The sequence below is a fragment of the Anastrepha obliqua genome, chromosome 4, assembly GCF_027943255.1.
Source record: "Anastrepha obliqua isolate idAnaObli1 chromosome 4, idAnaObli1_1.0, whole genome shotgun sequence".
Classification (NCBI taxonomy): domain Eukaryota; kingdom Metazoa; phylum Arthropoda; class Insecta; order Diptera; family Tephritidae; genus Anastrepha; species Anastrepha obliqua.
The window spans coordinates 72041095-72185273 of NC_072895.1; the positions used below are offsets into that span (position 1 = coordinate 72041095).

A 144179-nucleotide genomic window follows, 5' to 3' on the forward strand; every position below is an offset into this window, starting at 1 on the left:
GTATGTACTAAAGCAATTTAGCAATATGGTAACGTTAATTTCTAAAATACTCATGTTAAATTTGAAGCGACTTGCCCTGCTGATAACAGCTCAGCAGCCGGTTCTGTTAACCACGTTGTTATTTTCTGCTTGGCTATGCCAAAAAGAAGCTCAACTGCCCTTTTCAATGCCACTCTCCCTTATTCACTATTATATTTATTTATGAGAGAATGGTTAGCAAATCTCTGCTAGCATTCCATTAAATCCCTGTTATACGTTCACGTGTTGAGGTAATGTAAACACGCTGTTAACCAAACGAAATGTAGTCTGTTATTTAAAATATTTTACCACAAACAAATTTAAGTAGAGAACTAAAATAACTCTTCTCTCGGGCATACATATTTGTGTGTTCCAGACATGCTATACTGCTTTTGGACTCCCTGTTGCTGTGTTGGTCAATATTGTCATTCAAAGTGATTATTATTATTATCTTTATTTTACTAGTTTCAAAAGACAATGAAATTTAGACATCAAATAAAAAACCAAACTTTTTTATAAACAACCAAATTGTACTATTCGCATTATTCAAAAAATGTTTAACATTTTTGCCTTAATTTAGTTTTCATGTTAAATTCACTGCTGCATTCTCGGCAGACGTCGCTTTAGAGCGCCAGCAACAGCGGGAATAGCAGAATAAATTTTAGTGCGCCAGAGCAATGTCAGCAATAGAAACGTGTGTTTTGGTGTCTACAGAAACGTGTTCGTTCGATTAAAAATTTTGTGCATAAATAAATTCATAATTAATTTGACCAAATTTAAAATTAATAAAAAATAGTAATTTAATAGATTGGAAACTTCGCGGTTTAAGAAACAAAGTGAGTTTATTTTATAAAAAAAATCGGTTTTCGGCACACTTGTTAAAGCAGCAAAGTGCCTATAAATGCGTGTCTGTGTGGCTTTTATGCGGCCAAGCAACCACCCGAGCAATGTTAGCACGTGAGCGTGGGGTTAGAATTCGCGAAACATAGCATACGGAAATGGAATAAAACAGAATAAAACCAAATAAAAATGAATTAACAAAAACGAAAATAGAATTTTAGAGTGGCTATCTCTCGATTGCATAGAAAATTACATTGCTTTCGCTGTAGCAGTTGCTGGGCGGCAAGAGCCTTCTGTGAGATGTACACACTCCATTGAAGGTCACTAATGGTTTAATACAATGGTGGTCGGTTTTCTTGTTGGTTCATTGTTTGCTGACTCAGGAACTGAATAATGCTCAGAAAATCAATTTTTCCACATACGACAAAAAAATGCCGGATTAACAGAAATATAAAACGATTTCAATAAACTATGCTCCACGAGGCAAATATTTCGTCAAGTTATAACACACATGAGTATTGGTATTTCACATAAAAGATCTTCTTAGCATGTGCTTATGTACAGTGTTGTGTACAACTTAAGCGTATATGTATGTATTAGGCCGGGTCGATTTGTGGAGAGGCAAAAAAATCGCCCATTGCTCTGTGAAAATCATATTCTAGGGATCAAAATAAGAAACTTTGCCGAAGGAACCATACCTTTAAAACGAATTCTGATGTCCCCCAATTTGGGTCGAACTTTTTAGTTTCTTTTCTCATGTAAAGGCCAAAAATGGTGATATTTTGAAATGATTGTATGGAGAACCCCCAAGGGAGTTCCAGGGGTGTGCCACTGGTATGGGCCGATACAGTCCAAAGTCAGTGGGGGTCGGTCATAAATTTGGACTCGATTGGAGCACTCAAAGTGGGATTTTTCGTTCGACCCAAATTGGGGGACATCAGAATTCGTTTTAGAGGTATGGTTCCTTCGGCAAAGTTTCTTATTTTGATCCCTAGAATATGATTTTCACAGAGCAATGGGCGATTTTTAAATCGACCCGCCCTAGTATGTATATATGTATATGCATGTCTGTATATATAATTGGTGCAGAATTGCAGAAATATCTTCGGAGGTTTTCTATTGCCAGCCGAGGGGCGACTGCTATCAGAAAAAAAGTGTTTCTATTATTTGATGTTCATACCCGGAGATTCGAACCAGTGCGAATGGTAATCACGCACCAATCTATTCTGATACGGTGGTCGTAACATGCCTAATATTTTCGCCTATACCCATACATATATAAGCATAGAACATTTTAAAAAGAACAAATTTTTGAAAACCATATAATTTTTTTTTTGTTTTCCTCTTTGAAAACAACAAGAACAATCAATTGACCATACGGAAAGCCTGATAATTCGGCAACGTTTGTTTGTTTATTTTATTGGGAGTAATATCAATAAACTACAGAAGTTCTTACTAACGAAAATCAAGATCTATATTAAAATACTTTGAGGGAAATACTAAAATAATATTGAGCTTAATAATAAAAAAAAACAAATTTTTGGCAAAGAAAAAGTTAGGCGTAATAGAATTCGAAATCTCGTTTAGTACCGAAGTGGGCGCGCTACTGCTTCAAAAAGGAACTGAAGAAGGAACTGGACGAAAAAATGAGGGGCAATCATAATCAGCATTTCTCACACCAAACACAAAAGGTAAATAGAGGATAGTGCTTCTGTTTTCAAAGAACTTTAGGTTAATTAGAAGAAGACGGGACTTATAGGTAGGGATGGGATTAGAAAATTTAAGGGAACTCAAGGCTTATTTAGGGAATAATACGCTCGATTCTATCAATAGGGAATTTGTAATGAGGGCTCCAAATCCAGACGCAGAAATTTTGAAGTGCGGTACGATGAGGTTGCAAGTCAAATATTATATATTACATAGGCCTTTATAGAACACTTCGATGGTGGTACCAACCGTGGTCCAACTTCACTCTTTCTTTTGTTATGGCAAACTTTGTATACAATTTTATTAACAGAATATTGAAGTTATTGCCAATATTTTTCGAAATATTTTTTAATAAACAGCTCAAATGTTGTGGCATAAATGTGAAAACAGTGTAGTTTGACTAAGTGTGCATATATATTTTCGTTTAATTAGTGATAGAAAAAAGCAACATTTTGAAAGTGTTTACGACCTGCGCAAGACAACAAAAAATGTATTATTGTTGCTGTTGTTAGAAAAGGTATTTGAGGCTTCGCTGCCGGGTGAGCTCTACATAGGCCAATTAGTTTTACTGAATATTTCCTGTTCCGCTTTTTTTAATCATCTCTGAAGTTTTAGATTTTAAATTCGAATTTTTAAATCAAGAATGAATGGTTCTTTCTGCAAGGCTATTTGCAAAGATATGATGCAATAGACTCATACAAATTTAACCTAAATATAACAACACTAAAGCAAAACTTGCTTAAATTTTTCTCAGAGCTGTACATAAAACCACACATATATTTATATAATCGCTACCCAACACAACATTTTTTATATCAACTGGAGACACATTTGGTTGGAAAAAGCTTTCTCAAATCTCTAACGTTAATTCTCAACAAGAGGATCATAATAAAGGGCACTTTTTTAAATTCACTTTTTGGTATCGAATGAAACAAATATTTTGTTTTATTTTATACATTTAATAAATTTCTTATTTTATTCAATACTTACAAAACTTAATTATACAAAACATTAATTATATAAACTTTTTTAAATAAAGATTAATTCTATAAAATAAAATTAGTTCCATTTTCGACATTTAATTGGTATGAAAGCTTGCAGATTAATCGATCATTACATTTTTTTAGCTTCTTATTATTGACTATATAAAATTTTGTCAATAAAAGTTTTGTGTACAAAATAAAATTGTAAAAAATATAAGTACTACCGGAAAATTGTTAACGATTTTGCAAATATTCCTCAACCTCAATAAGGTTGGAGAAAATTATAGGGAATGCTAAAACTAAATTTGAGAACTAAGAGTTTATCAATCGTTGGAGAATATTTTTTCTTGTGTTTACTGCGTATGCCAAGTTGACTATTAAACAAGTTTATTCGCCATACGCTAGTATTCAGTTTTGTTTAAGAGTGTTCCTAACATTTGCTACAACAATGGTACTAAAAATAGATAATAAAATGCTCCTAATATCTATGTATGTATGTATGTCTCTATGGTGGGAAAATATACGAAAGTCCCTTTATGCTTGCTTTGCGCTTTATGAGCTTTCCTCGATACTGCATATGTTTTTATTTATGCTTTACATAAAATGTTACATATACGGGCGAGTGCAAATGTAATTTGGCCAGAACATTTTGGGCCAACATTTTAGGCATGGCTTGGCTTTAACCTCGTAACCTCCAAGCAAAACTTGCGCACTGCCCTTTGTGTTTGTTGGTATAACACGTTGCCCAATGTTTACTTCAACTTCAACAATGAGCTCGAGGTGGAAATTTGAGTTTTGAAAAGAGAAAAGGGCAGTCCGAGTGTGATGATATTTGTTGAGTTCTTGGTCAGAAATTCCGTCTTGCTGAAAAATCCACAAATCAGGCCTCTTTTGACAAATCAGGCCTCCCTCAAATATCCCCTGATAATATCCTTTATTTACCGCCAAATTGTGTTAATTATAATACCTAAATTGAAAAAAAAGTGTTTCAAACATGTACACATAATACGAAGTTTCAATTATTTGTAACGATTCGCAAAATCCCGTGACTTTGATTTTTTGTTATAGGCGTAAGCCACTTGGGCTGCTTGCAAAAATGTGCAGTTTAAAATAAAATTAAACCTGTATAAAATAAATGATAAAAATACTTCGTAACATACGAATACAGATTGACAACTGTGACCTATCTTTTCTCTGCCTGCTGGATTTCTCTAAGGCATATGAGGCATTTGATTCGGTAAATGTTGTTGCTGTTGTTGTTGTATCAGTAACTTTGCCCTGTCAGTAAAGTGTAATCACCGGTCGTCTTCGTCTAGCTCATCTAACGGTAGGCCCAGGAAACTGGCTGTTTCGACGGGTTGGGTCCAGAGGGAGAGAGGTGTTAGATGAGTGGGTTTGATGGGACATGTGAAAAGGTGGTTACTGTTGTGCGGGGTGCCTTCACATGCCGGACATATGTTTAGTATGTCGGAGTCGATTCTGAAGTTTAACCTGCTACAATATCCAGAAGGTAGTTGTGCCAAGGTTACGCGGGACTCTGGGGGAAGTTGGAGCTCTTCGTCTGCGTTTGGTGGTGGTTGGACTCCGATAACGGTATTCGGGGGTCGGGAGCTTAAGAAGGTGGTGGTTTCCCGATGAACGTCGTTTATGGCCTGTCTGTACATTGTCCGATCCAGTAGCTGTCTGTCTGTTTTGTCTGGGAGGTGACTCAGGCTCGAGCTGGTGTCTGCACGGTAACACCCTAGCAGAAACTGCTTACTGAGCAGTTTATTGTATTGAGCATTTATTGTAGAAGAAATCGGGACAATTTCTCTATGCGACATTACAATGAGTTTTGAGTTTAAGTGTGCCCGTAGGGGACAACTGCCGCATCCTAACTTACAGCCATACGATGAAAGTATTTACAGCTTGGTTTCGCGTTGCCTGGTACAACTTAAGCCATTTCTCGAAGTCGTAAGCATCTAATTTGGTAATTACGTATATATGTATGTATGTATTGTTCTATTAAAAGTGTGTGCAATTATCTAATATGTCATCGGAAGTTAACTATACCCTAGAATTTAATTTATTTATAATACTTAGCCCATCTAGTGCAGCTTTTCAATACCTTAATATAGGTATGCATGTTCCAATCAACCATAAGGTGATTTGTTCGCGTAACTAACTTGTTGTATGAGATTTTGTATGTGAAACTATTATTCGAGCTGTTTATAAAGTAAGTAGTTTCGCAAAATGTTCGGCATTAAATTGATAGGAAAAGAGCAAAAATTCATTTGTTGGCTTTGTTTTATAAACTTCTTGTTTACATAAACCTCACAAGAAAAAGTCAGGTGCAGTAAGGTCAGGCGACCTGGAGGGCCAACGAAATTCGGAGTTTCTTGAAATCAGTTTATTGGGAAATTTTCGTCGCAACTCTGTCATAACAGTCTGGGCTATGTGAGACGTTGCCCCATCTTGTTGAAACCACACAGAGTTGAAAGGAATTCTCTTTCGGCGTAGTTCTGGATAGAAAAATTCTTTCAGCACTTTCAAATAACGGTCTCCAGTAACCATAACGGTGTGACCATTTTCTTCAAAAAAATAAGGCCCGACAATACAGCGTGAAGAAACCGCACACCACACTGTCACGCGAAGATGATGCAATTCCGTCTCGGGGAGTATCTGTGGGTTAGAAGTACTCCATATTCGACAATTTTGTTTGTTCACATTGCCGTTTAAATCGAAATGGGCCTCATCAGACATGAAAAGGCGGTTTAACATGTTTTGGTCTTCTTCCACCATTTGCAGGATCTTCTGGCAAAATTCCAAGCGAATCGGCAAGTCTGCTGCATTCAGTTTGTTAACGATTTGAATTTTGTAGGGAAATAAGTCTAAATCTTTGTGCATTATTGTTTGCAAAGACTGTCGGCTGACACCAAGTTGAGCAGATAAGCTTCTTGTTGAAACCCTTGGATTGCTTTGTATAGCTGCAGCTACAGCAGGGATCGTTTCCTCCGTCCGAACTGGTGGGTTTCGATGATAAGGCCTTCTTGCGACTGTTCCTTGCTCAGCAAAATTATTCACCAGTCTCATTATGGTCCATCTGCTCGGGGGATCGCTGCCAAACATCCGCCTGTACTCTCTCTGTACCAAAACTACGGACTCCAGTGCGTGATAGCGGCGGACTATCCAAATTCTTGTTTGCGTGTCCCAGTTATCCATTTTAATAAATTTTAAAGATCAATCTGCAAATTAAAACAAAAATGGAACAGATAACTTAAAAAGAAAAAAAGTTATTCAATTTTTTTTTTGGTAGCGGCTTTCATCAGCCACCCTGTATTTGAAAACTGCATTAACACGTTTTATTAATTTCTCTTATTTATAATTTCCAACATAAGCATACATGCATGTACATACATATTATACAAATTGAATTTTGTGTATATTTATATTTTTACAGTCTGCTAATTTATTTGTGTTGCTTCATATTTCCCTTAAAAAAAATCAAAGTCTTTTACGCCCTATTATGTTCCCTGCAATATTTCTCAATAGCTGTATATGTGTGTGTATGTACATACATATATATGTATCATTCACATGTTCACTTTCAAGTTACTTAATACTAAATTCGTTTGTAAACAAGTCATAGCTCACTTCCCGCCTTTAATATTAAGTCTAGTTGCCGTCAACCGGCACCCACTCAACCCCCACAGTCTTTCAGCTGCTGACAAAATTACATAAATTTCAAATGATTCTTAACTGGAGGTTTTTGTTGAAATGTGCGTAAACATATGGTGCACTCTTGCATTTCAATAGAAGCGCTATCCCTGTAGAAAATATCTTAACTGGTGCTGCAAAATATTTAAACACTCATTTGGTTTAAATCCAGTTTCAAGTTGGCATAACATTAAACATCACCATTGTTGAGGATCATCCTATTTAGTATTCGACCGAATTCGATCCTCTCCATCGGGTTATAGATTTGATTGGCCTAAGTTGATTTTTTTGTAATAATTTTTCGTGTTACTTTCATAATATTCATTATTTATTTTCAGGATAATTTTTGGTGCTGTATGAGATACAATTGAACTAAAGAAAGAAATAATTGGTTTGAACAAATTGTGAAATTTTAATTAAATTTCAATGTGTGGTTGTTGTCGCTCTCACATCATAAAAATTGCCCAAAAATGATTGGCGAATGCTATTGGAGTAAAAGTTATTAGCCGGATATAAATCTGTGTTGTTGCGATAGCATAGAATCGACTGTCGTGGGTCAATGGGTCTAAGCTTTATAGCTAGGCTGCACGATGATACGGTTGAGGGCTGGGTATGTATTATATACTATACGGAATACTTAGTCATATTATTGTATTTTCGCCTGCCTCACTGCTGTATCAGACCGAGCTGATATCTACTACAAAAGCCGCATCACGGGCACAGTGTGATCCTACTCTATGACAGGAAATGTACAAACTACTTGTGAAATCCCGTTGATCTGTTAACCATGACTGGAACTTTTTGTACATTTAGCATTGTCTGGGTTCCAGGATATTATGACATTTCCACCTACACAAGGCTGATGAGCTAGTTTGTCCTAGCACTACCATACCTGATACCGACATCAGGTATTTCCCCACAAACCTGCAAACTGACCAGCGACAATTTTTTTTTGTGATTGTGGGGAAAATAAGACTCCACAACTAGAGATGACAATAATTGCTCCACGTACGAAATCTCCATTCACTCGCATTAAACGGTACATTTTTGTTAAAAAAATTGCGGTTCTTACTAGACCAGATTGAACGCTTTTTGCAACACTTTTGTAGAAATTGGCATACACATCTTGCCAAAGAGGATGAGACTGCACACTTTACACTGTACACTGTAGTGTTGTAACCGTTTATCTACCAATGTTCGGCACTATCTAAGCGAAAAACTCAACCGATCGGTAGATACTTTTTACAGGAACTTCAAGGTCTCAGTTCTATGAAAATTAGGAACCTGACTAGATTGATTTTCAGAACGAATTGGTTTCAATCGACGGTGGTAATTGACGGCGTCACAAAATGCCTACACTTAGTCCCTTACTGCCATCTGAAAATGTGTCGAAAAGAGCGTCTACTAAGTGGCGAAACCAAAGCCATAATAAAATTCAACATTCTTCGGTGCGCAACGCCCGTGTGGACAGGGCTATAGATCTTACGTAGAAAAGTTCTCTCGAATGCTCCGAGTGGCTTTTCATATTTCTTCGGCATCGTCCAGGGAGGTCATGTTGAGAGAGGAACTTTTATGAGGATAGAGAGGGATTTACTTTATAATAGCTGACCTAATCCCAAATATAATCCGCTGGCCAAAGTTATGGTACATTTCGTCTGATTTCTAGGTTGAGATATTAGCTGGTGTTTATGTCAATATGCTTTAAAACTTATAAGTTACAACTAACATATGTATGTCAGTGCTATCGCCTTAAACGCTTTGCAGGAATACTAAATACCTGGTACATGGCATTAAAGTATTCATATATTTTTTAAATTAAACGGTAAATTAAAAACCAATAGATTTCCCTAGAGGGATGTTGCTCTCTACTTATTATGACACAAGTATTGTGTAGTTACTGTCACCTCTGTATGCCCATTACCTTGCATTACACCTTTTGCATTTGCTATTTATTGCTTGAAAAAATAAACACACTAAGAGCTAAGAGTCGGAAAAGTGGGCTCGGCGTGCACTTTCACATTTTGCACATGTGCACATATGTATGTAAATATATATACAAGTCTGTAAACACCGCTACGTTGCTGGGAAATTCAAACGAAAACATTTCGGTTGTGCTTTTTCTTTATGAGTGCAATTTCAACGGACCAACAAAGTTACATATATGTATGTTCATATGTAAAGTACGTGCACATGTATTTGGTTTGTTTTTAGTTTTTTATATATATTTTTACTGTTTGTTATGCTTTTGTAACTGTTGCAATTTTTTTTGTTGCTTTAATTGTGTTGTTGTCGCTTGTGTGCATAATGTGGAAAATTAAACATTCAGTGAAGTGAAAAAAGAAAAGTCTGCAATGAGTTGAAAAGTGCACAATCGCTTTGTATTTGTATGTATGTATATATATATGTGAGAGTGCAGGAGGAGGGTAGCCTATATATGTATATATGTAGTCGTGGAATTTGCTATCTTCGTACCTTAATGCCACTTAATACAAGTGGGCTTAAGGCCTTTAATGCAATAATACTTAGACAAATAGGTGTTGATTCTATAAAGAAAGCGATACTTACGAATATTTATCACAACTCAAGAGTACGTTCCAGCTCAGTTGTAGAAGCTTAAAACTCCTCGGGAAAAGAGTCGCGATTCGAGCTGTGAGAGACGCCTGAGTTCGATTACGTTGCCCCTGCTGTGCATTCCGCTGTTGCTGTTTTGGCCTAATGATGGTAATCGGTCGTGCCACGCTGGGCGGTTGCGGAAGCAGAGCTGTTGTTCGGGTGTGCTCCGTAGAATTGTGGGGGACTGATTGATTACGCCAAGACATTGCGAAAGGTAGAAGCAGTGGGGGCTGAGGCTAGATGGCGGGAACAACATGTGGACCACTCCCTGTATTTCTTAAGGCCGGCGCAAGTCTTAAAATTGCACCACCTGTTGCACGGGTTGCATCTAACAGAGGTTGAGTTTGGGTGGAGCAGTCTATGGCAAAGGCAAAAGCAATACACTTCGGGTCCGGGCTTAGGCTCAATTCCAGCCCTGAGGAAAAGTATTTGGAGCAGTCTTGCTGCATGGAGCTGCTCCAGTGACGATTAGCGAGACAGAGCTAGTTTACTATGGCGGCAGTCTCTGATCGGAAAAAAACCCGAGTCTTTCCAGTAAGGCGTACAAGAAGGAGTCTCACTGGTCTTCTATGCTAACGATTGTTCGATAATGGCGTCGGGCAATGATATCTAGCAGCACTTGGGGCAAAGACAAAGAAATGTTACTGGCTTAATTACATATGCCGTAGCCGTCTGGTCGCCTAGCACTAGTGATACGTAGTGTTCCAAAGCTCCAAAGTACTGTAATTAGGATAGCCACAGGATGTCTCCTGATGTCTCCCCGGGAACACCTTCGCAACGAAGACTCCATGCTCTAGGTTAAGCAGCACAGCAAAAAGCTCAGTGCTACTGTAAAAATCACAACTGCAGACATTTGCTAGAGCCTGAGCCCCCTCACTGGCGTGTCAGGAGGCATCTCTTCAACTACACTGACGAGATCGAGGAAAAAACACAACGGCAACTACTGGACCGAACAATATATAGACAAACGGTAAACGACATGATGAAGGAGTCTACCACCTTCCTAAACTCCCGACCCACGAATGCCGTTAACGGAGGCTTTATCTCGGCACAATTACGTTTAAGATATTTTAGTAGGTTAAAGTCCTACTTATCCAGAATATACCCCGACATACTCAATACTAACCTCCTATTCAAAGATACAATTTGGAGTATTAATGTGGTACTCAATGATTGCTTCAGAGGTGGGACTTATCTCAACTACGATGTACAGCCGATATCGAATAAAATTATTTAATGAATGAAGTCATATACTAAAAATTATGTGAGTGCTTGTTCTTTCTAATGAGTCCATATAATATCAAAATAAATGGAGTGTTGTTAATTTTATTTCATATATATATCGATCATGGGTTTTACTAGTTTTTTTATTAAAAGCCAATATATGAACATTTATTTATAAATTCAAAGTTTCCAAACTGCTAACACCAAAATTATTTCCCTTTATTTTATTTTCAGACGTTTTCACGATTTCACCTGCCAGTGCTCTCACTAACAGCACTCCCTCTCTCTCACTCCTAGGTAATGACAAGTAGTACGAGTCCCCGGATTGTCATCATAGGCGCAGGCGTCTCTGGCATATCTTGCGCTGTTCGACTACTCGACTATGGTTTTCAAAATGTGCTTCTTCTAGAGGCCGAACCACGTATTGGTGGACGTGTTCATACCATAAAGTTTGGTGAAAACGTCATCGATTTGGGAGCACAATGGTGTCACGGTGAAAAGGACAATATTGTCTACGAGCTGGCCAATAAACATAGTTTACTCGAATCAACCGGAGATGTTTATGAAAATTACAAGTGCATACGGTCTAATCGGGAGGTTGTGCCTGAAAATATTAGCCAGCGACTGAAAGATATCGTCAGCGATAGTTTAGTGACACGTCAAATGGAATTACGAAACTGTAATGGGTCACTCGGTAGCTATTTAACTAACAAATTCTATGAGGCTTTGCGTAGACCGGAAAACTCTGATATTGACATGGCGATAGCCAAAGAGTTTTTCGAAAATTATCAAAAATTCGAGAATTCAGTGGAAGCCTCGGATACATTAGATGAGGTATCGGGTCGTGGCTATTTGGAATATTGGGAGTGCGACGGCGATATATTGCTCAATTGGAAGGATAAAGGTTTCATCGAATTTCTACGTTTGATGACAAAGGCAAATAAAATGGACAATGAGTTGGGTGTGTTGGAAGAGCGGGTGTTACTGGACAGTAGTGTAACGCAGATATGTTGGAATCGTAACGATTGCTGTGTAGATATTAAGTGCAATGGTGGTGAGATGATTATTGCAGATCATGTTATACTCACCGTATCGTTGGGTGTACTCAAGGAGCAGCATATAACACTATTTGAACCCAAATTGCCTGTGGAGAAGCAACGTGCTATTGACGGTCTGGCCTTTGGCACAGTAAATAAGATTTTTATTGAATTTCCTGAGAAATTTTGGCCTGATGACTGGACGGGTTTTACACTGCTGTGGCGCGAGGAAGATATCAATGAAATACGTGGCACTTCCCGCGCTTGGTTAGAGGATGTGTTTGGCTTTTACTGCGTTAGCTATCAACCGAAAATTCTGAGCGGCTGGATTATCGGCGCCAATGGACGTCACATGGAAGCGCTGCCCGAAGATGAGGTGCTTGAGGGATGTATTTATTTATTTCGTAAGTTTCTGAAATGGGACATACCCAATCCCAGTAACTTCAGAACATCGGCCTGGCATACGAATGCCAACTTTCGAGGCTCTTACTCCTTTCGCTCGATGTACACCGAAGAAGTGGGCACAAGCGCACGTGAATTGGCGCAACCGCTTACCGTTGTTACGAGTACGCCATTAAGTAATGGCGGCGAATCAAATGCGAATCCACTCTACCCGCAAACACGCTGTGATAAACCAATTGTACAATTTGCCGGCGAAGCGACTAGTGATCATTATTATTCCACAGTACATGGCGCAGTAGAGGCGGGCTGGCGTGAGGCGAAACGTTTGGCAGATTTCTATGGCATGCCACAAAATGGCACAAAAGAACCGAAAGCACAATTATAACAGTTTTAGGGCTTTGAATGCTAGCATAGAGTGATTTGAGAAAAAGGGCGAGAGCGCGGGTGCGAAATACTATATGATTACACTCAATGGGCTCTTAGTACTCTATGCAGTTTTGTGGGCATTCGAAGTCCTGAATATGCAAATTGAAAAATATAAATCTATACAGTTTTCCATTGATATATAAATAATTGCTATTTATTATTAACACGCTCATATTAGCGAAGCAGTTAATTTCTGATGGCCAATCAAAAAATAAAAACAAAAATAGTTAAAAATAAAACTCTTCAAACTCAAAATTCACTGAGCTTCTTGAAAAACTTTGATATCACAAATTGAGTATTTGTTTAAAATTGTAGAAATGCAAAGAACTGCGGCACTTTTTCGGAGAATTATGCGCCAAAATCTATAAAAGTAAATGTTACAATCGAAAATATAGCTTCGAAAGCGCTGAAGATTCTTCCGGCATACTTTTAGGTGGATTTATTATTTTTCATTTCGTATTCGGTCTAAAACAAAACAAATAACCCGCGGTGCTTAGCCGCTCAAATTATTATTGCCATGCAATTTATAAATGCAAGTAAAGACGTTATAGCCATTTATACAAATTATGCTAATACACACCGTACTGAAAATATATCAAGCACAATAAACAGTAGAGCAGCTGATTTTAGTTTTTTCTATTTAATTTGTCTCTAAATGTTAAGTTAAACACTTAAAGTTTTGTTTAAATACACAAACTGTTAATCTTTGAATATAGATTTTGAGATTATTTCGCCCAAGAGCAAAAACAAATTGGATTCCTCTTGTTTTTTATTATTTTTTGCTTTACTGCTTCTACCTGGTCAATGTAGTGACATAAGTACTTACACTTGTGCTCACATAAATATTGAATAACAAAAACCTGATGAATTATAGTTTGAAACTTTGCACAAAACTCACATAAATTTAACAAAAAATCGAAAAACAGTTTTATAGCCAATACAATTTTAATATAGCAAGTGTTGCTGTTGTGAGATTATTTTTTTTGGATACGATGTTGAGCCGATGTCCATACAAAGCGCATGCTCGAAAGTTTTTAAATGGAAGAAAATGCTCAAACAGGTTTTTGTTATTTAATAAACTATACTTTTGTAAAAGAAAAAAATTTATAATGGAAAATATTGTGAATGCTGTAGAAAAAGAAAGTTGCTTAAATAAGTGAGAACAAATGTACGCTTAATAACAATTGAAACTCAAATAATGGTTGAAATGCTAATAATTACAATAATAATAGAGATGTCAAGTTTTAATAAAATAACCTCTGAGCCTGATTGTTACACAATCCTTATCCCTTTAAATATTGTACCACTTATCGTACTATTTGCAGCCTGTAATTTTTTAAAGCATAATAACTAAATATTTTATGACCTCTAAAAGAGCAAACTGTTTAATCTTACTAGAAATATATCTTAAAAGCATTATTTGTCTCGTATTCGTAAAATTAAATTCGAGATCAGAAATTCTTCTGCTCTGACAGGGTCTATAGATTTTAGCCTACATTTTATGAAATAAATAAAATCAAATGGCAAAACTACGCGGTTATCAATTTACGACTCACTTGAACGAATGATTTTGAATTAAACAGTGTAAAGTTCAAATGCAGTTCGACCATTCAGGAGTGGCGTAAATTGTCCCCTGTTTAAATTCTTATTTTTAGAGATTTTTCTAAAGATGGGCTGCAAAATATTGTCTGCAGCGCTGGATTTACACTAGGGCTCGTACAAAGGGAAAAACATTTTGGGGTGCTGTAAAATGTGAAGTATGTGAAGTCAGCATTTCTCAGCCAAAGATCAACACAAAAAATTTTAAGGTCTTTCTATCAGGTCGAGCCTAATCATCATATGCTTTCAAACTGCAGAAAACCGTCATCTGAAACATTATTTTTTGTTGGTGTGTAATCGGTGCTAAAGTTGATTTTTCGATTTCAAGATAATTACATAACACCACGAGTAACGAAAAAGGAGGTTTTCGGTGAACCTACATCATAATTCGCAATAGAATTAACTGAAATAAAAAAGCCAAATACATTTGTTAAAGGATATGCTTCTCGAAGTATCTCTGGGAGAAACTTGGTTTTCATTTTTAATTTTTTTTCCTTTTTGAAGTGAAAACTTCTTTAGAATCGTTGGGAGTGATTTGAGACTCGATGAAACGAAAAAGCGATACCAAAAAGAAGAAGAAAAAAAAGATATACGTATATATATGTATGTATAGAAAATGCTTCATTACCAGGCACACAGAAGGATGGCATAAGCAAATTTAAATTTGTGAATTTATATATGTATGTATATATGCGGATATATGTATATATGTTGTATGTATGTACATATGTGCCTCGCAACAGCAAAACATACGGTAAAATTTCTCAAGAAATCCAGCGCGCATTGACCCGATTTACACGAGGAGACATCTGGAAGGGAGACACTGGAAATTCTCTTTTGAAGTTTCATTCGCGTTCACACGGGCAAAAATGTTTCCGCGACATTTTGACATTTAACACTTTAGCATCGTCTGGTTCGGATGTATTCTAGCACGCGCTTACATGTAAAGCAGAGAGCGTTCGACAACAGTTTCTTAAATATATGAATGAAAAATGCAAACTGGTTAAATAATAAATAATTTGTTGTTTTTTTATTGAAATATATTTATAAATTCTTATACTTGAATAAAAAAAATTAAATTAAAAATACTTCATATGTAAATAATTAACTTAAAATTAACTTGAGTAACTAGAAATGCGAGGAAAATTAGAATTCAACATAAACATGCCCCATAATATATTTTAAATTATACCTACTTTACTAGCAAAAATAATCGTGCATTTCCCAAGCAGTGTTCGGATGTTTGTCATCTTTGTTATCTTTCGTTTACTTGAAAACCAACACACAGAGCAACACATAACTCAGAACCTTCTCCCACAAAAGAAGAAAACGAATGAAGCAACTATCAAAAATTGGAAAGATTGGAAATACGAATAAGAAGAGCAAAGCGTGTCGCCGAGTACGGGAGACAAAATCCCTTCTCTCTTCCCCGACCGTCCTTCGCCACCGAACAAAATGTTTCCCTTCCAGATGTCTCCTCGTGTAAATCGGGTCATTCATAGGCACAGCATTGCATGTACAGCAGGGCGGGTCGATTTAAAAATCGCTCATTGCTCTATGAAAATCGTATTCTAGGGATCAAAATAAGAAACTTTGCCGAAGGAACCATACCTCTAAAACGAATTCTGATGTCCCCCAATTTCAAAATATCACAATTTTTGGCCTTTACATGAAAAAATCAGCTAAATGGCTATGTTTTTTCTTTATTTTTATTTATTTAGTGTATAATATTATCTATTTTTTCTCTTAAGAAATTTATTTAGTCAGAACATATGTAGTAAATGAATGAATGTGAGTTATAGAAAAGAAACTAAAAAGTTCGTTCCATATTGGGGGACATCAGAAATCGTTCTAGAGGTATGGTTCCTTCGGCAAAATTTCTTATTCTGATCCCTAGAATATGATTTTCACAGAGCAATGGGCGATTTTTTTGCCTTCCCACAAATCGACCCGGCCTAATGTACAGTAACTTTGTACAGGCAGCTGCGGTTGTCGAGCATTTAGAAACATATATTTACATACATATGTGGGTGCAAACATATTTACGGAGCCGCGGGCACTCGACTTGACAAAAATTGAATATTGGCAAATAATTCTACGCGAAATATTCCAATATTGACTATTTTCGAATTGTCGAGAAAATTAGCATATGGGCGGCTCGTTTTATGAATGAAAGCACTTGCTCTTAGAACTATGAGCTCGAATTTATAAATCAGTTTTTTGATGATGAGTTTTTGTTGCACAGTACAATAGTTGAAATTTCATTCCGCAAACAAAATTTGATGGCACTTCTCTGCTCAATCAAATCAGACATTGTAAAAATCGAAAAATGCACTCTTGGTCGTTTGGTAAACACAAGCGTAAATATATTACTGATAATGACATTCACATGCAAGTTGGCCCAGATGTTATTAACAGTGCTGCCAACTCATGAAAAAAATACTTGAGCGAAATTTTAATCCCGCGAAGTTTGACAAATAAATTCACCTTACTTTTTTCCCATACGCAATAAATTCAGAAATAAAATTTCATCCTCTGACTGGCTAAGTGAAGTGTCTCCAATACAATTGTCAGCCTCTTAAATCAAACATTGACAATATTGAGTTTTACATCAATAATAATAATATTGACGTTGTTTGTCTTTGCTTTAGTGAAATTTTTGATTATCACGAAGAAAAATGTTAAAAATTTATAAACTGCAATCTTGTCAAAAACAAAAACAAAAAACAACAGAACGGATGCCTATGGGGGTGTAGCCATAGCTTTGAGAAAGTCCATTAAATTTAAATGCGTTAATTGCTCAACACACTTGGATATTGTCATTGTTAAAACTGTAAATTTAGAGCCAAAATTTATAATGATTTCTCATCTGAGGTTAAAAAATTGCTTCAATTTCGTGATGTTTTCAGCAACGCTGTAATTTGTGGCGCCTTCAATGCCAAATCTTCCTGAAGTCCAAAAAAAAAAAAACGCTCTGCAGTGGGGTGTGACCGTATTACATACGAAACGATGTGACTGCATTAAATGATTCCTTTATTCTTAATGAAATAAGAAATTCGTGGAGACAAATCAAAATTGTCCTCATCCCCAAGCGAAATAAAGACCTCACAGATTACTGAAACTTTAGGCCAGTTTCACTCTATTCGGTACCTATTAAAATGATTAATTTAATGTAAAAGCAAATACGTTGATGCTTTGGATTAGAGTCTTGCGAACTGCTTTGCGTACAGAAAAAGTAAATCTGCTGGGATCTTCTGCAAGAAATCGCTGTTTGGAAGAGAAATGATTACAAAGTTATATTGCTACGCTACGTAGAAAATGCATATAATTGCGTCGATGTCCGCATATTAGTTGACACGCTAAAGTTATGTATTATTGAAGAGCATTATATAGCGTGATAGCTAACTTTCTATCAAACAGGGTTCTTAAATTGCGTGCTGACTCGATTAATGTTAATGACGGCCTGCCGCAAGAAGCCGCCTTTAGCGGATCCTGTTCAATATCTATACAGCAAATTTACATGCGAGTCAGGACGAGTACACTGCAGTCCATCAATTTGCGAATGATTAGCGAATAGTTTCGCGTCACAAAGATCTGGCAAATGCCGAAACAAATCTTCATTACAAGCTACATGAATTTAAGGAGACTGCTTAGTCGCGCAACCTTTCTTTTAATCAGCAAAATTGCAGATTAATGTATGTTGTGCAAGGCAACCAAAGTTGTGAACAACACTTTTAACAACCGCAGGTCAAAAAGATAAAGTTCTTAGGGACCCTTGGCAGCATTATGAGATCAAAGAAGACTTAGCTCATAATTCCAATTTTTTTTTTATTCTCACGTCGCTAGGGCTAAGCTGCACCCACATGTCGCTCTTAAGTTTTACAGAAGTTTCATGAGGTCAAAGATTGAGTACTGCAGAACCACCACGGCGTATGTCAAAAAACCCTCATCAAGAGGATCACAACCTTTCAGAATAGCTTCGTTAGCAGATGTCTTGGAGTTCCACTTTCCACACCAGTACCCTTACTATATGCTTTGGCTCATGAGTTACCACCTGCTGAGTGAGCTCTTTGGCTTTCTGCTGAAGAAATTCTCAAAAGTAAGCAATCCAATCCTGAGGTTTATGATATGATTGCTAACTCAGCCTATTTCCAGTCAAGCTATAGTTTTGTGTTTAAAAAATTTGACACTGAAGGGGACACCACTGATGGGAGAAGTAAGAACACGACTACTATCACCGATACGCAATCAGCGTCTGTTGAGGAGCTAAAATTTATTTATCCGGAAAAATTCAATGATTATCTTCATGAGGGTTTTAAAAATCGTGCTACAGATGCCTCAGCGATTGCAAATGCGGTTGGCTGTGGCATTGTCAATACGGTCAATAACACAGGCCGACAAAATTTAACCAACATTCAGACCCAGAAACCAGACTATATATTTCCGAAGGTTTATGATGCGCTGAATCCAACTCTGGCCTCAGAATTGCTCTATCAGCTCTGGTTTTCGAGATATCCTAACCTAAAAGTGCAAAAAAACACCGTTTTTGCCCACATTTGAGGTTATGTAGCCTTGCAGATGTTTTCTTTCACCAAAATTAAAGGATGACATCTTTAAATACAAGCCTTCTTTTTTCAAATGGCGTTGAGTTTGCTCAAATATCATTTTTTTTTTGCTGAGATATCGCATTTTGAAATTTTCATGTTTCTAAATTCTAATTTTCTTGAATTGAGTCTTATTTTTCTTAAAATTTTGTCTCACACCATAAGTGTGCTGACTCACCACACCCCTACACATACTTGCGGTATGGTAGGAGTGGTTTCTAGGGGTTAGGGCTGTGTGTGACTCGGTACCCATGGGTTATATAGTGGAGGAACTCGGCCAAACACCCCAAAAGGGTGTACGCGCCTTGTATATATAGATGATCGGCGAAGGCGTTTGTACCATTGGTCACTCCTTAGTTTTATAGAAGCGATTTGAGGGAAGATTTCAAGAATAACAAATTTAAGATTTACTTTAAAATTTTCTGAAATCAGAGTATTCCTACTACTCACATACATTTGATTCATGATTCAATTTATTATAGAATTATGGATTTGATTTATTTTATTTTCTGTAATTTCTTATTTCTTATTACTTGAATTTTTTCGCCAAGGCACATTTGCCTGTAATAACTTAAAATAAAACAGAAGGCTTTTTAAGGTTTCATTCATCTGTGTGATATGTGTCTGACGAAGATTACTCGCAGAGATTCTAGTGCCAGTGGAAGCCTTTCTAGCGTGGATAGTAATTTAAGTGTTCATAAAAATAAATATAACAGGGGTTCAACCAATAAATTTACAACGCAACCGAAATTTCTGATCGTCGGCGCTGGTGCTGCTGGTCTTGCCTGCGCTGTTTCATTGCTGAAGACAGGTTTCAAGTATGTGACAGTTGTTGAAGCAGAAAATCGCATCGGTGGACGAATTTTTACGAAATCATTTGGCGATAATGTTGTAGATTTGGGCGCACAATGGTGTCATGGTGAAAAGAAAAATATTGTTTACGAAAGCGTCTTTGATAAAATAATATTGGGGTCGTCAAGCTACATCTACACGAAGTTCGATTGCATTCGTTCGGATGGTGAAATATTACCGAATAATGTAGTAGACAAGCTAAAAGGTTTGCTTGCACAAATCTTTGCTAGACGTCATACGGACCTGCCTACATTTGCAGGCACATTCGGTGAATACCTCTCTAAGAATTTCTATGAAATTCTAATGAGTAAGGAATACAATGAAATTGATTTCACCATTGCACGAGAGTTCTTTGAGAATTTCTTAAAAATCGAGAGATCTGAGACAGCTGCTGGGCTTGAAGAGATATCTGCGCAAGGTTTTGAAAGTTACAAAGATTGCGATGGTGATTATTTATTGCATTTTGAAAATGGTTTTGGGCAGTACTTGCAAGTACTGCTAGAAGCGGATGAAATAGGTAACGATTTGGGTTTGCTAGAGGATAAAATTCTTTTCGGCTTAAATGTGAAAGAGATCAAATGGGACCGTGCTGATTTCAGAGTGGAGGTGACTTGTGAGAATTCGCCCGTTATATTCCTAGTGGATCACGTCATAGTGACAGTCCCGTTGGGAGTGCTAAAACGAGATGCAAAAAAAATGTTCGAACCGCAATTGCCAGTGTCTAAGCAAAATGCCATCGAAGGACTCGGTTTTGGTTGTATGATGAAACTATTTTTTGAATTCTCCCCGCCTTTTTGGAACAACAAATGGACGGGTGTAGCAATGCTTTGGCGTGAGGAGGACATATCGGCCATACGTAAAAGCACACGTGCATGGGTAGAAGATATCTATGGCTTCTATAGAGTCCCAAATCAACCAAACGTATTAGTAGGTTTTATGGTTGGTTCAAAAATTCCGTTTGTTGAAGTAATGTCAGACGCCGAGGTTATAGAAGGATGTATGTACTTGTTGAGACGGTTCTTGCCACATTGGCATATACCAACTCCAATAGAATTCATAAAATCCATTTGGGTTACTAATCCAAATTTTTGTGGTACGTCATCATTTCGTTCACTAAAGACGGAAGAATTGGAGACGGGCGCAGAAATTTTGGCACAACCAATTACATTGCTAGCGCAGGCATCCACCATTGAAATAAGTCTAACCGTAAAGCCAGTGGTATTATTTGCCGGCGAAGCTACACATGAGCACTATTTCGGCACAGTGCATGGTGCGGTGGAGAGCGGTATACGGGAGGCCAAACGTCTGGAGAGTTACTACACATTAGATATTTAGGAAACGTTATTTAAATTGAAATTTATACTCAAAAAAATATGTATACATACATACATGGATATATTTAATTGGAAATATAATTTTTGTCTGAATGAATAAAAAAATTGTAAATAAAATTAATAAATTCAAATTTCTTCATAAGAAACACCAAATGATTTACTTAAACTTTAAGTACGTGCTCTACTCTTTAATGACTTGTGGTTCAAAGTCCAATTGGGAGGCACGCTTGAAAGACTCCGCATATAATGGTAAACGCTGCGTCATAGGAAAATTCCAAAAGTCTTTCACTTGTCGACATAAATTCAAATCTAATTCGGTGATAAGCAGACCATCTCGATTGCGTGATAAACCTGGTGTACGTGCACCATTTGGCGCAGCCACATATGATGAGCCGTAAAAGGGACCGAATATTTTATGCGCCTTCTGTCCATCACCCGATGTATACTCGTTAGGGAACTCCTCGCTACCTACACGGTTTATTGCGACTGTGAAGTAACTATTTGCAATCGCCGCATTACGCGCTTCAATACCCCAAAGTGGTTCACTGAGTGCGCCCACTGTGGCCGATGGATTGAATACGATTTCGGCGCCATTCAAGCCGAACATCATCCAGTTTTGCGGATGATGACGTCCATAACAGATATTTATAGCTATTTTGCCAAAATCTGTTTCGAATACTGGGTGACCTGTATTACCCTCCATGTAATAGGTGGACTCGTTGAAGTCGCCAACGCGTGGAATGTGATTCTTACGATGTTTGCCCATATAACGGCCACGATTTGATATCACCACAGATGTATTCCAAATGGTGTCGCCATGTGTCGTGTCGCGTTCCAGTATTGACGAAATAATAACCATATTGTAGGCTTTAGCTAACTCTTGCAACATTTGGGTTGTCGGACCTTTTTCTGCCTCTTCGGCGAATTCACACCAGGGAAACTTTTCACGCGTGCAAAATGCAAAGGGCATTGCTGGAGGAAAAAAAGGGATTGATATAAATTGAATAATCTCGTATGTATGCTAATTTCGGTACCTACTCCATGCTTCTTGCATACAAATAATATTAACTTCTGCCGCTGCAGCTGCTTTGATTATGGTGCGTATCTTATTCCAAATAGCTTCGCGTTGTTTGTCCACTGGGGCAGTGGTGGGTAGTACAATGGAGTTTTGTATTGCACCCACACGCACTACACGTGGTTTGCGTATATGCTCTTTCTGTGCGGAGATGCGATAACCTTTAATTTCAAAGTCATTATCCGTGGCCAGAGAGATGGTGGCCGCAGGCAGATCCAGGACATCGCTATAAAAATGTTAAAAACAGTGTTAAAAATTCATTTTATTGTGCCTTAATGTGAGTGCCTCTTTTAAGAGATTAGTCATAGCTAAATGAATTTCGTGATAAAACGTATGCTCAAATAATCTAAACAACTTTTGCATACAAAAGTTTAGCGATAGTAAATCAAAAATAATTATCTGTTTTCTCTACATCGCGGTAGTGAAAAATCGTCTTCAATTTTTTGGTACAGGAAAAGAAAATTAACTAATAATTTATTTGAAATTATAACTGAATTCTCCAACGGGTGTAGACGAATATTCGCCGATCAGTAAAGAATTTGACAAAGTATGGTCTCATAGGGTATATTTCTAGCCTACTTCTTCTGGCTGATTCGATTGTTTAGGTCCCCTTTGTTGAAGGCCGGACAGCGGCAGAGAATATGTTCTGTACTATTGTCAACCTCCAAACAAGGTGTACACAGTGGGTCATCGACGACGCCTATAGTGACAATACGCCATTTCTATGGGTTTTGCCATTAATTAGTCCTATTAGGGCTCGTACTTCACTGCTTCCCTGTCTGAAGGAATTTTGTTACCCCCTGGTAGGTCTTTTCAGGAGCCACTTGGTTGTTTTATAAGTGTGAGTACTGCACTAACAGCTCTCATGAGCTTCATCAAGGAAAAACTTCCACGTAGCCGACAGTCTCCGCTATGCTTGACAGGCACCCACACAAGATCCAGTTCGTTCAAGCTTACAACGGAATTCAGCATAAACTTTCCTTCCTGGACTATTTTTGTAGAGGTTCAAGCGTTTTCTAAAGCTTTTCGCGCAGCTTGGCTGCCACTGCAGGTCGTCATGTAACTTTTTGTTTAGGATTTTTTTATTTAGCTTAACAGTTTTAGACGTCGATGCTTAACATTTTGTATGCATTTATAAGCTTAACTTACCTTTTTTAATTAAATTTATAGCTCTCTTTTTTGATTATTAGCTTTTTCTTGAATATTTATTAGTTTTTTATAAAAGTATAACTAATAATTTTATAGCTTTTGACGTTCCTTACATATATACATATGTTATTATAATAAAATTTAATAGGCTATAAAATAGCAAATCGTGTTCGGCGAAATCCTAATTAAAAACCGTGGAATTGGAATAAAATGTTTGAGGATTTTGTCTCATTTTTGTATTTTTGTTAGAAAAAGAGCTACATATACTTTGTGACTATGTTGTTCACTACTATTTCGTATACTTGTATATTTACTTTGTATGCGCGTGACACATACAGTCATGGTCAAAATAATAAAGACACCATATTTTGACCAGTTTTGACTAGTGCCTTGTTTTTTCTTTTAGTTTTCATTAATTTCTTTAAATAATAGAGTTAATTCTACAACAAAGATCATACATATAAATAAAAACTTAGAACTTTGTACAAGATTTATAACAATTCTGCAAATTTTCACCAAAATTTTCTACTTCTTAATAAAAATTAAAGAAACAATTTGGGTGCGCAGTAATAAAGTGCAAGTTTTAATTGGCTGAAAATTTTCTGTGATATTTGATAATTTCTAAAGGTATTGCACATTTTCTCCATATAACGATTTGAATAGAATTTTTCTCGAAATTGGTGGACTGTGGAATTAACTGAATTCGAAAACCCAGATCTTCCTCCTATGCGATTCGAATTATACTGTATCAGCCTGCTGTCATTGGATGCTAAATATCGATTTTGTGTCATTACTTTTCAGCTTTTACAGACACCTTTCCTTTCCATTTTTACTAGTACGGCGACAGTAAGGTAAGGTAGCGTACTGAACTAGCTCTTTAAAATACTGTCTCAATATTTTCTACTACTGGGTTCTTATTTAATATAATATAAATGCATACGATTCGCTTAATAAACTTCTTATGTACCTAAACACAAAGTGAGACGATTCCGTAGATAAACTTTGAATATACTCGTATTATAATACCTACAAACACTGAAATACAAACATTACTGATAACGTGAGGACAGTGAAATTCGTTAAAAGACTTGTTATATAACAGAAGTTTGCAACAACTCAGCTGTTTTGATTCATTGCCATCAGACAGCAAAACATATTTCAATATCCATATTTAAAAGTTAATATAAGTTTAATCAGCAACTATTTACTATACTTACTCTTCAGAGACGCCATACAAAATGCGCTTCACCTCTTTCAACTCATTCTCTGGTATGTGTTTCTCCAGACACTCTTCTATACTTTTCAAATTGAAATCAGACATTTTAATTAACACTTTTTTATTGATGATGCCGTTTGATGTCGTTGAAACACGATATTTTCTCACAATAATTTATTAAACTTTTAGATTAATTTCAGAAATTTTCTCAACTGTGCCAACGTTGGCGAATCCAAATCGGTCACTGCTCGGCTGCGAATGACAAGCTCTAGAGTGCGCCTTCACTTGGGTGGCGGTGGTATTCAATGCTAATGGCAGAGAGAAATGTACATTTTGTTTAACGTTTATGTGACGAAAGCTACAGCGACACGCTCATGCATTTGCTGTCCAGCAGCTTATATGTATGTATGTATGTATGCGAGTCGGGTGCATGACGCTTGCCCGCGAAAAAATCTAAAATTTTTCATTTTTATCATGCAAAAGCCGACAACAAGCATGTGTGACACGAAACAAGTACGTGTGTCACCCGACACTGGACAGCAAATGCATGAGCGTGTAGCCCTAGCTGTACGATGTTGTGCTCTATATTTATATATGTATGTATGTATATTATTTACTCGAAATGATAAGTGAGCGTTTATTGCTGCAACATTCTCACTCTCTAGCAGTCTTTAATCTCAGTGTATAAATATGTATTCTCGTATATTACATTGTTTGATCGGCTAGTACAGATAGTTGAGAGCCGAGTTGTTTCTCGCGCTTCGCTTTTCATACTTACACACTATAAGTATAAACATTTTAGAAGTATTGCAGTCTCAAAGAAAAATGTTCAGAAAAGTGAAACGAGGAAAAATAATACAAATATTAATATAATTTTGTTGCTTCTAAATGTTTTCAACTACATAGGTGTTTAGAAATCGTAAAATCTCACCGCCTTCGGAATTGATGTTAGAAATGCCTATATGTTTATAAGTATTTATACATGCGTACATACTAGGACCAAAATGTTTGAAATTCTGAAGGAAATTTGTTGAATCTTTTAAATTTCGCGCAAAGTTTGAAAACTTGAGATATATAATTGTTGCAGTTGTATATAAAAATAAAAAATAAAAAAGCTGCCAATATGTCGCGCGATATTTTTGTGAACACAGCTCTCTCTAAATAGTAAATTGTTGTCTTTGGGTTTTTTGTTTTTCTTCAAAAATAATAATTAAAAAAAAAATAATAATAATAATAGATTGCAAGGAATGTAAAAGAAAAGAACAGTTAAATTTATAGGATTGTTTTCGGTGTAGTGCGCTGCTCTGAAGGCCTGTAAGACTTCATGTGTTTATTGATGTTGTTGCTGTTGTTGTTGTATCAGTAACTTTGCCTTGTCAGTATAGTGTAATCACCGGTCGTCTTCGTCTAACTCATCTAACGGTATTCCAAGGAAACTAGCTGTTTCGACGGGTTGAGTCCAGACGGAGAGGGGTGTTAGATGAGTGGGTTTGATGGGACATGTGAAAAGGTGGTTACTGTTGTGCGGAGTGCCTTCACATGCCGGACATATGTTAGAATGTCGGAGTCGATTCTGTATAGGTAGGAGTTTAACCTGCTACAATATCCAGAACGTAGTTGTGCCAAGGCTACGCGGGACTCTCGGGGAAGTTGGAGCTCTTCGTCTGCGTTTGGTGGTGATTGGACCCCGATAACGGCATTCGGAGGTCGGGAGCTTAAGAAGGTGGTAAGGGTCTCCCGATGAATGTTTTGCCCTGGATCTCGTCCGCGTAATTAAGGAAGTGCCTCCTGACATGCCAAGAAGGTGGCTCAAGCTCAAGCAGGTGTCTGCATGGGTGAGACCTGCGGTAATACCCTAGCAGGAACTGCTTGCTGAAAGGACACCACCTTCCGGAACTCTTTACTTTACCTATTTCCCTCTGTTTTGAGATTTGGTCTCGAAATAGCACCGACGAATGACGACCACTCAGGTAGTTCGCGGTCCACCGCTGTTGTATTTCAATTTATGCAGCCGTCTGGCAGGAAGACGCTTGGATCTGTCTGCCGGAGGATGCGGAATGAATTGCCGGCTAAAATACTTCGCGCATCTCTTCGGATCCGACGGAGTACAACCGTTGAATTTGATATTCATCTTGTCGATGTGCTTCGTCGGGCTCGACAGGAACCTTACGGTGGACCAGAGCTTGCTCACACCAGAGGCGCTCGTGTTGGGTTAGCAGTTGCCGGATATCCAAATTGAGATCCTTTGTGCGGCAATCCCCGGGATCGGCCTGGTGTAGGTGATCATGCTCGTTTGAGAACTTAACAGCTGCTTCAGCTACGATTATTTGGTAGACTTGAGTGCCAAAGATCGTGATGCGCATTAAAGTCACCTACTACCAGTCGGTTCTCACCTCTGATGAGCGCATTTATATCAGGGTGATATCCTGCCGGGCAGCAGGTGACTGGGGGTATGTGTATATTAAAAACTTCGAGCTCGGCATCGCCTGACCGGACAGCTATACCTTGACATTCTAAGGTGCTGTCCCTGCGGTCGATGCCTTCATCCATGAGACGATACTGCACTGTATGGAGGACTATGAGTGCTAGGTCTCGCTCGCGATCCTTTCTGTGCACGTTGTAGCCATCCCTGGTGATCGAAGAGGAGCTAGCGTGCAGTTTTGTCTCTTGGACCGCAGCTGTCTTGATTCCATGACGGCTCATGAAGTCGACTATCTCGTCTATCTTGCTCATGAGTCCGTTGCAGTTCAGTTATAGGAGCTTGAAACTCCTCGGGAGTCCTGCTGTGCATTCCGAAATAGTTGTTGCGGCCTGATGTTGACGGGCGGCCGCGCCACAGGGGCAGATGCTGGTGCAGAGCTCTGCAGAAGGGGGCAACGTAGTCGCCATTGAAAGAATTGCACTTGACTGTTATCAGGTTCCGAGGAATCGCTGGTCTGACACACGGAACAGACTGTGCGGGGAACCAAGAGCTGCTGGTTTGTCCCCGCACTGAGATAGGAGAAGGCTGTGGATCGATGGGGGAGTTGTGTTGCACCTGTGGATGCTTTACAGTTAAGGTTTGGTTTGTGGCGACAGTTTGATGTTGAGGCAGGGGCCGCCTGGTGGCGGGAGCAACACGTGGCCACATACCTTGTTAACCACTCCTTAAATATTTTTTGCTTCTAACCGAGGTGGAGTTCAGGTAGAGCCATTTGTGGCATATGCAGCAGAAGAATACTTCTGGTCCAGGGTTGGTTTCAATGCCAGCTCTGAAGAGAAGTATTTGGAGCAAACATGCTGCGAGGGATTGCTCCTGTGACGATAGATTGGGGGTGTGATACGGTACACTAGACAGGGCTAGTTTACTGTAGCGGCAGCCCTTGGTCGGGAAAAGCCCCGAGCCATTCCGGTAACGCAGAACCGGCTGTCATGGGAATGTGTTCATTGCTGTAGTTTTCTCTGTATGTAATTCATAATAATATTATTATTACCTTTTCGGTTATTTCTTTTCATATTCGTTTCTCGTATATATGTATGTATGTAAGTAATTTATGACTACCAGTGATTTCATTTATTTAAGTAAGCCTTCAGTTATTTTTGTTTGTGCTTTAATTTTGAGAGCCGGTACAACATAGGTTTACATAACACCAGGTTGGATTTAGAGGTAACAGACACCACACAAAAACCTGCTGAAAGCCTTTAACGGTTCGATGAGTAAAGTGCAGAATTGCTATTTTGCGGTCGCGCTTCGGCAGGCAATGGCAAACCTCCGAGTGTATTTCTGCCATAAAAAAGCTCCTTACAAAAAATCATTTCTTGTTCGGAGTCGGCTTGATAGGTCCTTCCATTTGTGGAGCAACATCGAGACGCTCACCAGAAGAAGAACTCGGCCAAACATCAAGTATAAAGGGTGTAAATATATATAATTGATCGATTAAAAAAATTTAATCCAGCGAGAATAACATTTCTATGTATTTCAGACAATTTTAATTTGTTTATTGTTTATTCTTCAAGTACATACATATGTATTAGCTTAATAATTTGGACTTTGAGTTATCATTGGCGTATTCACACTAACTCCAGTTGTTCTGTATACCTCAGAAGTCAAATTCGGGCACCCACTTATTATAAGTACCTGTTCTGACAGGGTTAGGTTTACATGAAGTCCGAGGCCGATCTTTGCCTAACGAGGTGTAGCCTATAAATGGGATCAAAACTAGCCGGAGGTTGGGCTAAAAGCATTGCTGTATTTTATTCTTAAGTTATCAAAGATGTGGAAAAATTAACAAACGTAACAATTCATAGTGTTTTTCCATCTATTCTATAGAGACTGGGAAATAAAGATTCAACGCCTTCGCTGGCTGGGTCATGTCGTCGAATAGGTAAAAAATGCGACTGCTCTGAAAGTATTCGATGTGGCGCCATCTGGTGCTAGCGGAGGAAAGGAACTCCGCCTCTGCGTTCGAAAGATCAGGGTGAGAAGGACTGTACTTCACTTGGTTTGTCTAACTGGTGCCGGTCAGCACGTGAAAGAACAACAACACCAAAACCGATTAAATGATTATCGATCGAATCAAGAAGGAGTGGGAGAAATTAAAAGTTAGAAGGAAAGGATTTAATACACATAACGAGAATGAATGTGAAATCTAATAAAATTAAGGTAGACAGTAAGAATTGAAGCATATTTGTTTTCGTTGATATGTACGCCGGTATAAAGAACCTAAATTTTCAAGTAAAACAAGTTTGATTATGAATATTTCTCAATGGCATAACTTTTTTATTAACAAAAAAATCGTATGAACTTTGGTATGTATGTATGTATGTATGCTTAATTCTGTTTTTACACGGTTTTGATATAACACGGTTTGAAAATAAAATATTTTTAATTTTTTTACACGATTATATTCCATTTAGCACGATTTAAAATTTTTTGTGCTTAATATAATATTTTGTTTTGTCAAATTTAATTTTTGCGAAATATGTTCATATTACAAATTTAGGGGAATTCCCTTTTTGTGCATACAAGCAAATTTACTGGTCAGAGCAATTGAAATGTGAAAATATTTTGTGAATTAGAACATACAGGGTTTGAGAAGTGTTTGAAAAGTAATGAGCCTTCCCACGAGCAGCGTTTGCCAAGCGATCAACCGAATAGGCTGGTAGGGGAAAATGATCGTTGGACCTTCCCCTTCCACTAGAAACCGGTCCCAGTTCGCTGGCAACACCGGTGCAGTCAACATCGCTCCGCGCGTGAAAGCTGTTTTAAAAGTGTGTTAGGATTTTGCAGTGGCGAAAATGCAGCGATCATTGGAGCACACCGCCTTCCTCTGCACTTCAGCATTGGCTAAGATGGGGGTTCCGGTGCTTTCCCACCCTCCCTACAGCGCAGACCTGTCTCCTACGGACTTCTTCTTGTTCCCGCGCCTGAAAAGAAAGTTGAAGGGGAGGCGTTTGGACTCCATCGAGGCGATCCAAAAAACTGTGACAGCCGAATTGAACGCGATTTCGGCGGATGAGTTTAAAACATGTTGCCTGCAGTGGAAGGACCGCTACCAGCGGAGTATTGACGCTCAAGGGTCCTATTTTAAAGAATATTAGTTGTATAAGCCAAAGGTTTAAACGTTGGGGTGAATCGTGGTCCCTCATACCTCAAGGAGACTAATACAAAGTTAGTTATATGACAATTTTCCGTAATATGGTATATCAAGGAGCCGTAAAAAGTGGAAATAACGTATGTTGTTGTCCGTTTCACTACCGCAACTTCTACTGCAACGAAAACATTACGAAAGATGTTTACCGCAATTTTTTCGTATGCTCTCGCCTCCGAAATGCAAAAGAAAACCTCTACAGAGACTTTAGATAACGTCTTTCACCGGGAACATTCGTGCAACATACGGTATGCTGCGCTCGAAGGAAAAGTGGAATGCGGCATCCGATTTGGTCGTAAAGACTATGAAAGAGGTTAGGCGTCTGGATAGACTGAGACCAGCAGCATGTAAATTTCATTTCTGAACTACTGTTAACACCTTGACTGGATTCGACTTGATTTGAGATATACTTAGATAGATTTTAATAGTTTTGTGAATGTATGTGTGTGTATGTATGTATATATATGTATGTGAGCATTACACTAAGTGTGAATCATTAACTGCTTAGGATTTTCTTAAATGTATTAATTTTTTTGTTTTGGTTTTCTTGTAATTTATTAAATTTATTTATTTCAACATTTTCATATTGATAACATTTAATTACAATATAATTTAAGAATATGCATTTTGAATTGTAATTACAATACGTAATTATAATAATTATTAATAGTTTTATACTCATATCTTGTAAATATATATTTTTCAATTATTTTGGACATTTGATTTTTTTAATATAAATTAAATAATAGCATTCTATATTTTTTAATTGCATTTATTTGTTTTTTGTTTTTGTTTTCATAATACATACATAGATTTTTGAAATATCTTGTTTTGCTGCAAATGTTTCCATTATTGTTTTCTGTTCATTGTTATCGCTTTTATGCAAAAAGGTACTTTCTATTATCGAATTAACAACAAAATTGTTGCTTTTTTACAAAAAGAAGTTTGGTTTTAAAATTAGAGATTCAAATATTTATTTCACAAAGAAAAAAGTAACTATAACAAAAAATATTTTTAACCCTTAAATACGTATGTATGTACATATGTATATTAGGGTGAATCATGTGCCATACAAAAATAATCGATACAATTTTTCCATCCAAATTACAAACTTAAATATATATTAAAACTTTCGCCATAATATTTGAAGAAAATATGCATTAAAATTTGCGTGAACAGAATTAAATTGAAATCCAAAAATCTCATTATTTTGAGCCGTTGATAAAATTTTTCACTTTCTGGAAAAAATATTTTTAAAAACTAATTTATATATTTTTTTTTTTCGAGTAGGCACCCTAATGTAGATATGAGGTCATAAGAGTAAAATCTATTTAAACTGAATTAGCGGTTTTCGCTTCTTGAGCTCGAAATAGCTTGATTTTAACGCAATATTCGAACTTTTAATTTGAAAATAAAAGCTAACTTAAAATTTAAAATTTTTCTATGAAAGTTCCAAATTAATTAATCTAAGTGAAAAAGCTACTAAAGTCAATTAAGTTGCTATGCAAAACGTCTACAGACTGTAAATTTATACTAGCGCTTTCATAATCATAAAAATTTACATGGACTTTCCAATTTTCCCATAACATGAGTTCACCATGAGTTTATAATTAATTTGTTTCGTTTTTATTCAGAAATACGATCTTAAATTCGCCAAGAAAAATAATATCGTCGTTTAACTAATAGGACATTTTCAATAAAAGCTCTTTCAAAATATCAAACAAAAACAATTTTGTGTTATTTATATAAAGTATTATACAAACTCATTATAAATTGAAAAAATAAATCGCGTTCACTTTAGAAAAAGGATTTAGTTAAAACCTCGAAGATTATTTATGACATTGCCTTACTTTATTTACAGAAGTGAAGAAAGTTTAATTCGAAATTTTAGTTAATTAAGTACTTTGGACAATATTTATCAATTATGTTTGCGTTTTAGATTTTAAATGCAAAAATCTCTCCTTTTGTTTACACAAAAAAAAAAAAAAAAATAATAATAATAAAAAAATTATAAACTATAAAAAAGAATTGTATTTCAATTCTACTTTAAACACATATTTCTGAACATTTTTGTTTTAATATTCAAAATTAATTATTAAATAAAAAAATAAAAATTGAGAAAACCTTCCAAAATAAACAACAATATTTTAAATCAAACTATGCAATTATAAAGGGTGGCGCAAAATGAATCGGGTGGCGCAAAATTAACCATTCAACTTTTTACAAAAAAAAAATTATTTTGAATGACGGAAATCTTTATTTTGACCCTTACGTGCTCCATTGCTTGTCTGTTTGTATGTTGCAGCTGTCTAGCTCACAAGTGTCAAATATGATTGCCGTAGGACGATATTTGCAAATATTATAAATCTTTCCATAATTGATTATTTTTGCGCCACCTGTTATATATATATATAATTGCCGCGTACACCCTTTTTGGGTGTTTAGCCGAGCTCCTCCTCCTACTTGTGGTGTGCGTCTTGATGTTGTTCCACAAATGGAGGGACCTACAGTTTCAAGCCGACTCCGAACGGAAATGTTTTAATGAGGAGCTTTTTCATGTCAGAAATACACTCGGAGGTTTGCCATTGCCTGCCGAGGGGCGACCGCTATTTGAAAAATGTTTTTCTTAATTTTGGTGTTTCACCGACATTCGAATCTATGTTCTCTCTGTGAATTCCGAATGGTAGTCACGCACCAACCCATTCGGTTATGGCGGCCGCAATTAGTTCTATAAAATAATTAATATAGAATATTTAATAAATATTTTCTTTCTAAGACATGCAATTATTGCAGTCAATGTTAAACATAACAAATAAAAGATTTATTTTGAAGTAATAAAAATGTAATGAAAATAAGCGAAATACATATTCGGAAAAATACAAAGGAAAACCCTAAATTTTAAATAGAATCAAAACAATTTTTATTCCATATTTCTTCTCTAAAAATATGAAATAATTGTAACATCCGAAAATTATTTTCAGTTAATATTTTGGCGAGATAACTAAATTGAGAAGAAAAAATTCAAAGTAAAAAAATAAAACAATTTTAAATGAAAATGGAAACTTAATAGGTTTTATTTCTTTTTTAAGAAAATAAGCAATTTTTGCAGTCTCTGTAAAAAATAACAAATACAAAATTTTATTAATTTAATATTTACGTAATTTAATAATTACGAATTAATTAAGTAAACAAAATTTTTTTGTAAGGTAAGCAGAAGAAAATTGAAGAAATTAAAAAACGCACAAATTCTAAACACATTCTATTTAAAAAAAAAAATAATATTATTTTGAAAAAATCTGCACCTAAAATATCTTTGCCCTTTTCATCTATTCTGTTCACAAGAAAACGGGTAAATAAAGAATATTTGTAATATTATTAAAAAAATATTTTCTCAGATTGTAAAACATATAAAACAGAGGAAATAATTATCTTTATTCCATTTATATATTAATAATAGTGTATAATTTTTCAGGCAGTTAAAAGTTATTGCTAAACTTTTCAGCAGTTATTGAAAATATTTAAGCTAATATATAATAGTAAAATTTAAATTAAGCAACACTTGAAATTAACACTGCTCTTGAAGAAGGAAATTTATTTTTAAATTTAATTAATAATTTATACATTTTCGTTAAAAATCGTAATTTTTTTTAATTTTATACACTAATTAAGTTTTTCTTGCCACAAATCTTATATTTTTGTTGGTTTTTTTTTTAAATTCCAGTTTGTATTTAGAATTTCTTTAACTACATCGACAAAAATTCAGCGAAAAATTTAAAAATCGGTAGTATTTTTTAGGATGTTTGTCCGATATATTCTCTTTTTCGATTTTGTATTTTGTATTTTGTTTTGCTAGAAATAGCAATTGTTTAATGCTGTTGCCAACAGTGTTTAAGGAATTTTTTATTCCATATTTCGTTTTCTTTATTGTTAAAAAAGTAATTCGGGTTATTTCCCTACTGTTATTGGGAACACTTTGCTACAAAATATTGTGCATCAGCAATTTAAGTTCGGAATATATGTATGTATGAATGTATGTATGTACATTTTTGTATGTAGTTCATTTCCAACTCCCTTTACATTTTAACAACAAAGTTTGTCGAGTTTTTCCACTACTGTTTGTTTTTTTTTTATAAATTTTCAGCTTTGAGTCTCATTAATATGCAGAAATCGACTTTTTTGCAAATATTCACATTATTTCACCTATTCCTATATTAAAAAAATTCAAAAAGAAAATTGTAATATTTCAAATTTTTTGGTGTTCACATTGTCAAATTCATCAATCATCTCCATTTTCATTAAGATTTAAATTCAAGTTGTGTATGTATGTGTGTGTGTACGTATTATATGTGTTTTGCTTTTATTTCTTAGTTTTTGGCATTGGTTTTTATTGATTAGCAGTGTTTGTCTTTTTCTGGTTGTTTGACGCTTTGTTGCCCAGCCAGCCAGCTAGCTATTCAGCCATTTTATTGTACCCACGCAGCTGGCGCCCACAGTGGCTCATTCTCTATGCGTTGCACCGTGTTCATCAGCTGTTCGAAAGCCGTTAGTAGCTCGCCATTCACTATGACCTCATCGAAGAAATGGCCATGAAGGAAATCGATTCGTTCAGCTGATTTAAGCATGTCGTTGTATTCTTCGTCCTTAATTGAAAAAAGAATAATATAAGTATTAAATTTTGCCTTTTCTATAGTGTGCACTGTAGAGTGACAAAGTTACGTTAGCAGCAAAGGTTTTAAACTTGGCTAAACTTTGCCGTAAGCTTTTGCTGTTCACAAACGAAAGAGAGTTGCCAGTTGATTTGACTTAATTTTCAATATTGTCATAACGAATTCGTGAAATTAAATTATTTTACATATATTCATATACATATATATATATAATATCGCTGAATATTTATATTTTTGTAAACAAATGGGAGCAAATACTGCAGAGACTGCTCTCCAAAAAATGGTTAGATTGGGAAACGATCCGACAGAATATTAGAATGAATGAAACAATTTGCTATTTTTAAGACGCCGTAGTATGTATAGTAGTGAGTTCTTGAGTTCTTCTATTCTAAAGCTATAGGCGCAGCATTAAATAAACTTAAAAATGGTTAAGCAAATTTCTTGTGGCAGTACTCCAATTGAAACGTTCTGGGCTCTGCGGTCAAATAATAAAAACATACCATTCTCTTATTAGTTCCTAGACTACTTTTCTTTTTACAGAGTAAATTCAGCTGTCACACTTCTTTCACGCTACTTTTTCATACAAAGGTGTACTATAATAGCAATTTTTCCAGGAGTATTCTTCATCACTGTTTTTAGCGATCTAAGGGGTATCTTAATGATATAATAGGTAGTTTGGTGTCAGATTTCGATTGTACATCCAAACAAACTTTCGATATCTTCGGCAAAACCATTTTACCTAGCTTTTAATTCGTGTAATTTAAGCACACATTTATAATGTAATAAAGTGCAATTAGTTTTTTCTATACTCACTTTATGCTCCTTGTTGTTCAAGCATATCGCAAAAACGTGGTTGCCGAAGAACTAGCTGGAGAAGGCATCTAGATGGCTTCAAGCGTTAACTGGATTCATTAACAGATCAACTTGGCTTCACCATCATCGGCCAAAGATAAAATAATTTTAAGAGGATATTCTAAATGTTACTGAAACCCAGGCGAGGTGATCGCAGCTTTTTCTATTGAACATGGGCCTATTGACCTCATGCTAGAAAACTGGGTATAGCTTGCAATGGTTACTGCCAAATTTGCTGCGATCTGAATGAACAGGAGGGGAAAGTTATTGAGGAAACGGGGGCCTCTTACTGGGAGCGTTTGTTATAGGTACTACGACATCAAAATGACATTGAGTTGCTATCAAGACGTTGAGTTACTGTGCTGCCATCTTAAGCTTAATATGTCTATTCTAATGCCGGTAAATATTATAAGTACATCTTAAAAAATACAGTACGCGTAATACGAGAGGCGCTCGGAAATGCGAACTGTGCAACAGGTTACTTTGTCCCCCGTTGAAACATAACACAGGTTAAAAATACAGGGTGGCTGATGAAAGCCGCTACCAAAAAAAAATTGAATAACTTTTTTTCTTTTTAAGTTATCTGTTCCATTTTTGTTTTAATCTGCAGATTGAACTTTAAAATTTATTAAAATGGATAACTGGGACACGCAAACAAGAATTTGGATAGTCCGCCGCTATCACGCACTGGAGTCCGTAGTTTTGGTACAGAGAGAGTACAGGCGGATGTTTGGCGGCGATCCCCCGAGCAGATGGACCATAATGAGACTGGTGAATAATTTTGCTGAGCAAGGAACAGTCGCAAGAAGGCCTTATCATCGAAACCCACCAGTTCGGACGGAGGAAACGATCGCTGCTGTAGCTGCAGCTATACAAAGCAATCCAAGGGTTTCAACAAGAAGCTTATCTGCTCAACTTGGTGTCAGCCGACAGTCTTTGCAAACAATAATGCACAAAGATTTAGACTTATTTCCCTACAAAATTCAAATGGTTAACAAACTGAATGCAGCAGACTTGCCGATTCGCTTGGAATTTTGCCAGAAGATCCTGCAAATGGTGGAAGAAGACCAAAACATGTTAAACTGCCTTTTCATGTCTGATGAGGCCCATTTCGATTTAAACGGCAATGTGAACAAACAAAATTGTCGAATATGGAGTACTTCTAACCCACAGATACTCCACGAGACGGAATTGCATCCTCTTCGCGTGACAGTGTGGTGTGCGGTTTCTTCACGCTGTATTGTCGGGCCTTATTTTTTTGAAGAAAATGGTCACACCGTTACGGTTACTGGAGACCGTTATTTGAAAATGCTGAAAGAATTTTTCTATCCAGAACTACGCTGAAGAAGAATTCCTTTCAACTCTGTGTGGTTTCAACAAGATGGGGCAACGTCTCACATAGCCCAGACTGTTATGACAGAGTTGCGACGAAAATTTCCCAATAAACTGATTTCAAGAAACTCCGAATTTCGTTGGCCCCCCAGGTCGCCTGACCTTACTGCACCTGACTTTTTCTTGTGGGGTTTATGTAAACAAGAAGTTTATAAAACAAAGCCAACAAATTTGGATGAACTAAAACAATCCATTCGGGCAACAATTGCGGCTATTCCTGTCGCAACTCTCAAAGCAGCAATGAACAACTTTTTACTAAGATGCCGCACTTGTGTCAACGAGCATGGGGGGCATTTAAATTCAATTATTTTTAAAACTAGTTAAGCTACATTTAATAAAATTTAATGACCTTCAACTTGAAAAAAAATAAATGAATTCCATACACTAAAAAAAAAGTTATTTGAGTTTCTTAATGTAGCAAAATTCATCAGCCACCCTGTATTATTAATTTTAAGTAGAGGCTTGCATTCCTTTCTCCTCTTCATTGTGCTTACCGTAAAACCGCGGGCATTGCTCTCATCGAACGTCGACTTGGCTCTCGCCTCGGTGCGCGTCTTCTTCAGCACATCAAATTCCGGTGGTTTTATATGGATTATGAAAGGCTTTGTCTGCACGGTTCGTAAAGCCTTGATAGCTTGATAGTGTGGACTCAACACGCAAACACAGCCGGCATTCACAATCGATTTGACGCTCTCACCAGAGGTACCATACAGTTGACCCTTATACTCGCCATGTTCGATAAATTTGCCAGCAGCAATATCGACCTTCATCTTTTCGCGTGCCACAAATATATATTCGCGACCGGCAACCTCACCGGTACGTATCGGACGAGTGGTATCTGAAATGTGCAACGGAATATAGGTCATTTGAATTACTGTGAGATATACCAGCACAAACCGCGTAAAATTTACTCACATGGCACTGGACTTCGGAACTTTTCGGGATCGCGTGCCACCAAGCGGCGCCTTAGCTCGTTGCGACCCACGCCTGGTGCGCCGATCAACACTACTGGACGGTATACGCCCGGGCGTGGATATAATTTGGCCACCTCTTCATAGGTCGCGATCATTTCACGATCGAAGTCATCGTTTTCTGTTAAATCGTACATAATCTTTTTAGTTTTAGGCTGGCGACATGAGGAGGTGCTACTGCTAGAATGCATTATGGGTGTACCGGGCGGGGTGGTGCATATGGAAGCGCAAGAGCCCTCTGATGCATACGATTGATACGAAAGATTTTGTTTTTGATTTTAGATTTTTCGGCGGGAATTTAGGGGTCGAATTAGTTATTAGTGAGTGATGATGTAGACGTTGATGAGGAAAATGGCGGTTGGTGAATTACACACATATACAAGTAAACAGCCATGCAAAAGTAAACACAATTAGAACATTTTTTTTTTATTTTATGAAATGTTTAGAGTTAGTGAAATTTTGTTTTTATAAAGTATATACATAGTTTAGTATGAAGTTGAAAAAAAAAAAACTCACTCTTCGAGTCGGCATCGTTTGGCTCCAATTGTGATCGTTCGTGTATAATACGCCGCTCTTGCAGCGCGCGGCTGGGTATTAGACCAGCGCGGGCAGTGCGTTCCGACTCTTTACGAGCCTGCCACCAATAGGCATCATCCTGCAATGAAAAACATATATTTATATGCACATTAAACACGTATGAGAGAATACAGAAGATTACGAAATTTGTGCTAAAGCTGCCCGGCTCTCAGTGAATTTGACTGATAAAAGATGTTGAGTTGACTTAATTGTAGAGCTTTTGGTTTCCACGCGGAGTTACTTGTCTCAGCAGGTGGTGGATCGTGGAATGCTTGGTAGACATGCAGGGTAGGTGGGAAATAAAATACCACTCATGGACCAAAATAAGCAAAAAACCTACTTGACTGATAATTGACTTACTAACGAATTGTAGAGAAAATTACTTCGGATACGACGCCCAATGCTTCAAATTTGAGTTAAGGGGTTAGGGGTAGTCAGAATTTTCAAAAAATCGATTTTTTTTGCATTTTCTTAAAGTATAATGTTTTAAAAATATTGTGTAAAAATTTGAAGTGAATCCGACAAATACTTTTCAAGTTATTCAACAATTAACAAAGGGCGCTCGGCCGCTCCGGAGCCGATAGCAAAACTTTAAATGCGTTTTTCTCAAAACTATGTTTTTCAAATTGGTGAACACTGCAACTTAAAAACCGCTACGTAGATTTCAATAAAATTTATACAGCTTTTGAAAAACATAAAAAACTTGTGCCTGATCGAAGGATTTTTTTTTTTCAAAAATTTCGATTTTTTTTTAACAATTAACTGTTGGTTTTTTTTTTCTAATATAAAATCTGGAAAAAATTTTCTGAGGCCGCCATTTTGTTCATTTTGAAAAAAAAAGCTTCGATCAGGCACAAGATTATCTATTAATAAAACTAATTTTTCTTGTCCGATTGGTTTTAGATGAATCTGCAAGGACTTGTGATGTTCACCGCAAGGGACTTCTGGAGAAACGGGCTTCACACAAACAGCGATAACTTTTGCAATTATTAATTTTTTTTTTTGAAATTTTGGTGAAGTCAAGTTAAAACATGATGCTTTTATGCTATGTTTTTATTTTTGTTAAATAAATTAATTAAGTAGCAAAAAAAAATTCGTGAAAATCATCATTTTTTCGGGCCTCTGACTACCCCTAACCCCTTAAAGAGACTATAAATATATATCACATTTTTCTTCGTATTCTTTTTATACCCGCGCACTCTGCTCAAGGGTATTATAATTTTGTTCACATAACGGTTGTATGTAAATAGCCCGAACAAATCAAATATGTGATATATGTATGTATATACCAAAATGCTCCAAATAATGAGAGGAGTCGATTTAGCCATGTTTTTCCATCCGTGTATTTCAGTGAAACTGATTAAAAATATTACTGTTTTTCCAAGATAGTTTAACAAAGAAAATTACGATATCGGTTAATAACCACACCCCTGTCAAGTATAATAGTTGTGCTCGATAACAAAATTAACCATCCCTAGTCATCAATCCAAATCAAGAGCGTAGGGAAGTGAAAATTAACAACGGAAAACTTGCCATTACTTGCAAAAACGCTAGAAGAAGACCCGTATGAGTTTGTTTAAAAATGTTTGTGTTACCATAAATATAATTTATATACTCGCGTTTTTTATTTGTTTTGATTTTCCATTTTATTGTTTCTGACTAAAAGCTGGAAATTTTAAACATTCGCAAGGGCATTGGTTCACAAAACTGCAAATTCCAACAAAAATAAATTTGTTTATTTACAAAAAGCTCAATCATATGCTTTCAGATCATATTTTTTCATGATGTGTAGTTTTTGTTGGCCAGAATTTCTCCTACTGTCGCTTTGTGTGACAATTTTCGAGTAATGTACAATATAATTTTTTGGCGTTACCGAACGCCTACTTGCACAAATATTTTTGCAATCACATTTTTCTGTTATCGACTAACGATACTTCTCAAAAAAGAAAAAAAAAAACATGACATCTTTGTTATACATGAGCAAAATTACTCAATTTAAGTACCATAATGATGAACCTTAAAAGAAATTCGGCACTAATAAAATTTGAGAAAATGGGCTGTGGCATGCTCACTTTAGGGGTTAATAGCCTTTCTTACTTATATTTATTTTGTCACTCTCTTCTTTTTTCTCTCACACATATCATCTACAATTACGCTACAATAAAGTTACGCTCATTTTTTAACTTCAACCTGGGCATTCTTCCATGCTACTATACTTGCATATTCTACTATACTATAAAAGTTATCAGTAATGATCGTTTGTCCTTACCTGCGACACGATATGTAAAATATCGCCTCGTTGAAATGCCAGTCCTGCCTCTTTGCATGGTATATAGGGATCTGTTTCAGGATTGTAGTCGAAATGCGCACGTACACGCACCTTAGACTCGCGCTGGCCGCCTTTTCCATCAGATGGCACTAAATTAAAAGTGATCGTGCCTTCGGAGTTTTGCTTTTTTTATAAATTAAATATTTAGTATTTCGTATTCTATGGAGAAGGTTTTTAACGCACCAGAATACTTAGCACATCACCTGGTGTTTTTCCCTCCACATTTATGCCATTCACCTCGATAACCTCATCGCCCACATGTATCAGTCCAGAACGATCAGCAGCGCCACCATGCATAATACGTGCGATAATTATTTTCCCAGTTTCTTCGTCCGTTTTGATGGTTGCACCCTAAAATTTAATTGGGCGAAAGGCATAATACAATGATGACTGCAGGCATTAGTATCTAGTGATTTGATAAGCAGTTGTAAAACGGAATCTAGCAATGCACTGTGGTACAAAAAGAGCAATTTTGTGTAAATTTGCAAAATAACATTCACAAATTACGACATCGAGAGGTGTTATATTGGTTTTTCTGTAATTTTGGTGTTTGTTTAAAGTGAGTTTCGCGTGCTATTGAACATATGACCATTTATAATAAATTTTAAAAATCTGAAAAAGTTTGAAAATTTCTATATATTATATTTAAGTCAAACATAAATAGTTTATTCTGATTTACAATATAAAAGTTGATGAAATGGTACATATCCGACTTTATGTCGGATCAGAATTTAAAGATAACATTATGCTTCCAAAAAAAGGTATTTGACAGATACATATGTGTGTGTTAAAGCCAATTTTAAGTTACAGCGTTCTACAAGGAAGGTGAAAAATAGAAAATAGGATACATTCATCGATCCCGCTACAGTCAACATAGCGAGACGGAGTCGACAATACAATAGCTATGCGCTGGTTTCAAAGATTCGGTTCGGGATATGGATGCCAAAGATAAATCCCGCTCTGGCGCGTCAATTGTCAAAAATGTAAAAAAAAAAAAAATCAAGGAAATAGTAGAGTCATGTGAGCACTTATTCCACCCGTTTTTGAGGCGGTAATGGCGATAAAAAGTGTGCCATATATGTATTTGAGCAACAGTACAAAAAGCTCGTGGTGGAGTTCTAGAGAGCCGGGTCAAATACTAACGGCTCAGAAAGGTTTGCTCTATGTTTGGTGGGATTGGAAGGGAATTATTTACTTTGAGCTGCTCTCATTGGGCTAAACACTCAAGTTGGATCCCTATTGTGAGCAACTAACTAGATTGAAACATAAATGGTAGTGAAGAGAAAGGGTGTTGCGTTTCAACAAGATAACACTAAACCGCAAACTTCTTTAACGCGAAGCTCCTAGAGTTTAGACGGGAGGTTATATCGCAAATGTCGCGTAGTTCAGACCTGGATTCAAGCTTTATTACCTTTACAAAACTGACCTCAAGAGAGAATGAGAACTGTGTGAATGAAACTGGTTAATCCTTTTTCTAGTAGGGCAAATATTTCTTCAATAACGAAGATGGACAAAAGTTATTCAACGTAACGGTGCATATTTGATATAACTCTGTTATTCTTAACTATGTTAATTACATCTCTGAAATATAGCAAAGCAAATTGTCATAATCTTTTATTTGACCAAAACTACCTGTGAAAAACTACACATCAACAGAAGACGAGACATAGGTATATAGGGTGGGCCATGTAAAATTTGCTTTTTGAATCGGCTATAAAAAAAACGAATCAATATTTTTTCAAACTTTTTTTTTTATTTTGAAGATTGAACATTGTCATTTATGAATGAAAAATAATATTGTTCAAATGACTGCCACGACTGGCTTTACAGTAGGCCATTCGATCAACCCAATTTTTAAGCACATTTTCGATTGTTTGGGCACATTTTCATGAATGGCAGCTTCGATTTCGTGTTTTAAAGCATAAATCGTCTCTGGATGGTTCGCATAGCATTTTTCCTTAACGGCTCCCCACAAAAAATAGTCCAACGGGCTTAAATCACAGCTCCGAGGCGGCCAATTGATATCGGAATTCAAAAACGGTAGCCAAAAGTTCGAGTGTAACTTTGGCAGTGTGACAAGTAGCACCGTACTGTTGAAACCAAATGTCGTCCATGTCATCCTCTTCAATTTTTGGAAACAACTCCTTGAGTATGTCACGGTAGCGCTCGCCATTTACTGTAACCGCGGCTCCTCGCTCATTTTCGAAAAAAAAAATGGCCCGATGATGCCGCCAGACCAAAAACCGCACCAAACAGTGACTCGTTGTGGATGCATTTGCTTCTCTACAGTAACGTGTAGATTTTCTGAGCCTCAAATCCGACAATTTTTCTTATTGACGTAGCCGCCGATGTGAAAATGAGCTTCATCAGAAAAGAAGAGGAAGACTCACCACTTTGGAAATAGGTTTTCAATATTTCCCAATTTTGTTCAAGCGTATAGCGTCCCATTTCATAATGTCAAACCTTTAAGTAAATTATGAACACATTTGATATGTCATTTGTGTTAACATTCTCAAAAAAATAGGTAGTTCAAAAAGCAAACGCTATATGGCACACCCTGTAAAATAACGAGATATGTACTCTTAAAAACTATGATAATATTAATAAAAATTATTGTAGTTTGTGTACTGATATTGCACGTGCAAAATACTCATCACCGTAAAATTGTCACTATTATGAAGAAATCAAGACAACCTTCAAAATCAAAGTGGGATATCTCTTACTAACGTTGATACTGGGTAATAATTTGAAGATAAAGTTGTCACGCGATATAACAAATCGAATGATTAAACGAAACGGTTGGACCATATGAACGCCTAGAGTCTGCGACGTCACTCTATTAGACTATGCCGTGTAAAAATTCTAGGGACTAGAGATAAGTACCAAGGCCCGCGGGACGAGTTGGCCTGAAAAATTTAGTTGACAAAATGGACTGCTGTAAAACTAGTCATGGAAGTCATTTAATGGCGACTTCCTTTAAAGGAAAAATCGTTGATAAACATTTAATTCAGTTTTAAAATTTGAATAAACCACCTTCTAATAGGTTATTCTATGTACCCGTTATGTGAAATGATGTTACGTGAAATAAAAAAGTTTGAGAACTGCTGAACCAGGCCATGTAAGTTGAGTTGGATTTTGGAAATAATAGCCTGACCTATTCATATGAATTTAGAATAATTAATAGTTAAAACTTTAAACCAACTGAGAACATTGCAACAAAGTATGTATATAGTATAACTGTTTCTGTGTAAGTTGAAGTAATTAAATAAAGATTTTTTGTACATATTCAGCTTTTATTTTTGAGAGAGTTTTTAAAGCAAAAATTATGAGTATTTCAGGTAAAAATAAATATTTTGTAACGAAATATAAGTATCTTTCAGATTGAGCTCGGTAATGTTACAATTCAGTGGTCGATGATACATTCCATAAGCATGTTGGGTTTTTAATTTCCCAAATGCCGAGTTAAATTAGTTTATACGAGTTAATAAGATGGCAAGCCTGATAAAATGCAAGGCAACTCGGTATCGATCCAGCTAATGCTGTTGTGTTGAAAATAATTTCATTTATTTATCCATTCTTTGAAATTGCAGCAGGATCTTTAAGTTAATAAAACTAAAGTTGAATTTATTTCGGCATATTTGCTGTTTGTTTTTCTCTCAAAAAACTATATCTCCTTATTTGGCACTTCATCTAGTAAGAGTGAAAAATATGTGCGTTCAGGTTTAGACATCTAGCCGAGTTAACGAATACCGCATTGTAATGCCACCGAACTCTATCTGAAGACCTCTATAACATTGTATGTAGTGTTATTGGTGGTAGTGCATAAAAGGTTTCACGGTACACAACTAATTATTGTATAATACAGCAAAGTTAGCAGGAACAGATATTGATATACGTATGTAAGTATGTATGTACGTACAAGTATTAAATTACATATATACATAATTTGTTTTAAGGACATTTACTTACAACAATCGGTTCCGCACTTTGTGCTCCTGACTATGGTTTGAAGTGAGAGAGAGTGTGTGTGAAATACACGAAGTACAAATTTTGATAAAAATTGAGAATTTTGTTGCATTTTTTACAATACTTAAATATTGTAAGTACAATACATAAAAAATATTTAAACGTTTTTAATGAGCTTTTTACAGTAGCAAACAGAGTAGAAATAGTTTTAACTGGACAATGTACATACTTATATGCAAAAACACACAGATTTTTACAGGTAGGTGTAAAAGACGATGATGAAAAGTGTAGCAAATTTTTACAAGAGTCTCATTGATTAGGTAAAAATGACTGATGAGCGATTGTTTTATTGTTTTTCTATTGTATTTATTACTATTACGAAAATAAAGCACAAGAGGAAGTGTAAAGTTATTGTATTAATTAGAAGGAAGAGGGAGAACTGAAGGTTTCAAAAAATTTATCAAATATGTATAAGGCTAAACTGGAAACAGATATTATTTACAATACATAGGTAATCTATATGTTAGGGATTTAAAGAAAGAGTAACAACAGAATACTTATTAAAATATATATTGGTAATATTAGGTGAAGTAAAAAGATCTGAGCGTTTTCCGCAATATGTCTTTAGTGAGTCGGATGACCAAATATATACATATTTTTATTTAATACTAGTCCCTAAATTTAGGCGGTTTCGAGAGTTACAATTAAAAACAGTAAACAATTTTTTTAAATAAATCAAAGGACCCTATTATGAGTTCACATCGAATGTGAATTTAGTAGGTATTATGAGCGGTATATACCGAATTTAGAGTCGAATGCAATTTTCCTTTCGATTGTGTAGCGTATTGTGGGAAAATTTATTAAAATGTAAGTAAAGTAAAGTTGTTTGCGATTATTTATTGTTTTATAGTAACCAAATAATAAACATATACTAATTTTGTTAATTTTATGCAGGTCGAAAGTCGTGAGTACCAAATAGCAATTAAAAAGGCTGGTTGCATTAATGGAAGAGAATCCACAATTCGCAAAAGCGGTTTGCACAAAAGTTCAAGCAGAAAAAAAATGGGAGGAATTTACAACGGAACTGAATTTATTGGGACCACCAGTTAGAACGGCAGCAAAATGGATTAAGGTTAATAATGATTTTTTGGTAATGTTTGTAGAAATAAATTTTTATTTTCCCTTGGCAGGTATGGGCTAACGAATGACGAATAATTGAACAAAGAAAATTTATAACAAAAATAAAAAAGAAATTATGGTATAGAGGTTTTTATTTAATACTTTTTAGTTTTTTTCCATAATATTCTAAGAATTTAATTTATTATGTTTTCTGCTTCTTAGTTATTTGACTTCACTTCAATATCTCCAGATTCATCGTTGAGGGTCTCATCGGATAACTCTTTATCCGGACGTTGAACATTGTAAAGCAGACAACTGTTGTGCAAAGCTGCACACACATTAATAATCTGTGTTGCTATTTTTGGAGAATAGTGGAGAGCTCTTGCCTGCAAGAAACATCTAAATCGGTTTTTCAAGACTCCAATTGTTCTCTCAATGATACTTCTCGCTTTAGAATGTTGTTTGTTGTATGTCCCTTTTGGAGACCCTTCCTCAGAGTTTCTGAACGGAATTTAAATTGGTGTTTATTACATACCGAGGAGCCAATATTGCGACGGCCATTGAGATGTTGCTCCTCTAAATGCGCTTTCAATGACGACATGTTGAAAGCCATGGAATTATGAGTAGCTCCTGGACTTTGCGCATTTATATAAGTTATTTTCATTGTATGATCACAAACCTAAAGTTTACATTATTCGTATTGAGATGAATCATCGAACCATAACTCCGTTGTAGTCATTTTCACAAAAAACACTTTTTTTAACTTTTAAAAATGTTGTTAACAAAGAACTTTAATACAACCGCTTTATTTTTTATTTTGATTTGCTGTATCAGCTGAGAAAAAATTATCTATTTGAATGCGTCGAGCGATCGAAATCCACAATAGTCCTATTCTTCAGCGAATGAGCACCATAATACCAAATGAAAATTCGTTCGATCAGCATTTTCGACTACAGTCGAAGATCGAATGTTGCTCATAATAAGGGCTAAAATTTTTTCAACGTTTCGGGAGGAGATTGAATGTTGTAATATCGATCTGTAAACATTTTATATCAAATGAAGGGAAAAGCGCATTTTTTCCATGAATAGATAATAGGTTTTTAATTTTTTTGGTCAGAGAATAAATCCAGAAGGTAGCGAAAAGAACATCCTTTTGACGGTTCGTTGATACTATACATTTTTAAATGGGTGTACTGCATATTTTTTTCGTCTGAGAAATGCCGTACTGACATTTTCCAGGGAATATTTATATGGAGTATTTTAATCCTCCATCGACCCAAAAAACGTAATATTTTTCAGATTTTCAGTGCCTGGAAAAAATATCAATTTGGCTCAAAATCGAAATATCAAATTTAGCAATAAAAACACGGAAAAGTAACAGAAATCTATATATTATAAAAAATAAATAATTGGCGCGTACATTTCTGTTAGGTGCTTGGCTCGGCCTCATCCTATTTGTGTTGTGCGTGTTGATGTTGTTCCACAAATGGTGGGACCTACAGTTTCAAGCCGACTCCGAACGGCAGATATTTTTATGAGGAGCATTTTCATGGCAGAAATACACTCGGAGGTTTGCCATTGCCTGCCGAGGGGCGACCGCTATTAGAAAAATGTTTTTTATTAATTTTGCTTTCACCGAGATTCGAACCAACGATCTCTCTGTGAATTCCGAATGGTAATCACGTACCAACCTATTCGGCTACGGCGGCCGCCTTATATTAGTTTCCATTATTTTCTCGGTAGATGACTGTAGTGATCGATATCTCGTAAAGTATAAATCAAAAAATTTAAAGTTTATGCTCGTTGTCAAAGTGACATTTCACTCTAAAAAATTATTTTGCTGTTTTTTGTATGTTCCATTCATTTGTGAGTTACAGGATGTCAGCAAAGAGAAAATTCAGTACATTTTACAGTTTTTCTGCGAAAAAGGCGAAAATGCAAGCCAGACCGCTGAAATTGTGAATGGTGTTTATGGTGCCGATGCTGTAAATTACGTGCAATTTTGGTTTCGTTCAGGCATTTTTGATGTTAAAGAAAATGTCGGTAATGTCGAAAATATTGATAAAATCACAAAAATAATTGAAGTTGATGGGCATGTTAGTAGTCGTAGCATCGTCCAGGAGCTAAAGATCGACTATAAAAAAGTTTTAAAACATTTGCGCAAAAATTGTATGCAAAAATAATGGATTTCTTTTTCCCCAAACTAATATTCATAGAAAATAAATCAAAACATGTCGGAAAATAAATACAAAACAAGAAAATATTAATTGTGTTTCACATTTTTCTAACGAAATGAAGCAATGCCACAACGACTGATGAGTGTTAAAACTTAAGTTTTTGATCAACTTGAGGCTCAATCAGAAAAATTGCAATACACTGTAGAAAAAAATTGTGGCATTCGGGGACAAAACGGGAGGGGGTCCAGTTTCTTACAGCTTTTCCTCTTTTATAAATGCTATACCGCAGTTTCGTCCCATTTGCTTAAGGGTAATTATAACTGTATATGTTAGTTTCGTGGTCGAAATAAAGCTAAAAAACGTTGAGAACTTTTTCCTTCACCAATGTAACTTATACTCGTATTTGATTGCTTAAAAGGAGATTTAATTTTAAAGCTTTAATCACTACATATGAGCTAAATAATTTATTCCGTGAAAGCGGAGATCGTTTATTTTTCTTAATCAATAAATTGCAATAACAATAACAAAAGCTATGAATAAACCAAGTATGGTGAAGCTGATTGAAACCTAAGCGTACTCTATGCAGTTGTTTGTATGCGTCATTTGTTTAGTTATTTATGTGTACATTTTGCCATTGTGTCTGAAAGGTAGAACTGAGCGTTGATGCCGCAGGACTACACCTGCGCCAATGATGTTAATGATGATGTTAATAAAAAAAAAATGATTCGGTGGTGATTTTATGCAGATTTTTGCTTACTATAGTATTGTTGCTTTGAATGGCCTGGTGTGGGTGAAATGATTTAACAGATTCTGTTTTTATATTACATTTTATACAAGATTTTTTTGTAGTATAACCAACTTGCTACTACCCACAGCGCACTCACCAATGGCTCGTTGCTTTTCACCAACTGTACAATTTTAATAGTTTTCTCATCCTCATCCATTTCAATCGGTATTTCCGGCAGATGTGGGTAGAAGTCCTTCTGGGCAATGGCATCGTGTGCATACAAAAGGCTCTACAAGAAGACACACACATAAGTACTATATATATGTACATACATATAAAGTATATGTATATGTGTAAATTAAAGGTAAATTGAAGTTGCAAATTGTAAATTGCACCTGTAAATGCGGTTCTTGCAACAAATGAAAGGCATCTTTGCACTCCTCGTTCAGGTGGCAACGCTGTGACAGCTGCTCCAGTACCTCATATAATATCTGCAGCAAAATAAGCGAAAATTCAAATCAGTGTGCACAGTGTAATTGACATATTAATATTTTTTCATGTGTATGTGTAAGTGCATGTGAGTCGACTTACCTGTCCGGATGTGGAGAGCACTGGCGCCAGTCGATCGTCTCGACCCACTTTGGCCACTTTGGTATGCACATTGACGAGTGCATTCAGCTCCTTTGATTCAAGTAGCGCTTTGAGAAAATCGATTTCCTGGTCATTGGAGAGATTTTCCGCCTCCTTTAGTGACGTTATGAGTTTTGAAAGTGCTTCATTGTTCCAGCAAGAAAATATATGAAGAGGGTTAATACAAATAGCAGCAGTATTTTTGCAGCGATTGCGAGGGGAAGGATAAGGGCGGTGGTGGGAGATAGTCAGTTGGTAGCGGAAGGAGAGTCATTATGTAAATGCACTGGTACACAAGAACTAAAGGGTGCTTCAAAAGGTGCGCGTGAATGTTGAAAATAAAACACGTAAAAAATTGAGGTTTCAAGATTTTTAATCGAAATACGGGTCTTAACAAACATATGTTGAAAAGGTCGCAATTCAAATGTCCACTGTGAGTTGGTATACAAAAGAAATCCTCCAAACAGTCGATACACGAACGCCTAATTGTTGAAAACGTCGATATATCGATTCAGCAACACTTTGCACTGCAGCAGCAATATTCTCAACAGAACGTTCAGTTTTTGGTCTGCCAGTCCATTTTCTATCTTGGACAGAACCAGTTTCTTGCAACTCTTTCACTAACCTTTGAATTGTCGACTCATTTGTACTTAAGGATCGACCATTTTCACAATAAGTTTCAATAATTTTAACGTGTTCTTCTATCGTGAAAAATCGAACATCTGTCTTTTTGACAAATGTCAAAGATGACATAAAAAAGGTACCATCTAGAAATTACTCTAGGGGTAAGTGACTCTAGGCGTCACTTTTGAAAGACCCTTTATATAGCAATCATACAAATATGAGGAAAATATATTTAATGTGAGAAATGAAGATAATGTGTGAGAATGAGTGTAACCTGTAAGGGGATATGTATGCGAGTATGTGGAACATTGAAAGGGAATTTTTCAATCAGTGTTTTCAGAACTTCAGTTTTCCCGTATCTCAGATATTTTAATATATAGTTTCTTTTACGGCATTTGATACTTACCGGGATCCCAATTCGTATCTGTAGCCATAACTGCTGCTGTCATCCTCTCAGCTCACCAAAGTAGTTTTTCTAACTTGCCCTATAAGTAAAGCATAGAGAAAAGTGAGTTTTTAGGTGAAAACTGGAGGTGGATCAGGGTCTATTTGATTTGGATATGTGGGAATATAGGAATATATGTATATATGGGATATATGTGATAGACTTGGCTATGGTGTCAATTGATAGACAAGAACTTTCTGCTTCAATTTCGTTATTGGACTGCCATTGATGTGAAGGGTTAAGGGCTGACAGGGCTTGAAAATATTTTTTCTACACTAATTTAATTTATTTCATAAAATTTACAATAAAGAGCTGTTACATAATTATTTTGACTTAAATTCAAAATATTAAAAAAAATATTTTTAATTAAATTACAACTACATATATGATGATCATAAAAAAAATTCTGGATCGATGTTTTCTTTTGGAAAATAAAAAAATGGTAGCTTTAAAAGTTTGCAGTTAAAATTTCAAGAAAACATTGCGTAACACAGGCGCACAAATTCACTTTTTTGTGTTTTTTTGTAAAGGACTGGTTTTCGATGTATTTTGATGCGCTGAATATAGTTCTGGAGCCAAAATTGCCCATCATTCATAGTTTTTAGAAAAAAGAGGGTAACATATAAGAATGTGGTTTTGGATATTTTCGCCTCCACATTTCTCCAACAAGTGATATGATGGAGGCTTCAACGAATACTAAAAGTAAAGCTTGAATATCTTACAACGCCGCAATCTTACCGCAGCTTACTTTTGGGTTTGCGGCCACTAGCGCGTTGAAGCGCAAACACAATCCAAATCACTTGTCAAATCTCATTAAAAAGTCATAACCCAAACCCATTGCAAACCCATCTTTCACAGCGCGTTTGTGTTGGGCTTGCTCGCATATTAATAGTAAATGGTGGCAATAGTGTTCATTTACGAGATTTTTTCTCAAAACATGGCAACAATATTTGGCAGCCGGCGTTTAAAGAACGAAGCAAATGAATTACGATTTAATAACAATTTCCATTAAAAATGTTATGGAAACAGTTGACAATTAATTCTCTCAAACCCAAAACCTGCAAGCCGAGGGTTTGCCTTTGGTGGAAACTTATTATTACACTAAATAACTATTCTCTTATATTAAAATTTTTGTTTCCTATTTATTTTATACATCCTGTGCCTGTGGACATTAAGTATGCTATTTAATAATTTGGCAAGGAATTTATATACATCGCTTAATGGCCAGTGCCAAAAGGGATAAAACTAAAATGAACAAAAATAATTAAATAATATACAATTAAATAGTCAGTTTAGATAATTACAATCTAACAACAATTTAATAGCTTTTTAACTCCTGTTACATATTTATTCTTTTATAGCAATCATTAGGTCGATTGGTCGAGTTCCTTTCAGACGTCTTTTAGCTTCTCTTTCCCTTTCTAGAAGTTTGTTGATTTCTGCATTGTGTTGATGCATTTTGCCAAAGTGCCTTGTTGTTATCGTTTTGATTTCTTCATCTACTGTTGCTATATTTAAAGTCAAAGTGGTGCCATCATTTCTCGTGTATCTGTCACACATGGTCAAAATTCGAAGAATCTTCAATTGTTGTAGTTGGATTTTTTCTATAGGAGCCTTTTCAGCCATTCCAAATACTCTGATTGACTTAATCATTGTTTTGTACAGCATCAGCTGAAATGAAATTGTGAAAGGTATTCTTGTATTTGTTTGATATTTTGCCTGATGTGATAATTCCAATTTATTTTCGAGTCCAAGTGAATTTCGGTGTGTTTCGCTGTTGGTTCTATTGTAAGTGCCTTGTCATTTATTTTTATTTGCACTGTAGTAGATTTTGTTATGGTATAGTACAGTTTTGCCCTCATGTATTTTTAGGCACTCGTTATGAAACCGCTCCTTAAAGCGTTTGTGTATCGCTTCAGTTTTTTCAGCAGCTATAGTTAAGCTTTTTTCTCAAGCCAATAGTATTGTATCGTTTGCGAACGTTCCAATTAATGAATTGGTTTCGTCAGGAGGGCGAATATCTGCGGTGAAAAACCTATATAACAGTAGGGGCCCTAGAACTTGTGTCAATTATCTGGGATTAGCCTTCTAAATATTGTTTTCTACCGAGCGTATTTTTGCTGAAGCCTACCATCAACCAACTGATTGAACCTTATCAGCGCGGTCTTAGATATGGAAAATCCACAATCGACTAGATATTCACAATACGTGAAGTTTTAGAAAATACCCATGAAAGGAGAATCGACACTAATCATATTTTTCTCGACTTTAAAGCTGCTTTCGACAGCATTTCTGAATTTGGTATTCCTGCAAAAATAATATGGCTATACAAAATGACGTTGCTCAATACCAATACCGCCGTTAGGACTAGGAAGGACCTCTCCAAGCCGTTTGATACCAAACAATGTTTCAGACTTCTTAAACCTGGTGGTGGAAAATATCGGGCTAGCCGCAGAACTTAATCGCTCAGGCATAATTTTTTATAAGAGCATATGCGTATAAAGCGTTAAGAGCATATGCGTTAATATCATCGTCCGTAGTTCTCCCTTTTACGAACCGGATAAAGAAGCAAATCGAATCCATCTGGTAATGAAGGAGGACAAATCGTTTGGAAGCTTGGACGATGATAGTATACGATGAGGCGTTCCTTGAAGTGTATGAGAGAAAAATTCTGCGGAAGATGTTTAGATCTTTCCACGTTGGTGAGAGTGAGTATCGCAGGCGATGGAACGATGAGCTGAATGAACTTTACGACGATATAGATATAACGCAGCGAATAAAGATCCAGCGGCTTCATTGCTTGAGTCATGTCGTCCGAATAGGTACAAACTCTGAAAGTATTCGATCCGGCACCAGCTGATGTCAGTAGAGGAAGCGGAAGATCTCCTTTGCGTTGTAAAGATCAGGTGGAGAAGGACTTGACTTCACTTGGTGTGTCCCACTGACCCCGGTTAGCACGAGAAAGAAATGACTGGCGCGCTTTGTTAAACTCGGCCAAAATCGCGCCATTCAAGAAGAGCAACAAGTTTTCCTAGAACCCTTCCCTGCCGAGCTTCAGCTGTTATTCAATAAATATAAATATTTAATATAAAAATATGATGAAATGGTAAAAAAATAGTAGTGTTTTTATGTTGCGAAGTATGCATTTGTGCCACACTTTGCCACACGCTTTAGCAAAGTCCAAAAATACTGCCACAAGTAACGACTATTTTGAAGAACTGATGTTGAAATTAAAAGACAAAAAAAAAAAAACAAAAGAAAAAAAAAGAAATAAACAACTTTGAGTAAAGTGAAGTTATCCTTTTAATGCCCAGTGATCACGATCGAGTTATAAATTATTATGATTGGTGAAAGAACAAAATGAAGAAAAGCAATGGCAAACCTCCGAGTGTATTTCTGCCATGAAAAACCTCCTCATAAAAAAAATATTCCGTTCGGAGTCGGCATGAAACTGCAGGTCCCTCCATTTGTGGATCACCATCAAGACACACACCACAAATAGGAGGAGGAGCTCTGCCAAACACCCGAAAACGGTGAACTCGCCAATATATATACAAGTTAACAAATAACACTTAATATAGGATATTTCATAAGTTTATAATTAACCCTCGCTATCGCGTGCTTCATAAGTTAAGAAACAGCCCTCGCAATTGCGTGCTTCATAAGTTAAGAAACAGCCCTCGCAATTGCGACATTACATAAGTTGTATCAGCGCGCTATAGCTGCAATGGTCAGCGACGGTAACCGGACACTTTTGTTTTGCTGCAAGAGTTTCCGTTATCGCCAAAGATTTTGCTGAGTCGGCTTGCCGACCATGACGTTGTGGCGTGATGTGAGTTTTGGCTTAGGTTAAGTGAAATATTCTATGTATTAAGAAATCAGTTTGAATACAGCGCTCTTCCAATAAGTCGCTTAAATAAATATTCACTCCGGCACTTGGCCGTTAAATGATTTGTTTTATTGTCTGAGCCCGAGGCTAGCAATAAGAGGCACAGTTTGCCTCTCAACCTAATCTTCACCCTCAACAGGACTGGAGAATATTAATCGAGCCCGAGGCTAGCAATAAGAGGCACAGTTTGCCTCTCAACCTAATCTTCACCCTCAACAGGACTGGAGAATATTAATCGAGCCCGAGGCTAGCAATAAGAGGCACAGTTCGCCTCTCAACCTAATCTTCACCCTCAACAGGACTGGAGAATATTATGGATTTGAACTAGGTATTATTTGAAGAATGGTAACACTTAGCTGTCATCTGATTTGACTGAAAATTAGTTTTATTCTTCCGCTAAACGAAAATGGTTGTGTATACGCTCAAAGAACGCTGGGAAATATTGCGACATTACTTTGAAAATCATGGTAATGTTGCAGAATGTGTACGAAAATTACGTACGGCAATGGGAAGAAGAAAAGCACCGAATGAAGCGTATGTGCGTTACTTTGCGAAAAAAGTAAGAGAAACTGGGTTGCTTATTGACAAACCAACGCGTGACCGACCAAAAACCGTGCATACACCCGAAAATATTACTGCTTTGGCCGAGAGTGTTCGCGAATCACCAGGAACGTCAGTTCACCGTCGTTCTCAACAATTGGAGCTTAAATACAGCAGCATACAATCGAAAATTGTTTAAAGGATTGTACTTCAAAATAAAAAAAGAGTTTGCAAAAAAATTTAGTAGTTTCTTTTTTATAGCATTTTTAATTCCGTAAAGTTATATGGCGGACCCTTTATATATATATTATATATATATTATTATGTTATTGTATATTATTATTATTATTATTATTATTATATAATATATAAGCACATAAAAGTGACTATTGGAATATTTTTGAAATCAGTAATCAGTAACTTGAAAAGTCTTAGATTTTTTTATTTTGATTTGGCGTCCACCATATTGAATCCTTCAACTGGTGTGCGTGCAAGCAAATTTTTAATATAATATCGTTTTGTTTCCTGCTACAACGGTTTACTTTATTTATTTATTTTATTTTTATTATTTATTACTGGTGCTATCCTATTCTACAGACGATTCTACGAGACCCAATTAGCACAAAAGATGCCATTTTAATACACCACTTCTAGAACTACTACTTTTTAGTAGTCGAACGATCTTGATTTCACTATGAATCTGCCTATGTCATCTATTTGCTTTTCTGCAATTTCTTTCAAGTTGACCATCGGAAATTACCCCAGCTGAAAAGTTTAAAATCATTTCTTTTCTAAAAGCAAATTCTTTGTTCCTTTAAAAAAATTAAATTGAATTTTATGATTTTTTGGGCTTTGTTAGTTTACGCTTTGTAGTAACTTCTATTGTAGTTAGGAACTACGATATCCGTAGAGAGGCACCATCAAAAAGTAAAGCAGGATTCCTCGTTTCACGACAGTCGGTTCTACGTTACCGAAGCGACTCGTACTCATATCCGGGCAAGGACTGTCACACCAGCAGCATTTCCCCTATGTAACAACAACAACAAAAACAACAAAGTAGGATTCCTCCTTTACTTTAAAGGACTTAGATGCTTGGCAGATATGACTGCTTTCCTGGATTCCAATTTGTTCTCTGTCCCAGTTAAAATTATTTCGATAAATAACCTTGGAGTTAACTCCAATAAAAAAAAAACAGAGTATATGCACAAATATAAAAGCATTCATCAATATACGTACTTACTCGTATGATATCTCCAAGTGTTTTCTATAATACAAGTATTGCAACTACAAAGGCCTTGGAGCTTTTAACACAATGATATATGTATTGTATATGCACATATAATTGAATGCTTACGCAACATTTAAAGAAAAGGTGGTACCACTTTTCCATAGAAGGCCAGGAGTGGCGTGTTTCCTGCTTCTTCGACCTTGTTATGTGCTTTCTAGCTTTTGACAAAGAAAAATTTCTTGACTTTTATATTTGCATGTCAACAAACACTTAACATTTTGGGGCACATAAGTTAAGTTGTTTTCATTAGAAACATGTTTTTGTTTTGTGTCTTATTATATATTTTGGTTGCTCACCTGCGTACATTTATTGTAAATATCGTGTGGCAACTAAAGTGTGGTATCTTTTGAACACAATCCCAGAATTCATTTCATTAAATTCCATCTCATTTTTGTCCTCAAATTTTATTGTCATTTTGGCACGCCAATTCCACACAGATTTCGGCCAAAAACCCACTGTGCATGGCTATATTTGTAAATATAAACATATGGATATTTGTGTTTTTCGACGCTTTGGCGCCTAAAATCATATCATGGAAAATCATGCAATGTAGAGCAATTTGACAAGAACAAATACTCGTGCATAGCATGATTTACTATTCATAAGTGTGGAAATACAAGTATATGTTTGTACAAAGGCACATCAGCAATCAGCGAACGAAATGGTATAGAAATTTTTGATTGCCTTACTTAATATACAAGTATGTGTATGCGTATTTATTCCTGGCTAAAAATCAATGATATTTATAACTTATTGATTGGAGTTTAGCGTGCTTGCAATGAAACGTCCTTGGCCGACAGGAGATATCGATTGCAGAAGAGACGGAAATTGTTTTACACTTCGGGTATAGGTATGGTATGATATTACGTAAGCGTTAAGAAGAGTTAAGAAATTGGTATCATTTTACGCATGTGAAATCAAAAATATTGCTGCCAGATTTAATTCTATATTTCGTTGAATCGAGATCTTCTTTCAGAGTAAAGGAAAAAAAAATTAGTGATTTTTCGTTGTGATTTTATATTTTTTGATAATTTTTAATTAAAATGTGCTTTCCCCTTATTTGGTGAACTCTGACTAGAAGGTTCATCCTTGACCGAAAGACTCCGATAATTGGGGTTCAACTGTTGAATGTTGAATGATCTCAAAATGGATGAAACTATTAAAAAATGTCTATAACAAACAATTTAAATAGGTTTGTTTGAAATTCATAACAAATTTTAACTTTAATATTTGCATATTATATGTCCAAGTTTTGCTTATTAAGATGGCCACGTGTTCGAATGGGCTTGCGTGCCATTTCCATTCATATTTATATTCTGGTATTTGAAATCCACTGTGAGCAGGCAATGGCAAACCTCTCCCATGAAAAAACTTCTCACTAAAAGTCATCAACTATTCGGCACGTTTATCAGCCATATTTTAATTTTACACCGCCACCTCATTTTGCAGTTCGTGGTAAGTCTTTCACTCAATTCTACAGTCTGCTGTAGAAGTTTCGAGAACTTTGAATCTCTTTGCATAAATTCAGAGCATTAAATCAACTTTAAGTGATACCAGTGACACCGAAAATTCGAACAAGTTTTTCGACAGAATTCTGCAGAATTATTTATTACTAATTATAAAAAAATCACAGGACATTACGCAGATTTCGTTGATATAACACAGCTCGCTTGATTTCAAAAGAATATTAAAAACCATGCAAAAAAAAAACAATTTTGTATTCAAAATTCACGCATCGCAAAGAGTATTTTATTAAAAATATCACAAAATCTATTTGTCATAAGCAATGCGAAAAGGGGGTATTAACAAGAGAGTAAATCACGCGAAGTTTTGGCAGAACATTTAAATGAGTTTTTTTGTTTGGAGAAATGCTTTTCTATTTTTCAACCTAGTTTTCGTATAATATTTTAAAACCAGATAAGATATGCTACATACAATTTGCTACAAGTGCTGACATAATTTCAATGGAACACATACAACTTCTGAAGTATATTCAAATAGCACTGTAATATATTCGGAAGCATGAGCCAGCAAAAAGACAAGAAACTAAGTTCATATATTTGTGTGTATAAAAACAAAACAAGGAGTCGTTTTTGGAGTGCATCCAAATAATGGCTGCCGGTCTAAATGCGCATGAACTCATAATTCAAATTGCACACAAAACTTCAATCACAATTCGCACACATAAATTTGAACGTGCCTGCAGAGATATTCTCTCGTCGCAGTGCTTCTCTTGCCTGTACAGAAGGAAAATTTAAAATATATATATATATATATATATATATATATATAATTGGCGCGTACACCCTTTTCGGGTGTTTGACCGAGCTCCTCCTCCTGTTTGTGGTGTGCGTCTTGATGTTGTTCCACAAATGGAGGGACCTATAGTTTCAAGCCGACTCTGAACGGCAAATATTTTTATGAGGAGCTTTTTCATGCTTTTTCATGGCAGAAATACTCTCGGAGGTTTGCCATTGCTTGCCGAGGGGATTCTTCTGCCGAACGACTCGGAGTTAATCAAGCCATTATAAAATGGATATATTCCATGCTCTCTGAGAGGCTGTTAACCGCTGGTGGGAGCAGTGACGAACAAATCACAGTCAGGGCCAAGCAAGGATGTCCCCAAGGGGGTGTTCTTTCTCCTCTGCTGTTGTGCTTCGTCGTAGACTCTCTATTAGTGGAGATGCACGAGTTTTCACGTCCAAGCATATGCGGACGACGTCTGTGCGCTAACATCGGATAAATCCTTAAGGAGGGTTTGCACGAAAGTGCAGAGGATTCTTGACAAAATCGAATTGACGAATTGGCCCACCGTGTATCAGCGGTGCCCCCACAGGGGCCAGAGCCAATAATCGGAATCAGTCCCACAGGAATCAAGAATTGGATCAGCGATTATGTAGGCAATCTACATAAGGAACGATGGTCCGGTCTGGAACGCTGCAGAACTGCAAAGTGTTTTGTGACAAGTCCGAACAGAAAACTGTCAAACTTTCTACTAAAACTTAGTAGGAAAGATATTGGGTTGATGGTCGGCATCATTAGAGGACACAACCCATGGGGCCAGCATATGACCACCATTGGAATCATCGAGAACCCGGTATGCCTGCCATGCTTGGAGGAGGCGGATAGCACTGAGCACTTTCTCTGTGAGTGTCCTGCCTTTGCTAGAGCAAGGCTACGAGTATTGGGTTCCGATGTCATGAGAATGAGTAATATTCGTTCTCTAAAACTAGAGGATATTTACAGATTTGCCAAAGAATCTGGAAAATTCTCACAGGACTAACTATCTCTATCTCTGTCTCTATTCTTTTCTTTGATACTTTTCTCCTTCCCTCCTTGACTATCTACCCCCTTTCCAGAGCTGGGCTCTTTAGCCTGATTGTTTTAGGAGCCACCAAATCTCCTGGTGCTCCTTGGCTCGACCTTTTCAAATTCAAATTCATTCAATACAATTGCGTAAATGCACCGATTGGAAGAATACAGATTCTAGCATATATCGCGGTGTCGCTACTCGGTTGTCATTGAATTTGATATGTTTGCGTTGTCATCACCTAATTACTCATTTTCGGTTTGCATAAGTAGGCTACTACGAAAGTCTGTCTCAGTTATCTTCGGTAAGTTTCTCTGAGATGACATTATAGCAAGATAACTCTAAAAATTTCCCTCCAGACTGCGTTATCCTGTGTTCTATCGTTCTTGCACCCATAGTTCTAAATAATAAACCTGTTTCATTATCTAATTCAGATATTTCCTGCAGGGTAGAAGCTCATGCCATAGCATGCTAAATTAATGCTAGAACTGGGCACTATGACCAAATCACAATAACGCATGCATACCTTTTACGAGTATAAGCTTGGAAAAATAGTGCAGTGCTGCTGCATTTGAATAACATATACGCTTTCAACGAAAAAAAAAAAAACTGTAACACTAGCTCAGCGGCCTACCAACCAACGCAGAATAGGTAGCTCAGACAATGTCAACCGAGCCGAAAGGATCTACACGTAGAGCCTTACAAAAACTCAGAACGAAGCAGCATTGCGACGATTGTTTATTCTTATTGTTTTATTGGTGCGGCAGTCGTTGTTTGCTGGTTTTGTTCTTTCTACAGTTGCTTGCTAGTTTGCAGTGCACAAACGGCAGGTGCAAGGATTCACCACCACGAGTATAATAGCCATTATGAGTTTAGTACGAATGAGTTATTCAAGAGGTGTACGAGTACTACGACTCATACAAATACTTGTACGCTGTGCTTTTAAAAGAGGGGCCCGGAAAATAGACGAGGGCTTTAGATGTGTGTAGGTGTGATGGTGAAATTGTATTATATTATACTTATGGCATGTAATTTGAAAAGAAAGCATTGAATGGGCTGTCAGGCCACGCCGGTATGGAGGGGGGAATTCATGACGTCTTTTTGGATTGCAAAGGTAAAGCGAGCAGCCAACGGCAAAGTGGCCTTATAGGTATGTTTTTTTGCAATGTTTGGTGGTTTTTAGGTCAATTTCAGAAATTGAAAATCTGTTAAAATGTAAAGTTTGAATTTGAAGCATTGTTATGCAGCATTTTACTGATGGTACCGAAAATATACATATTAAAACTGTTAGTATAAAGAGGTTTAAGACGTTTACAATGTCAGATAATTTGCAATGCTAAGATTTTCCACAGAATCATTCCTTGAAGTTGGAATTGGCTGCTGAAAGTGTATTTTATTAGAAAAAAAATATATTGTATTAATATTATATAATACTTTATTAGAGTTTCCATAATCTATAATCCAACTGTTGTGCCTGTACGTTGGAAAAAAAATTGCTTTTGTAGCGAAGGTTACATAGAATATAATAAGGCAACTTCAAAATGATGTTTGATTTTTTCACTGTAGATTACGGCAAGCAAGTGCAAGAGCAGATTTTTGACAGCAAAAATTCTTCTGAATGTACGAGTACTGGTACTACGCCACGCTACTTTCATAAGATTTTCTGTACTGCCAGTAGTGGCACGCATGACAGAGAACAATGGGTGAGTCTCCGATTCGTTGGATACGTTGGGTAGCGTCTTGCCTTATAAAAAAAGTTTCGCAACACTCGCGAGTAGGAATAGCTTAATTTGAATATATTTCCATGGTGGTGGAAAAATGTATTTTAGAAAGTTAGAAAAGGGTAAAGAGGCTCCAAGAGCAGGTTTTAGTCTAGGCTACTCTTGCGGTGGAATACTTGAAAAAATTGTATATATTTAAGGTCTGACTGGGTTCATATTCAAAACATTATTAGGTCCAAATTGTCCCTGATCAAGATATTTGGAAAATCGTTGTACTAGTATTATAAATGTGAAAGTTTCTTATGTTTGTGGATTTGTGAGTTAGCGTGTTTTAATTCTTCAAATTCTAATTATAAAGGGTCCGCCATATAACTTTACGGAATTAAAAAGCTATAAAAAAGAAACTACTCAATTTCTCATTAAAATTCAGACTAAAATTAAATCATACAATTTGTCTTAGTCATCAGTAAAACGACGATGAGTCATAGTGATGTATCTTAGGCCGTAGTATTATCAGCTGCCTCTGGACTCTCGTGCACTATTTAGTATGGCATATCGATCATTTGAAGTAAAAATAACGCTACCAATGCATTTTGCATTTTTCCTTTAATATAAATTTACAAAAAAATTAAAAAATCGAGGTGTAGTATTTGATTTAATTCTTGTGTAAAATGCTTCTCTTAATCCGAATATGAAGTTATACCACCTTGATCAAAAAGTTCTCGGAACAACCACCAGGCGGCGCTTTAAGTCAATTGGATTGAGTTATGTTTTTTTTTTTGTGGTGAGTACATCGGGGATGACGAACGTACTGGAAAGAAACTAATAAAAACATCAATAAAAACAGCAATAAAATGAAAGAAAAGTTCATCAATAACCGCAAATTAACCTTCAGCTGACAGAGGACTTGAACATTGCTTATGGATCCGTGCAGGACTTTGCAGTTAATGTTTTGTGTTTGTCTCACGTTGCTACAAAGTTGGTCGCAAAAGACTTGAATTTCATGCAAAAAAGGGATCTCGTTGATATCGCCAAACGATTTTCAAGACTGAATCCGATTCAACATTCATCAAACACATAACTACTGTTGATGTTGCATTGATTTATTATACATATATGAGTACGACACGCAATCGAGTGTGTGGAGAGCTCCGAATGGACCAAGATCGAGAAAACCACGTTATTTTCTGTCACGGGCTTTATGGATTACAAGAACTATTACTTGCGCGGCAAAAAAGAAAATATGTGTGGGAAAACAACTGTGGATTTTGCACCATGGTAACGTACAGTACCGTCATTATAAGTGAACTTTTGACCAACAGTAATCGAATAGTAATCGAATTCCTATACCTTGCGATTTTTTCTGTTTGATCGAGTCAAGGAACCAATACGGGAAACTCATTTTAATAGGAAGTAAATGAAGTAAATGAAAAATCGAAGACGGTTCTGATGGCTATACCGAAGATACATAGATTAGATTAGATATGTGGGGGGTTGGACAAGTCCAAGCACTCAGCCAGGAGATCAATGTACTACTAATACCGAAGATTGAGTTCCAGATATGTTTCGAGAGCTGGCATAAGTGCGGTGCTGTAGATGGGGAGTACTTTGAAGGTGTACTTTTTAATGCAGAGGAATTAACTTGTAGTTTGAATTTTCAGAATATACAGCCATGGTCAGATAAATAGCACAAATGTGAACCTTAAATGTTAAGTTTTTAGTACGAACTCTGCTTTGATCAAATAAATTTGTTTGTTTACATTTATTACCGTTATTAAGCTTACATTTATGAGAGGAATTTGCCGGTTTTTTTTTCGATGGAATTTTTTGCGTTCTATTTTATTTATGCTTATTGCTATTTTGAAGTGGACACAAAAATAGCACATTTTAACTTGTTTCAGCGATTTTTAAAAACGGAAAGAAAACCAAGCCGCGAAAAACTGATGTTAATGTGGATAGAGCTATAATACGCAAGAGCAGATCATTTTAAGTCGGCACGGCAAATAATGCTTGAAATAAACCAAGAATTTGGTCTACAGGTGTCCAGAAAGTTTGTAGAAAGGCGACTTAACGAAGCCCAGCTGTTTGGCCGCATAAGCAGAAAAAAACCACTTCTCTCAAAAAGACATACCAAACACCGACTTGCCTTTGGAGAAGCCCACAAATACAAATCTATTCAGTTTTGGAAAAACGTACTTTGAACCGACGAAACCAAAATAAATAGGATGGGACCACATGAGAAAACTATTGTACGTCGTCCAAAAAATCAAGTGCTAAATCCTAGGTTCACAAAAAAGGCGATTAAACACGGCGACGGAAGTATCATGGCTTGGGGAGCTTTTTCCTGGCATGGTGTTGGGCCGATTGTTCGTATGGTTGGTAAAATGGATAGATTTCAGTATCTGGATATTTTCCAGAATAAAATGGAGCCATTTGTGCTTGAGTTTACGGCATTAAATTGGACATTTATGCAGGGCAATGATCCAAAGCATACTTCAAAGACAGTGAAGCAATGGCTCAAAAGAGAAAAAATTAATGTACTGATCTCAATCCAATGTTGTGGAATGACGTTGAGGTCAAAATCGCTAACAAAAATTTTAAAAATTTTGATGATTTGTGAGCCGCAGTTGAGGAGGCTTGGTACTCGATTCCAAAAGAAAAATGCCACAAGCTTGTAGAAAGAATGGAGCGACCGCTTGAGAAGCAATCAAAATATAGTACAAAATACAAATCTGGTAAAACAATATTATTACTTAACTATCTGATTTGATTATTATTTTTGCTTTTATTTGGATTTTTTTGGGATGTGCTATTTATGTGTCCAGGAGGTTCCGAGAGTTATCAACGTACTCGTAAATTAAATCAGAACTGAAATTCTTTTTGACCATTTTTTTGTTTTAAAGTGGAAGTAAATAAGTTTTTTTATTTTTTATGTTGGTTTTTTCCCAATAAAATATAATTATTTAAGAACATATTCCACTCTTTGCTTTCAAAGTCTAAATGTGCTATTTATATGACCATGGCTGTATTTCGGGAGCTTTTTGATCAAGGAAATTGTATTATCATCGGAAAATATTTACCTATCCTAGGCGTTTGTTATTAAACAATGTTTTTTGTGGTTAGCCCTAATGTAATTACTTTTGCACTGCACTCTATAAATATAATAAAAAGGTCAAATTAATGCTTCTAGTAATGGGCGTAGGCAAATGTTTTTTCTACCATGATCAAGTAAAAAGTGCCTTGCTTTCTTCGTTCACTCTGCGATTGCCGTATTTATGAAAAATGTAAGTACTAATTCGTATGGAGAGAAGAACTGGAGTTGAGTTGAAGCAACAACTTTAGTTTTTTTTGTTTTTGGCTTAATAGTCAATTTTTGTCTACAAAATTTCGAAATTTTTTCATCCTAGGCGAAGATAACAACTTGCCCCCTATGTAATGCCTTCAGTTGATTGTGTCTATATACTCGTAGTTCAAATAATACCCTCTTTCCCCACATTTTCACTTCTGCAGATTCCAAAATTATGTTCTTCACTCTAAACCTCCTGTCAAGCTCATGCATTGCTGTGTAATAGAATATCGCGGCATAAATACGAATACTTAAACGTAAAAATGTCATAACCAATAACAACCAAGGAAAACAAATACTTATACACTTCGCTCTTTCAAAGTAAACAGAAGTGCGGAAGCATCAACGCGGCTCGCTTCTATACATGCACATTCATACACATATATTTAGAGTATTTGGAGCATTCGTCTCTTGGCAGCCACAAATAAATAAACAACTGTAACGAATATAAGCGCATGTGGGCACTTGTAGGTAAAACGGAAAATTATTTTTTCTGCTACTTTGTTTATTTTGTATGCATTTAATGTCGCACAAAGTCACTGCTCTCACATTTCACTATTCTGCACTTTTCCCCGCTATACGGCCTTTTAATGTCGTGATTGTACTTCACTATTGCACAGAGTAACAATTTCGCTACCAAACGACCTCAGGCTTCCAAGTCTTGCTTACATATACACATACAAACAAACTCTCATATAATGTGATTCTAGCGAATTTGGCCAACGTAGCATGAATGAAAATATGTATGGGGGCACCAAAAAAGGGGTATTAAATTTCTCAACTGTGATTAAAAGCCCTACAGCCACTGTAAACAACAGCAATCACTTAAATATCCGTAGAGTGCACACAGAGTGTGAAATATGAAAATTGTGTAGAGACTTTGAAGAACTTTGGAGAGTATCGTAGGCACATTGGAGTGAGATAATCGAAATGAAAGCGTTGGAAGGACAGATGCCCATGAAAAGTCGTTTTACATATTTTCTAAATTATGCATATTTTGAAAAGACGCAAACCGCATTCATCTAATGGTAGTCCTGAACTACTCATAAAATATTTTTAAACTATTTTTCCTCTTCCATCGAAAGGCAAAGCAATTTCTTTTGCTTACTTGAAATTAATATGTGGCATTAACTACAGTCACATTTGCTACGAACATTGTTTAATTTAAACAAATTGCTTGTTAGTAATAAAACTAAACTTTCATATGTATTTAAGCCAAGGCACCTCCAAGCTGTGGTTCTATATTTTTTAATACATAACATAATTTATACAGTTTAGAAATCGCAGAACTATTTGTAAAGGAGCAACGGTCGATGCATCGCGATGGAATCAAAATAGGCTTAATTGGGATATTTGTTATTCTGAATTTATAGGTCGGCTGAAAAGTACTTAAAGCAACATCTATCAGTGCTAAAATTCCTCGTTTTGGAAGACTTATCAGCTATTGAAAGCCATAACAAATGGTGAAACTCATTGCCGTCTGTGCACCGATGGGTTTTATACATTTATCAAATGCCGTCGTACAAATATTAAGAAGATGAACCGTTAGGTGGGCGTCGAAAAAGTGCAACACCTTCAGAATATTCAAGTTTGACTAAGAGTGGAATTTTTGATACAATAGGCAACTCAGATGAATCAGTACAATTTATTATACTTGAAGTATGAAAAAGTTGTTCGGAAAGTTAGTAAGACATTCGTTAAAAGCCCAACAAAAAGCTGTGGAATAATATTTTGGTGATTTTGTGGAAAATTATTACGGAGATGATATAGATGGAGGCAACATGGAATGAAAAATTAGTTTCATTTTCACACCCTTTTTTTTTGATTTCTTATTTTTCAACCAAGCCATGCGTATATAATGAAAAAATTTAAATTAAATTAAAATAAATTTGTTTAACAAACGAAACCCAATCTACGTACGCTCCACGGAAAATACGCTGTATCTTTGGCACGCACAATCGTACAGCCTCGACCTCCGAACCAACTTAGTAGTATATGTATTTTGAATAATTGCTATATAATTTGGTAACGGGCAGAGGCTGATCGACTTCGCCGGGGGCCGAAACATGGTAGTCTGCAGCACTAGATCCCAGCATAAAAAGATACACCAAGCTACCTGGCTGTCTTCTGATCGAAAAACGCCAAACCAGATCGATCATGTTGTGATAGATGGAAGCACGCTTCTAGTGTATTAGATGTACGTACGATCCGAGGACCCAACATCGACTCGGATCATTACCTTGTTACAGCCAAACTGCGCACCCGCCTGGAGCAACGGAGCAACATTTCTCCTTCTCTACGGACTGCTCCGGAAGAAGAAATCGGATTCCGCCGAGCCCGAAAAAACAGTTGGTACGACGAGGAATGTCACGCTGCCGCCGAATGAAAAGATGCTGCCTATAGAGCCACGCTGCGATCGGGCTCAACGCGAGCCATGTGGGATCGCAACAGAGAGCTAAAAAAGGAAGAGAGACGTATTATCCGACAGAAGAAACGAAAGGCCGAAATACGTGAGTGCGAGGAGCTTGAAATGCTGGCCAATAAGAACAACGCCCAAAAATTCTCGAAATTCGGCGGCTTACAGAAAGTTTCAAGACCGAGGGGTTTTCCTGTAAGAACAAAGACGGCAATCTGGTGACTGACGTCCAGAGCATACTTAAATTATGGAGGGAACACTTCTCGAATCTATTAAATAGTGATAGCTGCGCATGTCACAGAGAATGTGAAGATCCCAATACTCCAATCGTTGGCTACGGAATTGTCGTTCCGTTTCCCGACCATGACGAGGTGAGAATAGCGATAGCGCGTCTAAAGAACAACAAAGCCGCGGACGCCGACAGATTGCCGGCTGAGCTATTCAAACATGGCGGCGAGGAGCTGGTAAGGTGCATGCATCAGCTCCTATGCAAAATATGGTCGGATGAAAGCATGCCTGCCGATTGGAATTTAAGTGTGCTCTGCCCAATTCATAAGAAGAGTGATCCTGCAATCTGTGCCAATTACCGCGGGATTAGTCTTCTAAATATCACCTATAAGGTTCTAGCGAGCGTATTGTGTGAAAGGCTGAAGCCCACCGTCAACCAACTGATTGGACCTTATCAGTGTGGCTTTAGACCTGTAAAGTCTACCATCGACCAAATATTTACAATACGCCAAATCTTGGAAAATACCCACGAAAGGAGTATCGACACACACCATCTTTTCGTCGATTTCAAAGCCACATTCGACAGTACGGAAAGGAGTTACTTGTATGCCGCGATGCCTGAATTTGGTATCCCCACAAAACTAATATGGTTATGCAAGATGACGTTGCTCAACACCAGCAGCGCCGTCAGAATTGGGAAGGACCTCTCCGATCCGTTTGATACCAAACGAGGTTTCAGACAGGGTGACTCGCTGTCGAGTGACTTCTTTAACCTGATGTTGGAGAGAATCGTTCGAGCCGCAGAACTTAATCGCTCAGGCACAATTTTTTATAAGAGCGTACAATTGCTGGCGTATGCCGATGATATCGACATCATCGGCCTTAACAACCGCTCTATTAGTTCTGCCTTCTCTAAACTGGATAAAGAGGCAAAGCGAATGGGTCTGGTGGTGAACGAGGACAAAACGAAGTACCTCCTGTCATCAAACAAACAGTCGGCGCATTCGCGTATCGGCACCCACGTCACTGTTGACAGTTATAATTTCGAGGTTGTAAAGGACTTCGTTTATTTAGGAACCAGCATTAACACCGATAACAATGTCAACCTTGAAACCCAACGTAGAATCTCTCTTGCCAACAAGTGCTACTTTGGACTAAGTAGGTAACTGAGCAGTAAAGTCCTCTCTCGACGAACAAAACTAACACTCTACAAGACTCTCATCATGCCCGTCCTAACGTATGGCGCAGAAGCTTGTACGATGACAACATCCGATGAAGCGACGCTTGGAGTGTTCGGGAGAAATATTCTGCGTAAGACTTTTTGACCTTTGTACGTTGGCAACGGCGAATATCGTAGACGATGGAACGATGAGCTGTATGAGCTGTACGACGACATAGATATAGCGCAGCGAATAAAGATCCAGCGGCTACGTTGGCTGGGACATGTCGTCCGAATGGATACAAACGCTCCGGCTTTGAAAGTATTCGATGCTGTACCAGCTGGTGGTAGTAGAGGAAGAGGAAGACCTCCTCTGCGTTGGAAAGATCAGGTGGAGAAGGACTTGGCTTCACTTGGTGTGTCCAATTGGCGCCGGTTAGCACGAGAAAGAAACGGCTGTTGCGCTTTGTTAAACTCGGCCAAAATCGCGTAAGCGGTTATCGCGCCAACTAAGAAGAATAAGACTTGGTTTTCTAGTCAGAATTTTCGGTGCATGACTGCCTTTCGGTAGTTGCAAAATTCGAAACACCGGGCATTAAAAAGCTCCTCAAAAAAATCTGCCGTTCTGCAATGGATAAGAATGTAGGTGTCTTCTTATGTCCGGCCAAACACCTAACCCCTTGATACTTATATATATGTACATAATAAATATACACTAACGCTTTCGTTTTCAGTAAAAAATATACTCATAACCTTCATAGAAATATGTAAAAAAAACTTCTCAGTGTTTACTATTTATTTATGTACTTTGCAATACAAATTATGTTTCATTAGAATATATTTCATTCTATAATAAAGACCATATCAATACAAGCTTCAATCTTAATCAACATAATCATCCTTCTAAGACCGCTATGAAGAATTAGGTCAATTAATTTGAGTCGACTTGTTCGGTACATAATGTGCCACGAGCAACAAGTGTTGGGCGGAGTCGTTCAAGTAAGAACATCGCCAAGTGGAGGAGTGACTGGGCCATTTTTCCGAAAATTCGGCTGAAAATGCGGTTACGGTGAATTGAAGATATGTTAGCAACTAAATCTATTTATTTTTTATTGATGATGTGGACAACTCTGAAATGGGGTTACAACAAGGCGGTGCCACACAGCCATTGAAAAAATTAATTTATTGCAAACCGATCGTGGACCATAAATTACGAAACACTACGGTTAATTGGACCCCCGGCTATGTGATTGAACACCAATGGACAATGTTTTGCAAGGCTATGTTAAATATAGAATATATGTATACGGAGAAAATCGAATCGATGTCAGCCCCAGAACTCGAAATCCGTGAAGTGCTTAATGAGATAAACCTGAAATTTTGCCAAAAAGTGAATAATTTTCATCTTTTGTTTTAAAAAAGAAAGTTCTTGTTGAAACGCTACCGTCTTTGCGAATGAACAGTTATTAAAAAGGCACGCAAAGAAAAACTGAGTGTGCACGCACGGGAGAACTACACAAACTATAGTTGCCACTTTAGCTTCAGAATATACATACATATGTATTCCGCGTGTCCAGTAAACTATATTTTTACATTCCATTGACGTCAAGGAAGTTCTCAAACACGTGCAGCTAAGGCTATTCGTGCTTGCTCAGCGCTCGTTTCACTCCCAAATTGCCATTTGTTTCTTCCTCTTGTTTTTGTTGTTTTTCTTCAGCAATTAGAAGGGGGTGTGTTCATAATTGCCATTGAAATCAAATAAACACTCATACATACATGCAAATATACATATGAATGTGTCTATACGAAAATTAACAATTTTAAGAGGAAAAAGGAAAGAGAAAAAATGAAATGCAGAAGAAAAACACATTGCCGGATTCGTGGTGGGGAAGGACGCCTCAAGACCTTGAACTAGTTTATTTAATGTTACTAATGGAATAAAGCCACACATATACTTATATCTATGTATTCGTGTATTTATGCACTTGCAACTGTACATATGCATATATATGTGTAAGCATGCTTTGTGTGCTTGCTTCGAGTTGCTTGCACATCAATTTAATGGCAGTGACACATAAGCAGCAACTGCTGAAGCATTGAACACTAACACCTGCACCCATATTTCCTTCTGCAAAAGTATTATATGTACATATGTATGTGATATCAACTTAATGCCATCAATCTAACAGACACCTTTAGAATTAAGTTTGCGTAAACAGAGAATTGCGGCGGCATATAGTCACACGTGTGAGAGGCACACATGTGTGTGTACATGCATGTATGCATATAAGTTTGCTTTTGCTTTGCCCCACACGTTTGTACATGTGTATGCATTAGTGATTTTAATTTCACTTTGAGTATTTTCGCTTCATCACTGCTGCTGTTCCAGAAGCTTCCAACTCTCATTCTTCCACACATAACTTCTCTAAGTGGTTAAGCTCTATCGTATCGGCAGGAGAGTGTCGTATATAAGGCGCTCCTCCACTATCATTATTTCTTTCTCGTTCGACTTACTACCATAAAAATATATAAACTAATTGTTTTAATGCCTGAGAGCGATTCCGCATATTTTTAGGGCTAGCAGCGGTGTTCTTTTTGGTTTTGTTTGATGAACAGTAATGATAACGGTAGCCACCTGTGTCTGCGCAAAGTGTGATAAAATAAAGACTAATTTGTGAGACATTTAGCAAAGTAATTTTAAAAAACTATATCGGCGATGGCAAATAATTTTCTTCAGAATTCAGCAAGGCGTTCTTAAAAATGCAATTTTTTCCAATATTATCTCAAAAATGATAATAGTGCAAATGGAATAGTTTTCTGCAAACGTTGAAATAATATTCATTCAAAAAGATACGCAGAGCAAGTTTTGTAAATGGAAACTTGAAATTTTGTGTACACACTTTTAGAATAAATATAATACGACTACAGGAAAGCCCAATATGGAGCATCCTGAAACAAACCGAACACCTTTCTGACGGACATATTCTTCATTTGGCTAAACAAATTTTTTATGGGTTCTATATCGAAAAAAATGGAAAGGCTTTTTTTATAATTTGAAAAATTAGTATTTTGAATTTCGTAATTTTTACTTTGGTAGCTCAGTCTCAAAAATTCTGCATTTTTCACGAAGAGGAACTAACTTAAAAAAATAAGTTTGATAAAAATGATTAACCATTTCCTATTGTTATAAACAAATTGAGTATTTAAATCAATTTCTAGCAACTATCCCCACCTCGTTGAGAGTTTCTAGCAGAACCATCATACCCTTTCTCATATGTTTTTTAACCAAAAGAATTTTATGGAGGCAATATTTTTAATTTTGAAAAAAAAAAAAAATTATCAGACTCAGAACTTTATACTTCGTTTAAATGACGATTCTATATTTCTTATTGTTGTTTCAATTAATTAATATTATTTAACGTTTATATATATTATTATATAAAGGGTGGTTTAATTTCAAGGGCCGATGTTGAATGTGAACCACACCTAAACGCCAACGACACCGTTTCTTTGGGGTTATTTGAAAGAAAAGGTGTACGTCGATAGCCAGCAACAATTCAAGAGCTAAAAGATGAGATAATTCAGCACATTAACGGCATAGAACCTCAATTCTAAAATTATTTTTTGTTTGTTTTTGTTTTTAAAAGCATTCAAGCTTTGCAAAAATCGGCATATCAAATATAGTCCCCCAGACTTCCATTATTATTTACATATGCACATATAAAGGATCTTTCAAAAGTGACGCCTAGATTTCAGTAATGAATATTTCTTTTCTATGCCATCTTTGACATTTGTACAAGTTAGAAGTTCCGAAGTATGCTAAGCATATAGCCCCAAATGATATAATCAAATGGGGTTGAGTCTGGAGCAGACGGAACCATGCTTCAGCTGATATCAAACTTAGAAAATGTTCGCGACCCTAACTTTTCACAATTCTGTCTTCGTGTGCAGGAACAGAATCTTGGCCTATTTCCAAACATCTCCCTTGCAAGAGGTTTTAAATGCTCTATTAAAACGTTGTTTAGTATTATTCCGCAGTTATTTTGACGCCTTTATTAATAAGAAAATGAAGCTTTCCAGTTTTCCAAATTGCGCCCCATATCATCACTGAAAAAGCATTTTGGAACTTTTTACACTTTTCTTTGCTATAGAAACGTCGGACATTGTAGCTGCATGCGTATGATTATTTTAAGGTTACTGTTAAGTCCACTTGTCGGCCAAAATAACTATCTAACAACTTTTTTCAATTATAACTTCAAACTTAAGCGAAAGTAATTATTTTTTGCGAGATCCATAACAAATTTTTGATCGATTTTGTTGCGCAGTGTTATTAACAACTTTTATTGTGCGCTTTACTTGTATGATAAAATTGTATTATTGTGTCACTGCTCTGTTCTTTTTTTTGTCTCCGTCACAACAATGCGGGTGCAGTTGCACTTGCACGTTTCCGCCGTCGACGCGACACAACACAGTGAATAGCTCAGCGTGAGATTGCATGCGTCAGCAAAGGAATTGCTGAGGAAGGAAGAAGATATGATTGGAGGGATGTGTGCACGTCAACTCGGATTTTTGTTGGTTCCATTTAGTAAAGTTGGAAATGTGAAATCACGGATGCAGATACAAATACACATCCATACATATGTAAATAAATACTTGTGCATGCGTGTGGGTGTGGAAATATAAGCTGTAAATTATTTGCCAAAGTGTTTTATTGTCATAGTTAATTTTTTACAACGCCATTAGCACTTAAAGCTAAAACAAAGTTGCATGAATGCTTATAAATTAGAAGCATTTGCCGACTATATGTGATGCCATTTATAATTAATTGGCAATCCAGGATATAATATATACATATATAAAGATGCACTGAGTGGATTCCTATACCTGTGATGCGCTTTTAAATACATGGGAATGAGACTTGATATATATATTTTTCCTTTATAGAATTTTGAAAAGAAAAACCTTGATGTGAATACTTATTGATTGTTTCGGAATGAAATAATAGCTGGAAGTAAGAAGAGGACTGAAAAGTCAAATATTTGAGTCTGAAAACTATTCAACGTTTTAATATATTAGCTGAAGTATATAGTTCTGAAACCTTTCCGCTTTATTTCGACTTCTGCTTTATTTTATACTAACTAATCCTGACGTATGGCGCAGAAGCTTGGACGATGACAACATCCGATGAAGCGACGCTTGGAGTGTTCGAGAGAAAGATTCTGCGTAAGATTTTTGGACCTTTGCACGTTGGCAACGGCGAATATCGCAGACGATGGAACGATGAGCTGTATGAGCTTTACGACGACATAGACATAGCGCAGCGAATAAAGATCCAGCGGCTACGTTGGCCGGGTCATGTCGTCCGAATGGATACAAACGCTCCGGCTTTGAAAGTATTCGATGCGGTACCAGCTGGTGGTGGCAGAGCAGAAGGAGGCCTCCTCTGCGTTGGAAAGATCAGGTGGAGAAGGACTTGGCTTCACTTGGTGTGTCCAATTGGCGCCGGTTAGCACGAGAAAGAAACGACTGGCGCGCTTCGTTAAACTCGGCTAAAATCGCGTAAGCGGTTATCGCGCCAATTAAGAAGAAGAATCTCTTATTCCGGGGTAGTGCAATACATGCTCACCTGCCGGTAAGATTCCACTATTTTAATGAATTTGTAGACATGTTAACAACCATTACGAATCAGAGTGTGCCGAATTTCCGACGCTCATAACCATACCTGTTTTTTGCCGCCTCCTCTGTTGTAACAACTCACCTCAACGCAAAACTGTGGAAAATATTTTTGAGGCATAACTTCATTAATTAACTTCTGAAAATTTCCGACAACTTCACCAAGGTGGCCCAAAACGCGGTATTCGTTGCTCCGTAGAAATCATAGTGTAATGTGACTTTCGTTCTTAACATCAATAGCAGTGTGGTATTCTTAAAGAACCATCTCCGGAATTATTCAGCTCCATTGCTAACTTATTGTTGATGAGAATTTAGTCTGACAGAGTTAGTTCTGGATTATCATTGAAAAAAGTTAAACATGAAAACTGGCGAATAAATGAAACATTTTTTTTCTTATTAGTTCAAATTTATTGCATCTCTTTCAAATTACGCCCCTTCCGAAATAATACACATACGCCAATAAATAATCAAATTGTCAAAACATTTTCCAAAGATGTTTTTTAGAATCGACTTCAGTATTCACCTTTCTTTGCATTCAATCGAATGAAAACCGGTTGTCGTAAAGTAGGAATTTGAGTTTTGGAAAAATAAACAAATCTTCCGGGGACATACCAGATGAATGGTTTTGAACATAGGACGACGCATGATCAGCAAACAAGTATTTTTTGCACCAATCTTTTTCGACAAATTTTCTCTTCCAAGTTACTGTTTCGCAATATCTTTAAGCGTATTCTTAAATTTTTAATATCTGGTGTTTTTTCGATAGAATATACCGACATATATCGTCATCTGATTCATTCTTTAAACTCGGGGTTCAAAATAGAAAATGTACGGAGTTGGAAGTTTTGGAAGAAATTACACGATTTAAATTGCCGTTAAAGCGAATGCCTTTGGAGGAGTAGTTAATCAAGTTACAAGCTTGATAAATCTAATATACCTTAATAGAATCCCTGGGAGGATTCTAAGTTTATTCGTATTTAATTCCATACAACAATTTAAATCGGTTTAGGTTAAGGTCCCATATTGATTGCGATAAACCCAGCAGATCATCCCAGTATGATCTGCTTTGCCTTTGCTCAAATTCCTGAACAAAATTGGAGAGGTTACTCTTTCCTAGTCCATAAAACCAATCTGGGCCCTTTTCCTAGCTAATTTATCTGCCCCCAGCAATTCCTATGGCCCCTGGAACTCATAGGATATGTACTGATTGATCAAGCCTAAGATATTAAGTTTATCAAGACATTACATCACCAGGTTAGGATACCTACACATGTTATAACTCTTTCTGTTGTTATAATTCCGTTCAAGGTTAAAGCGAGCGCATCTTTCTACTGCGCAGACTTCCACTTGAAATATATTTGCACTCTTGCCCAGTGTTTCCGAGTATATTTTCCGTAGATCATAGGCATCAACCCAACCAGTTTCGTCGGTGATGGATCTATCCGTGTACTATCTTATAATGTTCTGGTTTATCTTGTAGGTTTTAAATAACCTTCCAAGCCATTTGATTGTCCAGTTCAGTCGCGAAGCAACAAATATGAACAATGGCAGCATCAAATCTTATGGCATTAAGATCTCAGGAGGTTTGTTTAGAAAGAAAACATTTTTATATTTTTGTTAAAAATATTAGGAAAGATTGTTTTGGCATTTTTAAGAATATCTCCCTCACCTCTCAGATTGTATTTTTATTTCTTTTTCAATAGCTCAATGCTCAGCGATCCCTGCAACTCTTATAATAGGTTCCCCATAACTTTTCGAATTAGCCGAATTTTCTTATTACATTTTATCCCAACATATGTTCAAAATGTGCAACAGTGTTGAAAAAAGCGGCTTGAAGGTTTTCAATTTACTATGCCGCAGCATGAAAGAAGAGCTGCGGTCATTTCCACATACGTATTTCAAATTTGTTTTTTGGATTATGACCCTATGCCAATTTTCAGCCCATGTGTCAACATCTCTCTATCATCGAACTAGCCTCTGCAATAGCTTTATCCCGTTGACGAACTCTTTCATGATGGACGAAAAAAATAAGTAATAAAATAAATAAATATAATAAAATGCTTGCTGAGTAGTTTGACCTTTTACAGCAGCGCTAAAGTGATTAAATGGATAACATGAGGAAATTATGTTCAGGAGAGTAGTTCGAAGTATCCAGTTAAATCTTCAGCTAATAAACTTAAATATTTTAGACACACGTATGCAAGTGGCTTACTTATAAATGAGATCGGCTTGCTTACCTCAGCAACAGAAATTTCAAATTTGTTTCCTCGTTCGGCTGCTCTGCTTGCTATATTTCTTTCCTTCAGCAAACAAATCACATAGAAAAAATCATTACACACTAAATTAAAATTTCATGAAACATGCACTGCTTGAGATTTATGAACAAACATATGTTTGTGTGTGTATTTGTACACGCCGTGTACTCGTACTGTGCACCCCTTGGTTTGTCAGTTTGTTCGCATTGTCACATAAATCTGCAATTACAAGGTTTCAGTGTTTATTCGAGCTAGAGATTCTATTTTTTTCTGATTTTATTTTACTATAGCTTCTTTTGCATTTTTGTTGCTATAATTTTGTAGTTATGTGCAGCAATCCTATTCTGCAATACGCCACACCACCCTTGTTCTAAATTGCACAACTATCACTACGGGTTTAGCCACCTTGCTTGCCTGCTTCCCAGCCACCGCCTCTGCAACGCCACTGGTGACGGTACTACTACTGCCACTGCCGCCTTTGAGTCAATATTGAAATTATGAAATTTTTTGCCTTTTCATTTTACTATTTATCCACATACATACATACATAGATACATACAGACGAGTATTCGCCTATGTATTTTTTAACATCTTATTTTGTAATCATATGTGCACAATTACAACTCGAAAAATGCGAACGATATTTATTTTCTTTTGAAATCTCAATTCACGTCACTTCACTTGTTTCGAATGCGTCGAGCGGAATATTTTTAACAACAGAAATTTTTTGGCTTGCTATTTTTAGCTGTAGACGTGTTTTTTGCACGCTCGTCTAATCTGCTGTGAGGAGGTCTGCGAATGAATCAAATGAAGTACCAACGACCTCCGAACTGAACTGCTACACGGAAAACACTTACACCAGCTCGAAACTTTTCAATATTCCATTTTTTGATGCTCTTTGCAAGTTATAGAACAATAAAAAAATGTTTACACGCCAGCCCAATAAGCTGGCTGGTTGGCTCCCTATGAAAAATGCAGAAAATTTCTTTGTATTTATTTTCTCTTTGTCTTTACGTTCAACACTTTAGGCAACAAAACCGTGCCAGATTACCCGTCCGTCTCAAACGCGAATCATTTCTGAATTATATTCAGAGTTCCGCATTTCGAATGGAAAGCATGCAGGAAGGCTGACACTGAGTGGTTCCTCTCTGACAAGCAGCACTCTTTTTTGTGCTCTGCTGCCGACGGTAGCTGTCAGTTGTTGACATTTGATGCAATTGGCAATGCTTTAGGTACATATGGGTTATTCTATTGTGGGGTGGAAATGCGCATGTCTTTGCGAGCAACTCTGTCATAACGGTTGTTTTAGCAGCTACGAGGGATATGTAGCTAATGCAAACACAGGGTGATTGGTGATTAGTGAATTTAAAAACATAAAAAGATTGTTTTTTTAAATTACCCTTTTGATGTCGAAAGAAAGGCTCAAAGGTTGCAGTAACCGAATGAGCTTGCACGTGACTACCATTCGGTATGGTTCGGCTCGAGGCCCCTTGTGGGCATGAAACATTAAATGATAGAAAAGGGCAGGTAGTGGTCAACTTACGAATGCATTTTTGTCATGGAACAAGGTCCTTATAAAAAACCACCTATCGTTTGTAGCGCAGGACTGTAGAATAACATTAAGACTCACACTACAAATTAGAGTAAGAACATAAAACAAATTGCACAGAATTACTGGGTGCTCCATCTTTACTTGATATATTAAAACTATTAATAGTCTAGTGAAATTGGTATCAATTTCGACTTTCTCCGGTTAAAATTTTATTTGATATAATCATATTTATTGGGTCAGTGTCCATAAGCAATATCGAGGAGATGGTCACCGCTTCGATTTTGTAAATACATTTTTCATAACATAACATTCGCAGCATTTTTGGGATTATGTCGTCGTTTTCCTCGCGAATTTAGAGAATCCAGTGTTGAAGATTATTCTTCTTCTAAATGGGCCGATAACCGCTTACGTGATTTGGCCGAGTGTAACAAAGCGCACCAGTCGTTTCTTTCTCGTGCTAACCGGCGCCAATTGGACGCACCAAGTGAAGCCAAGTCCTTCTCCACCTGCTCTTTCCAACGAAGAAGAGGCCTTCCTCTTCCTCTGCTACCACCAGCTGGTACCGCATCGAATACTTTCAAAGCCGGAGCGTTTGTATCCATTCGGACGATATGACCCAGCCAACGTAGCCGCTGGATATTTATTCGCTGCGCTATGTCTATGCCGCCGTAAAGCTCATACAGCTCATCGTTCCATCGCCTGCGATATTCGCCGTTGCCAACGTGCAAAGGTCCAAAAATCTTACGCAGAATCTTTCTCTCAAACACTCCAAGCATCGCTTCATCGGATGTTGTCATCGTCCAAGAGAGTCTTGTAGAGTGTTAGTTTTGTTCGTCGAGAGAGGACTTTACTACTCATTTGCCTACTTAGTCCAAAGTAGCACTTGTTAACAAGAGAGGTTCTACGTTGGATTTCAAGGCTGACATTGTTATCGGTGTTAATGCTGGTTCCTAAATAAACGAAGTCCTTTACAACCTCGAAATTATAACTGTCAACAGTGACGTGGGTGCCTATACGCGAGTGCGCCGACTGTTTGTTTGATGACAGGAGGTACTTCGTTTTGTCCTCGTTCACCACCAGACCCATTGGCTTTGCCTCTTTATCCAGTTTAGAGAAGGCAGAACTAACAGCGCGGTTGTTAAGGCCGATGATGTCAATATCATCGGCATACGCCAACAATTGTACGCTCTTATAAAAAATTGTGCCTGAGCGATTAAGTTCTGTGGCTCGAACGATCCTCTCCAGCAACAGGTTAAAGGAATCACACGACAGCGAGTCACCCTGTCTGAAACCTCGTTTGGTTTCAGGTTTCAAATTCAGGTTTGAAATCCATAAAAAGATGGTGTGTGTCGATTCTCCTTTCGTGGGTCTTTTCCAAGATTTGGCGTATTGTAAATATTTGGTCGATGGTAGACTTTCCAGGTCTAAAGTCACACTGATAAGGTCCAATCAGTTGGTTGACGGTGGGCTTCAGCCTTTCACACAATACGCTCGCTAGAACCTTATAGGCGATATTTAGAAGACTAATCCCGCGGTAATTGGCACAGATTGCAGGATCGCCCTTCTTATGGATTGGACAGAGCACACTTAAATTCCAATATTTTACATAGAAGCTGTTGCGTGCACCTTACCAGCTTCTTGCCGCCAGTCCGTCGGCGTCCGCGGCTTTGTTGTTCTTTAGACGCGTTATCGCTATTCTCACCTCGTCATGGTCGGGTAGCGGAACGACAATTTCGTCCTCAACGTCGGGATCCTCATATTCTCTGTGACATGCGCAGCTAGCACTATTTAGCAGGCTCGAGAAGTGTTCGCTCCGTAATTTAAGTATGCTCTGGATGTCAAGCACCAGATCGCCGTCTTTGTTCTTACAGGAAGAAGATTATTAGGTTGCATATTTATTTTTCAGTAGCCCCACAGGGAAAAGTCCGGAGCGATCAAACAGAACAAATAGGTTGAAATCGTCGTTTTTAGGAATAAATCGCCGAGGGGATTTTATCTTCAGTAATTTCACTGTCTGCTATGTGACATGCGCGTAACTACTGAAACCAATAATTTTTCAATTGAGTTTTACCACCACTGGTATCGGTACCCAGAGTTATGGCACGGCCTTCGTCATACACTACACCTGTGATCTAAACATTATGCAGAGGTTTTTCATGCACGATTTCAGAATTTTCGATTTCCCAGAACAGGAAATGTTGTGTACTGAAAGCGATGGGCGATTGTGGTATTTTCGCGCGCTGAGTTGGGATAATCGAGGAGTTATAAACACAATTACTTCGTATTCTCAGTACCTCTCCAGGAAGTAGCTTAACATCTTTATATGTATATAAAAATTAATGTTTGTCTGTATGTGATCAATGAACTCAAAAACTACTGGACCGATTATTATAAAAATTGGTGTATATATGTATTTTTCCACGGAAAAGGTTTGTAGAGTATGCTCAGTGATACCACTCGCCACTAGGTGGCGCTGCAGAGTAGCAACTTCTGCCCCGTTCAACTGATTAGCAGCCAAAAACATCAATTTTAATACCATCAATTTTACCATTCAGCAAGGAAAACCCAGTGAAACGACAACATATAAGACTATCGATACTGTGGAGAATCAAGACGCTGTTGACAACTATCCAACTGAATTCCTGAATTCGCTTGATTTGCCAGGCATGCCGCCTCACGTTCTTACATTGAAAATTGACGTACCCATCATTATTCTTCGAAACATAAATCCACCACGACTTTGCAACGGAACCAGACTCTCAGTCAAGAAAACGATGAACAGTGTTATCGAGGCAACAATTTTGACTGGAAAATTCAAAGGCGAAGACGTACTGTTGCCATGTATCCCAATGATCCCGACAGATATGGCATTCGAATTCAAACGTTTGCAGTTCCCGGGGCGACTCGCTTTCGCAATGACTATTAACAAAGCACAAGGGCAATCGTTACAAGTGTGTGGATTAAATTTGGAGAATCCATGCTTCTCACATGGACAGCTCTATGTGGCTTGCTCACGTGTGGGAAAACCTTCTGATTTATTCGTCTACCCAGATGAAAAAACAAGAAATATTGTGCATCCCACAGCACTTCAATAAACATCGAATTGAAACCAAACTTTGTAATGTCACAATTTTTTCGAAATAAATAAAATCAATAAAATGGTTTAGAATGAATTGAATATTTGTATACTTATTTTTCTTTAAAGTTATTTTTCTTAAATTTAATTTAGTTGTTGGCGTAGCAACACGCACCGGGTACAGCTAGTTTCTCTCTCTAAACAAGTTTTATAGACATTTTATAAAGTTCATTTTTCAAGAATCTCTACCATTGTATTTCCAGCCGAGAGACAAGATGCCAAGAAATAAGATACGGATAGATACTGCAACATTCGTTTCATAGAAAATGCATTTATTCTGCTACACTTTTCTAATAATTCACAAAAATACTTAGGGTTGTATAAGTAATTATCTTTTTTTATTTTCATTTATATTAACCCAAAATTACGGTCATTCGGTAGAAAGGAATGACCTGATACCAAAAATTGTGGTCTATTGTTTGATATTATTTTTCGATGGCCGAGCAATTTTCTACTTTAATGTTACGATTTTGGTCTGAGCAAGTAGTTATATCCTCCATGTGCACCAAAATGCCAGATGCTACTTCCTGTACACCTCTTGAAGTTGTCGTTGCATCCCATACATTGTTATCATGGAAATTATGGAAACCCAAGTTGTGTACATATTTGGCTTATAATAGGCTAACGAAACAGAAAGTTTAGAATACGGAAATCCTTTGGAAATCAAACGATAATTCAAACTATTTTCTGGAATTTCCTTCCTTTTTCGACTTATGTTTATATAATTTCTTTTTAACTTGTACCATTTTCGAAATTAACACTAAATTAATGCCATATAATGTTGAAATAAGAGCCACCAGGTAATTGTTCATTTTTAAAAGTATCGTAGAAATTACATTGACTAAATTGAGTTTAAAATATTATGGGGTGAAATAACTGATAAACTCATTTTTATTTAATTTTGGGATTTTCATAATTGTGGGCACAAATGTGTTCGATTCCCTTTAACAATTATATACATTTTTCTAAAATATTGTTAAAAAAAACTATCTGGTAAAAGTAATATATAATATTTTTTTGATCTAAATGTTTGGTCAGTTTTGGAAAACTAACCCTCCTTCAAATGTCATTTTTTAGTTTTTTATTAATATGTTGGACTATGTTCAGTAATTTTAAATATTGGTATAGTTAAGAGCTTTAATGATTACTAACGACATAATATGAAATTTTAAATTTTAATTAAAACTATTATTAATTTCAATAGTCATTTAACATAGACTATAACTAAATTTAAAAAATTAACAGGCATTAACTAACTTAACGTAACAAAGCACCAGCACCAGCACCACCTAGCAGTCCAGCGCCTGCCACAGCGCCGACACCTCCAAATGCACCACCTGCACTCTCTGTGTAACGTGCCTTAAATCGACCGCCTCCAAAGCCGCCACCAACGCCACCACCTAACCCACCAACACCACCCAAACCGCCAATGCCTCCAAAGCCCCCCAAACCGCCGCCAAAGCCACGAGAACGAATGTGAACAGTGGTGCGATAGCGTTTGAAACCTCCACCAATACCACCACCAATGCCAGCTCCTGCCAAACCACCAAGCACACCAGCGCCAGCACCACCTAAATTTCGGCCTTCTATGCCGAGCGCTGGTTGTTGCACCACCACCGGTTGTTGCGCAGTGGCTATGACGGGCACTTGCTGTATAGTTTGTACATTCGAAACAACAGGCACTTGTTGAACTTGCTGCAATGAGGTGAAAACTGGTATTTGTTGCACAGATTGTAGTGCACTGAGATCGCCACCGTAATTTGACAAGCCGCTGACGGCGCTCGAGTAAGCATTGGTGTTGCTGTAAACGTCGTTGACACCACCGATTCCACTAAGACTGTAATCCACACCACTTGGGGCCGCGCTATAACTAGTGGTGAGCCCACTTAGATCACCTGAAATGCCACTTAGGTCTGTAGAAAGACCCACGAGGTCATTGCTATAATCATTATCTGCGACCAAAGAACGTGTCAGCCTATAGTCGGGTACACCATAGCTCGTTGCTGGTGGTTCGAGAAGTTGCTCTATCGCGTACGTTGTTGTTGTTAGTGCCAGAAAAGCGGTAATTGTTATCAATTTTATCGAGCACCACATTTTATTTATCTTTTTTGTTTTGTAATACTAATGTTAGGCTTATCCGCTGACAGCCTGAACTAATCTAAACTTCTTTCCCAACCCCAAAATGCTTTTATAGTTCCACACTCAGCCTAAGCCGAAATTAAAAATACTTAAGTTAAAAATTGTATTTCCCATTCGTTGGCGTGGCCAATGTCACTATACTTTTTCCTAACTGAAGTGCGTATGTTTGCGCTCCCAAAACCAAATAATAATAATCGTATGTAATTGCTTACCTCCGTAGTTTCCCAAATTGTATTTGCATAAGGCGTCTGTCATATTTGAAGATCACTATTGACTATTTCAATTATGCAGCTACGAAAAGTATGGTTTACTCAGATTGTATTGCGTAATGCCCGTCGAAATGACTTCAGAGTGAATGGATGATAAGTAGTAGAAAAGTAAAGACTTTATGCGCTGAGTTGTTGAAGCGGAGGCCACTTACAAACTCAGTTGACCAAGAAATTGTGTGTGAATGACCTTCCGACGCTTGTTTACATTTGCAATCGTACTAAATAGCCAACTTTTGTTAACTTTCATCATTATCTAAGTGTTGGCATAAAATATATACAATAAAAATGTTAAATAATGAATAGGACTTAAGAATTTACTTGGATGTGTAGAATTTGCTATATGGGCTAGAGAGAAAATCGTTCTCTCCTCCTGGAAACTAGTGATTTATAGCACATTTGCCATTCTGGCCTTGAAGTATATAATTTACAGAGGTGTTTTATACCTTCAGTGTAGCACAGCAAAACAAATGATATTCATCAGCTGATGTGCTTCGAAAGACGTATCATAAGGAAAATATATGGGCCGGTTGCAACAATAGATGGCAGCTACTGCATTCGCTACAACAATGAAATCGAAGAAATCGTTCAAAGACAAAATGTAATACGTTTTATCAAAGCCCAACGAATTAGATGGATTGGGAACGTACTGCGCATGCCGAAAGAGCGAAAGGCTAGGAAAGCTTTTATTTTAACACCCATTGGAGGAAGAAAAAGAGGACGCCCACGAAAGCGATGGTTAGATGACGTCGAATCAGATCTTAAGCAAATGTACGTACACAACTGGAGAGATATAGCCATGGATAGGATAAAGTGGAGAAAAATTGTTGATGAAGCTATGGTCCACCACAGATTGTGAAGTTAAAAAGAAGAAGTACCACAGCTTGCATTACAAAGTAATTTTTTTATGGACAGTGAGCCGCGTTGAGGGTACAAAATCTAAGTTAGCGAGATCAAGAATTTTAAATAAATTTAAATTCACTAAATCTGTTTGCTATACATATTTGTATAAATGTTTGGCCGCGCTCCTCCAAATTGTGGTGCGCATCATGATGTTGTTCCACATATGGAGGGACCTACAGTGTTATGCCTCCTCTTATGTGTACTCCTTTACGGTGTTGTTTACTTGAACTTTAACGCTTATTGGAAGAGCTTGATGGTATGCGTTGCGCAGTCGCCATGCAGATCACATCTATCGATTTCCGCTCATTATCCTAGACCAACGACTCCAGAAAACTCCACAAAAAAAATGTAAACTGCACAATTTGTGTGATCAAATTACTTAATGGACTCACAATTTGACGTAAAATCAGAATATTTTATAATAGCTTAAACATTTTGCTGTAGGCTTGCCCAGAAAATGGAATTAAGAAATATAATTTTATTATTACTTGCTCAGCTGTTTTCTGCTAACTGCAATTGTGCTTCTGTGCTGTGTAATTCAAATTTCTTATGCAGGTATAGTTTAACGAGTCGATTTATGACAACTTTATGAGCGCATAGTCACATATGCAGGGTGTGGCGGCATTTGACGACAACTTAAGGGTAAAACTAATTAGATTTTGTTTTGAAAAAAATTTAATGAAACTTCACGAATTTTTTACGCAACATTATCTTATTATACATCTCTAAAATTTATTCAATAAAATTGGCAGCAATAACCTCCTCGATCCGGGTCCGGAAACGATTGCATGTTCGAATCGAGTTCTCTTTATTCATATTGACCAAAACCGTATTAACTGCAGCCTTCAGAGAAAAAGTGGTGTTATGAGGATGCTTATTGGTTTCAAACTCAACTATGTCCCATACGCAGTAATCCAGGTGATTAAGGGCTGGGAAGATGGCAGCCATAAGTTGGGTGTTATGTGGTTAATAAAATTTGTAGCCTTTAAATCTTGTGTTGGCATCGGTTTGTGTAAAGGGGCAGAGTCTTGCTGAAAGATGTATGGGCTATCGACGCGTACACCAACAATCCAGAGTTGCCCTACTGTCTCTAAAACTTCGGTATATGTAGCAGAACTCACTCGAAATCTTCAGTAAAGAAGCGTGGTGGCATGACATGTCCTTTGTTGCTCGCTCGAAATCCGTAAGAAAAGAATGTTCTTTGTTGCGTGACACATCCTTTGTTGCTCACAACACCTAAGAAAATAACAGTGTCTGGAAACTCCGTGTGCATCACAAAAGGAACCTCTGTAGGATTGGAACATGGTCATCTCTCATTTCTGCGGTTGGTATTTCATCTTGCTTAACATTTGTTTGAATCAACACGGTGAATCGTATAAACGAATGAATGGGCGCACTTATGAAAATTAGAGATTTCTTATTCGGTGTGATTTGCACATAAGTTAAGTTTTAGTCCTCCATGTCCTATCTGAAAATGAGCAACTCGAAAAATAAAGGTTTATAGCCCTCATGCATGCCCTCAACTACTAAATGCTGTATAATTCGCACATGGTTTTAAATAATTATTTTTCATGACAGAATTATGTATATATATATGTACATATTAGGCCGGGTCGATTTGTGGGGAGGCAAAAACATCGCCCATTACTCTGTGAAAATCATATTCTAGGGATCAAAATAAGAAACGTTGCCGAAGGAACCATACCTCTAAAACGAATTCTGATGTCCCCAATTTGGGTCGAACTTTTAGTGTCTTTTGTGGGGAGACAAAAAAATCGCCCATTGCTCTGTGAAAATCATATTCTAGGGATCAAAATAAGAAACTTTGCCGAAGGAACCATACCTCTAAAACGAATTCTGATGTCCCCCAATTTGGGTCGAACTTTTTAGTTTCTTTTCTCATGTAAAAGTCAAAAATGGTGATATTTTGGAAAGATTGTATGGGGAACCCCCTAGGGGAGTTCCAGGGGGTGTTCCACTGGCATGGGTGGATCGGCCGTCCAAAGTTAGTGGGGGTCGGTCATATATTTGGACTCGATTGGAGCACTCTAAATGGGTCAAAGTGGGATTTTTCGTTCGACCCAAATTGGGGAACATCAGAATTCGTTTTAGAGGTATGGTTCCTTCGGCAAAGTTTCTTATTTTGATCCCTAGAGTACGATTTTCACAGAGCAATGGGCGATTTTTAAATCGACCCGCCCTAGTACGTATGTAATATAATTGGCACCCACACCCTTTTTAGGCCTTTGATCAAGCTCCTCTTATTTGTGGTGTGTGGCCGGCGGCTGTTGCTGAATAGGTTGGTGCGAGACTATCATTCGGAGGTACTCAGGTTCGAAACTCCAGGCATAAAACATCAATTGACAGAAAAGTACTTCATTAGTGAATGTAGTATTATTCTTATCATCAAAACCACTAGTATTCGAATTCAAATCGCCCGACTCTTCTGGTTTCATCATTAATATCAAATAGACTACAGTAAAAAAAGAGATAAATAGCCGACTTGTTTACCGCTTTCATTTAGAGCAGCTTCATTTTAAAAATATTTCGGCTCAAAATCTTATTTTTCTTGATTTATTCATCAACCAGTCAAAAATAGATTTGTCGCTCTTAAAAAGTCAACTTAACTAACGTAACTTTTTGAATAAAATTCGTTGCAAATAATTTTATGCATCTAATCCTGCAGTAAATTTAACAAATTATTGGTTTGCACAAAGTCAAAGAAATTGGATTAATTTCGAGCTAATGAATTCCATACAAATTTAAAAAGATTATTATAGACCATGAGTCATTTTCGACGCAAAGAGCAAATAAAGGTTAAACCTTACTCTTATATGTATCTACTATCGTCAAGATATTCAAACGCAATATCAAAACCGGCATAAAACTGTGCAGTTCTACTAATAATTTACTAAACACACCTGTTCAGTTGTATCTGTAAGATCTGAATATATTGTAGAACTATTAAAAGATTATGAGTAATTTTATATACCTCATATTTTCTAGCGCAGAATTGTATAATCTATCTAATAATAAAATAAAATGATTTATTTTATTTGTTTATTATTTGTGTTGTGTGGGACTAACAAAAGTAGCTGTGCGATTCAATAATATAATAAAATATTTAAAATACCTTGCTGTTAAAAAATCCGTTTTATCTTCGCCTTAAATTAAAAATTAATAAATATCATACTTCATGTTCCTTCGAAAATAACATTAGCTGATACAATTTCCACGGCCGCCGTAGCCGAATGGGTTGGTGCGCGACTACCATTCGGAATTCACAGAGAGAACGTCGGTTCGAATCTCGGTGAAAACACCAAAATTAAGAAAAACATTTTTCTAATAGCAGTCGCCTCTTGGCAGGCAATGGCAAACCTCCGAGTGTATTTCTGCCATGAAAAAGCTCCTCACAAAAATATCTGCCGTTCGGAGTCGGCTTGAAACTGTAGGTCCCTCCATGTGGAACAACATCAAGGCGCACACCACAAATAGGAGGAGGAGCTCGGCCAAATACCCAAAAAGGGTGTACGCGCCAATTATATATATATATATAATACAATTTCCATACGTTTATGAGTAAATTAAAGTGGCACTTATATAAAATAAAGAAAAAAATCGATTGCGTTAATTTAGCTGGGTAAAGTACCAATTCCTTATTAAAAGCACAAGCACGACCAACGGCACAGTGGAAATTTGCAAGCATTTTTTGATAACTTTTAATGAAATGTAATATTTTAATAATTGGCGCAGCGACGTCAGGTCCATGGAAACCGTGCGTGCAGCAATAGGTTTGCAGCATGTGAAGGTTTGTGTAGAGTAAATGGTGACCATTTCGAATGAGTTTAATCATTTAAAAATACAGTACTTCTTACAGACTATGGAAAACAGATTATTTTATCATAGATATGAACGAAAGGTGAAGAGAATTTCCGGGATCACGCTGATCCATATAATAAGATACAAATCCGAGTTTTTTAATAAAAAATGTTCCACAGTTAATTACACATCTACACAAGAAAGTCTCTGTGTTTGTGGGTTTGTGGGAATGCTGATTCCGAGTCGGAAGCCTTGTTAGCCTATAACCTTGACACTCATAACGCAGCTGAAGAAAAAATTTTGTTTTTCCGGTGTTATGTTTTAATGTATAAATTCTGATGTTAGGCACCGAAAATCACCAAATTATCCATTTTTAATTTACATATATGTTTACTTACGTCTGTTTGGCTTCGATAATAAATTTTTGAAAATTTGAATTAATTTTACAAGAAAAAGGTGGTAACGTTGAAATGAAACCAAATTTTCCAAAACATTCAGAAGACAAACCTAAAAATTGTGTCGACCGGTGTAATTTTGCCTTTTCACATCCAGGCGTCATTTTGTAAATTACTTGATGGTAATTGCAGTGATTCTGAAAGCTTTTTGATTGATTACCAATCGGTTTTCGAATTTCAGAGAACTGAGAATGGCGGAAAAAGTTTTAAAAATTCATATAAAGGGAGGGTAAGTTTCAAGGGCCGGTGTTGATTTTGAATATAATACAATTCTTTTAAGAAATTATTGTTATTTCTTCTTATTATGATAATACTTGTATGGCTCAATTACGTATAGAACAAAATATCGGCCAAATGGCCGCCGCAGCTTCGGCGGCCCACCTCCATCCAATGTTCCAAATTTTCGATGACGCTGAGGCATAATTGAGGTTCTATGCCGTTAATGCGCCGAATTATCTCATCCTTTAGCTCTTGAATTATTGCTGGTTTATCGACATACACCTTTTCTTTCAAATAACCCCAAAGAAAGAAGTCCAACGGTGTCAAATCACATGATATTGGCGGCCAATTGACATCGCCGTGACGTGAGATTATTCGGCCATCAAATTTTTCGCGCATAAGAGCCATTGCTTCGTTAGCTGTGTGACAAGTGGCACCGTCCTGTTGAAACCACATATCGTCCACATCCATATCTTCCAATTCGGGCCATAAAAAGTGCGTTATCATCTCACGATAGCGAACACTATTCACAGTAACTGCCTGACCGGCCTCATTTTGGAAAAACCGCACCAAACGGTCACTCTTTGTGGGTGCATTGGTTTTTCGGCAATCACTCTTGGATTATCATTCGCCCAAATGCGGCAATTCTGCTTATTGACGAATCCACTGAGGTGAAAATCTGCCTCATCACTGAAGATGATTTTCTTCACCAAGTGCGCGATATGCATTTTGATTTGAACGCCCGTTTTCAGAATAAGACTGAATAACTTTAACGCGTTGCTCGATTGTGTATCTTTCCATGGTTTAAATTAAATTAGTCTGAAATTGAAAAATGTCAAATGAAATGCAGAAAAACACTTGACGTTTAGGTGTGGTTCCCATTCAACATCGGCCCTTAAAATTTATTAACTTAAAACTAATTTCTGAAGGTCTTTATGATCGCTGATTTACAATTTAGTGAGCTAATAAGGCGAGCGAAATTTAAAAACTAATTTAATTATACAATATCGGACAAAACAGAATACACCTAAAAAATGTGTAATTACTCTGATGTATTTTTAAGCAAACACTTATTTGTAAACAAGGTATGTGATAGAATTGGTTTCATATAAGTATAATCAACACAAAAACACATTTCAGTGGAGGGTATATTTTTCGTCTGTTATTAGAAACCAGAACTATGCGATATTTTAATTTGCCTTAGATACTTATCAAAATATTTTAAAAATAAAAGTGAAACAAAAGAAAATTAATGATAGATTCTCCAAAATTTTATAGTTTCTCCTTTTATGCTTTTTACTTTATATAAAATTATATGTACTAGTTTATATGCGCGGATTTCGTTTTTATATACGTTTTATGTTGCTTTCCAAGGGAGGGGTCACTCTCTTTATTTAATATTTCTAACTATGGTTCGGTAACGTGGTATTAACAAAATATGTCTTCATACCACATCTCAGAAATATGCAATATGGAAATGTGTATGGGAGGTGTCACATCCCATTTCCCAATAACTACCATTTTTATCGATGGGTGTTGGTTGGTCTTTTTGACTAAGGCAATGTTCCTTAACCAAAATTTCAGCAACACATCGGTACAGACGTTTTTGAGTTTTGTGAACGGAAAAAGGGAATTTATGTAATAGTACGAATTATAAATGGCAATAATGCTCTAGGGGCTAGCAATGCCACTGCGAATCTTTTTCATCACCTTTATATGATTTTAAGCTGTTTGTATCACCTGACATTTGTAAGTGTATATGTTTCTTATTTGTTTAACGAGACTGATGCGAATTGTGCATTTGGGCAGGCACATCCTGTATTTATATACTATAGATCACCACGACCACTTTTTGTGAGCCCACTTGTGTCGATGACTGGGGAGTTAAAAAATTAGCAACAATATCCCGGGTTGGTGAAGCTCATTCTAGCGAACTTTCTGGTTATAAGAGATTTCAAAAGCATGTTAGCGGATATGGTATGACAAGAAAATCGATCTACTTATCCGTTTCGAGTACTGCCTTGTAACATTATTGGCATATTGATGGGCAATATTAATAAAATAAAGCAACGGAAAGCATGGTTAATAAACTTATTTAGCTGAAAAGAAGCGGGTGTAGTGTCCAGTGAGACTGTTAGTAAACATTCTCAGTTTGCCCTTAGAAAAGCTTGTGAGATCTTTAAATCCACCTCTCCACTATTTGGTGTCAGCATAGGTGTCACATTCTTAGCTCTTCACTTCTGAACTCTTCCTTGAGAGTTCATATCATGTTTGGTCGAGGTCCTCTTTTCCCTTATACTCCCGGAACCATTTTTGCCGAATCTGAGCTCGTACCTCTAATAGATTTAATCTCTCTATACACTCAAGGGCTATTTTGGGCATCCCGCTCCGTTCTATCGAGATTGATCTCTGATCAGGGTAACACACCGGCTGAAAATTTCGCACTTTAAATGGCATAATTCCTTGAATTGGGTTACGAATTTCTCCCTTATTAAGCAAAGTGTACGGATCTAGTGGTTTGCGACTATTTCTTGTTTCTAACAGGCAAGAGATTTGATTCGAATTAAGAGGTTATTGGTTGAACAAATACTTCTTTTGAGGGTTTTGGAAAATGTCCTAATTTAGAGGGGACCAACAAATTTTAGAAAAACTGGATGAAGTGTGGAGCCTATGCTGAAAAAAGGTGGTGTTCCTTATTTCAATTTTCTGCGATTTATTGAGCCACCAAATGTGCCATACAAATTTGAGACCGAAACATCAACTTTAAAGAAACCCGTTCAATTTTACAATTCATTCACTTTATTTAGTTTTTTTTTTTTGAAATTCCCCCACTGTGCCATGGTAAATTTAAAATGACCAAAAATAAATGAGATTTCCTACCATCTTTGTTCATATACTCGTACATATGTATATGAGTATCTTTTACTGAGGTGCAAATTGGTACGATAAACTTTTCAGTGTGATTATGTTTAGCACAGATATAAGTCCTCATGCAGGTAAACAATATTTTGTGGAAGCATTTGTATAAATTCAATATAAATGAACAATTTGTTGCGACATTCAGATGCCAAGAGCCAGTGCGCATCCAACGTGCGACCAGTAACACACTGATGGTGAAGTAGTAGTCAAAATTTTGTTTGTTTGAAGAGTTTGTTGATGTACTGCGTTGTAAACTCTGCAAGAAAGTGTGGCAGCATTACTTAAACTCAGCATATTATTATAGATTAATAAACACATACACGAAAAGTCGGTGGCAGAAAAACGTAAAATGATGAAGAAAAGTGTGATTAATTTATTGCCCATCTTCGTACTAATTGCGATTTACGCAGTGCCGAACTGCGCGCAGCCAATACAAAACGAGTCAGCTGAAGTGACTGAATCGAGTGGAGTGAATAATGATGATGAAACAGGGGGAGCAACAGTGGCGGTACCAATAGAAGCAACGGCGGCGGAGTACTTGGTTGCGAGTCCACAGTGGCTCGGCAATGACGAATTAGCGGAGCAAGAGCACGTTAGACCAGTGCGCAACATTGGGTTTGGTGGAATTGGTGGCGGCTTTGTAGGTGGTTTTGCTGGCGGCGCAGTGGCTTCACCCGTTTACTCCGTGCCATTGGTGCAAACTGTACCTGTAGTAAGCACTGTGCCTGTGGTTTCTACCATTTCTACTTATCCCAGCTACGGTTATGGTGGTTTTGCTCCAGCTGGATTTGGTGGCTTAGGCTTTGGCAAATTCCGCTCAAGCTATTCGGTCAAAGGTTTTGGACTTGGTGGTGGTTTTATTGGCTAGAGCGGTGAGCTGGAATTGAGTTTCATGTGTGAATCAGTGACTTTCTGACTTATTAAAGGAAAATTTTCATTGGGATTCGAATAAAAACTTAGCGTTTGAATTATTGTATATAACGTGAAAGGTAATAAACGATTAACATAAATTTTGTCTGTGTGAAAATACTACAATTAAAAATTAAATTTTAAAAATATTAAAAATCGCTTTATTAATATACAAACACAAATGGAATCAAGTTGTGTGTCATATAGTCGTAAGTAAAATGTATATATTTTATGGTAATCGCAAGATACCGTAAAATACATTCTGTGAATTTTCAAGCAGTTAGAAAATAGTCGGTTATGATTTCAGTACTCTAAGAACGCTTTTAACCGTTAAAAACCGTATGACATAAGACAATACGATACTTACAACACCCTGTGAATCACTTAATCTCATTGGTACAGGTACTTGAAATAATTATTTCCATTTGAATCAGTCGTGCAGTGCATGAATATCTATTAGACAAATATTTATAGGGTCAAGTAAAGTCACAACACCCCTTGTCATCGATACTAAATAGAATTTCTCTGAATTTACGGAGAAATCTAACTATCATATTAACCCTGGGTAACGAAATAGAAAAAAAGCTCTTTCATCAAGAGCCACTACTTTCTCTTATGAAGGGGATCTTAAAGCCATGAAAATAATTTGAAATAACTTTTTTCTTTAAAATTAAAAAAAATGATTGTTTTAAAGCTTTTAAAGTGAATGTTTAGCCACATTTAATTGATTAAGAAGACTAATTAGTCAATCAACACGACGCTACTGCATCGCTAAAAACAAAACGTTTGTATTCGCCACTTCGCCAATTACAACAATATTATGACTCCGTTACTTCTTTGAGGGCCTGTTGCTGATGCGCAGCAATATTTTAGAAGTAATTCTCGCCAAACGTGTTGTTTGAAAATATGGAATTTCGGACCAATAACTTCCTTTAATTTGAACTAAATTTTACGCTAAAACCCATAAACAAACAATATTAAACTTCAAAGTACTATTTCTTAAATAAAAGCATACTTTTCCTTTTCCACTTCAACTCCGCAATGAACATTTTTATATTGCCTTTGATTAGCATGATGAGCATCAGATTGCCAACATTTTACTAACAGATTGGGTGATAGAACTGGATCTCATCTTATAAAAAGTAACACAACTCGAACACATTCAAACTTTCAGAATAGCGGCAAATTAAGTGAAGTACTACTGTGGGCAAAAAGTAAGGTGAATTTATTTGTCAAACTTCGCGGGATTAAAATTTCGCTCTAGTTATTTTTTTCATGAGTTGGCAGCACTGTTAATAACAATTGGGCCAACTCTCATGTGAATGTCTTTATCAGTAATATATTTACGCTTGTGTTTACCAAACGACCTAGAGTGCATTTTTCGATTTTTACAATGTCTGATTTGATTGAGCAGAGAAGTGCCATCAAATTTTGTTTGCGGAATGAAATTTCGCCTGCGGAAACGTTTAGCATGTTGCAGAAGGCATTTGGTGATTCGACCATGTCGCAGAAAAATGTTTATAAGTGGTACAAAGACTTCAAAGAGGGTCGAGAACATGTTGATGACTTGGAGCGCTCCGGACGACCATCGACGTCAACAGATGACCAACACGTCAATAAAGTGAAGGAGTTCGTGCTCAAAAATCGTCGGTTGACTGTTAAAAACCTTACTGATATGATCGGAATATCTGAAGAATCTGTGAAAACCATTTTGAAAGACCATTTGGGCCTACGAAAAGTCAAATCTCGTTTGGTACCGAAAACTCTCAATTTCTCGTCGCGTTGATGTGTGTGAAACAATGCTTTCAGACTATCAGGACAAGCTCAAATGCATCATTACGGGAGATGAGACTTGGATTTATGCTTACGACCTTGAAACAACCGACCAATCAAGCGAATATCGTGCTAAAGGCGAGGCCAGACCGAAAAGAGCACGTCAAAGTCATTCAAAAATAAAGGTCATGTTGACAGTGTTTTTCGATTTTCGTCGTGTGGTGCACTATGAATTCCTTCCACCTGGCCAAACTGTTAATAAGGAATATTATTTGAGCGTTATGCGTCGTTTACGTGAAGGAATTCGTCTAAAAAGACCACAATTATGAGCTAACAAATCTTGGTTTTTGCATCACGATAATGCACCGTCTCACACTGGACTCGTTCTTCGTGACCATTTCGCCAAAAACTCCACGCATATCGTTCCGCAACCACCGTATTCGCCTGATTTGGCTCCGTGTGACTTCTGGCTATTCCCAAAACTCAAGAGACCACTCCGGGGAACGCGTTTCGAGTCGATTGAGGAGATAAAAGCTGAATCGAGGAAGGTGCTGATGGCTATACCGGAAATGGACTATTTGGCATGTTTCGGGGATTGGAAAAATTGTTGGCATAAGTGTATTTCATCGAGAGGGGATTATTTTGAAGGGGTGAAATTGATTTACAAGCATAAATAAAGATTTTTCATTTTACAACCAAATTCACCTTACTTTTTGCCCCAGTAGTATAGTATAGCGAAGTATATGTACTCGTAGTATAGTGTAAATATGAGTGTACCTAGACCAAAAGTTAGAGGGTAAGGAGTCAACGAGTATAGTGGTAAATAGTATAGTACCCTATTTAGATAAAATATTTTTTTTTTGGATTTTTTTTTAAACTTGTGAAGTGTGTACCAAATAGTTTAGTTTGTTTTACCGGTTTTAGTTATACGTATATTAATTACATTTTTTTTTTTGTGTTAATGTTATAAACTTGATTTGTGTCTTTGATGTTTTTTTTTTGTACCATAGGCAGTTTTCACGCGTTTTAATAAAATCAATAATCAATTTTAACAGAAGAGCCGTTTAAGGCTTGCGAAAAAGAAGCACATAGTTTTACGAAATCGATTACCAAAGTTTTTGCTGCAGCAAGTTTATGGAATACGAATATCATTTATGGAAAAAATAATACTTATTTTAAATGATTTAAATTAAAATATATAAAACAAAAAATCAAATCTATAGCTATTGTTTTCTGACTGTTTCCTGACTACTATTATCTATACATGTATACTTTTGTATTTGTATTCCATTAGCAATCTCATCTTTCATGCGTTTTGAATTATCTCCCTTCGCATAGTAAATTCATACCAGACAGGTTTTTCAATAACTATTGAATGATTTCGCATTTCTTGAAGTTGTAAACAAAAATGTACTTGAAAAAGCTTCGATTGTTCGGAAGTGAGACAGATGTGAAATATAAATGTGATGCACTGTGAGACAAATGTGCTAAATTTTAGGAAAAATCAATAACCTTTGAAGAAATCACCTTAGAGGCCTTAGTTCGTTTTGATGCCATTTAAATTACTTGAGCACGCATTTTTCTACATTTAGGTGTATAATGTGTGTATCAAAATAATTTTTTCATCAATATACAAGGGAATCAAAATAGCTTGGATTAAGGTTTGTTTTAAATATGTTAACAATTTTTTTGTTTTACCAACATTCAAAATTTTATGAAAAGTTACTTGAGATTTGACTCTAGGAATATTGAAAAGTGAAAAAAATACTTGGACTCTTGACATAATGAAATATTGGCTTGAGTGTTCCCGAACCCGTCACCCACTCCAAATAACAGTCAGCATTTTCGTCTTTTCTCTTCTAGTTTTAAGTCAACAAAGTCGTCCTAGTTTATCCCAATAATATTTTTCGAATCGACTGATTTATAAAAAATCGCTGTGGATGTTCAGAGCTGTATCAAATCCTTTTAGAATGCTTACTAGCGCATAATGCATGAATTATTAAAAATGTCTCAAGATTTTTATAGCAGTAGGCGATCCACTGCAATTGGTCTCTACTTAAAGATCTACAAAACGTGATTTTAACATCAAAAGTCTAACAGAACTTTAATAGTTCAGAAAATTAAATATCGTCGATGAAATGCAGCTGATTGAAAGTACATACACTAAAGTCATTTCAGGCAATAAAGGACGACGAAAAGATCAGTGCATTAATAGAGAGTTCAGTTTTATTTCCGAAAAAATTATTGGAGTCTTGAATAAGACTTTATCAGACACCACAGAACCCGTCAGCAACTCCGGCTCAAATTGATTTTATACAACTCTACCGAAAATAATTCAGAGTACTTGGATGTGTTCATCTCATCTATAGGAGAAAACTTGAGAAAAGTGGTTTTGTTGCCTTAACCACTCTACAGAATTTACCATCCAGTTGAAATGATATTGCAATGGAACCTATAGCTGAGCCGTATCCTGAAGACATCAAAGACGAACCAGAATGTTTGCAAGGCGAATTAGTCTTCGGAACGCTCCTGGACACATACGATGACCTCAGAAGAACCATCTCCGGCTTTCCATAGGACTCGATCGCGCTTCAATACGCTGGAATATTATACATGCATATATTTTAATTTTGTATGGAAAGTATTCTAATATTACTTTTTTTTTAATTTTTTAAGAGTTTATAAAAAAGTGATAATTATGTCTTTTTTTATTTTTGGCTTAAACATTTTTTAAATCAAAATAATGTATTATTATATTGCTCTGAATATTTAATAAAAAATAATAATAATTTTTTTGTCCATGGAATAAATTTATTGGGTTTATTGACGAAATTAGGCTCAGAGAAATACTCTGAATGCATGAAGAGCCGCAAAAGATCTCTCAGTGCGTAGTGTTAAATATCTTCATAATAACAATAATAATAATAATTTAAGGGGTAGCCTGAAGAAAACGATTTTTGTATACATTCGTTTTATGCTCATTGTATACAAAGTGCGCTTGCGCCACTGTAGCCTATATTAATTACCAATAATTTCCGTACCATTTTTTAAACAAATCTTATTTAATGACATACAACCCGTACAACCATGGGCAGATTGAATACCAAAAAACCCGCACGTCAACCAAAATAATAGTCGAATATAATGCTCAATGCCATATGTATAGAGTACATGAACTTTAAGAATAAAGTCTCTCCTTAGAGTATACAAATATTATTTGTGAAACATTCGCGCGCCACTATAAATTAAATTTCAACTTACGCAATTGAATCAGTTTATTTGAAATGTTTAAAACATAAAACATTAAAAATGCGTTTAAGTGACTGTTATGTGCTGTTTTTAGTTGGTCTTTTGTCCGCGGCGGTTAGCGCTTTCACAGAAGAACCACTGGAAAACATCAGTGCCACTGAGCAGCCTCAATCAAATGTGACAAATTCACCAGCAGAGATATCGGAACAGAGTGAAGAGCTTCAGTCTACGGAGCCCACATTGGATATGGTCGCAGAGTCACAAGGACACGAAAATGCCGGTGAACGTAAAGCACGTCAATTCGGCTATCCTGGATTCGGCTTTCCCCCACCCCCTCCACCACCACCACCACCATTTTATGGTGGCGGTTTTGGCGGTGGTTTCGGTGGAGGCTTTGGTGGCGGATTTGGCGGTGGCTTTCAACGCACACGCGTCGTAACGCGCACGCGGGTAGTGAACCGCGGTCGAGGCGGTGGTTTCTATGGCGGTGGTGGTGGCGGTGGATTTTTTGGTTAAAAATAATTGTGTTTATGTGATATTGTACGGAATGATTTTATTACTTGTTTTTTAAATAAAAAAGAAGCGTTTCAATGAAAAAAATTATGAAAATATTTTAGTAACATTATTTACTATATTAATTAAGTGCTCCACAAAATTCTTTTGCATTTACTTTCTGTGTAATTTATAATGCCAAGTCGAATAGTTGATGTTCGTGGTCATACAAAAGTAAGCGAGCATTGAACGACATGCAGAGTGTACCAACATTGGTTTGTGTGGAAGTGGGTGTTAATCATATTTGCCTCTTGTGAAAATACCTGTTCATGGTCCACATTTTTTAATTTCAGAACTTTCATTAACTCTATGAAGAAAAAAAACAATACAATAAGGAATCGTTAAAGCTGTAAAATAGTGGAAATTTTACTAGATGAAATAAAATTAGATTGTAATTCAAGATGCTCCAAACTTGCCGTTAAATAATATATATATATAATATATATATAATCCCAAGGCCAGATTATAAAAACAATTTCATTTAAGCAACCTCAGCAAATATTCTTATATTTATCAGTCTTTCAGGAAGAGGCATGCTTCCAGAAAGATTTGGAGTAAACTCTATAAACATTCTATTTCGAGGGTATCATAATGAGAGGCTGTCCACCGAACAGCGGTAATCAGAGTTGCCAGCTGGAACATGATGAAAAAATACATCGAGAACGTACTACGGAAATAGATAGATCTCGACTCAATGCAACAAAGCGAAGCCGCATAGATAGAGACCCAAGTAGGCCAGCCTATAGCATGAAAGCTGGCTATAAATACGGTGGACCGAGACGTTGGTGAAAAGATCTGATTTTTCATGGATGCCTTTTTGGGACCTCCCGAAGTAATGCAGAAAGTAGTTCTGGGAAGGGAACTCAACCCCTACGTCGAGACTGTACTCGATTGGAGATGGCTAAGGTGTGTCGCACAGAGGGGAAAATTTCAGATTCATCAATGGGGACTTAAAAAATTAAAACTAAATGAAAATATAAAAATATAGTAATACATTAAAAATATTTCAATATTTTCCAATTTAAATTTACAAGAGTAATCTGAACTTTGACCTCTTTGTTACACGCTTTAACCGTTTTCAAACGGGACAAAAAATTGTTTATATTATTCGATTTAGAAGATGAAACAGCGAAAAATCGTTCGATTGATTTTTTAAGAACCGCCCTAATTTGTATAAAGTGTCATTCAAAAACGCGCGTAGATGTTGTTTTAAAATAAAACCTCTAAAAATTAGATTCTTTCACGTTTCACTATTTTTATTCAAAATATGGCTCTTTACAATTATATGTATGTGGAAAAGGCCACCATTTAAATGTCCACCATAAGTGCGTCTACTGTAAACTCCTTCCATGCGATAGAAATCAATGCAAAAATCAATCGCAAGCCTTCATTTAAAACTCACTTATCGACCACTGACCAAAAGAAGCTAAAAAAGATAACGCCCAAATGATACATCCATACTTACCACATTTCATAGTGTCACAATGCTGGACTAGTAAATCGAATTCAAAAATTTCAAAAAAGATGGTGCAATAAGATTTTTTTATTTATAAGAAAATCGGTATTTTTTGGAACCGAAATCGTATACATATAAGTAAGAGTTATTAAATTTTCGAGACTTCCCTTTTGTTTTTTTAGACAAATAACTTTAGGCAAATAACATCCCTGCTCACAAAAGGAATATTAAATATTTTAAATAAGTCTACATATATTAAAGTATCGTCGTTTTTGTACAATTTTTTTTCAAAATTCGTTCAGCTGGTACTTTTTAATTTCAAAATGGTAATATAAGAGACTTTAATTAGCTGGAAAAAATATATAAGTTATCTCTACGCACAAATAAATATCTCTCATTGCATAAAATTTAACAGATATTAGACCTTAGAAAGAGAGATAGAGTTTAGGCGGGCACAAACATACGAGTAAGTACTTTTACTACACCACATGAAAAAATTATAAGACCAACTAAATGTCTTATATTTTTATTATCAGCTAAGGGCTAAGAATTTATGTTTTAATATTTAAACATTTAATGATAAATACTTTAAAAATATTCAGAAATTAGCACAGATTTCACGAAACATAAATTAATTATTGAGAGAAGTAAAATCTATAGAGCGAAAAAAAGAATAAGACCAATACTTTTATATTTAAAATAAACAAATATAATTCTAGGGGTTAGTTTATGATTTGCAGCTTAGTAATTTGTGCTGGATCCTCCCTTGTATCGAGGCAGTCATTTTGAAATTCGTATTTTTTTCGCTGCCAAAAACTCTTTTGTTGCTTTGGAAGTATGAGCGGCAGCGTCGGCATGCTAGAAAACCGAGTTCCGATTGAAATTTTCATAAAAAAAAGTAATGAGTACTTCCTCTAGAAGTTCTATATACTTACTATAAGACCACTCGTTTTCGTGGATATGAAACATTTAGGCGTTTTGCATTTGACATTAATGGCTGCCCGAAACATGACAGAACTCCCTCCGAAATTACAAGCCGAGAATGACTTTTTCTGTTTCTTCCATGTATCAGGCCAATACATGATCCGTCCGTCCAGATTGATTTTTTTTTCATCGGAAAAAATTTCTCTCTCCCATTCATCTTCCCAAAATTGGAACTTTTCTGCAAATGTCAATCTGACCTTTTTCGTTTCTAAACTAAAACAACCAGATAACTATGAGAACGAGGTAAGGCGATCAAAAACACTTATAATACAATAACTTTAACGCAATAACTTACATTGTACACTTTTAAATTTAAAAGCAAATACTTTTGGTCTCATAATTTTTTCTAGGGGTGTATACAAAGACATTGTGCAGATACTCGTTGCTTCGCGTGAAATACGTACGTCTATTGACAAGGAGTTTCACACATTTATATATACATACTAGGCCGGGTCGATTTGCGGGGAGGCAAAAAAATCGCCCATTGCGCTGTGAAAATCATATTCTAGGGATCAAAATAAGAAACTTTGCCGAAGGAACCATACCTCTAAAACGACTAAATAAATTTCTTAATAGAAAAATAGATATTATTATAAATAAATAATAAATATTATTATAAATAAATAAAAATAAAGAAAAAACATAGCCATTTAGCTGATTTTTTCATGTAAAGGCCAAAAATGGTGATATTTTTAAATGATTGTATGGCGAACCCCCAGGGGAGTTCCAGGGGGTGTGCCACTGGCATGGGTGGATCGGCCGTCCAAAGTTAGTGGGGGTCGGTCATACATTTGGACTCGATTGGAACACTCTAAATGGTTCAAAGTGGGATTTTTCAAACTTTTCCCTACCCAAAAGTTCGACCCAAATTGGGGTACATCAGAATTCGTTTTAGAGGTATGGTTCCTTTGGCAAAGTTTCTTATTTTGATCTCTAGAATACGATTTTCACAGAGCAATGAGCAATTTTTAAATCGACCCGCCCTAATACATACAGATTTCACTGTAATAACCCAATGCATCGATTACATATTGTGTTAATAACTAATCAAAACTAAATCAAGTCAAAGAAGTAAAAATTATTTTATTATAAATCTTACGAGCTGCGTTGAAGGTTATATGCGTTCCATTATGGAGCATGCGTGTGTACTATATGTATAGCAACCGTGTCAGGGATTGATGTTTTTATACAAAAGAAAACAAATGTATTTGCTATGCGTGGTTAATAAATAAAATGATACTAAATGAAATGAACTTCAACCGAATTGCACAGTAAATTATCAGCATGTAAAGTGGTATTCATAACCTTTTCATTACTTTTTAGTTCTGTATTCTCTCAACCGTGCCAATTATCACGTTTTGCCGTTTTTGCACCCAAAAAAACTTGCAAGCAAGGGGACATTGAGGGCACAAAGTGACATTTTATTTTAAGAGAAAGTCGACATTTCTCCGCCATTTCATTTAAAGAAAGTCGGAGTTAAAGGAAATTATTCCATCCATAATTTTTGCGCAAATGGCTTACAACTGTTTTATGATCGATCTGTAGCTGCTGGACGGTGCCGATCAACTTCTATTATTTATTTCTGTGATTTTAGCGACATTTTTTAACAACAAAAATGTCTGAATGCAATCAGCGAAAACCTAACCACGTAAATAGTTGTTGCAGCATCGACACCATAAGCCCTAGTCACAATTTCAGCGGCCTGGCTTGTATTTTCGTCTCTATCAAAGAAAAACTCTAAAATGTACCGAAAATAATTTTTGTGAATAAATGTCCCCTTGGCAAAGAGCATGTACTTTAAATTGTTTGATCGATACGTTATGAGAAATCGATCACTACAGCCATCTATCGAGAAAAATGGATTTCTTTTATATATATGCATTAGGGCGGGTCGATTTAAAAATCGCTCATTGCTCTGTGAAAATCGTATTCTAGGGATCAAAATAAGAAACTTTTCCGAAGGAACCATACCTCTGGGTAGAATATGATTTTCACAGAGCAATGGGCGATTTTTTTGCCTCCCCACAAATCGACCCGGCATAATATACATATATATTATATATATATATAATATATATATATATATATATATATATATATATTTACTTGTAAGGATTTTCCAGTGTGAAATAGAAGGATTTGCATGTCTTGCATATTCGCAAAATTGAACTGGGACATTTGTTAAACCTTTTTTTCATGAAACACTTTCTTTTTGTTTTCTCTCCTAGGAGCATAATCCTTACTTGTATTAACCTAACTTCACTTTCCATTTTTGTTTACAAACATATTTTTACTACTTCAAAACTTTCTTCTTAGTTCTCTCATAGACCTCATCAACACATACGTTAAGTTACGTTCCGTTCTCGACTTCAATCAGCGCCACCTTATGTTCTATCATTCTTGTGAATAATGTGATACTAGATCTTTCAAGCTCGAATTTTGGTTTTCAATTTGAGTTTGTGAATGATAAATGATCTTCTTCCAAGTGCCCTGCGCGTACATGCTGACTGAGGTTGATTCTTTTGGTGAAATTTCGATGGCATTTATTATGGCAGACAAAGAAAGGCTTTAACTGCGCGATCTTGGTGCTCGAATTGCTTCAGAATTTTATTTGCGTTCATTTGATAGTTTCGTTGGTCACACTGCCTTACCAATGTCCATACCATCCATACTGGATAAAAAAGTAACCTAAATATCCGATATCGAACTCATTTTTGTAAATTGTACATTTTCAGCTTATCAACTGTCAAAAGAGATGCCATCGAACTGTGACAGCTGCCAAAACAAAACGGTACTGAGCAAAAAACTCGTTCTTGAAAGACTTATAAATACATATGTATTTGAAAACTTAAATAAAATATATTGAGCTGACCAGTATGTTACTACTACCATACAATTTTCAAACTTTTCAGCACAATAATTTATTACTCTATTGAGTAATAAGATAAGAGATAATAAGATAGTTTTACAAAATCAAGATGGTTGGAGAAAAAATAATTGAAGAACGAGTAACGAAGCATTGTGAATGCCCCATTACTAAACTACGAATAAACCACAACTTATTGCTAGCACCCTGGAATGGCTTATCAATGAACTGTGGAGAAAAATGCGAGTGTGTGAGTACATACATACATATGTACATATGTTCTCTACTTATGTATGTACGTATAATATTCCACATAGGCGGTTATGTTTGCCTGTGCCAATGAATGAAAGTAAATCTTCTGCTCTTTAACAATTATTTTCTGACTAAGAGTCCTCAAATATTTAATTTGACGATTATCGCTTAAGTTTGGTGGCTATGCACGCGGTATGCCAATCCACCGCGGCAGCTGAATTTTCATGTATGGAAATGTTGCGAGCGCTTGTGCTAATACTCGTACTCGTATGCAAATAGTCTTAGCATATGTGCCCATGCATATGTGTGTGTATGCACGTGCCGGTTAACAGCATTGGAAGTTGGAAATTGATCTAAGAAAGTCATTTTTCAGAAGTTGATATGCGATTAGCGCCATATAAAAAGCCGTCACGCACTTTCAGAGCAACAAAACCACATTCGACGTAAGAGATCAAGGGTCTTACACGGACACAAACGAGCTGGGCACTTGAACTTAAGCAAATTCGATTGGCAGCGACATAAAATTGAAGAATTGTTATATAACATAAGACTTAAAAATCAAAAACAACTTAAAATTAAAAAATGAAATCACCAACAATTTGCGCACTTCTTGTGGTCGTATTTGCTTGCTTTGCCAGCCAAACGTATGCCGTTCCTGTGGCAGTGGAAGCGCCAGTTGTGGAAGTAACAAATGTATCACCTGTGAGTCTTTTGGATATTGAAAATGCAGATGGATCTTCGGTGGATGTGACGAAAGAGGGCAATGTGACGAGGTCGACACGTGGTTTAGGTTTGCTGCTTGGTGGTCACGGACTAGGCGGATTCGGTGGATTAGGTGGACTAGGCGGCTTAAAAGGCTTTGGAGGTCTTGGTGGATTTGGTGGACTAGGTGGACTTGGCAGTTTTAAGGGATTGGATGGTGGATTTGGAGGTGGTTTCAAGCCTTATTTCGGTAAATTCTGGTAGAGCAGCTGAGAAGAGGAAGAACAGAAGTAATAGACAGGACTATAACGGTCTTTAAAGTGCAAATACCTACATATAGATATATCTTAGGCGCCCAGTGTATACCAAATTTTATATTAAATACTAGTAGTAAATAATTTTTGTATGTGAAATACAATTTAATAAAGCGAAGAAAATTGTAACGAAATCGTGTTGAAAATGGTAATACTTACTTCCTCTTAAATAGCGAGGTGTCAAACAACGTGTTTTTGCAAAAATGTTAACAGTGTTGTGGATTCCGGTAGAATATCTATCCAGCAAAAATGTGTGTTGTTGCGGATTTTCCCTTGAGGTGATAAACACATAGAAATATTGGTGGCAGTTTTAGGACTAAAGTTAACAAAATGTAGGGTGTGGCAGCTTAAGTAGCGCGTACAAAACCAAAACTGTACAGAGGAAATTTCAGTTAATTAATAGGTAAACGATGTGGAGTCTTTGCATAATACATTAAGGAAGATAAATGGACGCCCAATTTATAAATAAACGGGTTTGTAATTTATTTTATAAAAAATACTGTTTACAAGCTATACATGAAGAAGGGGTGTAACCCTTGGATGCACTTCAAAGCACACTTGCATTGTCTTAACTTAAGGACTGTTGAAGCCATGAGTGTTACAGTAAATAACTATTTTAAAAAATGGGCTAGCTAAATTTTATTGCAGTGCCGGGAACTCTCCTTAGTATCCTTCATAACCTGACTAATATGATGTTTTCTAATAAACGTACAATATTTTTAAAGGTATACACGCATTTCGAAAGTACTCCAAATAAAAAAAATTGTGTGCGAATCTTTTATTTTGTTCAATTTTTGACCAAGCGGTATTTAGCCCTTAAATGCGCGTTGTTGTTTATAACTGAAAACACGCCCTTGCAACCACTAAGTTTAGTTTTCTTCTGTTTGGTCTTAAAATATAGTACATTTTATTATATACACATACAGTTTAACAGATTACAACACTTATTCTTTCTTCTGTTGTTGTTTCGCACAGTAAAACTTTCTCTCTAAAATGGTGACAGAAGTAAAATTTTACAGGTAAGTTCGTGAAAAAATGTTTGTTTTTATTTCCAACCATTTCGAGTTTAATATCGCATAGATACAAATCTTTAGACGTATTTCCAAGTAAAGAATACTGCAAAAAAGGTTAAATGAGTTTATTTATTATTATTAGTGTATTTAATAAAATATCGAATATGTCTTTGAAAAATGATAATAGTTGTTATTTAATGGTTAAACCTGGCTTAAATAGTTTTCATAATGAATATATGTATATACATATATAAGGTTATAAGCGCCAATTACACATACATATATCCTATTTGTGGTGCACGTCTTGATGTTTTTCCACAAATGGAGGGACTCACAGTTTTAAGCGGACTCCGAACGGCATTTTAGAAGTTTGCCGTTACCTTCCGAGGGGTTTTTCTAAAAATAAAACTTCTCATTCAAAGTAATTTTTCTAAATCGTTTTTAATTACCACGTCTAATTTATATCCTTCTTCCTAAAGGAGGCAAGTTGTTCAATGTGGTAACCTTGGAAAGATACTACAGTTGAAGTGTGAGCGACTCTTTATGAATTGTTTAGTTATACCTACATTTTCCATTGTCGCATTTTAAAACTAGGAAGTTAAAGATAATAGACGAAAAATCAAATAATAATAATAAATATTATATTTTTGCTAATTATTTTTCTTACATTTTTCTTACAGTAGCTCGTGTTAGTGAAGACTAGCATTGCATCCAGTCTTTCTTGTTCTTGTCTTTAAAAGTTTCATTATTTTTCATTCCCAATAGATATTAACTGTCATTTTTGGGCAATATTGCCATCGAAAATTCCCCTAATTCGCTTAAATTAAGAAAATTAAGCTAGTTGTCAATCCGAATTAGTTGCACTTAATTTCTGAAATAATTCTGAATTAAGTCGTTAATTCCAATTAACGTCACCATCTATCTTGGCTATAATATAAATTTATAATATGAAGAGAATCCGTTGATAGATATTTCCATGATTAATTGTAAATGGACGGCGGTCATACATGGAGGTATATCTGCAAAATGTATATGTATAGGACCATTTACGCACCTAAATTCCGAACGCTTTCGAAATTTTGTGTTGTGATAAAAAAAACTATGCCACTTACAAGACATTTTTTTAAATTTACTATAACTAATCAGTTCGTTTTTAGATCTATACACTTATACGTACATTATTCTTGGAATTTTCAAGTAAATAAATACTAATCACTTCCAGAACTATTTTCACTGGATGTGTTGTAGTAAAATTTACTGCTTTGCACTAATAACTACTTTCCTTTTAACGTACAGAGAGCCCACAGTTGAGCAGTTGAAAAAAACATACCAATTTGATCTGAGGAGATGTTAATTTCAGCCACACAAGGGCATTGTATGCTGACGTGTAGTTGAACTAGATACCCAAAATCCTGATAATCTCGATCAGAAAAAAATTCATCAAAAGGAAGATAACGATCTCGATGCTTGATAACGACGCCGATGAACAGCAAAATGGGATTGAAATTTCGGATTTGTCTTCAAATAGACGATCAAATAGTAATCAAGTACCTCCATAACTTGCGCAGAAATTAACACAAAATGCGACTCGAAGATGTGAAACCATTAAAGTTCATATTTCTGATTATACGTTTTATTGAATATATTGCTTATAATTTTGTTTTCTTATTTTGCATGTTTTTTGAGTAAATCTGTCCACCTTGATTGTTTAAATATCGCACTCTGCAGTAATGAAGAACCCAGGACATGGTCTTCCGTGCCTTTTGAACAGATCTGAAGCTAAACCAAGTAAAGTTTTGGTCATGTTACAAACTGGCGTTTTTTTGTTTTTGTATCCAAACCTCTCATTTGTGGAGTAACATCAAGATGCACGCCACAAATAGAAGGAGCTCGGCCAAACACCCAAAAAGGGTATAAGCGCCAATTAAATATATATGTATATCTATTGCAACCATCTGAGTATTATCTTTGTACTTTGTACTATTTTCGACTCATCAATGCACTAACACCTACTTCCGCACTCTAGCGTAAACTGCAATCAAAATTTATGATAGGATTTGTACCTAGTGCCACTTCTCGAGACCTCCATAAATGTTTTTATCCCTGCAGATATATTTGCCTTCTTTACGCGCTTTATTAATACAACTTTTATCTACGTTCAGTAATTTTTTTTGAATAATTCGTTACAACTATGAGAAAATTTTACCACTGGAGATTCTACAGAATTAGCAAAACATTTTTGTTCGAATACTAAGCGATATTTCATGTACTCTTAATATCACATTTACAAATGTATACTTTACCTACGTACACACACATGTATCCGGCGATCGGCATACCCAAATTGGATTGTAGGAGTAGTTTGAGCAAATTCCAAGCAAAAGTTTTATGCGCCAATTATATACTGTAAAGTGGTATTTATTTTATTATACCTAAAACGTAATTTAATTTATTATAAAATATAACTCTAGTATTTTGAACCGTAATAAAAACTCCGGAAAACAAATGCGTTTAGTAAGTTAAGCTGCGCGAGTAAGAGCAACACCTGTTTTGTAGCGTCCAGCCAACGCTGTTCACACTACAAAGGTAGTCATTGGCAAGCACCTAAGCTCTGCTCACCGCCGATTACCAAACGGAATATCTTCTTTCCAAAGCACGCAGGCTTTTTATAGGCAAAAGCAATCCTATTAGAAAATTCAAATTTAGAGTTTGAAAAAAGACATCTATTAGTCATTCAATTTTAGGGCATTGCCATACATGTAAAAAAAACTTAAAATTAAATCTTAACAAGTAGAAGGTATTGCGATATAGTTAGAAATAAATTGCGATATAGTTAAAAAACGTAAATAAAATCTTTCATATTGATTTTATTTACGTTTTTTAAGTGTTCTTTGATAGAACCTGGCATCGCGCTCACAAAACTCAAAGTGGTGGTTCAAATATCGAAAAACAATTTTTAAAAATTACACGAAATCGCTTCAAAATCGCTAATTTTGAATCTAATATTAAATTCGTAATTAGTGGATCCAAAAACAGCCGAAGAGGTTAAATATCTAGCACTCAAGCTTTCACAGATAGCAAAATTAACTCGAAATAACGGGTTGTGATGTTTATAGAATAAATTGATAAGCATTCGTCCCGTAGTTACTGCACAAAGTATAAAGCTAAATATATATTAAACAGTGTTCAGTTCCTCTGGAGCTTTGTGTGGATCCCTGGTGGTAAATAACTTTCAGAAACCTAATTTTGGACAATTGACATCAGATTCACAATCAGCGACCTCAAAAACCTCTGAGCGCCAAGTTTCGAGCGTACGCGATGATTTTTTTCCATATTGGATCCACTTTGAGTTTCGAAAAATTGACATCAGACTCGTAATGCGATCTCGAAAATTTCTGAGTAAGGTGCATGAGGCCTTAACACTGCGCAAAAAAATTAATATCACTTCGTTAACTTTAACAGCTGCTTGCTTAATATCTTGTTTTTGCACAATAGAAGGTTCTGACCATCCAAAGTATATATTTATTACTATATTAGTTTGAACTATTACTTAAACCAAGTAAAAATAGAGCTGAAATACATAATACTGAAATTCAGTACAACTAATCAAACTATCTTATTCTAAATGTACTCGTGCGTGTCTAACGTATGTGATTGCGTTTTCTTCTATGTTGTAACTTCGAACGATTTAAGTTGGATTCGCGTTTACTGCTTGATCGGCGCTCATAACTGGCAGCTGTATTCCAATCACTTTCCAGCTGCACACCTGATCTGTGTCGGCCGAAAGAATTCTCTGCACGTCGCTTTTCATCACGCAAAATATCACTTGCAGCGTGATTCGAATCAATGAAACGCTGTACAAATTCGTCGCATCTATCATTTAATAGAATTTCATTATTTTCAATTGTCGATGGAGGTAGCGCAGGAAACTGTCTGGATCTGCGTATGTTATCTTTGACGAATGCACGCGACCATATGACCGGGTCTAGGCTAGCATCATAGCCTTCATGATGAGCTTGCCAGGGATATGCAGCGCCAGAGGTGATGTAATTCAAGCACAAAATATATAGAAATATCACAAGTGTATACATTGATTTATATAACATTGCTAATTTATGCAAAATACGTCAATGACTTTAGAACTTCAGCTAGAACTTCGACTTAACTTAAACCGAATGATTGCGTGTGCGGCGAATTACCGAATATTCGTGCGTTTACCTTGAAGTCATATAAGCAACTGTTACATTTCCAACCGGCTAGAGTTCTTATACAGCTGGTGACATATGTATCAAGGGAGTTAATGAATATTCCTGTCTTACTGGCTACAAATATTTATTTTCCTACACACATATTTACTTTACAATTTTGTTTGTTTTCTTCAGACTCTAACTACCTGCGCGTGTGCGTTTGCCTTTTTTATTTTTACTACTCTTATTTTATTGCAACTGAAGCCAGGTAGGGAACGAATAACTGCGTCAAATGTTTATACTTGCAAATGCAATAGGTCAGACAATCATCAGTGCGGTCGAGCTTGAGCTGTATGACTCACAAATATAGTACATGAGTGAGTTATGGCCTTTCCCCATTTGGAATTAGTTACTTGAGTGGTGAAACAGTCTTATCCTTACCTTCTCACACCCAGACGTTACCGTAATCACGTAGCAATGATAATGCACGGCAATGTTCGAACATTTCCGGCCTCTTGACCACAGATTGACAAACTGTTTCATACTATATATGTGTCCTTTCATCCTTCTGGGTAAAACTAGGTCTTTGGATTTTTTTATCGCTTTTACTGTTTACTGTTAAAAACTGGTTCATTTTGTGTTAATATTTTATATTCTTCTCCAGTCACTTTTCTTGCTTACTGTTTTCCGGCGACTTTGATTGGCTGCATCAACAGCTTAAGTGATTTCTATTTTATGCAATTACTTAGCAGTAGAGCAAACCGGTGCCACCAGCCGTCAGACTCTTGAATGTCAGATAGCAGACAAATATGACGTACTTAATGTATTATCTCATGCTTGGTAGTAATATTAGTTCTGATAAGTACACTTGGAAAAATATTGTATTTAGAAGTTCAGTAAGCGGGAAGTAATTCTTCCTTACTTTCATGGCCTTCCCTGGTCATTAATTAGCGTGTCTAGAAAGAAATTTCGTATGCAGTTTTAAAGCTGAATACATTTTAGTACACCATAATAAAAGGTAATATTGAAGTCGCTAAAATATCTCTTTGATTTTTTACAATTTTTCCTTTAACAGTGTTCTCTAACACATGGACTGAAAAGTTCCCGGCCCAACAAAGGAAATACTTTTTGTTTGTTAAAATTAGCTTTATTCATGAACGTAATTTCCATTAAGTACAACGCAATCATTCCAGCGCCGCTCTTTTGATCATGCCATATAAAGCCAACATGTTTTTTTTATATTTGATAATGTCAGCTGACCCAGCTTTTGAATTTTTTTGATGTTTTCTGCTGTTACCGTCTCATTTGGACGTCAACTACATTGTGCATCATCCATCGGTGTCTCTACGACCATGTTTGAAGTCAGCTTTGGTTGTTTCCGATGTAGCGGAGTCCATAACACTTTTCAAGCCATTGCTTCGCTTGAACGGTATGGTATTTTTTCCCATAAAGAAGTAGTGTAAAATTAAAATACGAAATTCTTTTTGATCTATTGTTTTGAAAATAACAAAAGGAGTGTCATTCTTAGCACAACAACTCACGAACTAATGAATAGAATATCATAAAAGTTTAACAGCTGTCTGTTTAAGGTTAGTACTAACTGAAACAGAGGTAAATGCAATAAAACTAGTGCCATCTATGTGTTAGGCCCGGTACTTTTCAGGCTGTGTGTTATATATTATAAAAATACTATTAATTAAAAACAGAAATATGAATATAATTGACGCTTACACCCTTTACTGGGGGTTTGTTGAATCCTCCTATTTGTGGTGAGGGTTTGATGTTCTTCCACAAATCGAGGAGCTTGCGGTTTTCAGCCGACTCCGAATGGCAGATGGTTTTTATCAGGAGCTTTTTCATGATAAATAAAATCAAATACACTTGGAGGTGTACAATTGCCTGCCAAGGGGCGAGCGTTATTTCATGTCCGCCGATTCGGCACGGTTGGTAGTCGCGCACTAACTCATTCAGCTACGGCAGGCGCCATTATTGTCCATTTTCAGTGTAATTTTATACACAAACAAAACCTCAGACACTAGCTAGTATGGCAAATAATATGTTTTATATAAAATGTCATATAAATGAATTGCTGACCACTAGAGAAACAATTTTGTTAACCCTCAAATATGTATAATATATTATTTTCCAATCGTTTTAAAAAATTGCGTAATATTAATTTCTGGCCAAAATTTAGGAATCCGAAATATATTTTTTTTGGAGGCCGCCGTAGCCGAATGGGTTGGTGCGTGACTACCATTCGCAATTCACAGAGAGAACGTTGGTTCGAATCTCGGTGAAACACCAAAATTAAGAAAAACATTTTTATAGCGGTCGCCCCTCGGCAGGCAATGGCAAACCTCCGAGTATATTTCTGCCATGAAAAAGCTCCTCATAAAAAAAAAAATATCTGCCGTTCGGAGTCGGCTTAAAACTGTAGGTCCCTCCATTTGTGGAACAACATCAAGACGCACACCACAAATAGGAGGAGGAGCTCGGCCAAACACCCAAAAAGAGTGTTCGCGCCTATTATATAAGTTAATTTACCCGGTCACGGTTGTTTTAAAAAAAACAATTTTTATCCGGTGAACGGTCTTTATTCGTTGAAACTAAATTTACAACTGACTTAAAATTATTCTTAATTCTAATACTAAAGCTAAGCCCGTGTGCCAGCAACGTGACCCATTCTTTGCTGAATAGGCGTTTCCCACGGAAACGCCAATCGCTGCTCTGGTATCTCTTCAAAACCGTTGCGCGTGTGGAGTGTTGGGTTACCGTCATATTTTGGTTCAGGTGTGTGAACTGTTGCGTTAGCTAAAACGTTGCGCATGTGGGGTGTTGGGTTACCGCCATATTTTGGTTGAGGAATGTGAGGTGTTGCGTTAGCTCCTCCCTCCTCAAGTGCGGACGTCCCTGTTCGCATCTCCGTAGATTCAGGAGTACCAAGGGCGTTTGGTTTATTACAATTCCTTTGAAAGTCCTTCGGCTTTCTTTTTCCAAAAATTTTAAGTGCAAGTAGTATGACAGCTATTATTATGGATATTGTGAGTGCTGTGTTGGAGGTTAAACCCACTTTATTGATTTTGTTGATCGTCTCCAGCTTTTTCAAGTTTTGTATTTGGAGACCTTTCATCATCTGCAAGGATAATATTTCTTCGAATGGCGTCTTCGGGTTTCGTTTTTGTAGGACAGGTAGAAGAGGTTGTAAATTACTAATTTCATGTACGTAGAAATTTTTGTTTTGCACGTTGATAGTGGAGTTGTGGTGTTGGATTATAAATGTTCCATTCAGTTCTATTGATTTGCCATCTATTTCGATTAAACCATTATAATTGTTCAAAAATAGTATTCCGCTTTGTACTTCTTCTAGGTTGCTAATGTGGTCAGCGTTGATAAGCGTGCAATTTGGGCGTCTACTATTTATAAGATTACTAATACAGCTATTATTATTTATTTCTATAAAATCTTTTTCATTACAAATTGTTATTTTATTATATGCTCTACATTCATTTTTTAGTCCGTATATTTTCGTTTTACATTTTAATATTTTTTCATAATCAATTTTATTAATTTTATTTTCCTTTTTTACTCCTTTAAGTATTATCTTTTCACAAGTTTCTTTATTAGTAGTAGGTAAGCTTAGAATATAAATTATAGAAGTGCCATTTGAGGCTATTCTAATATCGGTAAATTCTAGTTCTTCTTCGATATTAATGTAAGGTATTTCTTCTTTTCCAATAATTTTTTCAATTGTGCTTATTTCTAGATTCGACAATATAAATGAATTAACAATATTTGATTTTGCTTACATTGGGCATTCAGGCGTATTCAATATTAATAAGCTCTTCCTTAATTAATTGTAATTTATATTTAATTTTAAGACCTAGTTCTAATTTTACATTTTCATTATTTTTTAAGTTTTTAAGTATTTCATTTGTGTTATTACTTGCTTCATTTATTTTATCTAAAAATTTTTTGTTTATTATTACTTGTCTATCGTTATTTTCTAGCAAATTTCCAATATTTTTTTAATAAAAAGGTTATAATTATGGACCTATAGTTATTTATCTAATTTTTAAATTTCTATCGTTGGCCTATGGCATTTATAACGATTTTTCTTATTATCTAATGATCGAACGCCTATGGCATTTTACTCGATTTTCCCTATTATCTAATGATCGAACGCCTATGGCATTTTACTCGATTTTCCCTATTATCTAATGATCGAACGCCTATGGCATTTTACTCGATTTTCCCTATTATCTAATGATTACATTAATTATTTTCAAATTAAATTTAATCATATTAAAATTCCTTTGATTTTAATTGTATCAAAATTAATTCAATTTAATAGAACTAAATTTGGTTTAATTTCTTGAAATTAATTTAATTCGATGGATGCGAATTTAAATTAATATGAAGAAATTCAGTTTAATTTTCAATAATTAAAATATTTTTTTTTCTTTGTCCTTTTCTTTTTCTTTTTCCTTTTTTGTGTTTTTTTTTTTTTTTTTTGGTGATTTTCCTTCTTGTTATGAGGCCTGGTGAACCAAGTACGCTTTGGGTGGTAAGGTTAACTTCTGATATTACTTTTGTGAACAGTTCGGCCTGATTGGGTTTTGACTGTAGTCCTATTTTTTTCTGCAACTATTTCTTTCTTGTATCTTGATGATAGTTTGGAGCCTAATCTTTTATTTATTTTGACAAATATCTCTTCACCTACGGAGTAATCTTTCGTTTTTTTCCTGTTTTTATTGTGATAGTCAAGGTCCTTTATTTGCTTCTTTGTAAGTAATTCTATATTTTGTTGTCTATGTCTTTCTAACTCTTGGGGGTCTGTGGTAACTCTGGTGCCGAAAAATGTTTCTAAGGGTTTTTTCTTGGTGGTTGAATGAATTGTCGAGTTGTATTCTTTAACAGATTTAAAAAGTAGTTCTTCGAAAGTCAGACTATTGTTGTCGGATTTTAAGCATCTCATAATTTCAGAGAGAGTAGAGTGAAATCTCTCTACTTGTCCGTTTGTCGTGCTAGCGTAAGGCGGTGTAACATATACTTCGATGTTCATTTGATCCTTCAATAGTGATGAAATTGAGGCAGAGTTCAGTGATTTCTCATTGTCGATTACAACAAGTTTGGGAATTCCAAATGCAATCATTAGTTCACGTATTGGATCTTTTATGTGCTCTACTGCTCGGGATGGGATTATTTTTACTTGTGCGTATTTGGAGTATTTGTCAACAGAAGTGAGAATGAACCTTTTTTCTGTGGAGTAAATGTCTATATGGACGATTTCTCCAGGGTTTTGTGGAATCGGGGTGGCTTGGATTTCTGGCTTTGGGGGGTGTCTATCGTATTTTTGCTGAAGGCAAGTTGAGCACTGTTTGACCTTTTTCTCTATTTTGGAGTTCATGCTAGGGAAATAGTATTTTTTTAGAATTTGAATTTTATTCTCACGGCTATTTCGATGGGCACGTTGGTGCTCTGTTAGTATTATTTCTTCTTGTTCGGTTTCGTTTGTGATATCCTGTAATAAAGTTTGTGTAAAACGGATTTTAATGTTTCTGAAATGTAGTGGATACATTTCTTGAATTTTACCCATAATGTTTTCTGTTGTGTAGAGTCCGTTAACAAGAGCTGGGTCTAAACGTTGTTTAAAAATGTCTATTAAGTCCTGGGTGGAATAGTGTGTTTTGGTTATAGTATGTCTGTGAAAACTGGGGAAAGGCAGTTCAAAAGTGTAGTTGTTTTCATTTCCGACTAGTAAAAATAACTGATTCTTAAATGCGTTTATTGGGGCTTCTGTAGCAGGTATGAGGATATGAGCAGAGCTTTCGTCACTATGGTCGGTTGTCGTGAGGGTATTTACCTCGGATTTAGGTGGTCTTGAAAGAGCGTCTGCCACGACATTAGTTTTACCAGGTTTATAGTAGATTTCATAATTATACTCTTCTAAAATGCATTTCGATCTTTTCATTTTTGCGTTATGATTTTTATTGCTTAAAGCAAACGTAAGGGGTTGGTGGTCGGTGTAAATTATTACTTTGGCTGAACCGTAGAGATAATTCCGTAGCGTGTTCAATGCCCAAATTATCGCCAACATTTCCTTCTCATTGGCGGCGTAATTCTCTTCTGTCTTTGATAAGGATCTAGATATGAATGTAATAGGTTTACCTGATTGTTCTAAAACAGCACCTAACGCATAGTTTGATGCGTCGGTTGTCAGATGGAAATCTTTTTTGAAATCTGGGTATGTGAGTATAACTTCCTCAGATATTAATGAAGTTTTAATTTGGTGGAAAGCTTGCTTGGCATTATTATTCAGCGTGATTAACTTTTTACTGGAGTTAGTTTTTGAAGCTCGTCCGTCTTCTCCTCTAAGGAGTGAAGTCAGTGGTCTTGCTAGTTTAGCGTAGTCTCGTATAAATCGTCGGTAGTAACCTGATAATCCAAGAAATGATCTCAGATCTTTCAACGTCCTGGGATAAGGGAAATCCTGGATGGCTTTTACTTTGTTAGGATTTGTCTTAATACCATTTCGTGATATTACTACACCTAGAAACTCTACTTCGTCCTTAAAAAATTCACACTTATCCAACTGTACTTTCATTCGAGCGTTTTCGAGTGTTCGGAAAATGGTTTCTAAGTTCTCTAAGTGGCTACGTTCGTCCTTACCAAGTACTATTATGTCGTCTATATAGACATAACAGATTTTTCCAATGTGATGCCTAAGTATGTCATCAAGGGCACGCTGGAAAATGGCTGGTGCATTTTTCAAGCCGAATGGGAGTCTTGTAAATTCATACTTCCCATTATTGACTGAAAAAGCTGTCTTTTCCATGTCAGATTCCTTCAAAGGAATTTGGTGGAAGCCGCTTTTCAGGTCGAGAACAGAGAAAAATTGGCTACTTCCTAGTTGCGAGATTATTTCATTTATTTCAGGTATAGGGTATTTGTCCGCTACTGTCACTGCGTTCAATTTTCGGTAATCGATAACAAGTCTATATTTTTTCTGTCCGGAGGCGTCTAGTTTTTTGGGTACTACCCAAATAGGTGAGTTGTATGCAGATCTTGATCGTCTAATGATTCCATCTCTTAGTAAGGTTTCAATCTCTTGGGTTACAAAGTCTCTCATAGCTAAAGGATAGGGATAATATTTGGAATAAATTGGGCTGTCCGAAAGAGTCTTAATTTCCCCAACTACCGTGGTGGTATAGGTAAGCTTTGCATTGGGTTCCGAAAATAATTTGGAATATTTTCTTGTTAAATAATTTATGTCATTTTTCTGCTGCAATGTCATGTGTTCAGTCCTAATATCAATTTTATTAACGTCCGCTGAGAATTTTTGTTTAATTTTAATAACTGTATTGTTACCAATTTTTAGTGTATTATCGTGGATATTTATAATAGCAGACAAGTCTCTTAGACTATCGTTACCAAGAATTCCGTGGAAAGAATTTAATGTTGGGAGTAGGAAGAATTTTAAATTTGTATCATTCTTCCCGAAAAGATTTACCAAGGTGTGATGGGTGATTTCTATTTTTCCGGCTATGGAGTTTGCGAAGAAAGGTTGTTCATTAAGAAGAGGCTTTAAAACAAGATTTGGCTGAATATAATTCTTACTAGAACCAGTATCTAGTAATATCTTAATGATTTTTCCGTTCTTCGTCCGACACTCTATGTACGGTAACGAAGAACACGTCATTCTAAAAAATGTATATCCGTAAAGTCAGCTGAGGTTTCATGTTCCTGAGACAACTGCGGATTATATCCATGATTCAATGCCGTCTCATATTCGTCCATTGTAGGTACACATTCTTGTTCGTATCCTTCCTGTTGGACTTCCTGTTGTTGCCGTTCACTTTCAATATGAAAGTTCCTCTGAAACTTGTATGGTATTTGATGAGAAGTGTTGGATGGCCTCTTTTCAGCTGGTTTACTTGGTCCTGGTCTATTCATGTAATTAATTGCCTTAGATTGCATGGAATGATCAATTTCCATGGGTTCCGGTCTCGGTAATGGTTTTGGAGCTACCGGGCGAGGAGGTGTGAATGTATTTCTGACCTGAGGGTAAGGTTGAGAAAGCCATGGTTGAGTTGGCGGTTGAAAGGATGTAGGATACTGTTGAGAAGTTCGTTGTGTATTCCAACCAAATTGAGCAGGTGAAGTCCTTTGGTAGTACTGTGACATATTTCTGGGTGGTAGAGGTGGAGGGGTTTGTTGTGGGTAATATGGTCGAGGAATATGGTAGGATGCTCGCGTATTTAGAAGCATATTCCTTTGTCCATTTAACTTTACAGGTGCTGGAGGTGCCTGTCTATTTGACCTATTATGAGGGGAAAAGTTTACTTGGTTTTCGAGGAGTTCACATAGATGAAGTGAATGTGGGAGGTCCTTTGGTTCCTTTACCGCTAGAAGCCTTGGCATATCGCCGTTGAGTCCATTTATGAAGGCATCTCGAGCTTTTTCTCTATACATGTTCGTTAAGACTCTTATAGCTTCTGGGCTCTCCTCCATGCAAGATATTTTGTTTAATATTAAGGACAGGTGGGAATAAACTAGTTGATAAAAATCCCGAATCTGTAAACGTCCCTGAACCAAGCTACAAAGTTGGTATTCGAGAGTTTTTAGATCTCGTTTATCAGCATAGTGCCAAGTTAAACAAGAGCGAATAGCCGTCCAATTTAATGGAATATTATAAGATTCCAAAACTTCGTCTGCATGACCTACAATTTTGTTCCTTATTGTCATAAGTATCCCGAAGTATCTCGGAGTCCCCTGATATTGACCATAGTACTCTAAAAGTCTCTCTATACTTTTTTTCCAGGAGCTAAACTCACTTGGATTTCCTGAAAATTCTCTTATTGTCCTAGCTATTTCTGGGACACGGTCCGAATCTGTGGTTCCTTGTGCAACTACGGGTTCGTCCCTCAAATTAAGGAATTCGTAGTTAGGGTTCACTAGATTGTTCACTAGCTTCTGTCCTTCACTTTCAAAAATATTTTTTACTACCCTACGGATTGTCTCTTCTAATCCTGTCATTGCACTGCTGCTGGCCGCGGTGCCAGTGTTCAGCACGGAAGGTCGGAGTATCGAAGATATGTTGTCGTCAGGCATTTTGGATTTTCTTTTAAATTTACAAAATTTTCCTTTCTAAAATTTTTTTTCACCCTTTTTTTTTGTTGCATTAATTTTCTTAAACTTACAAAATTTCTATTAATATGAATTTTCCTTTCTAGATTTTCTTCTTCACTTTTTATTTAGTTGCATTAATTTTCTTAAACTTACAAAATTTCTATTAATATGAATTTTCTTTTTCTAGATTTTTTTCTTCACTTTTTATTTAGTTGTATTATTTTCTTAAACTTACAAAATTTCTATTAATATGAATTTTCTTTTTCTAGATTTTTTCCTTCACTTTTTATTTAGTTGTATTATTTTCTTAAACTTACAAAATTTCTATTAATATGAATTTTCTTTTTCTAGATTTTTTTCTTCACTTTTTATTTAGTTGTATTATTTTCTTAGATTTTCTATTTTTAGATTTTTTTTCTAAATAAAATTTCTTTTGATTCTTTAAAGAATTATTTAATAGGTTTTAATTTTATAGATACTTAATATGTGTCCTTACATTAATATGATTGGGGCCAGCGACATCTCCTCTTGTATGGGGTCCTGGGTGCGGGCAGAGCGGCTTGGCATCCGTTGCCGTCCTTTTCCTCTGCAGTTCGTCCTGCAGCTACTTGGGGGCCTCGTTCTCTACACTCGCGTTTTTTTTTCGGGACCGACAGTTCCGCCGTTAACACTTATATCACACTTATATTATATGTATTTCGTACGACACGTTAACGTTCGCGTTTGTTCTAACGGGATTAGCGCACTATCGGTCCCTGCTCGGGCGCCAGTTAATTTACCCGGTCACGGTTGTTTTAAAAAAAACAATTTTTATCCGGTGAACGGTCTTTATTCGTTGAAACTAAATTTACAACTGACTTAAAATTATTCTTAATTCTAATACTAAAGCTAAGCCCGTGTGCCAGCAACGTGACCCATTCTTTGCTGAATAGGCGTTTCCCACGGAAACGCCAATCGCTGCTCTGGTATCTCTTCAAAACCGTTGCGCGTGTGGAGTGTTGGGTTACCGTCATATTTTGGTTCAGGTGTGTGAACTGTTGCGTTAGCTAAAACGTTGCGCATGTGGGGTGTTGGGTTACCGCCATATTTTGGTTGAGGAATGTGAGGTGTTGCGTTAGCTTATATATATAGTTGCCCTGATATAGGGGAAAATATTCATTCTACTGGTTTTGAATTTATATGCCATCGAGCTTAAATTCAGATATATACTTTATTTTTGGTTATGAAATTTGAAAAAAAAAAAATTGAACTTATGTCGATGCATATTTTTCTGCTGCATGGGTCCAACAGTTTTTATGAGAACTATCCATGAGAACTTTCGATGTCGATGGTTTGGCAGCTGAGAATGGTTGACACTGTGTTGACATTTCTGTTCAGTAAAGTTTGGCAAGCCAGCATGAATCGTTTATTACCAGAACAACGATTCCAATTTGTGAAAATTTACTTAAAAAAAAAATAGATATATTCGCGTAGTTCATAGAGAACTGACGGCAACATCAGCCCTTATTTCTTTTGAAATGAGGAAGGAACGCCGTTGCGATGAATGGCGTGTGCTATCGAGCCACGCTGGCTGAATTTATCTCTTCAAACATTAATCAGAGTATCCATCGAGTTTAGACAATCATCGATGAGCGTATCAGAAACGAAACTATGATCAATTCCTTCATCGTCTCTTCAGAATCGTAATCTTGTTTATGTGTATTCACCTGTATCTTCCACATCGATTGAAGTTTCATTCATATTTCTAAAATTTATTCCGTAAATAGAATTTTTAGTGACATGCAAAGCCCACCTTTAGGTGGTTTCACCTAATCTGTTTCATTCAAGCACATTTTTAGATTATTAAAAAGATAACTGAATTTTCTACTCACCAGATTTTTTTTAGCTCTGCGCAATAAAAATTATTATATATTTTAAATACGGAAATATCTGTTTAATGAAATTTACATATTTAATTATGCCCTATCACTGCAAAGATTGTCTTTGAAGTGAAATGTATGCGTAAAGAAAAGAACTTTGGGAAAACTCCTTTACGAAAAATAGTTTGTTGCCATTTTTATGCAGTATTTCGTTGATACCGCCAAAAGGCGGGACCGTGTAATAGAGTTTTAAGGCCACTTGAGATGAAAAGATTTGGGAGCGGCTACTTTTGTTGCGCGCACACAAATTGAAGAAAAAGAGGTTTATAAAAAAAGTGTGTTTAACAAAAAATTAAATAAAATATGATATTTATTTTGATGTACTGTATTTGAGACACATAATGTCAGGGAACTCACATGTTTGAGTGCCGCTCAAGCGCATCCATGCAGCTGAAGTGGCTTGAGGAAAGAGTTTAGTTTACTCCGGATCGGCAAATCAAAATCAATTAAAAATCTCGAAACTGTAAATTAGATTAGAAGCAATCAGTTACTCAGTTACTAACATCATTGCCTTTAAGCTGTTTTTGTTTGTTGTTGTGGAAATAAAAAAATTCTGAAAAAGGTAACAAATGAGTGTAGGAAATAAAAATAACTGGAAGCGAAGATGCCATTCTAAGTTGCAAAATATGCGCACGCAGTTCACGAAAATATATGAAGGCAGAACAAGTTTGTTGCATTTGCAGAAGAATATGTTTACATCATTGTTGGGTTGAATAAATAGTTAAGTAACACTGAAATTTCAAACGGGTTGGGTGCTACTCCTCTGCAAACTTAGGAGTGAAGGAGACAGTCTGAAAAAATAAGAGTTAAAAAAGATGCTAGTGACGCCTGCAGGTAATATGCACTCATATATATATGTACATATGTATATATATCACTTGCAACAAAATGTGAGACTTATTACTAAGAACATTTAGCATTTCCACGGACGATTGCTGAGGCTGGTATGCTTGGATTATGCAATACAACCGAGAATTTGTCAAGAACTAGAAAAATAACACTTGCTACGTGCATACATATGTATGTATATATGAATCTGATTGACGCAACAACTTGTTACTGGGCAAAGTAGGTCAACTAGTATAGCCTCGGGTAAGTGGTTGATCCTGTTGACATTTGCAAATTTTTCACTTCACCTGTTTTAACTGGTAAACGAATCGGGAAGAGTATAAAAGCACATGCAACATGCAACGCAGCCAACAGTGCTTTCTACGAGTACATTTGGATAACTTGGAGACAAAATTGTATTGTTTCTACTAAAATTATCAAGGCAATTAAATGAAGTTTCTCTACTTACTTTTGTTGTTGTTGCCAACTTTGGAAGCGCGATTAGGTGCAACACATCAACGCTTCATTCGCCAGACAGGACGCTATGGCACACCAGGCGGCTATCGGCCCAATCTAGCCTACAGCGGTAACAACAACAACGTTGCCAGTGTTAACAGTAATGGCATTGGCCTTAGTGGCAGTAACAGCGGAAATAGTTATGGCAATGGTAATGTGAATGGCAATGGCAATGGGAATGTTCGTCTCGCTTATGCGCCAGCTGGCGGCGCTCACGCCACACGGCCTTACAGCGGCATCGGTGGTTTCAAGTTTGGTGGACGGCCGTCGCCGGGCAGTGATTTTGTGGTGAATGCAGTCGGCGCTGGTGCTGGTGCTGGGGCCGGTGGTGGACCTAGCAGTGCATATTCAGCCAATCACCCACAAGCGGTATATAAAAATGTTGGTGGGAGCGTTGGACGGCCTCAAGCTAATACGGTATATCGCGCGGTGCCAGGGCAGTTAGCGAGTGGCCTACGACCATTAGCCGTGGTAGGCGGCGGTGGCGGCTATCAGAGTGGCTAAAACGCTAACAAGTTGAGCAATAAGAGATAAAGTGAAATGTTAATTTTCATTTGTGTAGGAAAAATTGTATAATTTATTGTTTGATATCTTTCGCATATAAAAAGTTCATATCTCAAAAATAAATAAATAAAATTAAATTATTGCAAGCTGCATGCGTTGAAGTATTGTTTTTTTATTATCTCCTCTGCTTTCTTGCGCCAGTACTACTATTGCCGTCCAACTCCTCTTCCCCACTATAACAACTGGTACGCTTGAAAACCTGGCCCATAGCCGCCCATTTGACCGAAGAACGACGTGGGGAAGGGATAAGCGGCACCTAGCTGTGGCTGAAATTGCGTAGTTTGTCCTTGCAACTGCAATTGCGGCGTTTGCATTTGGGCACCTGCCAGCGGTGTCGGCGTGCCGCTTCCAGAAATACTTTGTAAATTCGCCATATTCACAATATTATCCAAATTATTTGCAGCACCGCCAGCGGGTCCAAAATTATTTTGCAGCTGTGGAAAACCGTTGAACATGAAATTTGTGAATACATCTGGCGCATTTAGTGGAAAGGGTGGTAGGTTGTTGCCCACATAGTTGGCTGTGGCAGGATAACCCAAACCACCTAAATTTCCCAGCTGTAGCGCGCCATTACCCGCGCCAGCTCCAATGCCTGGTCCACCGGTAAGGGGCGCACCTATCAATCCCAGGCCTGGACCGCCGGAATAGCCACTGCCTCCATAGGAAAGTCCGCCATAGCGACCGTATGGCATGGAGCTGACAACACCAGCAAAGGCAGGTAGCGATTGCAGCTGATTTGCTGTCTGACCTCCTGCCATCAGCTGACTACCCAAAGTCTTCACATCAGCTTGTGTTGTGCCACTGTTGCTGGATCCTTTCGTCTGTCGTGCCTCACGTTGTTCGTGAGGCGTCGCTTCACAGCGTTGTTGCAGCATCAGCAAGCCGATGTAAAAAAAAATAACACTGATATTGTAGTTGCTCTGCATGTTGCTTCCCGCAAGGCCGTCTGTGGTTTACTGTTGCCATCGATAGTGGCATCGTAGGTATTTATGGCGCGCGATAGTTTACTCTGCTTTCATATTTTTTGTTTTTATGTTTTTTAATTTTCGAATATACTCACTTTCTTCCCATTTTTATTGTTATTCTCATTTTTATTGAGTGAAATTTGACTTTTTGGAAAATGTAATAAAACTTTAATTTTCTATTGCTTTGCTTTGTGTATTTATTACTTCTTTCTTCGCATTCGTATCCAAATTTTTAGGTGTGTACTTACGCATACCGCTAAAAAAAATAAATGTTTTGTAATCGTTTTATAAACAATTCGCACCTTGCGTCTAATGGGCACGCCAACAAGGCGTCAATTGATTTGGCCCTCAGTTTGTTGGGCAGCTCTTTTCAAAATCTAATTTTATTTTCTTTTTAATCTTCAGAGGGGTAATAAATAATTTTTAAGTGCTCAAAAGGTAGTTTTAAGTGCCTTTAGTGGACTTTGTTTAGTTTGAGAAAATAGTCAAAAACTGATAGTGGTTCAGAACTCTTCTTTGGCTCTTTGTGTTAAGAAAAGTTACACTCTTAAAAAATTAAGTGACCTAATTTTCTGAAGTTGTTTTTGTTTTTGGAGTGCATTATAAAATCATTAGTAACAGCTGCAGTGTAAGGCTCCGAAACTTACTGTTTTTAACGACTATTACATTTAATTTACGAGTAATCAAAAAATGCATAAACAAATACCAAAATCAAGAAATTAAATTGTTGATTCGTTTAATTTTATATTACTTCTTCATTGTATTTCAGAAAGTAATTTAAGTCAAAGTAACTGACAAGACATAATGTTACTGTTGAAATTGAAAGCAAGTCATCATCTGCTTCGAAGCGGCCACCGTAGCCGAATGGATTTATCTGCGATTACCATTCGGTAGAGCCAGGTTTCGAAGCCATTTGAGAGTATGGAACGCCAATAAGCATCAACGGTATTTTGGGATACCAAAATTTTAAAAGAAGCCGTCTATACTAAATACGAGAATAAAGAGAAAGTTACGGCTATGAAGATAGAAAGTAGGAGAAGAACCCCTCATGTTAATCAAAATAATCAAAAATACGTTGTTAATTGTAAATAAAGAAATTAATGATTCGAAAAAAATCTTAGAAATATTGAAATCATAAAAATTTGGTTTTAGTTGGATTCACATATAAAAAGCTACACGCAGTCACTTTCCTATTGTAATATTAAAAAATTGTTATAATTTGCCTTGTAGCGCGATCCTGTGATTCTGTAAAGAAGGAGTGAAAATAAATACTTCGTAGCAAAAGATCCCCAAGTATTAAGAAAATGTTACTTTCATAATACGTTGGTCAATATTAGCTGTTTTAAAAAAGCATAAAACTGCTGTGTTGGATATGAATTGGAAGTATTGTATTGTATATTAAATTCACAATATAGTTAATTAAGTCGTTAAGTCGCTATCAGGGCAACGACACCATATTTACATACAACTTACATTTTTCGGCAATTCGTTGAAGAATTGCATGTGAGCGCGTGGTAAAGCTGTAATAACAGTACTAGGTTGTTCAGAAAGTTTTTATGGTTTAAAAACACAATTCTTTGAACTCTCCCTGAACATCATTACACTCGTTTCAACGAGTTTTCAATTGATGAATTCCATTCCTGAAGTGAGAATCTGGAAGGCCTGCAAATTACGCTTCCACAGGTGTTATGACGTCATCAATGAGATGTCTAGGGTTTCTACTAAATCTCTTTCAGTCACTCGATGATATCCCGTATTTTTTTTACGATCTCTGGTGTTGCTGCTATTATTGGATGTGTTTGACATGAATCCTCTTCAAGGCTTGAACGACCACGTTTAAATTCAGCAACCCGTCTTTCTACTGTACTAGTTGAATGGCGAAAGGTCCTTATGCACTTTCAATATTCGTTCATAAATTTCCTTTGCTTTTAAATCTACCAAAAATATAAATTCAATCACTGCACTCAATCACATACTTGAATTTTTCCATTGTAGAAAATACTGTGACACGTAAACAGAGAATTAATTGACAGATTGAAATGAAAGTGTACCAACATATGCAACAAAAAGAATTTAGGGTAGTAGCAACGCCCTTTCTTATCGAACCGCAAAACTTATTGAACAACTTAGTACATACAATACCATGACTTACTGCATTTACGGCTAATTGTTTGTAGTTGTTTTTGGCTGTTAAACTAATAAATTTTACAATTGGAATTTTTTTCTGCTCGTACGTCAAAATGTTATATTAAAAGTTTGCGTTTGTTTTGAAAATCTTACACAGAAATCACCTAAAAATCAATGTTATGCGAAGATCGCGGTGCCAGATAACTTCCGACGTTTTCAAAATGGGCGCAAAACAAGAGAAAATTCATTTAACATATTTCCGTACCACTCTGACCGAGGTGAAAAGCGAGGCCCGCATACAATTTTTGTATTTATTTTTATTTATTATATACATATTCATGGCAACTAGCTGATTTAGTATGTAATTAACGAATAATTTGTTTAGGGCTTGCATTACTCAAATGAGTTATGATGCTCTGCACACTCCTTGCAGAGTAGTTAGCTGCTGCGTGAGATGATGCTGCTTTTTATGCTTTAGTCCTTCATTCCACTCATTTCGATCGGTGAGAAATGAAGCTCCGTTATTAACATGGTGAGAGAGGGTCTTCATGGGCGATATGGCATATTTTTGGATTACCGCAGCAACTGGCTGAATAACGAGATCACGTTCGACATAGCCACTGCGTACGTACCAGGGCGCATTAACAGCACACCTTAAGACTTTGTTTTGAAATCTTTGTATTTGCAAGCTATTACTGGTGCCTGGTCAACGATATAGCGTGATTCTACACGTAAATATTTGTTTGAACATCTGGTTATATAGCAGTTTTTATTGTATGTGGATAAGGCAGATCACTTGCTCATATGCCAGATAATGTTTCGGTGTTTCATTTACAACTTTACATTTTTGTACCTAAAACAATGGGCGTCAAAGATGTAATGGATTCTGATACAACTATCTTCGAAAATGTCTATAAAGTTATGGAAATCGAGGAGTCGGATAATTATGGAAACACCTATTCTCTTACTCAGGAACTAAGAATTAGTCAGAAATATATTTGCGTATGGGTGCCGCGGTGGCGTACTTGTTTTTACATATTCAGTGACTGGTTTGGTAATATTATGATTTTTAAATTGAACAAACTAACAAAGCGAATTAGGAAAAACCTCTCAATCCATTTTTTTGCGTTTTTTTTGCTGATGACGCCATGTCAAGAGAGTATGTATGTATAATTTCTTATGCTTGGTAGTTTCTATTGCTTACTCTTCCTCTTCACAAATAATTAATTTCTCTTCCTTTTATTTGCATACACGTAACGTCGGCATTTTCGCCAACGATTCTTTGCTGAAACGTAATGAAGTGGGCCCAATTCTGAAGCAAAGCTTAACTTGTAATTAAAAATGTATGCATACAAGCACAGCTGCGAAAGCTAGAAATGAAATCACGATGAGTCGGCGCAAACGGTCGACGAGGATTAACGGCTGAGAAGCTTTTGCCGAATATTCTGTGGAATTGTAAGAGAGAGAGAGATTAACTACCATAAGCTATCCGTCAGGCTAAACAGTCAATTCGGGTCTACAGTGACGGAGTATTCTTCTCTAATACTAGGTTATTAAATCAATAAACAATAGAGCTCGATAAAGATAAAAAATCCTTTTCAAGGATCCTTTTACAGAAGAACTTATTTTTATTACTCTCTTCAAATTTAATGCTTTCTTAATTACGAATTAAGTTTGACATGTCAATACCATATTATAGGTATTTCTAGGTGCGGTTTGATCGGTTTACATACTTTTGCAATCCTTTGATATCAGGATTGGTATTCTACAGGATGTGCTAAATGGAGCCATTTATGTTGCATAAAACTCAATCTTCCGATAAAATCCCTACTTTATAATGATTTACTTGCTGTTGGCCTTTCGAAAACAAAGTATGCCCAGAATGAGCGAATTATTATTATTATGTAAAGATAAATTTATTATGTAAACATTCGTACGAATGTTATAAATTTGAAAGTTTGAATATTTGTAACTCAATCATGCAGAAACGCAGATAGTCCATGACTTGGATTGAGAGAGATGCCGCCCTGTTAAAAAAGTTTAACTAAATTAAATTATTAAATTCAGTCAAATATTGTAATACAGGTGTTAAATAAAAAGGCTGAAGAGAGTTTAGTTTCGAAAATATTTTTTAATAGGGTTGCCACATGTTTAAAAAATTAAATTGAATAATGTAGAATAATATCGTATAGGTGTTAAATAAAAAAGATTTAAGAAAGCTTCTTTAAGTAAATATTTTTGTAAATTAAATAAATTTTGGAGTGGTTACCACCTATTTCAAAGGTTTAAGGGGGGGGGGGGGGGGGGGGGGGGGGGGGGTAAGGGATAAACGCTAAAAAAAACACTTTTTTCATGAATTTATTGTAGCGAAACGGTTCAAGTCAGTTTATTAAAAGTTGTTGCATATTATAAAGAATATTTGATAAAATTTCAAGAATATTTGATAAAATTTTCATCCAATTCCATCCTATAAAAGTCGGTGCTTGCTCATTAATATAAAAACACTGCATCACTTTTCTTTTCGATTTCATAAGTGGCGTCATTGACTCCCCACTGCTACTAGAGAAAATTCATTTCAATATTCCTTAGTGAAGCAAACGGAATCATGATTTTTTCTGGTTACGGAAGGTAAGAACGAATTATGCTTCCAATGCTCCGATTTCTAGAACTTTGGGAGAATTTAATTCGCTTTCAAATCATATTGGTCTAGATTTTTCTTTAACAAAGAACCACTTCCGATTCTATCTAAATAAATTGTTGAACTAAATTCTTAATGTTATCTAATAATCCTCTGTATATTATAAATATTTTCTTTCATTCATTACGATGAAACTATATTAGTAAATTATAGGTTCAAATTATTTTTGATTGGATTGCTTAGTATTAATCTGTTTTTCATAGTCTCTAAGAAAAACTGTATTTTTAGACTATTTATTGAATAAATGCCTAAATAAATTATAATACTTGTTTTAAAAAGTTAATTAATCAATAAAAAAAATCAAATGTTAATTCTAAATGGCCACCATGTGCTTTTACAAAAGACTTCCAACGATTAGGCCATTCAGCATCTCGAACGATTTCCATCGACATTCACGTCGCTGCCCCATGCTCTCCAATTCTGATCACAAACTGTAGTCCAATGAATTCAGATTCGGACTCCCAGACGGCCAATTTTCTGAGGCTATGAACCCAGGAATATTGTTTTTTAGCCATTGCTGGGTGGTTTTTGACTTATGGGCTAGAGTGGAATCTTGCTGGAAGATCCAACTCTCTCCTTGAAGAGAGTACTGCTTAACTGCTTCACCACGCTTCTTAAGACATCCTCCTGGTACACTTTTGCCCCGGTCTTAACCCCTTTTTCGAAGGAATTAAGAGATGTAACGCCTTTACAAGGGACTCCCCACCAAATCATTGTAGAGGCTGGATGTTAGCCACGCTGAACGTTAGGAACAACAGTTTTTGCGTCTTTAGAAGTTTTAGCATAGACTTTGTAGTTTTGCGTATTGAAAATTTCTTCAACAGTGAAAATTTTTTCATCTGTGAAAAGAATATTTTCATGGCCGATGATAACGTGCCGCTGAAGAAGCTGCTTGCATCTGTTGAGTCTAATTCTTTTTCGAGCGGCTTTTATGGCTGCACTGGTTCGAGCCACGCGAGCACGACCACTTCTTTTTCTGTCTGTCAATTCAGACGTTTGGAACAAACGATTGATCATGCGGTAAACAAAAATTCTCGAAATATTAAGTTTTTTCAGCAATTCGTAAATCTAATTTGCACTTTTACCACACTTTTGTAATGCAATCATTGCAATGCGATTTCCTTAGCTTCTTATTTCCTCTCCATTGTTAACAAGCGAAATTTGCCACGAAACGGAGTATAATTTATGACTAGACAATGCATACGAACAAAAGCAAAAATAACGGAGCTTTTTTCTGCGAATTTGTTCTTGCCGTTCGCATTCTAAACGGTGTCACAGAATTTATGGCAAGACTAAGTAGGGGTTTCGAAAAGCTTTTTAACTGCTGAAAGAAACTTTTATTTGAGTCACTATGTTTTGTTATTGTCTGCCTTTTAGTCATGCCGCCTGTGTATGGACTTATATATTTATATACATATATTTAGGAATAATTATTTGTACATTTTCACATACTCTTAAAGCCTCACAAAAAATACCCACATTCGTTACTCCTTTATCAAGTCCGCCGAAAAGTATGCTTGGCGTTAGAAACAGAATGATTAAACCGAACTTCCGCCCACAATCATAGCTCAGATTGCTGTTAATTCTGTGTTTGTACACCTTATTTATACATAATTCAGTTACATGGGTTTATTTTTATTTGTAGTAAGCAGTATTTTAGCAGTCAGATATACACTTGTGCTCACATTTATCTTTTTACAGTATTAGCAACATTTTTCATGGTAAATTCTTTATAAAAGTGTAGGTCATTGTATAACGAAACCCATATAAATCAAACGAAACTCAAAAGAATTTATCAAGAAGATTTCTGTGTATGCAGGTTTATATTTAATTTGGGTATAGTAAAATATAGTAAATACATTCATGTATATCGTTTAAGAGAACTAATTCAACTAACAAGAACTAATTGTTCCTACATACATACATATATTTATACGAGGTAAAATTAAATATATATAATATATACCTCCTTATATCTTTATGATTACTTGAAAGATTTATGTTTTAAGTGTAAAAATATATTTTTATTGAAAAATTTATTGCAATAGTGTGCAAAGATAGAATCGCCGTTTAATTGGCAAAACTTTGCCTCTACGTCTAGAAAACACCAACATTTGTCGTATAATTTTCGTCAGCCAAATCGATGATTTTAGTACTCATGTACTCATATGTGATCTAGGAGACAACGCCCAGAAAACTGAATTATGTATCTAATTGCCTATACTCATTTTTTGTGTCCAATTTGCTATAACTGAACTTCTTTCAGCCGGGCTTAGGCCTGGACCCTACCCAGAAGTTAGTTACCCATAAACCCATTCGGCTACGGCGGCATACTGTTCTGTAATCTGCTAGTTATATTTAAATTCGGTTGTAATTTTGTTTGTTAAGTTTGCGGGTTTGTTTCTTCAGTCTTTCGTTTCACAAGTCTGTATTACAAGAAAATTCCAGGATATTTCGATAGGTGGCGCTTTAGTCGAGATATCTCTAAATCGTATTTCAAACTCAAAACATTGTCGCTAAATTATTGTAAATATTTGTTTTCTTAATACTAGAAGAAGTAATTATCAAATTTTGTATATTTTACTTTTATTTGCAAAAATACTACTACTACTACTACATTAGCTACACGAGGTCACATTTTTGATCCCAAAATTGAAACATGAGACAACCACGTCACCAAAATTTGAATTTTTGGTTTGCTGTCCGACTCGCAGCTTGCTACCTGCTTGACAAATCGCAAACGATTTGTATTGGCAGGTATTACCTTGTGAGTTGGTCCACCCTTCCGAGTAGCTGAGTGCAACACTTTCCCATTAATAATAGTTCTAAGAAAGTAAAACTTGTTTATGTTGTTGTAATAGCCTCATGTATACTTTTTGTGCATTTGCTTAACATTGTTTTATGTTAGATCTAACTATAAATCTTTAAATAAGATATTGGCTCTAAAATCAATCGATATAATTGGGCGAGTAACAAAATTTTTTTAGTTGCGACCCTTTGTTCCTCCCATGATCCTCGGGCAATATATATATATATATAAGTATAGGCATGTAATACCTAGCTGAGTGCTGTACAGTGTAACTACTCACTCTGGTCAAATTTTTATCAAGGTTCTCGAAAATCAAGAGCAAGAACCCAGTAACGATTAAAATTGAACTAACGAAGAACGCTTGAACTGGAATGAACCTGTAAGAGTCAGCACTTCTCAAAGGCGATCTCAAGAAAGACTTGAAGTCTTACAACTTGAATCAAGGAAACAAAGAAAAACACAACCCCTACAACAATTGGATCAGCGGCGAAGTTTTTTGTAGTTGCGATATCTAAATAACCGAGCTTTATACCTCGGAATTGCTTTTTCGTACGATCTAGACGTTTCATACAGTAGCGCATGTAAAGTCGTTAGAATCCGAAGAGGGAAAGAAACGTGCCAGCACTTCAAAGTAAAGAAATTTAAAATAGAAACCCAGGGAGTGCGTTGTGCGGAAGAAAAAGTTGGGCTACCTGAGCTTGATCAGATAAAAGTGCCATTGAATAGATTTTTAAAATTCAGGGGCAAGTATCATACTAGGATGGTAAAAGAAATAAAGAAAAAACATAGCCATTTAGCTGATTTTTTCATGTAAAGGCCCCCCAGGGGATTTCCAGGGGGTGTGCCACTGGAATGGGTGGATCGGCCGTCCAAAGTTAGTGGGGGTCGGTCATACATTTGGACTCGATTGGAGCACTCTAAATGGGTCAAAGTGGGATTTTTCGTTCGACCCAAATTGGGGGACATCAGAATTTGTTTTAGAGGTATGGTTCCTTCGGCAAAGTTTCTTATTTTGATCCCTAGAATACGATTTTCACAGAGCAATGAGCGATTTTTAAATCGACCCTCCCTACTGTACACCTAATTAATTTCATATTTTTTTGAAAAAAAAACCATTTATTTAAGTATAAAAGTGAAAACATATTTTATTCAAAATATTGTCCATCGGAAGCGGCAACTTTTTCCCATCCTTCAGGCAATTTATGGATTCCATCCCAAAAAAACTTCTCATCTTTTGCGCCGAGAAAGTCATCAAGCCATTTTTTATGCCTTCAACATTGGTGTACCGTATTCCAGAAAGATGATTTTGTATCGACCGAAACAAGTGGTAATCAGAAGGAGCTACGTCTGGGCTATAAGGTGGGTGAGGTAGAATTTCCCATCTGGCATTTTCCAAATAATTTTTGACCGGTACTGCAACAGGTGGCCGAGCATTGTCACGATGGATAATCAATTACTCGTGTCTGGACGCCCATTCTGGCCGTGTTTTGGCTATTACTTTCTTCAAACGTATCAATTGTTGCCTGTATGGCTCTCATGTGATCGTCTGGCCCGATTTAAATAGCTCATAGTACAGCACACCCTTCTAATCCGTGGGGTCGATTTGGCTGGTTGGCCTGGCTTCACATATGCTCTTTTACGCCTTGGGTTATCGTAATGAATTCACTTTTCATCGCCAGTGACAATACGATGCAGAAACGATTTATTTTTGTGGCGATTAAGCAGCATTTCAGACATGGAAAATCGTCTCTCAACGTCTCTCGGCTTCAATTCGTGTGGCACCCAATTTCCTCGTTTGTGAATGTATCCGGCTGCTTTTAAACGTTTAGAAATGGCTTGTTGAGTGATTTCCAATGTTTTTCCAAGTTCTTCTTGAGTTTGACATGGATCTTGATCGAGTAATGCCTCCAATTCTTCGTCTTCAAACTTTTTTGGTGGACCTGATCACTCTTTGTTTTCTGTGTCAAAATCACCACTTTTAAATCATGCCATCCACTGCAGACATACTCTAACCTCTGGGGCATATTCAAGATAAGTTTCTAAGAGTAAACGATGTGCTTCTGTTGCACTTTTCTTTAATTTGAAAAAACAAAAGCAAACCTCCCCGCAAATGTTGTAATAAAAAAAATTTGTGTGTTTACTAATATTCACTGTGACATATCAAATTTACTTAATTTTTTGGCGTGCTTTAACATAGAATAGCTGTCACTGTCAAAATATTGACTACATAAATAGATATGAGATTAGTAACAAATGCGAAGTTAATTAGTTGTATACCCGATACTTCATCGGAGGTGGAAAAGAGCAATTAAATGTATGCTGCGAAGTCTCTATAGAAGTAACAAGACATACAAGTCATTACAGAACATGTTATAATACATGTCAACAATACTTTAATTGGGATTTTCAAAAATTCCATTGACCTCGTTTCAGGTGGCCTCGGCCCAGGTGATACAGGCAAGCAATTCGCATCAATGAACTATTATTTCTATAGAATGATGGTACGTGGCAATGTAGACAACTATATTCTGCAATGTCATCAGCATTTTCATCAATAAATCGTTGATGTATACGCAAAATAGAGTTGGAAAGGCTATTATTCATTTAGCTTAACCACAAAAGCTGTTATCGCAAGAATACGTTCTTGAGAGACGATTGAAGGAATATAAGGAATGAGGGTGAAATTATATACTAGAATTATTTTACTACCTTTTCCATTAATTTCATACCAGATTTAGGCGCAGCTAAGCGTCGGGTTTGGTAATATATCATAAATATTTATGTCTTAACGTGGGACAATCCTATATCTATTTCTAGTTCTAAAATCAACATCTAATATTTATCTACTATTATCTATTTATGATTGAAATTATTAACGAGACAATATGTATTTATATTTTCCAGTCCTGAAAAAGACTTCTAATTGAGGTTGAAATGTCGACAAATAAATATAGAGCAAATAAATAAAAGCAATAAATCATTTGTTGTTTTATTGTTAATTCGACTTTAAACTTAAATATATGGAAGCCACTAAAACAATTTAAAACATTTCTCTGGAACTATAAAATATCCTCCCCATTTAAAAATATTTACTGTATTATAATATTATAATATCAATTCAAGTTATAGTAAAAAAGGATAAATTCGTTTCAGTTTGTTTATTTCGATAATTAAGGTATAAAATGATTTTATTGAATGCCTCTATTTTTATTCCAGTTTTTTGCACCAATACGCGTTTCTATATTCTGCCAGCTATAAATAACTCATATAGTTTTCGTTTCGAGGTGAAATAAATTTGCGTTTTAGCATTTATAGACATTATTTACCTTTATATAAATTACCTGTCTCCGTCCACATTTTAAACCATAAGCTGCACTTTGTACTCGTAGTATAATTTAGTAATACAGTATAATTTTTCACAAACAATCGTTTACGTACATTCATTAGATACTTAGCATACGCCATCTTTAATTTCTCTTCACTGTGCTTAGCAATGTTAACTTTTTTCAGTTATGTTAGAGTTGGGAAAATTTCTTAGCCGATAGCATTTGATAGCATTTAAGAGCTTATACGGTCAGTCGTTCTTGCATCTTCTGCATTAATTAAAGTTCTCTATTTTGAATAACAAAAATTACATGGAGGCTGATCAAAAGAAAAAAGGAGGTAAACGCTTCACTGCCACCATTTTCGTTGCAATGTTCTTCTTATTGTATATATAGTTTTATTTTTCCTTTTTCAATTACAAACCTGAATTTTATATATGTATGTTACCCAAGCGATATCCAAACCATTTTTTACTATTGTACATGCAACATGAACCAATCCTTGCTTATTAGCCCTAAACTACTTTTCCACGAATAAAAATTAAATAAATTTAGTTTAAGTAAAGGAAATTCATAAGTGAGCATTTAATTCCATAAAAATGCAATAGTCAATCAACCGATGTGCGCTTGAAAAAAAATAGGTGGCACAGTTACAGCGATGAGCCTATTAGCATTTAACGACATGAAATCTAATTAATTAGGGAAGTTATGATTATTCGAAAGCAATGGTGCAGGAGATCGCAGAGAACTTCACTTACTTTTTGCTCGAAATCAAATGCTTCAAAATGGTGGGCACGATAACTTAAATATTTTTGAGCCAATTGAGTGGTACACATCTTCTTAAATGTAATTTATACAGGCTGATTAAGATTTTTTAAATGGTTAATTTTTAAAATGTTTAAAATTTTTTTAACCAAATTTTTTTGAAAACAAAACATTAAAGTGCTCCTTTAGCGTAATTTTTATATTTATATTTATATATAATACATAAATATACTTATATAATTGTTGAGCTCAGGTGAGTTCCTCTACCAATTTGTGGTGCGCGTCTCGATAGAAGGATCTACAGTTTTAAGCTGACTTCGGATGGCAGATGACTTTTCTTTTGCATGAAAAGCTTTTTCATGGAAGAATTACACTCGGAGGAGCGCTTTTATCAACTGAGGGCCGACAACTATTAGAAGAAACTTTTTTGATTGTTTGGTGTTTCATGTCCGGAGATTCAAACTTTCACATTTCCGAATGGTAGTCACATACCAAACCATTCGGCTTCGGCTTCGTCAGTTAGCGGATGATTTTAATTCATTTACTGGTTTCAGATTCCATTAAAAAATTACGGTGCCTATCACGCCCATCATGTCCTAGAAAAAGTTCCTCACTGGGAGCCGTGAATAGGAGTCACGATTTAAAAAGTTTATGTTTTTTGTAACATTTATGTTTTTTAAGCTGATGTGGAAAAAGCCTACGCCCAATAGTTTCATCACAAATAAATAAATAAATATTATAACTATCTGATGTTGATACCATCGCCGTGGTCTGCCACCTTAATTTATGTTAGATCTGATTCACTGATTCTGAAACAAGTGTTGACCAATAGTTAAATTTTATTTGTGGAGAACTATTGCACTTTTTAATGGGTGAATCTAAAATAAGAAACTGAAATTTTGGTTTTAAAATCCACTCCGTGTATTTATTAATATCTTTAAGTATACCATAAAAGTCACTCGCTTACAATTTTCACAATTCAATCAAAAACTATTAACAGAGACTCCTTTTTTAGATAATCCTTTCAGCAATTTAGTAATAGTAATGACCACGATGACCCCCGCGATACCCATGATGATAGCCCCCATGGTATCCGCCACGATATCCACCACGATAGCCACCTCGATGTCCACGCGTCAAACGATCACCTTCATTTTCATGTCCCTGCTCAACGACATCCAACAACGATAGAGGCTCCTCAACCACTTCTAAATTGGCGATGCTTCCCAGCTCATCAGGACTACCATAAGTATCAACAAAAAGTGCTACAAACAACGCGAACACCAAGCACAAAGTGAGAAATTTCATTTCGATAGTTATCCTTTTCGAAGGAGAAGCTTTGTTTGTTTCAGCGATAGTGGCCCGTTTAGAGTTACAAACGATATGATTGGAATGAAGATGTTTCATTGCTTATATATTCCGAAACGGCGTGCGCATGTAAATATATAAGCAATAGATGTAAGTAATGCTAGTAACGTAATTAAAATAATCAGTCATAAATATGTCGCGCATTACTTAAAATGAAGAACAACAAGTGCCTATCAAAGTCTAGAATGCCTTGTCATGTAACAACAATTGAAACAACGTTTAAACAACTGTCCGTCCACATGAATGACGAGAGGGTGTTTAAGGTCGTGTTCTACCGCATAATCGTGCGAGTGGGTGTTAACAAAATCGGATGCGTTTGCTGGGTGAATAATTCATCATCGCTAACTGTGCAGGTCAACAACACAATTTTTATAAGTTGTTATTATTGAATTAATGCCTGTTAATGAATGAAACTCTCGGAAAACTGGCGACTTTCACAAGTACAATATATTATAGAGTTTCTGCGAATTGATCAATGCGAGGGAATAACGCTATAGTGTCAATAACATTAAGATACTCACTTGTTACTGATAACAGAGTTGCTGCATTTAAGGGGTACTTGAGCAATGTTACCTTACAGTGAATACACCAGTAATGTTCTCAATACTGTTAATAACACTAACTAATATAACATCCATTCTAAGTTTCGAAAAACTTTGACATGTTGGAGAAAGAAGTTGTTAATTTGAATTATTGTAGCAGCTTCGGCTGAGGTACCACGTTGACAAGACAATCGCTTTAGAACATCAAAGTGGAACTGCCTAGTACTTGTCTGCTCGGCAGTAACATATTCACGATAAACAATGCCGAGATCGAATGTCCATCCTGACTTGACCATGCTGACATGAAGTAAATGCTTCTGAAAAGGTATGGTTGAGTTAGGGTAGAGAGACCAAACGATGTTTTAAGCGTTTCGTACTACTGTCCGCAGGTGTAAGAAAAAAGTGAGAGCCAAAATGCCTGAGCTTGCTTGCCCAGCGAGAATAGTACGACAGTACGCCTTAAAAATAGAAAAGGAAAAAAAAATTCAATAAAATAAAACTACAGAAAAACAAGTGTTACCAGAATAAACTTTTTTTTTAAGTCGTGGTTTGGACCCTTTGTCACATATTCTGCGGTAGCACGGTGGCATAGAATCATGGTAACAAGTACGAGTTTTATGTTAAACGGATTGCAATGGAGGGTATGCATAGATATTGCAGACGCTTTGGGAAAGTGGACTTAGCGATCCGAGAGAAGGCAATGAAAACGATGTGCCGACTGCACTTTTTTGGATTGAGGCACGCATACATGTGCCGGACACAGAGAGTTGCTTAAACGGTTGGCAAACAATGGATAGATCCAGACACCCTTTTGGGGAGCTCCGTAAGAAGTTTCTACACCGACGGCTCCAAGACTGAAAATTGTGTTGAAGTGGAATGGCATTTAGGCAGTAACTTCACATATTTAAAACAGTAAAGCGTCATATTGAAATTGCACAACACTAAATTTCAACAGCCTGATAGATTTTAAAATGGATTTGTGAAACCGGGTATTATAATTGCAGACTGTATAATTAGCGAAAAGTGGCAAGGACATAAATTCAAGGTCTTCAGTGACAGTAACACTATGACTTTAGACGGGATACTGTGACAATTTTAGAACCAAGCAGAATAACGAAGTGTTTCAGGAAGCTGACAATATGGTAACAAAATTTCTTCTCAGTCAGAGAAGGAGTGAAGTGTGCTATTAATCCTAACGATTAATGATGGCGCACAAACCATGGGGCGACATACGGTCACCATAGATAACATCGATCATCCTCTGTGTACATCTTGATGGAGGAGGAGAATAGCACAGAATATTTTCATTGCCGCTGTCTGGCCTTCGCTAGATATAGAGCATTTATTTATAGCTGGGATATAATATATGTATTGAAAATGGACGAGCCACACTACTTCTTTCTCTTGACAAATCGCTTGTTTGTGGAGAAGCAATACATTTTTCAGTCTCCCCCTTTCTTTCAATGAGCAATATTGGCTCTGTGCTTACAAAATGTCTTACTTTATAAAAGAAAAAAAAAAAATAATGCCAGTTCGGAATAATAACTCAAGTTTCCAGTGACTAAACGAAAGACTTGAGCACAAATTTTATCTACTTACTTTATTTATGTTTTTTGTATTATAAACAGCACCCAACTTTAGCTATGATCTTTGAGTAAAGAAGAAACCCCAATTTTGTACTTAATTTTGAATCTCACATACACATACGTGTATATTGTTTAAAATATTTCAAGCCTTTCAATTAACACTTAAAAATATTCCTTACTTTTAATTTATTTTTTATTTTGACTTAAATAAAATATAATAATTAACACTTTATTTATTTCCACCTTTTAATGAACTTTCCTTTTCTCTCAAAAATATGGGGAGTTAAATGCGCCGGCAGTGGCACCTGCACTACTACTAGCGTACGAAGCTCCACCGCCACCATAGCTAGGGAAGCCCCCATAACCACCGTAGGAAGGGTATCCACCATAACCGCCAAAACCAGGGTAGCCTCCATAACCAAAGTTAGGAAAGTGGCGCACCACACGTCTCAGTTGCTGTGGTTGCTGCTCCAAGGACACAGCTCCTGGTTGAACCTGCTCAATACTCAGCAGCGTTTCGCGTTCAACAGGTAAGCTATAGCAAATAACCATTAGGAGAGAAAGCACCAAGCAGAACGTGTTGAATTTCATTCTCGGATCGTATTTTTCACGCCGACTGTTTGCTGTTAGAAAGTTACTCGATTTCTGCTTAGCCGCTGCGAATTTCTGAATATTTTATAGATGCAATTTCGAGAAAAGTATACGAATGGCCGATGATGCGTGAAAACAATTCGGGTTTGGATGGGTGTGTGTGTGTGTGTGTGATGCACTGTTTAACAGGTTGAGTAGCATCTTCTGGCTATGCTCTGTTACGACTGGCTTTTGTTCGTTCGTTTATTATTGTTCTAGATATTATAAGTATTTGTTTATACATATATTTTGGTTGAAATTATCAAATGAATTTTTTTTCAAATGATAAAAACCAGAGTAGCTATGCAACGATTCGAATGTGAAGAATGTCATTCAAGATACTTGCGATAGGGGATTTTTGCTGCTATAAATATTGACTAATTCATTATTTATTAATATATTTATTGTAAATAAGAGATATATAAAAAGGGGGATTTTAGAGGTATATATTTTTGTTTTTTAACAAAACAGAAATAATTTTATAAATAGAGGGTGTTTTTTTTAGAGGTTAGGTTTTCAAGATGAAATAAAACGTATATAATTTAATGTTATGGCCAAGAATTTAGCTTTATTATAAAGATAAGGGTTTGCCATTATGTTTTAAAAATGATTTCGGGCAAGTGGCCGCCGCGGCTGGCTCGAATAAATTCCAGCCGAGAGGCCCAATTTTCGACCACTTTTTGCAGCAATTGGGGCCGTATGTCAGCAATAACGCGCCGAATATTCTCTTCCAAGACGTCAATCGTCTCGGGCTTATCTGCGTAGACAAGCGACTTCACATAGCCCCACAAGAAATAGTCCAGCGGTGTTATATCGCACGATCTTGGAGGCCACGCCAAAGGTCCACGTCGCGAGATAATGCGCTCACCAAAAGTTTCCTTCAATAAATCGATTGTTGCGTTGGCTGTATGGCATGTAGCGCCGTCTTGTTGGAACCAAAGGTCGTCCACATCAACATCGTCCAATTCAGGCACGAAAAAGTCATTAATTATGGCTCTATAGCGCTCTCCATTGACTGTAACATTATGGCCGGCTTCATTTTTAAAGAAATATGGACCAATGATTCCCTCTGCCCATAGAACACACCAAACAGTGACTTTTTGAGGATGTAACGGCGTCTCAGCGATGGCTTGTGGATTATGTTCACTCCAAATGCGACAATTTTGCTTATTGACATACCCATTCAACCAAAAGTGAGCTTCATCGCTGAACAAAATTTTCTTCGATGCGTCGCGCGAACCGAACCATTATTTTCGTAATAAATTTGCACGATTTGCAAACGTTGTTCAGGTGTAAGTCTATTCATAATGAAATGGCAAACCAAACTGAGCATAAATCAAGTGACAGCTGTCAAAAAGACCATCTACGAAAAAAGTAGTGCCAACTTGAAAACCTAACCTCTAAAAAAACACCCTTTACAACAATTTTGCAATAAGTTTGCAATGTTTCCCAAGCGTAAAGGGACCCATATCATTCAAATATGATACTGGCTTTATTTCAAGACATGTAAGGGTTACCCTTTAAGGGTTAAAGGCAAGTATTTAATTCGAACGCCTTAGAATACACAGGGAGATTGTCAATATCTTGCATAATCCTTGCACAGTGTAAAAATTGTAAAGTTTTCAAAAACAAAAATTCCAATACATTCAAAAATTCCTTCCCCTTTACCTACACTTACGCACTATACCCATATCTTTCCATGCAACGGCGCGTACAAGAAGTCAAATGCGACTCTGTCCTAACTTTTTATTGTTGTTTATTTTAAGATTACTACAATTCTGCAAAATAAGTGCATATTCGGCAATTAAGCAAGACTTAGAGAATCGCCATAATATAAGTTTATTTTTCCATATTCTAGAACTATAGGCAACGTTTAAATTTCTTATTTACTCATCGGTAAGTTACTTAAAAATCGACTGCAAAGTTTCCATTAAAATCTCGGATAAACAAGAAAACGACTCGATATAAGCGTGGTAAAATGTAGGTGGTCATTACGACTTTATAGGTATTCCGGTATTAATTAATATGTGAGACAGGAAATTCGAAACAATGAAATTTGTGAAGTTTACGGAGACGATGCTGTATCAGTTCGTGTAGCACAACAATGGTTCGCTCGCTTCTATTCTGGAAATTTCGATGTGAAAGATGCACCTCGCTCCGGTCGACCTATCGTTGAAAAAGTCGATGAAATTATGGAAAAGATTGATCACATAAGCTGTCATGACATCGCCAAGACACTAAACATTCATCATCAAACGGTTTTGAACCATTTAAAAAAGGCTGGTTACAAAAAGAAGCTCGATGTTTGGGTACCACATGAATTGTCTGTGAAAAATTTAATGGACCGAATCAAGATCTGCGATTCTTTGCTGAAACGAAATGAAATCGAACCATTTCTGAAGCGAGTGGTAACAGGAGACGAAAAGTGGATCAAATACGAAAATAATGTGCGAAAAAGATCATGGTGCAAGGGTGGTGAACCTCAACAAATGGTCGCAAAGCCAGGATTGACGCCTCGAAAGGTTATGCTGTGTGTTTGGTGGGATTGGAAAGGAATCATCCACTATGAGCTGCTCCAGCCTGCTCTAACGATTGATTCTACACTTTACTGTCAACAACTGATGAGATTGAAGCAAGCAATCGACAAAAACGGCCAGAACTGATCAGCAGAAAGGGCGTCGTCTTCCATCAGAACAACGCCAGGCCACACACATCTTTGATGACTCGGCAAAAACTGGGAGAGCTTAGCTGGGAAATTTTGATACATCCACCATATAGCCCTGACCTTGCACCATCGGACTACCATTTGTTTCGGTCAATGCAGAACTCCCTTAATGGAGTAAAGTTGGCTTCAAGAGAAGCCTGTGAAAATTACTTGTCGTAGTTTTTCGCCGAGAAACCACAAAAGTTTTACACTGATGGAATACTGTCTCTAGAAGAAAAATGGCAAAAGGTACTCGACCAAAATGGTACATATTTGGTTTACTAAAGTTCATTATAAATATAAAAAAAAATGAGATGAAGTTTGATTAGAAATACGAATACCCAATATATAATACCTTTCTTTGTAATAATTATGATTGGAGTCGTTACCTTCTGTACTGGATTGGGATCAAACTAAAGCTAGTATATTCGAAATATATTCACATGTTTTCATAATAAAATAAATTTTCAAATTTAAAGGAGGTAGATTCAGGGGTAGTGTTTTCGATTTTGTCTGGTTACTTCGCAAGTGTGTTCCATAACCGATTTGCTATTGGATTTTCCATCGAGAGAGATCGGCCCCTTCCCTTGCTAGCTCAGATTGAGAGCAAAGAAAATTTCAAAGTTAGTGATTCTGTGAAGTTATTTTTTCTTTTGTTATATAATTCATAATCAGTTTTTGAAACAGCATTTTAATATCGACATCCATATTGAGGGTAACCACCAGCATACGCGTTAGATAACGAAGATGCGGATGCAGTAGCACCTGCTCCATAATCGCGTTTATGACGCAGGAGCTCGGCCATGTCCTCCGACATTAAACGCAAAGGATTCACAGTGATCTCTTCTATGTGCTCGAGTGTTGGATATGGATAGCATTGCATCGAAGCGATGAGTGCCAGAAAGAATGGGAAGATCAGGATGTTCATTTGGTTTGTTGTCTTTTTTTCCCAACTAATAAAATAATGAAGTTTGTAAGTGCTTCTCTGCGTTAATTATTGGCTTAATACGGCTTGTTTGCGAAGTTCTGCAGTGAAAAACTTTTAAAATTATTCTGCTGCTGTAAGTGCGCCGACAGTCAATTATATACTTATTGCAGCCCTGGGAAAATTTATTCCAGAAAATTCGAAATGTTAAGTTGTATTAATTACTCGTATTGAATTTTGAATTAAAAATAATAATTATTTTAAATTAAAGCTATTGTTTTTTCAAACTGGTATAATTACGCTTTCACTTTTTTGTAGCAGCTCAATGTGGTCAATGCGTAGCACTGTTTTTATGGCGTAACTGATTACAGATTTTAAAATATTGCACAACACTCAAACGTTTTTTTTGTA

General features: G+C 36.4%; 10 protein-coding genes across 15 annotated transcripts; 4 read left to right on the forward strand and 6 right to left on the reverse strand.

The window, feature by feature from the left end:
• Window positions 1–517: 517 nt before the first annotated feature.
• Window positions 518–14476, forward strand: LOC129245108 (spermine oxidase). 3 transcript variants are annotated; one of them, XM_054883097.1, is made up of 2 exons: window positions 518–854; window positions 11379–14476. In XM_054883097.1, exon 2 carries the CDS (start codon window positions 11382–11384, stop codon window positions 12903–12905), a length of 1524 nt encoding a protein of 507 aa, XP_054739072.1. In that variant the 5' UTR covers window positions 518–854; window positions 11379–11381; the 3' UTR covers window positions 12906–14476. The 3 variants fall into 3 exon arrangements, with proteins under 3 accessions (XP_054739072.1, XP_054739070.1, XP_054739071.1); XM_054883095.1 differs by having other exon boundaries at window positions 519–854; window positions 11316–14476; XM_054883096.1 differs by lacking the exon at window positions 518–854 and adding an exon at window positions 2424–2549 and having other exon boundaries at window positions 11316–14476.
• Window positions 14477–19645: 5169 nt separating this feature from the next.
• Window positions 19646–21481, forward strand: LOC129245191 (spermine oxidase-like). The gene has a single exon (XM_054883218.1). It carries the CDS (start codon window positions 19768–19770, stop codon window positions 21334–21336), a length of 1569 nt encoding a protein of 522 aa, XP_054739193.1. The 5' UTR covers window positions 19646–19767; the 3' UTR covers window positions 21337–21481.
• LOC129245192 (beta-ureidopropionase) lies at window positions 21374–25109 on the reverse strand. The gene is made up of 3 exons (XM_054883220.1): window positions 24777–25109; window positions 22374–22636; window positions 21374–22307 (listed from the first exon to the last, which is right to left on the reverse strand). Exons 1-3 carry the CDS (start codon window positions 24878–24880, stop codon window positions 21517–21519), a joined length of 1158 nt encoding a protein of 385 aa, XP_054739195.1. The 5' UTR covers window positions 24881–25109; the 3' UTR covers window positions 21374–21516.
• An 8960-nt stretch (window positions 25110–34069) lies between these two features.
• Window positions 34070–77815, reverse strand: LOC129245118 (MAGUK p55 subfamily member 7). Of its 4 annotated transcripts, XM_054883106.1 has the most exons (13): window positions 77111–77815; window positions 76688–76924; window positions 50842–50920; window positions 49773–49954; window positions 49577–49672; window positions 49339–49470; window positions 45162–45191; window positions 41376–41543; window positions 41133–41315; window positions 38804–38942; window positions 38232–38525; window positions 37811–38154; window positions 34070–35045 (listed from the first exon to the last, which is right to left on the reverse strand). In XM_054883106.1, the coding sequence occupies exons 3-13, from the start codon at window positions 50882–50884 to the stop codon at window positions 34869–34871; spliced, it is 1788 nt and encodes a 595-aa protein (XP_054739081.1). In that variant the 5' UTR covers window positions 50885–50920; window positions 76688–76924; window positions 77111–77815; the 3' UTR covers window positions 34070–34868. The 4 variants fall into 4 exon arrangements, with proteins under 4 accessions (XP_054739081.1, XP_054739083.1, XP_054739084.1 ...); XM_054883108.1 differs by having other exon boundaries at window positions 38232–38408; window positions 76688–77815; XM_054883109.1 differs by lacking the exon at window positions 45162–45191 and having other exon boundaries at window positions 38232–38408; window positions 76688–77815.
• A 4835-nt stretch (window positions 77816–82650) lies between these two features.
• On the reverse strand, window positions 82651–83487 carry LOC129244212 (uncharacterized PE-PGRS family protein PE_PGRS10). Its single transcript, XM_054881825.1, has one exon. The coding sequence runs from the start codon at window positions 83485–83487 to the stop codon at window positions 82651–82653; it is 837 nt and encodes a 278-aa protein (XP_054737800.1).
• A 14617-nt stretch (window positions 83488–98104) lies between these two features.
• Window positions 98105–98560, forward strand: LOC129244213 (keratin, type I cytoskeletal 9). The gene has a single exon (XM_054881826.1). The coding sequence runs from the start codon at window positions 98105–98107 to the stop codon at window positions 98558–98560; it is 456 nt and encodes a 151-aa protein (XP_054737801.1).
• Window positions 98561–104736: 6176 nt separating this feature from the next.
• Window positions 104737–105120, forward strand: LOC129244214 (uncharacterized). The gene has a single exon (XM_054881827.1). It carries the CDS (start codon window positions 104737–104739, stop codon window positions 105118–105120), a length of 384 nt encoding a protein of 127 aa, XP_054737802.1.
• A 4704-nt stretch (window positions 105121–109824) lies between these two features.
• LOC129244215 (uncharacterized) lies at window positions 109825–110274 on the reverse strand. The gene has a single exon (XM_054881828.1). The coding sequence runs from the start codon at window positions 110272–110274 to the stop codon at window positions 109825–109827; it is 450 nt and encodes a 149-aa protein (XP_054737803.1).
• A 26757-nt stretch (window positions 110275–137031) lies between these two features.
• Window positions 137032–137415, reverse strand: LOC129245125 (uncharacterized). Its single transcript, XM_054883126.1, has one exon. It carries the CDS (start codon window positions 137319–137321, stop codon window positions 137046–137048), a length of 276 nt encoding a protein of 91 aa, XP_054739101.1. The 5' UTR covers window positions 137322–137415; the 3' UTR covers window positions 137032–137045.
• Window positions 137416–139570: 2155 nt separating this feature from the next.
• LOC129245994 (glycine-rich protein 3-like) lies at window positions 139571–140141 on the reverse strand. The gene has a single exon (XM_054884469.1). The coding sequence runs from the start codon at window positions 140098–140100 to the stop codon at window positions 139777–139779; it is 324 nt and encodes a 107-aa protein (XP_054740444.1). The 5' UTR covers window positions 140101–140141; the 3' UTR covers window positions 139571–139776.
• Between the last annotated feature and the right edge of the window lie 4038 nt (window positions 140142–144179).

Excerpts from the sequence above, each read along its gene's own strand:
- LOC129245125 (XM_054883126.1), bottom strand. The coding sequence starts at position 137,321 with ATGAAATTTCTCACTTTGTGCTTGGTGTTCGCGTTGTTTGTAGCACTT.
- LOC129244212 (XM_054881825.1), bottom strand. The coding sequence starts at position 83,487 with ATGTGGTGCTCGATAAAATTGATAACAATTACCGCTTTTCTGGCACTA.
- LOC129244213 (XM_054881826.1), top strand. The coding sequence starts at position 98,105 with ATGCGTTTAAGTGACTGTTATGTGCTGTTTTTAGTTGGTCTTTTGTCC.
- LOC129245994 (XM_054884469.1), bottom strand. The coding sequence starts at position 140,100 with ATGAAATTCAACACGTTCTGCTTGGTGCTTTCTCTCCTAATGGTTATT.
- LOC129245118 (XM_054883106.1), bottom strand. The coding sequence starts at position 50,884 with ATGACAGCAGCAGTTATGGCTACAGATACGAATTGGGATCCCG. Across the intron at positions 49,955-50,841 it reads AGATACGAATTGGGATCCCG|CACTTTCAAAACTCATAACG; the intron begins GTAAGTATCAAA and ends GGAACAATGAAG. Across the intron at positions 49,673-49,772 it reads TGCTCTCCACATCCGGACAG|ATATTATATGAGGTACTGGA; the intron begins GTAAGTCGACTC and ends ATTTTGCTGCAG.
- LOC129244214 (XM_054881827.1), top strand. The coding sequence starts at position 104,737 with ATGAAATCACCAACAATTTGCGCACTTCTTGTGGTCGTATTTGCTTGC.
- LOC129245192 (XM_054883220.1), bottom strand. The coding sequence starts at position 24,880 with ATGTCTGATTTCAATTTGAAAAGTATAGAAGAGTGTCTGGAGAAACAC. Across the intron at positions 22,637-24,776 it reads TTGTATGGCGTCTCTGAAGA|CGATGTCCTGGATCTGCCTG; the intron begins GTAAGTATAGTA and ends ACATTTTTATAG. Across the intron at positions 22,308-22,373 it reads TTGTATGCAAGAAGCATGGA|CAATGCCCTTTGCATTTTGC; the intron begins GTAGGTACCGAA and ends TTTTTCCTCCAG.
- LOC129245191 (XM_054883218.1), top strand. The coding sequence starts at position 19,768 with ATGTGTCTGACGAAGATTACTCGCAGAGATTCTAGTGCCAGTGGAAGC.
- LOC129245108 (XM_054883097.1), top strand. The coding sequence starts at position 11,382 with ATGACAAGTAGTACGAGTCCCCGGATTGTCATCATAGGCGCAGGCGTC.
- LOC129244215 (XM_054881828.1), bottom strand. The coding sequence starts at position 110,274 with ATGTATACACTTGTGATATTTCTATATATTTTGTGCTTGAATTACATC.